Source organism: Asterias amurensis, chromosome 13 (assembly GCF_032118995.1).
Source record: "Asterias amurensis chromosome 13, ASM3211899v1".
Classification (NCBI taxonomy): Eukaryota; Metazoa; Echinodermata; class Asteroidea; order Forcipulatida; family Asteriidae; genus Asterias; species Asterias amurensis.
Window position 1 is genome coordinate 10,816,020 of NC_092660.1, and position 118,615 is coordinate 10,934,634.

The following is a 118,615-nucleotide window of genomic DNA, read 5'->3' on the forward strand; positions in this document are numbered from 1 at the left end:
GGCTACAAATGCACCAACCATGTAAATTTTAAGATGACAGTGTTTCAAACATTCGTACATAATTCATTTGCTAATAGTGTTAGCATTTTAGAAATAATTAAAGCATGCAAACTAGTGCTGAATATCCAGTTTTCTAGAATTAAACTATCTTGATGAAAACACTAATTTACTTATCGTACATAATACATTTGCTAATAGTGTTAGCATTTTAGTAATACTTAAAGCATGCAAACAAGTGCTGAATATCCAGTTTTCAAGAATTAAACTATCACAATGAAAACACTAGTTTAATAATTTAAATACATCAAACCACCATTCAAAGCGTTTCCATCAAAAAGGCACATCGTTTCCTTCTCAAAAAATACACAATTTGAAAGATTACAATATTATTTGTTACGAATATTATTATCTTTTGATAATTATGTCCTGATAATTCATATGAAGAATGGTTAAATAATCTCGCCATCCATGCATTATTGTGCACCTTTGTAGAATGTGTATTTGGAAAATTATACTATATTGATTTTTGTTATATTCTTTGTTCTACCCCCACACCAATGAGGAATATTATATACAAATTCTCATAATTTTGAAATTCATGTAATAAAATGTTCATCCTTACACCTTTATGATACCAATGCCTAACAGTCTCCAGACCAATCAAATTCAACCAGGCAGATGTTTAACCCTCCTACTGTCTGACCATTCAATACCATCCACTGTATTTTTGAATGATGCCAGCCTGCATATTCGATATCATATGGCGAATGCGTTCAGTCAACCCTCCTTCTGTCTAACCATTTACTATTATTCGCTGTGGTTTGGAGCGATAAATAAACGATGTGCAAGCCTGCAAAATGTGGTGAAAGCATCTACACTGTACTGTTGGTGTTGGCAAGACATTGAAGTTCAAGACCGAAACCAAGGCATAAAAGACCAGATAAGTACCAGGCCTTTCCAAGAGGACCATGCCTCCCCTGACACAGACCAGGGGTCAATTTCATAGAGCTGCTTAAGCAAAAAATTTGTTTAAGTACGAAATTAGCTCGCTTATTTTACACTGGTTACTGGCCAAAATTTCATGCCATATACATTGCTTGTGACTGGTATTTAGCTGTTGTTTAATACTTAGCTTACAAATTGAGTGGAGTCTTGGCTGGTAATCTGATTTTTACTAGTCAAGGATGTTTTTGCTTAAGCAAAATTTTGCGCTATGAAATTAGGCCCTGGCTTTGAAAACTACAGTCTGGTACAAAGTGAAAAACTCCCTGCAAAAAATTACTAACAGCACAACGGTTACCAATGGAATCAGTACTGAAAACCTGGACAAAAATAAGTCATTTTTTTTTTCTGAGGAAGGGGACAATCTGGAAAGGGCACCAGGGCAAAAACCAGGGCAACAAGCATCATGGACTCCATGTAGTTCCAAACTTAAAGGAACACGTTGCCTTGGATCGGTCGAGTTGGTCTTTGAAAAGCGTTTGTAACCGTTTCTTATTAAATGCATACGGATAGGAAGATGTTTTAAAAGTAGAAAATAATGATCCACACAACTATCACTCGAAATTGCGTGGTTCTCTTTTTACCTCGTCGACAAACACGGTCGGCCATTTATGGCCAACTGTGTTAGTTCGCAAAGTAAAAGGAAAACCACGCAATTTCGAGGCAAATGTCTGTGGATCATTGTATTCTACTTTTAAAACATCTTTCTAACCATAGGCATTTATAACAAACAGTTAAAAACGCTTTTGAAAGACCAACTCGACCGATCCAGGACAACGTGTTCCTTTAAAGGTCGATTATAGCATGAGGCTTGGTTACACTCACTTTTCTAACAGACTGTTTCTAAGTATATAAAGACAAACAATTCAAGCAAAAAGTGAAAAAGATTTCAAGTTGAATTTCTTTCATGATCTACTACCATGATATGAATGACTATCGGTACATGCATTCAAGATTAAACATTAAATACGAGTAGCATCGATTCTGTATCATTACACAGTGGTTTCTAATTCTTTCCATACGTTATTCTTAACAATTTCTTTCATTCATCACTAATAGGGAAACTGTCCCCATAAACGGCGTTACCAAGATTGACCATACGTTATGACCAAACCAGATCAATCGGGTTCACTGATTGCCCTTCCCTAAAAAGAGGTTACCAAAGTTCAAGCTCAAAAGTGCTCACCACTGCCCTGCAACGTCGCACACCGCAAACTAAAGCTCCTCAAACCACTGAAATTCATCAAACAAAACATGTCACTCAGACTCAATCGCTGCAACGTCTTAAACACTATGTAGACAAGGTTTGCCGATATCCACCAAAACGCTACGATATTAACTACCACAAATTCCTTAGATCGGCGCAACAATTCTTACAATCAAAAATAATATTCAAATACAAAAACAACCAATAAAGTTTTGTTCTCTCGACTAACTCCCCCCAAACCAACAATTAACTCAAACTCCGATCTGTATAGCTGTTTTACAGCAATAGATGGCGATTTTAATTACACTTGTATTTAAATCCCTCAACTTCTGGATGCAAGCACACACATGTCTAAAACTAAAACAGTGTTCTTTCCTGCCTTAAAAAAAGAAAATAATTTTAACAAATTCAGCACCAGTTTTATCCCCCTGCTAATGTTTTCAAAGTTTAAAAATAGCAAAACTCAAATCAAATGTTTACAGTTTTTGCTGACCCCTCCCTGCTCACGGCAGTCCCTTCTAAACATTCCTACCAATAAAGACACATTTTGTTTCTTTACCAGAAACCTCTTCTGTGTATATGTCATCTTAAACTTTAATAACCAACAAACGCTGTACCCAACCCTTCAAATTTTCCGATAACTTTATAGACTTCGGACCAACCAAAGTATAAATTCCCCTTGAATGCTACTGCTTCCGTTCCATTTTAGAGACGACTTCTCGAACCTTCATCTCCTCCTACACATCTTCTTCCTTGGGCTTCTCCTCTTCATCTTCCTTGGGCTTCTCATTTTCCTCCTGGGGTGTCTCACTTTCATCTCCTCGACCGTCCTCCGCACTCCTGAGCGGCTCTTTCTCCCCGGCATCTCCTGAAGGAGGTGGGGACGACTTCTCTTCATCTTCTTCCTCCTTCAGGATGACGTGGGCGGGTGTGGCTGCATCTGTTTCATCTCCACCAGGGACGGGTTTCTTCTTCTTCAAGTTGGCGAGGGCCTCACTGCTATTTGTCACAAACTCCTGGTCAAGACAGATGGGGAAAATAAGTACTCATGTCCTTTATATAGCACTATTGCCAATAATTTCATCTTGCAATAAGGGATGGTTCCCAACAGTCAGGGAAATGGTTAGACTTCGTTCAACTTACTTGAAAACAATCCCCCCCTCAATACCCATCAATCTACATCAAAAAGTTTTTGACTTGCCGTGTTCCAGTCATGCCAGTTGTTAATTTTTCGACCCGTCACATAAACATGAGCTTTCAGGTTGTTTTTGTCTTACCTATTTACCTATGTAATTAATCAATTATGTGTTTTTGACCCCCATATAAACAAAAGGTATAAATAAGAGACCAGTCACATAAACATGAGCTTTCATGTTGTTTTTGTCTTACCTATTTATCTATGTAATTAATAAATTCTGTGTTTTAAGCCCCTCATATAACAAGTTCAGTCTGTTTGAGGAGGGGGGTGGGGGGGGGGAGGGGTTAATAAGAAGTGTGTCATGGCTTACCATTAGGTCTGCATCCATGAAGTATGGTTTCTCAGCTGACCCATCATTGATTCTAACATCCTCACAGAAACACAACAACAGAGTGTCTACAGCCATCTACGGACACAAATTCAACATTATCTTAAATCTCTAATCCCAGAACAAAGCAATTTCAGTAAATTGTACAAAGTCTCTCACTTTGTGATCTAAAGGGCCAGTCACACTGCAGCGATAACGAACATGATAACGATCGCGACGCAAAGAGAACACGCCCTATTGGTTACTCCGCGCAGAATACAAGCACGCTTATTCAACCAATCGAGGGCGTGCACTGTTAATTTAATCGTTATCATTTTTGTAAATCGCTGCAGTGTGACTTGCCCTTTATACTTATGTCAGGCATGATATTTTGTCCTTGGAAAAAAAAAATTAGGAACATTGATTGAGTACAAGGGCGAACCTACATACACATGGTGTAGGCTTTAAAGGGAAGGTACAGGTTTGGTACGTACTCAAAACAAATATTAACTTAAAAACTGACTTGGTAACGAGCATGAGCTGTTGGTAGTATAAAACATTGTGGGAAACGACTCCCTCTGAAGTAACGTCGTTTTTGAGAAAGAGGTAATTTCTCACTAAAATAATAAAAGACTTCTAGCTAGAAGTCTTTTATTCCTATCTGAAAGCACACAAATTCGTCCAACAGAGGTGTTTTTTCTTTTATTTTCTCGCAACTTCGATGACCGATTGAGCCCAAATTTTCACAGGCTTATTATTTTATGCATATGATGGGATACACCAAGTGAGAAGACTGGTCTTTGACAATTACCAAACGTGTACCTTTTCTGGCTATTCAACCACAAATAGTCTGTGCTTCCCAAGGGCAACAACATTGGAAATCGGACTAATGTAGGAAAATATCATGCCTGTAAAAATGTAGACAAAATAACTACATCAGAGAGATAAATATTATTTTTGGTATTACACCACTTCAATGTGTGATAAGCAATGCAGACTCAGTACTGAGGAATCTGCTCTAGAATGCGAGGGTTGTGGGTTCGAATCCCATCTGAGCAGTATGCCTGAGGACTCTTTTGCCCGCAGGAAAGTACTGAGTATACAGTGATTATCACACATCAGTTTAGGATAGAACCAAGAATGAATAGACCCCCGTGCATTGGCCACCATAGCTGGGGTCAAACAATGATAAATGTGCACTTGTGTACGTGCCGCGTACAACTCTTAGCCAATGATAGGTCTTCATTGACCTCAGTGAGTTATGGATGTCTTAAGGACAACAGTTCGGGCTAATCAAACACTCTGGTTTAATTTAGGAAAAATTTTCACAAAATGGTTTCAAAAACCCTTTCAAAATTTGATGTACCTAGTTCTAAAACTCAAATTGAACCACTCTCTACACAATCTTATCTATCAAAGTTTGCGGTACACCATAACGTGAAAAAAATCTCTTTATCAGTTTGTGTATGGGTCTGAAAAGAACTAGTGATAACGACTCATTTGATCAGTATGGTCTAATCGTCTTCAGGAGAAAAATAAAGATTTTCTCTTGAAGATGATCAATGCATACTGATCGAAACGTTGAGTGATTACATCACACTAGTTCTTTTCAGATCCGCCATCGGCTCCATCAAGAACAACAATTTATCGTATTGAGAGATTTCATATAGATGGGGTTACTGCAAAACCTCTCTGTATCTCCGAAATGCAAAATGTCCACTCCTACTTGTTTATACACCTGTCAATCATGAATCAAGGACCCGCCCACCTTACCTCATACACACTCAGGAAACAGCTGGCGGTAAAGTATGCAAATATGGCCCCAATAAACAGGGACACTGCATAGAAGATTATACTCTCATTGGTCTAGACAGGGTGGGGGTTGAACGAGTATACAGGTTGGAGAAGAGGTTGGGATTCAAGCACACAGGGTTGACAAAGAGGGTGGGGTACATGTATAAAAGCACACATAGACAAGTACAGGGTGGGATACGAGCAAACATAGAATGAGGGGTAACACAAACACACAGGGTGGGGGGGGGGCACATACAAGCACACAGGGTGGGGAATACATAGACAAGAAAAGGGTGGGATACGAGCAAACATAGAATGAGGGGTAACACAAACACACAGGGTGGGGGGGGGGCACATACAAGCAAACAGGGTGGGGAACCACCGTCACACAGGGGGATATACAGGCAGATAGGGTGGGGAACACATTGATACACAGGGTAGGAAATGTATTGACACACAAACATGGTGTGGGATAAACACAAACATACAGAGTGGGGGAGAGATAAAAATAGGGAGAGAACAACTTTAAGAAAATTTTTAAAAAACTTTACCGAGTGAAAATCCCACAGCAACTAGTCGAGTTGATCTGGAATTCCCACAATCCCAAACCAACCACAGCATCAAGTCACAAGTAATCATCAAAGAGTTGAGTCTTAACATCTCATACTCAAATTGAGTTTTTGACCTTTGAGAAAGCTCATTTGATAATGTGTAAATTTATGCTATGGATGGTTGGGTAGAGAAGACACAAGGGGTGGATTAGTACAGTGAATTGATTTGCATGCAGTCTGACCTCATCATGCACTTGTACATGTAGTTGTATCACTATAATGGCTTGTTCATACCGGTTCAGACCAGTTCTAACCGGTTCAAACAGGTTCAGCCAGATCAATAGAATATAAAATTCAGTATCAACGTACAATATATCATCACATCACATCCAATAGGGGACTTTTGGGCACTAGGTGTAAGAAGACTAACAACATAAATCCATTGCTCTAATGTAATGTGCGCATACTCAGAACTAGGTAAACAATGGACATATACCTGGTAAGTCTGCTGCCACCTAGCATTTCAAAGTCTCCAAAGACGCGTTAAACATTGCATGCATCATAAGAGTAACGTTTGTTTCCAATCTTTTAAGACTCAGATCTTTTAAAAATAGTTTTTAACGAATTGATAGATGCATTAGAATAAAAGAAAAATCGGTCAGAACTTTCAACATGCAAACTGCGTTCACTGTACCACTCCTCCCGCTGCGTCTTTAAATAGCGCCCTCGCGGGCCATACCTCATAGATCGACATGAAAGCGCCGGCAACCAGGTAGGCGAAAATGCAGGCAACGAATATGGGTACAGCATAGAAATGGAGCTGAGGCAATGTCTGTCGATGAGAACACGAGCGTAGCAAGATGAAAACGACAGCCCAGCAGCAAAAAGAATTTTGGTGGATTTTTTTGGTTTACATTTTCAACAGGCGGGATAATGACGATTCAATTCAGAATGAAAAACAAAAAGAAAATTAGAACAAATGAAATTATAGTTAGAAACAAGATCAACAAGCATTAGGGTGCGTTCGATTAGTTTCCCTGTGTCGACCCCGCGCACGGCCGCGGTTCTCATTCGGGTGAGCCCCTGACAAGAGCTAATCGAACGATCACACTCGCCTCTCAACAATCCACAAGCAGGGCACTGGGGGCTGACCCGGGTGAGCCCCTAGAATGACGTCAAAGCTGTTTGAACGCACCAGGGGCAAACCGGGGTCGACCCGGAGAAGATACGCGAACGCACCCATAAACTCAATTAAATCCCGGTCAAGGGTTACTTGAAGTGTCATGTTACAATGCATTTTACAAAATGATTTGTATGTCATGAAACATCTTACATGATGCTTAAAATCTGGACCAAATAAATTGTTATTTTTATTTAACCCTCCTACTATTGATATTGGATGGTCAAACAGTAAGAGGGTTGAACTTGAACAAAAACTGTCTACTTTGCATAAATGCATCATATTTTTTATGTAATTCTTGTCATTAAAGGAAGAAAACACTTTTGGTTGTCTGAAAACAATTCATTTCACAACTGCCACATTAATAAAGTAACCATTGACCAGACTAAATAGGCCTCAAGAAAGAAATACAAAGTGAGGTAGCAACTTTAAGATGCAAAAATAAAAGTAAACAGACCTGATACTTCTTTGTTCAAAGGGTAAGGCAGATTTTTCCTTAATTAGGCCAATTTCTACAAGAAGAATCCAAGGGGCACCAAGGCGATAAGCCATTTGCGTGTTAGATTTTAATATTGTATGAACATTGACATGCTTGATCACAAGTTATCACTGAAATTTAAATTCCTCAGACTATCGAGACAGTGTTGCGTAGTTAGGTATGAGCTGGTGGCGAACACCCAAACAGATTGTTGAAAATGTTCATGGCACAATTGTACCAGGGTTTGCTCATCTGGAGGTTGCTATGATGCCGCAAATGTTACCGAGTAATTCAATGCGGTAACTTTTGACTAACCAAGTCATTGTACAAGATTTCATTCAAATCTAACTCGCAAATGGCTTATGTTGCCTGTTGCCTCTGTGAAGTATCAGGCCTGGTTACAGAAGAGATGCATGCAGTTCAGAGTCGTCACAATACAGATCAACATTCTGACAAATTTCAATAACTGTTAAAAAAGGTATTGCTTGTCAATTAAAAAAGAACATTTGGGACATATCTTCACACTAATTTATTGTTGGTAAAAGTTGATATTGTCTTTAACGGCACAGCATGTTAAATCTCTTTTTTTAAAACCCTGTTTTGGAAAGTGTATTTGAAAGGGAATTGATTTTAATTTCTTTCTATCTTAAGAAAAATGTTGTCATCTCTAATATACGTTCATGCAAAATCAACTTCATGCCTCATGATAGCCAAATGCCATGGGGCCCATACTCCACTCACCACAAGATCAAATGGCCCCATCTAAATAAATTTGAATAGATTTGAATAAATTTGGAACAGATTGGAATAGTTTGGACATGCTTCAGAACAAAAAAACAACTCTGGCACAAGGGACACATCAACTAAAAGAAAAAGAATTAGGTGAGTGTGAGAAAAAATAGAACAACATCAACATTTTGACGGCTCAAAGCTGGAAGGTCCTTATAAAATGCATTTTCATCTCAAAAAGGGTGATAAATGTAACTAAAATTGTTTTAAAATTTGGGTTGAACAAAGAACAATTTTATGAAATCTACACATATTGTAATGAGGACCTTCCAGTCCTGAGTCAACGATAAGCAGTGTAGCAAGTGAACTTTTAACTAAACTGTAACAAAACAATCATTACAAAACTTTGTTGTTTTTTAAAACCAAATTCACAGTATTTTTGACCACATGAGGTTGTATTAACCTTATTAATTTGTGAAATAAAACAAGTAAAGTCACCTTGTTTTTCATTGATTTTTTTTGTTATCATTGTTATTTATTTAGCCACAACACACAGATAAAACTGTGATGCAGGGGAGTCAACATAAGATAAAAATGTGATGCAGGGGGCTAGGGAAATAGTGGCCCTCATGTGGTCAAAAATAGTCAATGGAATTCAGTTTAAAGTAGTTTCAATGTTTACAATGACAAATATTTGTTTTTTTTCAAAGTTATGCAAAATTTCAACTTTCCTTTTGATGACTAAATCAAGTAGAAATATTTTGGAATATGAAGTCCAATTAAAAACTTCAGATCAGGTAAAAACATTTCATGATTTGAGTCCATAATGCCGGAAAGTTGAAAAATATGTCAGCTCAGTGGACACTATTGGTAATTACTCAAATCAATTGTTGGCATAAAAACTTACTGGGTAACGAGTAATGGAGAGCTGTTGATAGTATAAAACATTGTGAGAAACGGCTCCCTCTGAAGTAATGTAGTTTTCGAGAAAGAAGTAATTTTCCGCGAATTTGATTTCACAGATTTACATTTTGAGATCTCGAAATCAAGCATCTGAAAGCACACAACTTCGTGTGACAAGGGTGTTTTTTCTTTCATTATTATCTCGCAACTTCGACGACCAACTGAGCTCAAATTCTCACAGGTTTGTTGTTATTTTATGCATATGTTGAGATACACCAAGTGAGAAGACTGGTCTTTGACAATTACCAATAGTGTCCAGTGTCTTTAGTAACAAAAGCCTTTTTGAATGAAAATGAAATGTGTGTTCTTAATGTAGTTTTTGCGTTAAACAACACATTGAATGATCTTTTTAATGTTTTGATTTCTTTGTCAGATAAAGACCTTTCTTTTGCTCTGTCAAACCCAGAAATGTTTGCCCTTACATGTATTACCATAATGCTTTACCCGTAAAACTGATAAAACAACTGTACTACCCAAAACAAAAAGTAAACAAATTTTTTAAAGGCAGGTTTGTGCCAACCCAGTTTTATTTTGTGGTATTCAAAGCTGCCACACAATATTTTTGTTGATGTGTTTTGGTTTTGTGTTTTTTGGACTTTTTTAAAACCATTTCATTGTGTAGTTTTATGAATTTTGAAACTTTTGTAATATTTTTATTTGTAATTTTGTAATATATTTATTCTCTCTATAAATGCATCAGCAATTCGGCTTTTTGGTCGTCATGTTTGCATTTTTAAAATCCAATAATACAAATTGATTGACGGTGTTTGTAAACAAAAGAAAGGTCTATTGTTTGGAGCTTGTGAATGAGAATCATGTTAGATAAACTTACCCCCATGATGGCAAGGCCACAGACAGCGGTCAGGGCAACCACAGCGAGCTTCCCCAAGAACAGGACAAAGTCTCCGACGCAGTTGATGGCAGCTACACGTAGAGCATTGGACAGCAGTATGATGAAAGCCTGGCAGTTTTACACAAAGGCAAGTAGATTATATTTCAGTTATTGTAGTTGTGAAGCCACAATGACTCTCAGAAAACTAAAGTGAATCACTGAACTAGCCAAGAACTCCGATGACAAGTAAGTTTTGATTTTAGGGAAAACCCCAGAATTTTTTTCAAGGGAAAGCCCATGCAGTGAGGTAGGCACTGAGAACCCAATCCACATAGTGCCCCCGGCGTGATTCGAACTGGGGTCCTAGACGTGGAAGGCCAGGAAAGATACCACAATGACAACCCCACCAACCTTGCAAAGCAAAGGGAGCTACAGTTACACTTTGCCTTGGATCGGACGAATTGGTCTATAAAAAGCGTTTTAATGTATATGGAATGTATATGGTTAGAAAGATGTGGTAAAAGTAGAATATAATGATCCACACAAGTATCGCTAAAAATTGCACGGTTTTCCAGTGTTGACCAGCAACGATATTCAAGGTCTCAATTCACAAAAAGATGCAAGACTAATTTTCTCATCTGCGTCCTTTTTGTGTTAATGCTTTGAGAAACAGAAAAACACTATTCACTGACTTCTTATTTTATCGTAGCACCCCTTTTCCACTATTTTTGATTGAGTCAATTATAAAGTGTACATTTTTGCGACCTCTGCATTGCCAGAAAGGGGTTGTTACATGTATCTGAGATTCACTGCACTTGATCTAGTTAACAACGATGGGTTCTAACATAACGAACACAGGACCAAGATGCTTTACAACATTTTTATCCCTGTTCATCAGATATACTAATAAACCATTCCTCAAACGTTCTCAACTCTTTTTATTTAATCAAATCTTTGAAATCTCAAAAGTTTCACGAACCTTTTGGGCAGAACTGCAGAATCCACCGCCCTCGATTGCTGGAAAAGAAAATAGGTAAACAAAATGTAAACAATTTCTCCTGTTCAGGGATACTTCTTATCTTTAAAAAAGGAGTTATTTGGGCAAAATATTTAATTTAATTGTGTTTCATTTCATTTATTCTGGTTGTGAAGCCAAGGAATCTCACAAAAGCAAACGATATCACTGTACTAGCCTAAAACCCAATGGAGAGAAGTCAAGGGAGGCAGTTCAGTTTTAGATGTGAGAGGAATACTCCAGAGAATATATTCCATGGAAAACCCACGGCATCGAGTATGAACTGAAAGCCCAATCCAAAACCACTGTGCAATTGAGACAACGTTTTAAATTGATAGCTCATTTTTCTGTAGCTCATGTCGGAAAGTCAGCCATGAATTATTCTCACTACTTAGGCCAAAATCACTCTTTTAAAGATTTTAAACAATCTGGACCCAATGTCATGGCTTGACTTACTGCAAACCTCTGCACTTATAACCAATCAATCCAGAACAGGAGAAATTTTTTACAGAGAGCAATAAGAGCAGGATTCTGTCGTAAGCAGCACTGCGAAATTTGGCCCTGGTTTGGTCAGGTCCACTCTCTATACTGCATTTTATGATTATGGGACGTCGACTCTGGGTAGAATATAAAATCTTGAATCTGAAAGACACTTTACCGATAACGATGTACGCATTCTCATTCAGAAACTTGAGGAACTTCTCCAGACACCAGAGGCAGCAAGACATGCAGCGCAGAATAAACTTGGCCACACTGTTCTCCGAACCCTTCAATCTGAGTTAAAAAAAAAAACAAAGATAATTCATTTCTGGTCAACCCATTTATAGCAATGGAATACAATGTAACAAGAAAATAACCTTGGCCTTTGCATTGTTATTGGTAGAATTCTGGATGGTTCATTAGAATTTCTTTTGTGGTTCTGGAAAGAACAAGTTGCTTAAACCTGGAAAAACTTTGGTGATACAGTACTTTGTCTGCTTTCTGATGTCAACCAGATTTAACAGGATCATACACTGTGAACGGCCTGGATGTGATTTCTCTACAAAAATGGTAAGGTGGCTCACTTTGATGTGATATTGGTAGGGATGCCGTTCACAGTGATACTGGTTTCAACTCGATCAAGAGCTGCTCACTATAACAAGTCATTTTTTGGTTCAAATCAGATTGAACCAGGTCTTCCTTTTTCACTTAAAAAACATCCATAGATTTAGAGTGTTTAATGTCAGATGGCAGTTCATTCCATAGTTTGGGGGCAGACGAAGAAAAGGATCTGTCGCCCAAGGTTTGTAACATTTTGGTCATGGGAAAAGATAAACACAAGTTATTGTTAGAGAGTAAACAGTAACTGGATGATTTTCTTGAATACACCAATGAGATCACTTACGTACTTCAGAGCTTAACCATTTTAAGCTTTATTTGTGAAAATTAGAACTTTTAATGAAGTTGACGCTGAATTGGCGTAATTTGTATTTGTGCTATATTTTGTCTACTCCAACCTACTTCATCTGGGTCCACAGCAGGATTGCTCGAGGGATCTTAACCAGCAGGATGATGAAAGCACCAAACACCATGGAGCCAAGATGGTTCTTGATGAGCAACCCGATGGATCTCAGAATGGGAGAGCTGTAGTTCTCCTTATCTCTACAATAGAAAGAAATAAAAATTAATAATAATAATAGATGTCATAATTGCATCAGGGATATAAAGTGTGCCTGGACGACGATACAGGGATATAGAGTTGGCCTGGACGACGATAGAGGGCCTAAGTTGACGATTTAGCTCCAGAATGCCCAAAAGATTAAAAAAAAAACTGGGGAACAACACTGGGCTTGTAGGACAAAATGGTCAGGGCCAAGTTTCATAAAGCTGTTTAGCAGAAAAAAATGCTTGACAAATTTATTTGCTTAGCAAAAATTTAGTGGGGCACCAGTCACAGCATGATGTAATTTTAGCTGGTAACTTTTTTTTCTGTTAAGCAAGTTTGTATGCTTTGCTTTATGAAATTGGATCCTGGTGGTCCCTTGTGAATACATTTTATTTCTAACTTACATTACCATTGTGTAACATTGGAAACCTGACCAACCCATACCTTGTGAAGTACCAGTCCACGACGCAGGCTGCAATGACAAACTGGTGACATGCCAAGATGAACTCTGCAGTCCATATGAACCCGATGGCGTGGTACCACCACATGTAGGTGACCGGCTCTGGGGGGTCATAGATCACATGACCGGTCTCTGGGTCAATCTTAGGCGTTCCTGTGATGGAGAAAGCGGGAATATTAAAAACTCCCCCACACAGGGGTACCACAGACTGCTACAAAGTACCAAACCTTCCAGCCTAGCATTGGGTACATGGATTCCTGTTTGTTCAGCTGGCACTGGTGGCAGTTGATTTAGGTCGCAAGCCCAAATCAATTAAGTGTAGCCCTCACCTTGAAGTGGCCATCCCGCCGTGTGATGTTAGGCGATCTCTTATTAAAAAAAGATATGGTGGAGCAATATGTGGCAAACCAGAATTTTATCTAGGTTTTAAAGTCACCTGGAAATAGATTTTTTTTTCTTTCAAACATAAGAGTATATGCTTACGAACAATAAAACAATTTTTTTAGTAATTGTTTGTCACGATTTATATGTTTAAAAAATATATAAAGTTGTTTGGGGGGCTGACTCCGCCTGCCCCTTTTGTGACGTCAATCGAGGCAGACTTTGCCTGCAATGCGTATAGTAAACACACGTGCAAAGTACATGTACGTCCAAGTCGTGAGTTGGTACATTACAAAAAGTGTTTTTCTGCATTCAGCAGCAATACACCTGGTCGGCATTGCCGGAAAAAAACAATTTTTTTTTGTTGTTGAAACTTACAAACTCACGACTTGGTCCGTACATGTACTTTGCAATTGTGTTTACCCTATGCATTACAGGCAAAGTCTGCCTCGATTGACGTCACGAACAGCGCCCTCTCGGGTCGGGGTCTACTCTTAAATTTGTAAATAACATAAGAACTGATTTTTTAAAACCTTAGTTAACTGTTTATTCACATTCCACTCATCAAAACACATATATTAGTGACAAAAGCTTTATTTTGAAAAAATACCACTTCCAGGTGACTTTAAGGCATTGCATGGTGAGGTACCAATTATATTCAATTTGTGGTAACACCATTTGCTTTACGAGCTAACTCTTTGGCAGTGAAGTTAATAATGAGAAGTCAATCCACTTTGCAAAAATAGTAGTCCCGACCGATTTCCTACCTTCTGCCCAGGTAGTAGTTACTAAGCAGGCCATGTGTATATCTACTTGCTGGTTAGATTATGTTCTTTTGAGAACTTGTCTTGCTATATACTCAACTATCGCAGAGTAGTTTTTTTGGAATTCAGAAGACTTCTCAGTTCTGAAAAGAACTGTCCTGCTTTTTAACTACTATCTGGACGGAAGGTAGGATATCGGCCGGAAATTTGTCATTATCATAACTTTTCTACTATCTATACTATTTTTTCTAACCTGTGGCCGAGATGCAGACAAACACAACGAGGACGTAGACGAAGAACAAGATGAGAATGAGGAACGTCCAGATCGGTTGGATGAGAAGGAACGGCATGGCTGAGATGGCCTTGCCTGCCTGGCCAAGAAGCTCCACGGTGAAGGCAACTCGTTTCCTCATCACTAAGATCACCAAGAGGAGAATCACCTAAAGGAGAGGGCCAAGACATTCAAGACATCAAGGTTTGAAGAGACGATTACGATCATGTGTTTAGTACAGAGAGCACCTTTGGTCTTTGGAACCGTTTGATTGTTTCAATCAGATATATACAATAAAACTAACTTGTTAAATTTCATTTCAAAAGATGGTAGCGTTTTTGAGACAGCGCTAAATATCTATAGCATTATACAAGCACTTCTTCCAGAAGATGGCCAAGTGCAGAGTTTGAGGGAACTCGCCGGAGCACACTGATGGGGCATGGAGGAGCTCTGTTCCCCACCAGTGGCTCGGTCGATTGTGTCCTGATTCTAAGCAGTTTGTGTGAATGAAGCTGACACGCCGGATGAGGGGCATTGGGGGTTGTGGGCCCCGGTGGGACCCTTGTCTGAGAAGTGCAAGAGCCCACCCGGTAGATAGCTAAGTATGACTTAAAGACACTGGACACTGTTGGTAATTGTCAAAGACCAGTAATCTCACTTGGTGTATCTCAACATATGCACAAAATAACAAACCTGTGGAAATTTGAACTCAATTGGCTGTCGAAGTTGCGAGATAATACTGAAAGAAAAAATACACACGAGGTTGTGTGCTTTCAGATGCTTGATTTCGAGACCTCAAATTCTTAATCTGAGGTCTCGAAATCAAATTCGTGGCAAATTACTTCTTTCTCGAAAATTACTTTACTTCAGAGGGAGCCGTTTCTCACAATGTTTTATACTATCAACAGCTCCCCATTACTTGTTACCAAGTAAGGTTTTATGCTTATAATTATTTTGAGTAATTACCAATAGTGTCCAATGCCTTTAATATAACTACTTGGAATGTGACCTAAATGGCCGCAGCACCACGCAGTGTAATGGGCAATATGGGTCACAAGTCCCCGCGGGACCCTTGTTTTGGAGGTGCGAGAGCACTCCTGGAAGATGGCGAACTACCGGCAGCACCAGCATCTACTCACCGTGAAGACAGTGGCCAAGATGGAGTAGACAAGGAAAGACATGACGTTACGTTGAGCTGCCTCTAACTCTACCTCCATAGCATCTAGCTCCTTCTTCTGAAGGACATAGGTCACCCAGAGGGCCACAGTACCACCTTCAAACAAAGCAACACATCAATCAATACCAGGCCTGTATGCTTCATTTTTGAAAGGGCAAGGGCACTAAGGCATTTTTCTCCTTAGTAAAGGGCACCCTATGAGGAAATTTGTAATTCCTACTGGAGCATTTTCAGGGCACCAAGGCAATCACCAGGGGGGCATGCAATCAATCGCCTTTGTTGCCGCCAGGAATTATCAGGCCTGCAATACACACTTGTTACTAATGGACACCACTAGAACGAAAAATTTGCATAATACTCTGCGCTTTGCTAATAATAGAAGCTCAGTGACCGGATCTCAGAAAAAGTGTCAAATTTCATTGCTCATGCGCACACTACGTCAAAACTGTTTTCTTTTCAGGAATCTTTCTGCAGAATCAGGGATAGTTGTCAGCTCTGATGGGGTGTGTGTGTTATTTGTGTCTCCACTTACCAACAGCACCAACAATGGCAACAATGTAGATGACCCAAACGATGAACTGAGCAATAAGACGAATCAGGAATACCATGATGAATGCCAGCACTATCAAAGAAAATAAGTCAAACAAATAATGTAACAAGTTAAGATCAAACAAACTAAATCTAAGAACTCACTTCAAAGCATTGAAGTTAATAACATGAAGTTTCCAGCCGATTTTCTACCTCCTAAGGTACATGTAGTACTTAATTAACAGAGCAGTTCTTTTCAGAACTACAAGTAGTCTCTCCAATTCCGAAATCTACTCCGCAATAGTAGAATAAACAGGAAGACAAGTTCTTAAAGGCAGAGGACACTATTGGTAATTACTCAAAATAATTATTAGCATAAAACCTTACTTGGTAACGAGTAATGGGGAGAGGTTTGTTGTATAAAACATTGTGAGAAACGGCTCCCTCTGAAGTGCCATAGTTTTCAAGAAAGAGGTAATTTTCCATGAATTTGATTGTGACCTCAAATTTAGAGTATGAGGTCTCGAAATCAATCATCTAAACGCACACAACTTCATGTGACAAGGGTGTTTTTTCTTCCATCATTATCTCGCAACTTCGACGACCAATTGAGCTCAAATTTTCACACGTTTTTTATTTTATGCATATGTTGAGATACAAAAAGTGAGAAGACTGGTCTGTGACAATTACCAATAGTGTCCAGTGTCTTTAACAAACAAATCTAAAAAATGGTGTTACCGCAAACTGAAACTAGATATATTCACAGGGCTCATACATATTCAAAATGTCGAGTTTGAGTCTGAGAGAAAACCTTCCTATTGAAGTAATTATATCCATCAAGACAAAGTAGTTAAATCTTCTTTTTATATGTCTTATTTTTAAATAAAAACAGTTGAATGTATGTTAAGCTGTGTCCAGATACTTTTTTGATTAAATGGTTTTGTGAAAACAGTTCTGTGGTCGATTCCACAAAGAACTTTGGATGAGTCCTAACTTAGGACCAGTCCTAGGAGATATTACAAACTTAGGGCTAGTCCCAAGTTAAGACGAGTTAACTTGAGATAAGACTAGTCTTAACTCTTTGTGAAATCCACCCCAATCCCTGTGGTCTTGTAAATCTTCCCAATAAGTTTGACCTCTGACTTTATAGGATAAAACTATCGGAAAGTTGACGTAACATTGTACTCACGTAACGCAATGCCGCACATGCCCAGTATGGCCCAGCGAGCCATGTAGAGATCAGCCATGACCTTAGAGATGAGACGAGATGAATTCAAGAAGCTAATCAACTTCTCAATGGTGTCTTTACTCAACTCCGTAATGTCCTTAGGTACACAGCGGTTCAAGAGAACATCACTAGAAACAGAAAATTGAAATACATTTAAAAAAAATCTTAGTCTCCCCCCTCTGGAAAAGCCAGCACTGGACCCAATTTCATAAAGCTGCTTAAAGCACAAAAAGTAGCTAAGCACTATACTAATCGTGCTTACCAGAATACGATTACCAGCTAAACTACCATGTCACATGTACAATATGTGAATGGTACCATGCTCATTTCTACTAAGCAAGAAATTATGTTTCACAGAAATGTTAAATACATTTTTAAAAATCTTATTAGTCCCCCCCCCCCCCCTCTGGAAAAACCAGCACTAGACAAAATTTCATAGAGCTGCTGAAGCACAAAAAATAGCTACATGTAAGCTCTATACCAACCGTACTTACTAGAGTAAGGTTACCAGCCAAACTACCATGTCACGTGTACAACTTGTGATGGTATCCTTCTCGTTTATGCTAAGCAGGGATAGTTCAGCTATATTTTCAGCTTAAGAAGCTCTATGAAATTACATGTACCTTCTAGGTTTAATTTCATAAAGCATGCTTTAAAAGCTACCGTTCAGGATACCAGTTACAAATTAGACAAGTGGCACTGAAGTTTGGCATGTAACCTTATTCTGATAAGCATAATTTGGTTGTACTGAGCTAGTTATTGTGGTTTAAGCAGCGCTATAAGACACTGGCTGCTAAATGCGCTGCAGCACCTTGTAAACCCTTATACGATGTTACATAATTATTTTTCTGTTGTGGTATCCCCTCCTAGCATTTGAGTTGCTTGTTAATTGTTTTAATTCGTTTTCATTCGTTCACACCATTATTCATTTGCGTTGCTATATATAGAAATGTTTTTGTTGGTGATTGTTTATGCCTCTGACGAAAATCCTATTTTTGAACGAAAGCTACGGCAATCTCCCCTTCTGAGCTAGTTATTGTGGTTTAAGCAGCGCTAAGACACTGGCTGCTAAATGCGCTGCAGCACCTTCTAAACCCTTATCAATGTTACATAATTATTTTTCTGTTGTGGTATCCCCTTCCTGGTGATCCCTTTGTGTTGCTTGTTAATTGTTTTCATTCGTTCACACCATATTCATTTGCGTTGCTATAAATAGAAATGTTCTTGTTGGTAATTGTTTATGCCTCTGACGCAAATCCTTTTTTGAATCGAAAGCTAAGGCGATCTCCCCTAACTATATTAATTTTGGTTTTTACCCATATACCGGTGTGTGTTAGCACTGTATACTTAGTAACTTCCCGAGTCCTGTGAACAAATATCATAGTATCATAGGCATGTTACTCGGGTGGGATTCCAACCCACGACCCTTGCACTTCTAGAGCAGTGTATTACCTCAAACTAGTTTCTTTACAATATTATTATATACCTTGCAAGGACTACAGAGGGGCACGGTCCGTCCACCCCTTGGGTTGTACCGATGTAGTCCTCCACCTTCACGTCATAATCGCAAAGCATAGATTCTGTCTCCTCGGCAAACATCTTTAAGTCTGAAGTGGTATTCAGCATCTCCTCGGGACACTCCTTGACGCAGATCTCAAGAGAGGGAAACGGCTGCCGAACATCCATGAAGAACACCCGACTAAAACATTTTAAATAATTCATGACTCTTGAATTATGGCTCACAATTAATTTACAATGATAATTAATTTACAATGAACAAGTGACATTTCAGGGTTTACGACTCATGCTTCAAGATTCATTTGAACTAATCACTCTTTAATAATTATCAAAGAAAACACATCTAAATTTTACATAGTCTAAATGAGAAGAATCAAATTATGTTTCAAATTTCACAATTCAAGATTCAGGATGTATGATATATGATTCCCGACTCACACTTCTGAATTAATTATTCACGATTCAAAATTTAAGATTTTTTGATTATACATTCCCAATTCCTGATTCACTATTCAAGGTTCCCAATTCATAATTCATGATTCAAGATTCAAGATTGATGATTCTCCATTCCCAATTCCTGATTCACTAGTCATCATGCTTACGAGTAGAGATTTGAGATTCTTGAATCCCAGTTCCTGATTTGCTACTCATGATTCCCAGTTTATGATTCATGATTCACAGTTCAAGAGTCGAAACTTTAATGACTCATGATTCGTGCTTAAAAAGTCTTAGTTCTTTACCACACTAATACTAAAAGACAGTCACAAGTAAACTTTGTCTTTGTTCATCCAAAAATATTTATAAACACAACTCCATTCCAAAAATTATGTCAAAACAGTGCACTAAGTATTTGGTAGTGCATTTATTTGTAGCCTTTGCTCAAACACTTTCTTTGTAATCTATACATTGCTTGAGCCAATAATCCTAACATACGGCTTGAAACAAGCCTAACTATGAAGAACTTACGGTCTCTCTGTCATATCCATGCCAGAGTTTGAAATGTTAGCAATCTCAGGGTTGTCCATTCCACAGATGTTACCATAGCTGTCGTAGCCATAGATCAGTCTAAGCACGTTGCCAGTGGCGATGGAATAACCAGCAATGAAAAACTGTAAATGAAAATGTTAAGAAAGTCTTTGAATACTTGCATCTTTAAAGGAATATAGCTCTCAAGTCAAAATAAGTTTCAACAACATGTAAGTAATGATAAACAGTGTGGTACATGTACATGTAAGCAACCATTTCGGTTTTTCACCTGCTTCATGTGCTTAGTATTAAGAAAGTAATTTGAGATAAAAAAACCAAAATGGACTACAGCAGGGTTTGAACCAACATTAATGTGCCGGCCGTCTACATAATTTGCTATCTAGCCCGATGTAGGTTCCAGGCCTGAAACCTTTTAATTAGGCATCTGAATTCGTATATGCAACAAGGGTGATCTTTCTTTCATAACTCTCATGCATCTGCGATGACCAATTGAGTAAAGATTTTTACAGATTTGTTATTTTATGCATGTTGGGATACACCAAGTGAGAATACTGGTCTTTGACAATTACCAAACATGTCAGTGCCTTTAACATAGCCATCCAACCAATTAACTTAAGCCGTGTTCGCAGTGGACTTAATTTGGGCAAACTAACCGAGCCAATGGTAACTTACCCATTTTAAATCTAGTGCGAACAGCCTGGGTAGTTTTCCTGACAGGTAACTTACCCACGCCGCGCGGTTAGTTTAACCGAGCCAAAGGTAGACTTGACTCAAGTCCCAATCCCGTGCCATCCCCAGGAAACTACTGTTTTGTGATGCTCTGCATTCCAAAACCTGTTCTGCATGCGGGACAGGGACTTGACGATGTCGCAGTCGCCTGATATGTAAATGTATTCACTTATGAATATGTAACATTGTTACGTGATACGTTTTGACCAATCAAACGCACCCAAAATGAAGACTAGTTCATTTGTCATTTGTGGGTTAAGTACTTAGTTGATGATTGAAATAATTTTTTTTAATAACCAATTAATTATAAAAAAGAAAGCACTAAATGTTCATTTGAATTTAAGTAACATGTTGTAACATACATTGGGGTCGTTTTTTTTTCTTAAAATTTGAATTTTGGGAAGTGCAATAAAACGACTTATGACACGGACACCCCCTTGCCTGCTAATGAGTTTACCCGCCCCACGCGCGTGCCGCGTATAGACGCGTGCCTTACAACGTCTTCTACTGTGATGTCACAGAGTATAATGAATATTTTACCGGCGGGCAGCGCTTCCACGCTCCCATTGGTTTTGTACATCTCCCCATTTGGGGAGATTTTCCTATAACAACGTGCAGAGTAAGAAACGACATCGTCAAGTCCCATTCTCGGGACCACATTTTGACGGCGAGCGCGCACTGTACTGTGTATGCTACGTGTTGTTATAGTAAGTTTGGGTATATGCTTAGGGACCTCTCACACGAGAATGGGACTTGAATCAAGTCTAAGCCAAAGGTGCCCAGGAAGATTGACCGAGTCAGTTTAACCGAGCCAGAAGATCCAGTGCGGACGCGACGTCTCGGTTAAATCTTCCTGACCCGAGGAAGCTGACATGTTTTGTCATGGAAGAATAAGATTTTTGTGATTATCGAACTATTCAATGTAGCACAAATCAGGAATGCAACTCTTAAGCTGAAAAACGCGGAATGATTTTCCCGTACACGGGTTTATAAGTTTGAGAAATGACCCTTTCAGAAGTTGCGATCAAAAGTTTCAACATGACGGTGATTTGTACAGCAGTAATAGGCAAAAGCTAGATCGCGTGTACTAAAGCTAGCCGAGTCCCTTTATGTCTTTATGCACAACACAAACACAACGGAGCCAGGCCGTGCAGAAAATAGTGTAGAAGGTATTCCTAGCGTAATGGGCTCTTTGTGTCGAAGCATGCCTCATTGGCAGGCGGCGTTGTACATGCTCTTTTGCCTAGCAAGTTGTAAAAAAACAAAAGAGGAGCCGAAAACCAAAAAGTGCGGTCAAAGGTTACGCAGGGAGCCAGCTCGGTCAGTTTACCCACGGTCTCGGTAAGTTTACCCGAGTCAAATAAATTCAAGTGCGGACGGTGGGAAAGTTAACCCCTCGGAATGTTACCCAGCGTCATGGTTAAGTTACCCAAAATATTAATCCAGTGCGAACACGGCTATAGATCTAATATGAATGTTATACAAAACAAACCATGCAGCAAGCCTACATTTTGGATTAGTGCGATGAAGAAAATATTTTCATTCTTTGTGCCACTAATCTCTGCTTGGCCTCATCAACATTCCAATGTCATCTCATGTCTAATAATTCCCAATCCTTGCCCTCGAGTGCACTCATAATATATTCATAATAAATCTTAGTAGACCAACTCACCATTCCGATCCAGAAGAAGACGAAGAGGATGCAACATAAGCAATCTGTGCATGATCTCTTCTCGATTGGCGTCAACTTCCCCGAGTCTGGGGCCTGAAACAGAATAAATAACATTCATGTTCACATTTCAAAACAACAACCAGGGCTCAAATTCAAAATATCTCCTGCAGACCCACAAGCTCTCTGTGTGGAAGACGTTGTTCATGTTTATTCACTATCACTCAAAAATCATGTCCAATTGATTTTTTTTTTTCGCAGATTCAGAAAGCACTAATGACGAGCGGATGGCTCAAGGTTGCTCAAATGAAAGAATATTTGAATCAATTTCAAAGGTCATAACAAATGTTTAAAGTTGTACCTGATGAGCGGATGGCTCAAGGTTGCCGGAATGCGGTGTAGGCCAAACCAAATCAAGACTAATCAAGTATTAAAAATATTTTGTCTGTCATTTGTTCATGTTTGTGCTGTTGTATTTTTGTATCTTGTTTCATTTTAAGCTCCTTAACTCTTTCAGCGTCATGGTCCTACATGTACAATATATTTCATGTACTCAAAAAGTGTCGCCAATAGACTGATCCATTAGGCTCCGCCCACGATGCACCTGTGAGCAAGAACACGTGAGCCTCTCCAATGCCTTTCTGCACAACTCTGCCCGCGCCAAGCATATGCGCATGCATGTCGGACCTTATTTGTCGGACCTTCGTTGCGTTGTGATTGGTCAATATGCAATGGGGCGGTTTATTGTTACACATGACCATACATTCAGTAATCACGAGAGGGCATTCACTCAATAAATACTATTGACTTTGGGATGTACATGTACTGTCAAGTAAGATACATTTTGTTTTATGGTGAGAAATAATTTCACTCTATTTTTTTTTTTTAAAGCTTGGCATTTTAGGTTCAAAGTGCTCCCCCAAAAAGTGGGCAGTAAAGTGAAAGAGTTGAAGCAGAAATTATGCTCATACACTGTATGACTATTAACTCCAGCGTGTATTGCTATGTAGTGCAGCTGATGTACAATACAGGTGAAAACTTGGTGCACATCGATACAAAATCAAAACAAAAAATAAAATAGTGTCATCTCTAAAGTTGGCCATGCTGGTGAGCGAGAAATCCAGAACAAGTTGAATCTTGGATGGTAGAGTCCTGAACAGCGTGTGTATGCTATGTAGTGCAGCTGATGTACAATGAAGGTGAAAACTTGGTGCACATCAATACAAAATCAAAACAAAAAATAAAATAGTGTCATCTCTAAAGCTGGCCATGCTGGTGAGCGAGAAATCCAGAACAAGTTGAATCTTGGATGGTGGAGTCCTGAACAAAAGGATCAACAGTTCTAGATACTTAGACTCTGTGACTAACCAGGAAATTAGTTATTAATATTATAACAGGGGTGTCAACTCATTTCATTAATCCTTACTAAACGTGCATCTGATCAAGTAGATAAATTGCTAAGAAAGCTCATTTTGTGATTAGTCACTTTAGTTTGTCCTTAGCCTGAAATTATATCCCTGAGAGGGCAAGGCCATTTTCATTTTGCAAAGGGCACTTCCATTGCAAAATCTTTGCAAAAAGTCCTATTGTGAATATGCAAAATAAAATGGGAAACTTGTTATGTCCTAATCAGTGTCGTTGGCAGCAGCCAGCAAAGTTGGACACAGCCTTAAGGTTTTGGATGACTAAATGTATATTTGATTTGCAGTAATACCGTGTGTACTTCCTCGGTAGATTATGTTCTTCTGTGAACTTGTCTTGCTTTAGATTCTATATTACCGCGGAGCAGATTTTTGGAATTCGGGAGACTTCTCAGTTGAAAAGAACAGTCCTGCTTTTTAACATGTACTACCTGGGCGGAAGGTAGAAAATCGGCTAGGACTAGGCCTACTACTTTTGCTTTAGTGGATCGAGGGGACTTCTCAAAATTACATGTAGTATACATGTACATACTTCATGTAGGCTACATGTAGTAAATATTTCCAACATGTTAATACAAGTACACTGCGTAGGCGTACAGTATTGATAAATTCAAAGGAAACTGGCCTTGGAGTTAGCCTTGCCCCCTCAAACATGAACTTCCTTTGCAGCCTTTGTTTAGTCGAGCAATTGTTCCAAAGCCATTCAAAAAAACGCATACATGTATAACATATATAAAGTATGTAGAGCAAAACCAAATTATCATAAAGTTTAAACTGCAAAAAGGACTCCATTGAATTTTAAATGAAATAAGAACAATGTAGTGTTACTGCTAACGGGTTTAACACCTACAAATGTATTCCTCAGTCAAGAAACAAAAAGTTTTGAAATCGAACAACCTCTTGGCACATGTTTCGTTATACCCAATTCCAGACTGTATGGAAAGACCACAGTGAATTAATCAACTGTAATGAACTTGATTGTGTCAGATTGTTTGTCCTTTTGTGTCAAATTCATGTGAGTAATAAACTTCCCAAAGCGGTAAATTGAAAACATTTGTACAAGATGTTCAAATGCTCAATGCATGAATACCAGTCGGTTCAAAAGGGGTTATTCATCTAGCTTACCGCCATGAATGTCTAGTAACGCTGAGAACGCATGCGCACAAGCCAAAATTCCCTGCTATCTCATGAAATCCGTTGCCAGAAGCGTGGAATTCCCTGCTTCCTCAAACACTGATGTTTTGCTTACAGTGTGCACACTAAGATGTAAAAATACATGTGAAGTTTGGGCCCATACACAAGTGTTAAAAAAGCTTTGAAAATTCAGAGTTGCGCTCATTACCAAGCATTTTTTTATGCGAACAACTACCGAAGTAATTACCAATAGTGTCCAATGCCTTTAATGGTCTAACTACAGCTAACTTACTAATACTCAGCCTTGAGGTGATTTGTATCACAGCAACGAAAGCAATCTATGAAAGTAACCTGTAAAACCGGATTACTCATAGCAGTTTCAGACATGTTTATAAATCCATGCAGGAAATTTGACATTTGTTATTGTAATAATACAGGGTGTTGTCATTGTTGATGTTCCAGTTGACATTAGCTAATGTTGTGGTCATTAGCCTTGTTCTTGTTATCTCCTTTGTCAGTAGTGTAACAATATCTCTATTTATGTTGCAGTTCAGAACGCCTACAGACTAGTGTTGAGCTTTTTAGGTCTGCAGCTTTTTTTTTTCTTTTTTTTTTTTACTGCCTGTGTTTCTTCAATGCACTTTAACATGTAATGCATTTTAACTTGTTCTTGCCTGTTTTAAATTTATTATCCAGGATTGGTAGAGCTTTCATATTTTGCCTGTAACATTTAAAATCAATAAATAAATACTCTAGATACATACATGTTCTAATATCCAAAAATCAGGGCCCAAATGTATAAAGCCTGTAAGCATAAAACTTACTCAGCAAAGAAAATATTGATTAACAAAAGCTGAATACCAGCCAGTCAAACTTTTATGAAGTTTAAATGTACATTGTTGCAACTGGTGCGCCACTCATATTTTGCTTAGTAAAGAAATTTGCTTAAAAGTGTTTTCTGCTTAACAGCTTTATGAAATTGGGCACCAGGCTTGAATTCCTCATTTGACATGCTGGACCACTAGCCACCAGGGGCCAATTTCATAGAGCTGCTTAAGCAAAAAAATCGCTTCAGCACGAAAATAGCTCGCTTATTTTACACATGTTACTGGCTAAAATATCATGCCAAATACATTGCTTGTGACTGGTGTTTAGCTGTTTTTTACTTAGCATAAAAATTGAGTGGAGTCTTGGCCGGTAATCTGATTTTACTAGGCAAGGATTTTTTTGCTTAAGCAAAATTTTGTGCTTAAGCAGCTCTATGAAATTGGGCCCAGTCCTTCTGATTTGAGAAAATCGCAGGATTTTCCCACTGAAGTCCAGTGTATTTCTGCACTGGTACTGAGGATATTTCAGGTTGCCGATCAACATTTGTCTTTTATTTTATCATAGCAACAGTACAAGAACGAAAAAGTATAAGCCATAAACATATGTGAAAACAAAGAAGTCTCGTGCCTCATTTCACACGGGATACCGCTTCATATTTTGAAGAAAAAGAATTGTCTTACATCTTCTGCAGCTCCTAGACAGTTTCCACACGCCATGGTGATCGACAGCTCTCAGCTAACACCACCTCAAATCTGTTAATCAAAAACAGCAAAGAAATAAAAAGTGTCAAACAAAATGGTGCAGTCTAATTACCTGCGATCGACCCGAGGGTCTCAAGCGCACTGGACTCGACCTCTGGTGTTTCTGACTAGCATAGTGAGGGTTCGAGTCCCAGGGCTAATTTCATAGAGCTGATTAAACACAACTTTAGGTACATTTTGCTAAGCACAGCAATTTTAGATTTTTATAACCAAAATTAGGTAACCAGCTAAACTTCCATGTCCAATGGTATGATTAGTGACTGGTATTCCTGCTCATTTCTGCTAAGCAGAAAAATTGTTAACCAACAATTTCTGCTTTTAAAGCAGCTCCATGAAATTTGGCCCAAGACAAATTAACCACTATTTCCACACCTTCTGCAGATAGGACATTAATTGATTTTAAGCTGTAGGTCCTGAGAGAAAGTATGGTAAGAGAGTATCACTCTCCCGACGTTGTTTTTGGAATTGTCCTTGTGTTAGAATTTTTAAGGTTTACAATGTGGTTTATGTCCAGCTGTTCAAATGATTAATCATAAAAACATATAAATAACTTATTCTGTATATATCTATCCAGGGACCTCCTGTGGACACTACAACAGTATATTATGACAATAGTTGAGTCAACTTCCTGAATCATGAATGAAAATAATGGAGCTACCCAACCGTTAGGCTTAAGGTTGTCTGGTTTCGGTTTTATAAAATAAAATAAATGCGGGCGTACATAGAGTGAATTATTTTTTTTTCATACTGACTTTGCTGTTTTGAATTGAGCGGGCATCTATTTTGTCTGACTTTCAGCAAGGTAATAAATGGTTTCCAGATTTGAATTTTGACAACACTACACAAGTAACAATGGCTGAAAATATTAGGTAACTTTTATATTTTTTACCTTTGTGATTCAGTGTCATACCAACTAGATGTCATACCAACTAGGCTACTGAGATTGCCTAGAAACAGTTTGAATCCTATTATTTTAGCAGCGAGTACCACAATGGTCGAAGAGATGTTAAGGTTATTTTTTCTTCACTTGGTGGTGGGGTACATGATATGAAACGTAAATGTTAGTTGTGAAATTTAAGACCGGGGAATACATCATGTTCTCATGCCCAGGGTATTTTAATTCAGTAATATTCCATCAATTTAAGGGTTCTGAAAGGCAGTGGACACTATTGGTAATTACTCAAAATAATTATCATCATAAAACCTTACTTGATTAGTAGTAATGGGAGAGGTTGACAGTATAAAACATCGTGAGAAACACCTCGCTCTAAAGTGACGTAGTTTTCGTGAAAGAGGTAGTCTTTCCACAAAATTGATTTAGAGACCTCAAGTTTAGAATTTGAGGTCTCTAAATCAAGCATCTGAAAGCACCCCCCTTTTCATGTGACAATGGTGTGTTTTTCTTTCATTATTATCTTGCAACGTTGATGACCGATTGAGCTTAAATTTTCACAGGTTTGTTATTTTGTGCATATTGTTGAGATACACCTGTGAAGACTTATCTTTGACAACTACTAATAGTGTCCACTGTATTTAAACTTGACAAAATAATTAGTGAGCATGTTTTTGTTCCAACTCTCACAGACAGATGTTTCTACATCTTATTTATAAGATCATCAATGGCAGCAAATGGCCAATATAATAGCAGAAAGAAAACTGTTCTTATTTTTCAAAAGGAGACAGAAAATTCCACTGAGGCCAGCAGACCTGTAGATTTTGTTGAAGTGACGGCATCATGAAACCTGCCCCTGACACGTCACTTATCACCAGTCGCAGTTATAAACACTTTGACAGTCGGTATTGCAAAGAGAAAACATACACACAATAGATACGTAGTTTACTTCAACGTGTGAAGGCCATCATGCAGTTAACTAAACAGGTTTCCAAGGAAACCATTAAAAAAGTGGACCTCTCCAAGTCGCAATTAATGAAAGACCCCGACTTGCCAGGATTTCTATACTGCTTAATTGACGCACTGAGCTATATGTACATAAAATACACGAGGCTCTCTCTGACTCTTTATGTATTAAGGTCATTTTCAGCAAAATAAAATGACCTATTTTACTTCTGTGCAATTGCAATCGAAGAGACCTGCCTCTTTAATTAAAACCATTATTTCAACTCACTTTGACACATGTGTGTGACGTCACAGTGTATCAATAAAAGTCTGGTTTACTTTTAGGATACTAACATGTTGGCTCAACTTTAAATTCACCACAATTCTAAACTCAGCTGATTCGTGGTTCGTTAACATAAATTGTTCAACTGGAAACATGATGTACATGATGTACTTCAAACCAAGCTGCAAATTATTTTATCTGCGCATTTTTAATTTTACGTTTTAAGTCAAGATTACAGCTTATGTATAGTAAAATCAATATTACGGACCTACACACGTTTTAGTAATACACTGAGCTATAAATAAAATGCAGAGCCACAGACACAATGGACAAAAGCATGGACTTCCTGCACGCACGATTTGAACAAAGCTCAAATATCACAAGTAAAATCCTGGCAGTGGTAGCCAGCATTGGCTTTCTGAACATGCACAGGTTTTTTTCTTATTAACTTCACAATGCTTGAAATCTGTTAAGTGTGGTTCATCTATCATTGTTATACCTCGGTAACAAACTGTAAAGTTTGATTGGTCGAGAACCAACCATGTGACATGCAACAAAAACACATGTTACATGGCTCGACGGGTCCGGTACCATAAAATGATGTAAACCGGTGTACATCACCTTGATCGTGACCGGCGTTGGTCGGTTTCCAGCGCTGTGTACAAAACAACCGCGGGTTCGAGGGAATTGTTTCTTGTTCATCTGCTTATTAAACAATGGATCGTATTAATAATGTTTGAAGATGACAGAACTTCCAGAAGAGGAATAACAATTATACAATAATAATAATAATAATAATAATAATAATAATAATAATAATAATAATAATAATAATAATAATAATAATAATAATAATAATAATAATAATAATAATAATAATAATAATAATAATAATAATAATAATAATAATAATAATAATAATAATAATAATAATAATAATAATAATAATAATAATAATAATAATAATAATAATAATAATAATAATAATAATAATAATAATAATAACCCGTTTTTATATAGCGCTTTTCACACCCGGAGGGCGTCCCAAAGCGCTTCACATTATTACCCCTGGTCACTGGGCCTTAATTCACTCCTTAAACTATCTCAGCTCCCTGGTAGGGAGTATGCAGCCTGTGCAACATTAATATGCGCTACTCGGCTAAATCAACCACAAGAACCATCTCTGCCCTCACAGGTACCCATTTTCCCCTGGGTGGAGAGAAGCAATTATAGTTAAGTGTCTTGCTCAGAGACACAAGTGTCACGACCGGGATTCGAACCCACACTCTGCTGAACAGAAGCATCAGAGCTTGAATTCGGTGCTCTAATCCGCTCGGCCACGACACCCCTACAAAGGTATAACGAAACAATTGTTGCACGTTGTGACTGGGGTCCATGGGTTTTGTACACTCTCGAGGGGAAATGGCACCCTCAGCTTCACCTCGGGTGCCATTTCCCCCCTCGAGTGTACAAAATGCCATGAACCCCGTCACAGCGTGCAACAATTGTATAATGTCATTGTGGCTTTGTATTTAAGGTTGGAGTCAGACCATTCAAAATACATGGTCTGGGTTTCATTTCATCTAGGAAAAAACCTCTGGAGCCAAAACAGGAAAAGATAGGCAACTCAACAAGCTCATACTTTCCATGTAGGAGTCAAAGTATAAGAATCGCATTTATATTTTAGGAGATGAACTTTTTTATTTTATTAGAAAAGCCATTTTGAGAATAGAGAGTGTTGTTTGTAAAACAATACGGTTTCCTCCTCAGCCTGGCTAGAAGTGGGACATGGACGAGCAAGTAAATTTTGATCAATAGGCCCTAAAGGTGAATAAAACATAAACTTTCTGTTCATCCCCTATACATTGAACATCAATGGTTCATGTTTTTACTTAACTGGCCGTTTCCCCAGTATGGGTTTTTTTTCAGATTGTGACACAATCTATTTTTCAAACGGTCATACATGTAACTTTTGAACCAAACAACACACAAGAGTGCAAATGTCAAACTGAGGCTTGTTGTTAGTTCTTTTCAGCTGAGTGTAATTAACCCAGTAAGTCAATTGTCCCCCTTGTGACTAATTTTAGCAGAGCCCATCACAAGTTCATTAAATTTGTCGTTATTACCTGACGCATGCGGCAGCAGTCACTTTGCAAATGGCATTTGTAGACTCTGTCTGAGCCTGAGTCTGACTGTGTGTTACTTTACTTTTTCAACCTGATGAATCTCCTGCCTGCTTGGCCACGAATTGTATTGTACAAACATTACATCATCACTGTGATCTACTACGCTAATGAATACCAGCAGTGCGTGTTCGTGCAAGGTTGTTGGACATTCTGTTTCAATCTGGGGTGACTGCCAGGAGATTTTGTTGCCCCCCTCCCCCCCCCCCCAACAACCATACGGCAGACTGTTGTCAAACATGACATATTCTGATAAATACATTGTACAGCACCCTGGCCTCTTTTGAATAAAATTCTCTCATTCATTTCAGCAGTATAAGTTACAAATACAACATACTTGTTTGGTAATTCCATCGCTGGAGACGGGAGATTTTTCCCTACGATGGCATGAGGTTTATTAATAATATGTCAACTCAGAGATTCCGTCCTCTCTTGTCTTGTCTTGTCTTGTCTTGTCTTGTCCTTAAAATGCACAAACCGCTGCACTGTGCTGCGGGCTATGATATTAAAGTACAGACCCACCCACGGTGCTTACAAAAATTAAGGATAGTTCCTTAGGCATAAACTGTATGGTTGGGTCTGCACTTTAAAACAGCCATCAGTTGTGCAAGGACAAGACAGTGACAAGACAGGACAAGACAAAAAGAAGGAATGTGCAATAATTTGTTGCCATTTTTAAATTGTAGTTTTGCCAAAGCTTTGTGATTTCTTTTTACTTTTTATGGTTGGCTATTTCAAGTTGTTCTTCGGTTTTTGCCTGTAGTTGTGCTTGTCGCTTGTCTTTCGATTTTGATGTGTGAACAAGGGTCCCCATTTATTTGGCCTGTGTGCCTGTTCAGGGTTTCCCTATTGCACCAATGTCATTTTAGGTGTACGAGTGTACGTGCAATGAAGATAATAAAATAAAAAATGAAATAAAGACAAGAGGGGATAAAATCTCTGGGGTGACAGAACCGGATAATTTTCTGTATCCTGCCATCACTCATTTTTACATAAAAAAGGGATACTCAATTGAAGTATTAGATAACTTTCATTCATATCGAATGAGAAAGTGGTGGTAAGATGTATACAGACACTTTTCCCCAGAGCCTCGCTCCTGCCATCGTCAGGAAATCTGTTTCTCTACTCTGCCCCCCAGACTTGCCAGTGAATGTGAACCAACCTCCTTCTTCAGGCTTCACTTCACTTCAGACCAATTTTTTATTTTACAAATGGGGGACAACATATCTGACGAGGGACGACAGATTTCAAGGACACTGGCACTGGTCACATCTTATTCTCAATTTACAAAAACAAAAAAACATTAAACAATACAATCATAACAAAAAATCTGTATAAATTAAATTACGGATAACTTTCCGTATGGCGCCACCACTTTTTTACTCATTTTTACAAAAACTAAAAGGGATATATCGATCAGGTAAATTAGATACTATATCATTTTATTTCGAATGAAAAAGTGGTGGCGCCATTCGGAAACTTTTCCGAGCAGGTACAAACACATTGTCAAAAAATAAACGGTAGTCGGAACCATTTTGTTGTCCGTCAGGTCGTTGAACAAAAATAAACAATCACAACTTTTGGTGGAAACCTCGGAAATAACCTACAGTCTATGGGCTTATATGAAGTTTATATGTGCTCGGACATGCGCAAAAAAAAGTAAAGTTCAAAACAAACAATTGAGCTCAATAATTATGTAATTGTAAACACTCACCCGTCCAAAAAGTGAAAAACAGAAATTCTGTCCACCGCACCCTCTCTCTCCGCCGAGAAAATTCAGATGATACTACTAGTTGTCAATAGGGGGCGCTCTAACTAAATAATGGTGGGCGCCACCTTGCGACCGGGCGGGGCAAGTAAGGCAAAGGGAAGATGTATGGTTGGGGGGGGTGGGATTTGTGTCTGTCATCAAAATCTATCTATTGCCACCCTCAAAATTTGTCCGGTGTTTTTTTTAAAGGATTCCCTTTTTTTAATAGATTTAGAAAACCAAAATTTGAAAAAAACAACAACAGTGGCAACTATGTTGATGTACAGCTAACAAAAATTGCGGTGGGGGGGGGGGGAGGGTATTGCAGCTCAATCGGAAGAAATCGAAATAATTAATGCATACGTTATTTTGCTACGCTAGCCGACGATGTTAGTGAAAAAGAAATAGTTTCATCGCTTAATGAATTGTTTGTTTGCTTAATGAATTCATTAAGCGATGAAACTATTTCTTTTTCACTAACATCGTCGGCTAGCGTGGCAAAATAACGTGTGCATTTATCATTCAATCAGTTTAGTTTAAAGTCCTCCATCCTTTAGTATTAATTGCTCTCAATAATTATTGGAAGAGATGAGAAAAAGTTCTCCATTACATGTAGGCCTACTTTTTTGCCAGCTTTAATCACAAAACATCAAAGAAGAACAAAAGTTAAACATTTCAATACAAATCTTATTAACACGTAAATTTTAAATCTGATTTTAAAGGTATTATACAAGATTGGTGCGGATAAATCACCGTTGTGCAATAGTTTGAAAGCTAAATGAGTAAAAACAATTTATGTGTCATTTTTCTGTGAACCGTCTTCAAAAACGAAACCTTTTCTGAAAAAACAGTATCTGTTTCTTTAAATGCAAAAGGACGAGTTATATGAACATGCTGAAGATAGTGTGTGACTTTCAGTATTCTGCTTACACACACAACAAAGCCAAAAATGTTATCATATTAATGGCTGAATTGATCGTCCAAATGAACGAAATGGATGCAAGGGACTTGTGTCAGTTTTCAGATCGATCATTATTATAATAGTCAATAATATTTAACATTGTCATTTTGTTTTAAGTTTCTTTTGCTCCCGTTGTTCATAAAAAAAAAAATCAAAATTCTAGATCACAGCACAAACAAGTTGTTAATCGATGATGAAGCTAAATCCATTGTACCAGTTGAAGACACGACACATTGGTTGCAATGTAATTGTATAACGAACAATTATTGAGAGGTGTTGATAATATTTAAAGGAACACGTTGCCTTGGATCGGACGAGTTGGTCAAAACAAAAGCGTTTGTAACCGTTTTTTATATACTGCATATGGTTGGAAAGATGTTTTAAAAGTAGTATACAATGATCCACACAAGTTTGCCTCGAAATTGCGTGGTTTTCCTTCTACTGTGCGAACTAACACGGTCGGCCATTTATGGGAGTCAAAATTTTGACCCCCATAAATGGCCGACGTGTTAGTCGACGAGGTAAAAGGAAAACCACGCAATTTTGAGGCATGTTTGTGTGGATCATTGTATTCTACTTTTACAACATCTTTCTACCCATATGCATTTTATAAAAAACGGTTACAAACGCTTTTCAAAGACCAACTCGACCGATCCAAGGCAATGTGTTCCTTTAAACACTGTGGAAAAACGGCTCCTCCCTCTGAAGAAAAAACACGGGTTTGGGGAAAGAGGAATTTTCTCACTCACTCAAATATTAATAATTAACTTCAGCTAAAGCCTTTTATTGTGCATCTGAAAGCACACAAAATTGTGCAACAAGGGTTTCTTTCGTTTATTATTCTCTTGCAACTTCGATGACCAATTGAGCCCAATGTTCACAGTTTTTTTCCTTTTTTCATACAACATCCACTAGCGCAAGCGCCAAAAACGGATACATCCGTTTAAAAAAAGCTCTGTTATTCTATGCTTTGGGAAACACCAATATTATGAGACTGGTCTTTGACAAAACGTGTCCAGTGCCAATTAAAGACAGTGGACGCTATTGGTAATATTGTCAAAGACTAGCCTTCACAGTTGGTATATCTCAACATGCATAAAATAACAAACCGGTGAAAATTTGAGCTCAATCAGACATCGAATTTACGAGATAATAATGAAAGACAAAACACCCTTGTCACACGCAGTTGTGTGTGTTTAGATGGTTGATTTCGAGACCTCAAGTTCTAAATCTGAGGTCTCGAAATCAAGTTCGTGGAACATTACTTCGTTCTCAAAAACTACGTCACTTCAGAGGGAGCCGTTTCTCACAATGTTTTATACCATCAACCTCTCCCCATTACTCGTCACCAAGAAAGGTTTAATGCTAATAATTATTTTGAGTAATATTACCAATAGTGTCCACTGCCTTTAAAGAGGCTCATTAAAAAAGGAATTCCAAGAATGTAGTCCTGTTTTCCAAATGTCTTAGAAGCAGTTCAGAAGAGCACAAAACGAGATGATGGCTTATTATAAGGCTATACAAATAATGGCAATCATTTTCGAACTTTTAAAGAAAAGAAAATCTAAGTTACTGATCTGACATGGTAAGTGTGTCCAGATACGTTACACCACTTCGAATTCATCCCAGCACGATGAATAATACTTTGTTCTCAGATATCAAAATAATAACAAGAACTATCCATCTCAATGTCCTCTTTATCAACTTCCTCACGAGTGACGTTATTGAACTGGCAGATCTTCTCTTTGCTGCGTACATTGAAGGAGCGGCATCTGGGCTCATCCCGGCACGCTGAGCCACATGCGACCACGCCCTTGATCGATAACTCCTTGATGACATGACCGGTCAGGCAGTGGGATGCGAAGCGGCCCTTGGTGTCTGCTTGCAGGCAAACCGTAGCGAGAGGCTGGTGACGGTTTGGGGTTGCATTCTTCAATGCAGATTCGCAGATTGAAAACTGGAGATTATTGCATGTGTCATACTTCCATTGGCCAAGCACCGTCGTGAGAGAGTGAAAGATGACGGCACAAGAACCACTCCCCATGTCTCTCTCAGCCCAGAAAGTGTACTCACACCGAGTGTCATCTTCGTGCACCCAATTTCCATCAAAAAATGAACAATCGATCCACAGGCCATGGGTTTTTATGTAAGCATTCCACATATCATACTCTATGTGCTCTGTATACATCTTATGTATAAATTCTTGTTCTTCTTTAAAGTTTGGTACTGCCAGACCACCGCCGTAATCCTGACATGTCTTTGTGGCGTTGCTCCAAGACTGTTCGTTATCGTTGAAGCAATAGCTTGAGCCATTGAACTGCACCCAGTCCGGGCAAGTCGAGCCAATGGCATTACCAATTGCAACTCCAAAGAGTAGACAAACAATGCCCGAAGAAAACATCTCAGAGATAGGCTGCCCAGGAGATTGTCAATGTCAGTAAATGTAGAAAGAACAAGTATATCTTATTTTCAAACGAACACGAAAAAGTCCACTGATTGAATTGAAGTGACAAAATCTGAAATCTCACTAAAGATTCACTTATCACCAGTTGATGGTAGAGATCAAAACGATATCTTTGGGTTTTTTTTTATCTTATCACGCGGACGCGAAAAAAAGTCCAGTGAATCCTGCCGTAGATTTTGGTGAAGTGAAGGCATCCGTAAGTGATCTCCCTCACGACTCAACCACTCCGTATCGAGCGCAGTCACCGCAAACTTGTACACAACCCGTCTTTATCGAACGAAAAAAAGGTTAAGTAAAAGTAACAATACCTCATTGTTTACAACACAAAAGACATGAGGGCCATGACGCAGCTAGTTATAGACATGTTTCCAAGGCAACCAAAATGATTAATAAACAGACAATCGTACCACATGCACTTGGGATTTGTGTCGAGATAAAAGCTTTAATATAAATCTACAGAAAACCCGCTCAAAGAAAAATCAATATTTCTGGCGCACTGAGCTATTTATGAACACGGCTCTTGGGGCTCTTTAGGAACAAATTATACCATTATGGATTTTTTTCTTAAATATAACTCTTTCATATTAAAGAGCAAGTAACTTGCTCTATGTTCATATTAAACGAACCCTGTCAAGAAACTCGGCCATCACAGACCTTTTGTAATGGAAGCATTACAGGAAGTGGACACAATATTGGTAACTATTCACATATTAGCACAAAACCTTCTTGGTCACGAGTAATGGGGAGAGGTTGATAGTATAAAACATTGTGAGAAATGGCTTCCTCTGAAGTAACGAAGTTTTCGAGCACGAAGCATTTTTTCATCGAATTTGATTTCGAGACATGATTTAGAATTAGAGGTCTCGAAATCAAGCATCCGAAAGCACACAACTCTGTGTAACAAGGGTGTTTTTTCATTATTATCTCCCAACTTTGATGACCGATTGAGCTCAAATGTTCACAGGTTTGTCATTTTACGCGTATGTTGAGATACAGCAAGTGAGAAGACTGGTTACCAATAGTGTCCAGTGTCTTAATAGGCACGCTGGAAGAGAATAAACTCGTCATTCTATTTCCTCATCTGAATTAAAGGCAGTGGACACTATTGGTAATTAGTCAAAATATTTATTAGCATACAACCTTTCTTGGTGACGAGTAATGGGGAGAGGTTGATGGTATAAAAGATTGTGAGAAACGGCTCCCTCTTAAAGGCAGTGGACACTATTGGTAATTACTCAAAATATTTATTAGCATAATAACCTTTCTTGGTGACGAGTAATGGGGAGAGGTTGATGGTATAAAAGATTGTGAGAAACGGCTCCCTCTTAAAGACAGTGGACACTAATGGTAATTGTCAAAGACCAGTCTTCTCACTTGGTGTATCTAAACATTATGCATAATATAACAAACCTGTGAAAATTTGAGCTCAATTGGTCGTCGTAGTTGGGAGATATGAATGAAATAAAAAACACCCTTGTCACACGAAGTTGTGTGCTTTCAGATGCTTGATTTCGAGATCTCAAATTCTAAACTTGAGGTCTCGAAATCAAATTCGTGAAAAATTACTTCTTTCTGAAAAACTACGTCACTTCAGAGGGAGCTATTTCTCACAATGTTTTATCTATCAACCTCTCCCCATTACTCATTACCAAGTGAGGTTTTATGCTGATAATTATTTTGAGTAGTTACCAATAGCATCTACTGCCTTTAAGTGCCATAGTTTTCGTGAAAGACGTAATTTTCCACGAATTTGATTTCGAGACCTCAGATTTAGAACTTGAGGTCTCGAAATCAACCATCTAAACGCACACAACTTCGTGTGACAAGGTTTGATGACCAATTGAGCTCAAATTTTCACAGGTTTGTTATTTTGTGCATAATGTTCTGTTGAGATACACCAAGTGAGAGGACTGGTCTTTGACAATTACCAATAGTGTCCACTGCCTTTAAAAGAAGTCATGACTTTTAGATCTCATGATTATGAACTAACATCAGTCGAAATTTTAACTTCGTGTGCCTTCACACTTAGGCCTGAAGTCTCACTCAGATTCGAAACATTACTTTAGTGAGAACTTACCTCTTTCTCAAAATCTATGTTACTTCAGAGGGAGCCGTTTCTCAAAATGTTTTATTCGAACAACAGCTCTTCGTTGCTCTTTACCAAGTAAGTCGTTATGATAATTATTAATTACCAAAACGGGTAAACAAACGTGTAACAATTATTTCAGTAGGCCGACACATTAGTATCTGTGAGCAACAGGAATTTCTTTCCGTTTTTCTTTGCTCTTGACGGACAAAACAAGCGAAAATTCTACAAAGATATGTTTTAATGTTCACAAAAGGCATTCAAAGGACTGTCGACCTCTGCTCTGTGGAATAAGGCAGACGAGTAATATTTTGCACCGTTGAGTAACTCGAGTTCTGATGGAAGGCGTGGCTAGTTCTATCACCGTGACGTGTTGCCAATGCTTAAAGCACTGGTCATAAAAATTATTGGTAATAATTTGTACTGAAAATAATTTTTAGCATAAAAACATGGGTCACAAGCAACGAATAGTATAACACATTATGAGAAGCGATTCTCTCTGAAGTAACGTGGTTTTTTTTTTTTTTTTTAGAAAGAGGTAGATTCTCACGCAAAGTTAATAATAAAATACTTCAGGCCTGAAGCCTTTTATAATAATTCATCTGACTGAAAGCACACACATTTTGCGCTACAACGGCGCTTTCCTGTCATTACTCTGATGCAACTTCTTTTGAGTCAAAATGTTCGTAGATGTGTTGTTTTATGCATGTTGGATACACCGAAGTGAGAATACTGGCCTTTGACAATTAAAAAATGTTTACGGTGCCTTTAAAGGCAGTGGACATTATTGGTAATTACCCAAAACAATTATTAGCATTAAACCTCATTTGGTAAAGAGTAATGGGGAGAGGTTGGCAGTATAAAACATTGTGAGAAACGGCTCCCTCTGAAGTGGAGAAGTTTTCGAGATAGAAGTTATTTTCTACGAATTTGATTTCGAGACCTCACATTTATAACTTGAGGTCTCGAAATCAACCATCTAAACGCACACAACTTCGTGCGACAAGGGTGTTTTGTTCTTTCCTTATTATCTCGCAACTTCGATGACTGATTGAGCTCAAGTTTTCACAGGTTAGTTATTTCTTGCATAAATTTGAGAAACAACAACTGTTAAAGGAAACGTTGCCTTGGATCGGTCGAGTTGGTCTTTGAAAAGCGTTTGTAACCGTTTATTATAAAATGCATAAGGGTAGAAAGATGTTGTAAAAGTAGAATACGATGATCCACACAAACATGCCTCAAAACTGCACGGTGTTCCTTTTACCTCGTCGACTAACACGGTCGGCCATTTATTAGAGTCAAATTGTTGACTCCCATAAATACCTGACCGTGTTAGTTCGCACAGTAAAAGGAAAACCACGCAATTTTGAGGCACATTTGTGTGGATCATTGTATTCTACTTTTACAACATCTTTCCAACCATATGCATTTTATAAAAAATGGTTACAAACGCTGTTTATAGACCAACTCGTCCGATCCAAGGCAACGTGTTCCTTTAAGGCTAGTCTTTGACAACTACCAATAGTGTCCACTGCCTTTAATCAAATAATTTGAAGTTACTGAAACGTATAATGCCATTGCTCCTCTCATGTCGATCGATAAATGTGGCTATCCATTCCCTCTACAACTTACAAGCATAATAATAACACAATGTCTGAAAATGTGACATGAAACGAACGTGCACAATATTGATAAATTGTAAAAATTATTAGTCTTAATTATAATTATACAAATTATAACGATAAAGAGGGAGTCGCTTCTCACAATGTTTTATACTATCAACAGCTCTCTATCGCACGCTGTAAAGTCTTGGTAAAGGTCAGCTGTTATACTAACAAATTTGTTTTGAGTAATTACCATTAGTGTCCAGTGCGCTGTTATTAATTATAATAAAAAAAATCATTGACTTTTGTAATTGGCGGTATTTTAATTAGTGGGGAGAGCACTATCTTTTTTAGAAACGAAACTGTGGCAACACATCTTTTGCCTTTAAAATAAACAACCCCATCCTAACAGCTGGCAATTAACTGCAATACAAACATGCTACCATGGCAACCAGTTGGCGTAAAAAATAAACAATGCAAAACTGGCAATTAAGCATGATATTTTTTAACAAGGACAAGGGCTGACCAACATGTACACATGGTGAAGGCTTCGAAATACATTTCAGGTTATTCACAAAGTTCAGATTTTTTTTTTAAAGGCCAAAAATCGGAAAGTGGGAAGAATATAAATGCCATGCATGGTGCATGAATGAAAATAATTCCCTGGTAGTTTCCTTTCCTCAATCAACTACATATCTCCTGCAGTGGCCTATATGTTATAGATTTTTTACATTTTTAATTATGACTTTTTGTTATTGCCATTTTAAATTCAATGTCTGTGTTTTTTAAGTTACACTATTATGTGTGTATTTTGGGGGTTTTCTTTCCAATAAAAAAGGATTTGGAACTGCTAACTTGAGTAACATTGTATGTGAACAGTATTATGTTTAGGCCCAAGCATTTTAACTTGAATCACAGATGGCAAATAAATTATGGACAAAAAAGGGAATCACACTCGCAAAGTCGTCGTAGAGATGCCGAAATTCCACTTTGTGAGGAAGAGTAACTATAGAAACAAGTCTACATGTGTTAAAGTGTGGAATATCCTACAAATGCAAATATATTTCTGCCCCTCAAAAAAAAAAAGCATGAAACCTCTTCCTTTAAAAAACAGGGTAACCAACTTAATTTCCATTCGTTGCATATTGCCTGTTACTGAAAATCATGTGGAAATATTATGGTTGGTAATCCCGTTTTTATTAAGGCAGAAATTTCATACAAAGCAGATATGTGTGCTTAGCAGCTCTATGAAACTAAGCCCTTGTAGAATTAAAAGGAAATGAGTCAAGAAACTTCACTACACTTTGTTTTAATAAAATGAATCATATTTTAAGCTCACTTGAGGAACTTGCAATAAACTGTTTCTACAGAGTCTTCTCATTCCAATCTCCAACACTTTCACCATATACATCATAAATAAAAATCATTTAAAATTCATCTATTGTCAAATAAGATTAATAAAATACATGTACATTGTATACACAATTCTTGCTTAAAATAAAGAAACAAGTTGGGAAGTTTCTTTCCAATTTCAATACTCTGAGTCCACCTGCATATAGAAAAATATATCAGCTAAAATAAATGAACTGTTTTTATCATTCTTATTGAAACAAACAAAATCCAAAATAGACCTCACTCCTCTGTCCCTATGAAAAGAAGAACAAAACAAGTCTACAGAACAAAACTGTAGACAAAATTGGCACCATACAACATACTACACAACATCCTTGCAAACTGATAGGAAGACTGTAGGTCAAAACAGTATAGATCACATGCCATTGTCTGCCATTTTTGATAAAAATGTGCACGCGTAAACGGGGTCTCATTTGCCGTGCACGCGTGCACTTTTCCATTGTAAGTCATCAAAAATAGCGGTCAATGACGTCATGTGCAATCCATCCATTCATTAATCAATTGATTACATTGCCTTTGTTTCAAACAATCCATTTTGGTACAATTCACCGTGCATTTTTTGTATAAACTTTGTTTGTTTGTAGTTTGTTTAGATGATCTTCCCTTCAAAGGGAACTCGGCAAACTCCCATAAAAGGGGATATAAACACCAAGCTGGCAACAGCCAATCTCTCTCATAATACATCCATTGGTTTAGCACATGATTATGAATGGACCCTTCCCATGAAATTTGGTTGGCAAACGCCATAGAGTTGTGCACTAAGCAGACGCGCAATCGCGTCTGCGTCACGCACCCATTAGCCGTGTACAAAACAGCGTGATGTTCCCTCATTTTGCCAACCAAAAACGTTAGTGCGTAGCGCTATGTGCAATTTACATTATTTCATGGGAAGGGTCTATTGCCATTGATCTCCATTATACTGACTGGATAGGACATCGCGTCTAAACGCAGGCCGCGCGCGTATTTTTTCAAACGGGTGAAGACCGTTCGTCACACGAAATGCGCTGTACACTTTTAAACGGAGTTGCTGCAAGCAGAGAGAAGTTTTCGTCCTTTTAATTGCCATTTGGGGATAAATATAATTGGAATCGGATCAAACAAACTAAAAATGCTGATGGAGAAGTCGTGCGCGGCTGTCAATCACTGGAGGAGGGAAAACTGAGTCGGCAAAGGGATTGTCTTTCCATAAGTAGGTAGGCCTTTGCATTTTTTTAGCGATTCATATTATTATTATTATATCTAACGTTACAAATATAAGCCGGAAATTTAAACTATCTTTCATAAAATAATTATTATAGGCTAAGTATTTGTTATTTTTACCGAGCAATACTATTTTTGTTTTCGCTCCGTTACAGATGGTTGTCTGGAATCGACGAGGACGGGAAGCCCGGATTTCAACAGATGTTTGTCATAGCATCAATAATTAAAAGGTTCGGGAAAGCGACAAGTATATGCGAATTATGTACAGACGATACAAGTTCGTTGAGAGGATCAGTCATCTCGGAAATAGCCGACTTCGTTATTTGTGACCAAAATAAAAATATTTATTTCTGGCGGAACAGTAAAACGGTTATGGAAGTTTTGCTGTTGGGATTGTTTTTCAATTAACATGATGAATAGAAGCTTAACAATAAAAAGTTTAAATTTGTTAATGGAGTCAACTCTCAATTATCACATTGTATTTTGTTTTCAACTTTCTTGTTCCTTTCCCTCGATTTTAGCGAGTATGTAGTTCTCACTCTAGTGTCTACTCGAATTGTTTATTGTAGGAGCGACTCTTGTTTTGTCTTTATATGGTTTATTGCCATTTTCTCAATGAACTGAAAGAATAAAAAAAAAACATGTACCTGAATCCCAATACAGTTTCTCGGCCGAGTGTTTGTTTAGAAATTTAAATATCATTATCATAATACTAATAGGGCATTTGATAGAAACAAATGTAAAGTTAGTTTGCTTTATTGCATTTCAATCAGAAACTTTTTCATACTTCAAACTATCGATCGTCATGTTTTCCCCACATTTCTATTCTCAATTTACAACTTCAACTGACAGACTCAAACCCGACCAAGTGCACATTAATTTACCCGTTTGAAGGAATTGCGCCGCCATTGTTGGGCCGCGTGTTTATGCACGCAGCATAGCACAATGTCCTATCCAGTCAGTATAATGGAGATCAATGTCTATTGCACAAATCGAGAAATGCGGATTCAGTTACTAGATGACAATACTTATTCTTGTCATTGTAAAATCAGCGGGTAGCTGGGTAAGATTCAAACCCACAACTTGTAATTGCAAGTCCTGCATTTTGAGAACTGGACCAAGTTGACCACAATCAGGATTTAAACACAGCAGGGTACAATTTCATAAAATTTCTTTGCTTAGCAACAATTGAGTAGGGCACCATCAGCCACAACAATCAATGCAAACTTAATGTAATTTGGGCTTGTAACCTGATTCTGCTAAGCAATACTTTTCTGTGTTTTGCAAGTTTTTGTACTTACATGCTTAAAGACACTGGACACTATTGGTAATTGTCAAAGACTAGTCTTCACAGTTGGTGTATCTCAACATACGCATAAAATAACAAACCTGTGAAAATTTGAGCTCATTTTGGTCTTAGCAGTTGCGAGATAACAATGAAAGAAAAAAACACCCTTGTCACACGAAGTTGTGTGCTTTCAAATGCTTGATTTCATTTCAAGACCTGAATTTCTAAATCTGATTCTAATTCTAAATCAAATTTGTGGAAAATTACTTCTTTCTCAAAAACTACATTACTTCAGAGGGAGTAGTTTCTCACAATGTTTGATACTATCAATCTCTCCCAATTACTTGTTACCAAGAAAGGTTTTATGCTAATAATTGTTTTAGTGTCCACTGCTTTTAATAAAACACAACCTCGTAGAGCCAGAACACAAAGCTTGTACACTTCGTCTATTAAAAAAAAAAGGTTATCCGCCAATCAAATGGCAAAAAAATCTATTTGGATGTTACATGTATACAAATAGGACTAATGAATGTTTCAATCTTGTAAAGGAGAGAATATTTTCATTAGCTTAAAAACTCAAGACTGAGTATTTTCCACTTCCATTCTACTTCGCCTCATTGAATGAAATAAAAATATTCTCACAATTGGGCAAAAACATCCCTTTGTGTGACAGTCCAAGGCCCAATTTTGATTCTGAATAATAAAACTCAATATTGAGAATGTTCCACTTTCATTCTTTTTCGCCTCATCTAATGAAATGAAAATATTCTCACAATTGGGCGAACACATCCATTTGTCTGACAGTCAAAGGCCCAATTTAAATTTTAAATATTCTTTATTATTATTGATATAAAATTTGAAATTAAAACCCCTACTGCACTGCACCATTGATTCTAACTTTTTAATGGTTAATTAAACTGGGCCAAGGTCCCAAAGAGTAGCTACTATAGCACAAGACACATCTCAGTAGCCCAGTGGTTTCTTTCCCTGCCCTTTCACCTCTGTGGGCCCGGTTCGAATCCCACCTCAGCCCTAATCGTTCTGTTGGATGTGTAATAAAATATTTAAACAAATTAAAAATGAAACAATTGAAAACCTTTTCATACTCGGGCACCATTCACACACATTTAACATCACATTACTATGTAGCAGGTAATCTGATTGTCTTAAAGCGAAACAAGGGTCAATTCAAGCCAATAAGCCTTTTTGAGGTATGGCGGACAAGATAGGAGTGTACTGCTTAGTTTTGGTGTTTAGACACAAATTTCCTCAAACCTTATAGTTTTGTAGCATTGTGTCCGCCATATCTCAAAGAGGCTTATAGCACTATGCACTAAGGATGTCACTTTTGCTTAAATTACCCGACGTACAGACAATTATGCCACACCACCACTGCGTCACTGATGCGCCTAGTTTAGTTTCGGGTGTAAACATACAATTTGACAGTTTTGTGTGAGATTTGGGTATTATGCTTCCAATTTTAGCATAAGTACAGAAGGCTATTTGGCTACGGCTACAGGTACAGCAGATGGCAGCAACAATATAGAAGAACCATAGAGCTGTATATATTGACTAGAGCGCTAACTTGCTCTGCGTTTTGAAGCCACCCTGGGCGCAGACATGTTTGGTGTGTTGCGTGAATTCGGAATCTTAAGAGAACCCACATTGCCGCGATTATTTTACATTCGCCGTGTGCGTATACGTACGCAACTGTCCACTCGCGTACGTCCGCGCTACGAAAACCGTAACTTCGACTATTGGTTGCCGTACTCGCACCTTTTAATCATGATGCACATAACGCTCGCAGTTTGTACGGTGATCAGCAGATTGTGCGTTCACATTTACGGCATTTTTTGCTTCGATGGCACATAAAAAAGAACAGACGCACGATCATGCAAATAGCCGTACAATTGCCGTACAAAATTTCAAGCTTTTGCATTCGTTTGTACATAAACATGGATGCGCCCATACGGCTTCAAAACCTTAGTGCGTGTATAACGGGGTGTTAGCGCTCTAGTCAATATATATAACTCTATGAGAAGAACACACCTTTTTAGCGATTCAGCTTTAGTGACTCTTAAGCCATCAATGCAGACACAAGGCCTGTCATTTCAATGGAATCAAATTCTCTGCCAAGTTGTTGTATTGTACAATAGGAACGTTTAGACCTGGGCCCAATTTCACAGACCTGCTTAAGCATAAAAAGTTGTTAATCACAACAAAATTATGCTCACCTCAGTCAATTCGATGGAATGAAATTCTTGTGCCAAGTTGTTGTATTGTACTATAGCAACGTAAAGACCAGGGCCCAATTTCATTGAGCTGCTTAAGCATAAAAGGTTGCTAAGCACAACACAATTATGCTTACCAGAATAAGGTTACCAGCCAAACTGCCATGCCACAATTACAAATTGTGACTGGTATCCTGCTCTTTTCTACTAAGCAAAAAACTTTAAGAACTATTTTCTGCTTGAGCGGCTCTACGGAATTGGGCCCATGCACAATTCAACAGCATTGCTTTACAGGCATCAGTAGGTTTCAATGCTTGGGTGTGTGCACAATAGTGATGCGATCAAGCAAAACATATACAGGAGTGGTCGCGACCCAGGAGGTCATTTCTTTTTGTATCCATTTTTTGTTATCCAATCTATATGCTTTAAAGGCAGTGGACACTATTGGTAATTGTCAAAGACTAGCCTTCACAGTTGGTGTATCTCAACATATGCATAAGATAACAAACCTGTGGAAATTTGAGCTCAATGGGTGGAGCTTGCGAGAAAATAATGAGAGGAAAAAACACCCTTGCCACACGAATTGTGTGCATTAAGATGGTTAATTTCGAGACCTCAAGTTCTAAATCTGAGGTCTTGACATTAACTTGGTGGAAGATTACTTCTTTCTCAAAAACTATGGCACTTCAGAGGGAGCCGTTTCTCACAATGTTTTATACCATCAACCTCTCCCCATAACTCGTCACCAAGAAAGGTTTTATGCTAATAATTATTTTGAGTAATTACCAATAGTGTCCACTGCCTTTAATGCTGTGGAGGCCCCATGTTGACACCAGTTTTTGGTTTAAAACTTGTGAAAGTAGAAACACCAAGAGAATGAAACTGAGATAAAGAGTTGCTTATTGAGAATACATTGACACATTTTCTTTCAATGCTATCGACAATGACTGCCTAGCAACCATCATGTCTCAAACAAAACCTGTAAAACGTAAATTATGTGTAATTTTAAAACAGAGTAAAGTAAAACTTTTTAGGTTGGTGGGAAAAAATACAAAATATATATAAAATAATTCAAGGAAATCATCTGAACCAATATGTGGCTATGCATACTTAGGTGTTCAAGCATTCTGATTTCAGGATCCAAAAGCCCTTCAGGCAAAACCACACGTACCTTTGCAACAACAATAACAACAACAATCCAAAACAACACAATCAGTTTTTCCGGTTGTTACAACCAAAGTAAAAGGACAACGTCACATGTGATGCATCATGCATGACTATTCCAACATCTACTCCCGACACACCCATATTTCAACCCCCATATTTCACACCCATATTTCAACCCAACATTTTCACAGGTTTGTTATTTCATGTATACGGTTGATCACACAATACATTGAACACTACCATTTTGTAAGCTCTACCAATCCTATTATGACACCTCAGGCCTGGAATTTCACTCTGGAGGGGCACGGCAATAGACTGATCCATTAGGCTCTGCCAATGGCGCACCTGCGCCTCTCCAATGCCATTCTGCACAACTCTGCCGCGCGCGCCCCGCATAAGCGCACACATGTCGGACCTTAATTTATCAGACTTTTGGTTGCGATATGGGTTTTGATTGGTCAATACGTAAGTGGGTAGGGCTTACTGGATCGGTGTATTGTCCTCCATGAGGACGAAGTTGAACTAGAACTTTTCTAAGGGTACCACAGCAAATAGCAGGAAACTACAGCCATTTTTGTTGGTGCCGTGGGTTATTTCGATGCCTTATACTCTTAAGCCCTTTTCACACGACAAAGTCAAACTAGGGTCCTTGGTCTCCGGTGGCAGTTGTCTTGACCAAGGACGTTGGTCAAACTCAAACAGGACCTTTCACACCGCGCAGAAACCAACATCCCATGTCTCAGAACATTCGTCTTTTGTGGTGCTAAAGGTCAACATTGAAAACTTGCTCTCTTGAAGGAGTCGTGCACACACTCAAAGGTTTAGCGTTATCATATAACGGGGTCGAACATCTTGATTTTCTTGCACCATGTGTTTCTTCTTGCGCACATGCGTGGTAGATCCAGCCACACCAGGGTCCTTCGTTACGCAAGCAATTTCCATTCACACAGCACACACGGACGATCGTGGTATAATTTTCACAACGTTGTGTTTTTAAGTGGAGGTCTGGACCTTGGTCTTAAAAAGACCAGGGACCCATGCCTATTTAAGCAGAGGTACCTTTCACACGATGTGGATTAAACAACGCTGTGTTCTTAAGACCAAGGACCCCCTGCTTATTTTTCTCGTGTGAAAAGGACTTTTTATAGAGTCTGATTACAAAGCAACAAAGAACTCAGAAAGTGCTGCTTCAAATTAAAAATATTAAAAACCTTTAGAAATAAAAATCAATGTTAGTAAACTTGTGACTCAACAGCTGCTTAATACACACAAAATATCTTCTCTTTTACAAAGTTCCTTTTATGTTACAAAGGAACATTACAGAAATTTGGTATCAAAAACTTGTCTAAGATCACAGATTTACCTGGAACTAACCTGGCCTAATGATGATGGTAGTAAAAAAAAACATCCCTAAAATATTTCTGTTTGAAATGTTATATTTGATGAGAAATGAATAAAACTTAATTCCCATCTGAGGTTTACCGCTCAGTAAGCGTTTTATTTTTTTGTAATCGTTGTGATGCAAAAAATGTGTAATCGGTAATTTTCTCATGACCCACGGCCCATATGGCTGATCAATCTCAAATTTTAACAGGTTTTTCAAATTATGTATATATGGTCGATTACATAAAGTGCTTACACTGCCAGCAACTGTTTTGTTAGCAAAAACCAATTCTGTAATGTTCCTTAAAATAAACCGCTTACTCCAGTTTCTAATTTCTTGAAGTAGTCATACAGAAACTCAAACGTTGTACTGCGGAGGATGGCCGTTGCGCATGGTCTCAGGATTGCTGATCAAGCGTCCGTCCAGTAAATCTGACGCAACACTCGGCAGGTAGGGCTTGTGCTTCTGCATATTGGAACGATACTTAGCCTGGGGAAGGGGGGACATGAAAATGAAAACAAAATTAATGTGTGAAAATAGTACCACCCGTTAGAACTTCTTATTACCAAACTGGTTTCACATGACCAAACACTGGTGAATGAATTTGTCAAAGGCGGTGGAGACTATTGGTAATTGTCAAAGACCAGTTTTCTCACTTGGTGTATCATATGCATGAAACAACAAACCTGTGGAAAATTTCTGTTCAATTGGTCATCGAACTTGCGAGATAATAATGAAAGAAAAAAAACATCCTTGTCAAACGAAGTTGTGTACTTTCACATGCTTCATTTCGGGACCTCAGTTTCTAAATCTGAGGTCTCAAAATCAAATTCGTGGAAAACTACGTCACTTCAGAGGGAGCTGTTTCTCACAATGTGTTATATTATTAACCTCTACCCATTACTTGTAACCAAGAAAGGTTTTATGCTAATAATTATTTTGAGTAATTACCAATAGTGTCCACTGCCTTTTATCACTCGTGTGTGAAACACATTTTTAGCAATTCATAGGTCGTGGGTTCGAATCCCATTTGTGTGATTTACCCAAGGATTTCTTTTTCACAGAACTAGGGAAAGTACTGAGTATATAGTTCATAATACAGGTGTAATCTGTTTAAGGGTAAAAACAAATTATATTCTTTATCGCAGATGCAAACATAACATCTATAAAATCATGCGGTACACACTGCCAACACATAGGACTCAAACTGCCTCTAGCCACCAGACCACCTTGATTTGTGAAGTGGTAAGACATTCTGCTCTAGCAATGCAAAGGTCATGGGTTCAAATCCTTCAAAGTTATTTGCCTGTCGATTTTTTTATTCACAGAACTACGGAAAGAACTGAGAGTACAGTGCTTAGAACACATTAGTGTACGAGTAAAAACCTTTCAAATTCTTTATCCCCGATGCAAATATAAATATTGAATCATTACGGTATCCGCTGCTAACAAATTGGATTCACACTGCCTCTAGCCACTGGACTAGCTCAGTGGTTTAGTGGTAAGACATCTGCTCTAGCAATGCAAAGGTCATGGGTTCAAATTGTTCTTGTTCCTAAATGAACTTCCCAATTTTGTTTGGTTGATTAGGATTTTGCAGATAAAATCTGGTTTCACGCACCACATCAATTCCACCCCTCCCCTTTATCCTTTGCCCCCACAACAAAATTTTACATCGAATGTCAGAACTTTAGCTTCGTAAACTTTTATTTTTCTTCCATTGCAGAGTGTATAAAATGTTTAGCCTTTTTATAACTAGTCATAAAGGCACTGGACACTGTTGGTAATTACTCAAAATAATTGTTAGCATAAAAACTTACTTGGTAACAAGCAATGGAAAGCTGTTGATAGTACATGTATACAACATTGTGAGAAACGGCTCCCTCTGAAGTAACATAGTTTCGAGAAAGAAGTAATTTTCCACTAAAATATTTGAATTAGATTTTGAGGTCCCGAAATCAAGCATCCTTCGTGTGACAAGGGTGTTTTTTCTTCCTCCATTATTATCTCGCAATTGAGACGACCAATTGAGTTCAAAATTCTTACAGGTTTGTTATTTTGTGCATATGTTGAGATATACCAAGTGACAAGAGTGGTCTTTGACAATTACCAAAGGTGTCCAGTGCCTTTTAACTAATTCTATGCGTACTATGGTTAGTGAACTCCTTTATTCCACGGTGAATATTTCCTGTACTATACTGTGAGGTACCAGTAATTATTTCTTTTATTAAAAAACAGATGTTCTTTCATAACGCTTCAAGTTTTATTGCCCCCATCCTTTTTGTTTATTGCTTATTTTTAGTACATGATGCAGATGTTATTCGGACTTTAGGGTCTCTGGGGATGTTTATCCGTTGTTTCTATTGTTGGCCATTAATATTTGTTCTCAAGTCTGTAAATTAAAAACAGTTGTCTATATTGTCTGGGCTGTAGGTCCAGACCTAACCAAAAGCAGAAATAATACACCCTTCCACCAAAGTGTGCGCGATGTTGGATCTGTCCCGATCGCCGTGGTGTGTAGTAATTAAATAGGCACATATCCACCCTGCTTGGGTGTTCAAGGAGCAGTAAAAAACAAAACCCAAACAAAAAACAAAACAAAGAAAAACAGACACAACAAAACTAGTCCTTGAAAACCTGTGACATAAGATAAGTGTTGAGAAGAGATTTTAATTTTGCGGTACAAAGACAAGATCTAAGATTAAATGGTAGAGAGTTCCAGATGCGTGGCGCAGCTGATGAAAAAGACCTGTCACCCCATGAGTGTCGAGACCTGGGTTCAATGAGGAGAAGCATGGAGTGTACTTATTTCAAAAGAACATTTGTTTCTTTTTCGTAACTTCACCAAAATATTCTTGCTGTGGGTCAAGTGCAATCATCAAGTTGTAGAGTTCCAAACGGGGCGTAAGTTTGGGGGTGTCAGCGAGGAGTAAATTCGACAAGGCGAATGTTGCCTTGGAGAGGGTCTATTCAATTCAAATGAGGATTTGCACCCAACAAGCTTTGCTTTTTGTTAAACGCCCCTTCCACATCTTCGTCTGTTGGAAGCATCTGTTGGTCTTGCACTCGATACAAAGCATATTTTAATTGAAGTCTGTTTTTTTTTATAGACATAAATGTAGAATTAAAATTGATGGATTGCTACAATTGTACGACTAAAACAGATGTTCTTTGGTCTGCTTCATGTTTCATTGCCCCCTTTGTAGACCGGAATTGTGTTTGTTGCTCATTTTACGCATCAGGTTATTTATTTGTGAAGCGATTGAGCAAAATTAGTTGTTTGTCGGAACTATCACATGGACTCAAAACAAGCCAGAACAGGCCAAACAAAATCTTGTTCGACATTGGGTGCGTTTGATTAGCTTCCCTGTGTCGGCCCTGCGGTGCTCATACGGGTGAGCCCCTGACAAGAGCTAATCAAACGACGGCATGCACCTCGGGCCAGCCTCAAGTGACCTGCTCCACAAGCGGGGCACTTTGGGCTGACCCGAGTGAGCCTCTGGATTGACTTCAAAGCTATTCCAACATACCGGGGGCAGATCGGTCTCGACCCAGGGAAGCTAAGCTAACGCACACTATGGTAGTTCGGCAGGCAACCTTCTTTCGATAAGCTTAATTTTGATGTGCTGAGCTAGTTTTTGTGCTTTAAACGCAGCTCTAAGAAATGTGGCCCAAAGATTAGCACAAAAAAGCTTGAAGTTAACCTACCATATTGTACAGCAGAACACCTAATATTGCTGTCAGCATCCCGAGGATGTTGACCAGGGTCACGGGGTTACGGAGCATGAGCAGTGACAGCATGATGACAAAGATCCTCTTGGACGCGTTGGCGATAGAGTAGCTGAGAGGTGTGATGAGATTGAGGACGCTGAAGGCAAAGATGTTCTGGAGGAAGTTGAAGAATCCGCTGGTGACGAGAAGAGAAAGCACCCAGACCCAGTTCAATCTTTGAAGCTGTAAACAACGACAACAACACAACAATAACAAAACAAATTGATGTTAGTGTTGAATCGAGGATAAAGAATATAATTTGTTTTTACTCTTACACTGATGTGTATTAAGCACTGTAAGCCGCGAGTTCTGTGAAACAAAAAATCCACGGGCAAAAACTTTGGTGGGATTCAAACCCAAGACCTTTGCCTTGCTACAGCAGATGTCTAACCACTAGACCACCATGCAAGCCCGGTGGCTACAAGTGTGGATGGGCCAAAGAGCATTTCCAATTAGACCTCTACATGAGGGAACCCGACTGCAGCGTCACCGTGGTGAAGTGGTTAGACTACAGGACTTGCAATCACAAGGTTGTGGGTTCGAATCCCCCAGCTAATCACTGATTTCACAATGACTAGAATTGTCGTCTAGTTACTAATTTCTCACAATTTCTTGATTTGTGTTATTCATAATCATCGATGTTAAACCAATGTTTGTATGAGAGAGAGTGGCTGTTGCCGGCTTGGTGTTTATATCCCCTTGTGGGAGTTTGCCAAGTTCTCTTGATGGGAAGATCATTCAAACAAATAAGCATGTAAATTTTTTACAGGTTTTATTTACCGTTTCAGTATCGGTGAGTATTCTTCTTAAGTCTACGACTACCCATATTGGAAGGAGCATCACAGTGGCTAGCTGGCCGATGATTAGCAGGAGTCGTAGATGATGAATTCCTATATCTCTAAGTGCCTTCAAAAAAACAAAATTGTTTACAATATAGTTAGAAAACAATTTTCTGTGATATTATAAAAATATTTTTAGCTGTTTCGTAGCGAAGCGCAGCGAAACAGCTCTTGTTTTTGTTAAAGTTTTTTTAGCTGTTTCGTAGCGAAGCGCAGCGAAACAGCTCTTGTTTTTGTTAAAGTTTTTACAGCTGTTTCGTAGCGAAGCGCAGCGAAACAGCTGTTGTTTTCGTTAAAGTTTTTTTTATTATTATTATTATTATTTTTTTTAGGTGTTCGGCCACCAGCCGAACAACTATTGTTATTGTTCTTTTTTTTTTTCTTTTTTTTTCTGCGTGTTCTTCTCCTCGAACGTTCTCGCGCGATTTTCGCAAAAACTAAAGCTTGTATGAACCTGAAACTTACCATATATATTGATCTTAATGAGTAGACGAAACAGCAACATTTTTGGAATGATGACGTCATTGATGACGTCATTACGTTCAAAAAAACGCTAAAAATTGGAGAGTTCATATCTTGAGAACTACAAATGCCACACACAAGATATTTGGTGCATATAAAAGGTCTTGTAATTAGCTACAAAAGTCGTGCACAACGTGACCTCATGTGACTTTTACTTCCGGTTGAAACCGGAAGTTCAAAATTTCAAAAGTTCATATCTCAAGAACTATATATCATATTCGCAAAATTTGAATATCAGTTTGAAGATCAGTTATCCTGCTCAAACTTTTGCACAAACATAATGCCAGTTGAATTTTGCCTTCTGGTCGTAAAAGCGCGCGTTTGTGTTGACCTCCATTCATTACACATAGAAACCAGATAGTATCGCCATTCATGTATGTGAATGCTACTATTGTATTGTGGGTGTGTGGGTGTGTGTGCGTGTAGTTCATGTAGGCCTACATTGTATCCATGCTCTACGACAAAACAGCACTGCGTGGCTGTGGGCATTACGGGTTGTGTATACACATGCAGACTCCGTTGAAGGCGCGCGTAATTCAAATTCCACTACGCTGGGATTCGCCTCATCTTTCTTCGTGCGATTTTGAACAAAATTTTAAACTACTATGAACTTGAAACTTATCATAAACATGAACCTTCATGAGTAGATGAACCCGCAACTTTTTTGGAATGATGACGTCATTGATGACGTCATTATGCTCAGAAACACGTTAAACACTAGAAAATTCATATCTTGAGAACCTCAAATGCTACATACAAGATTCTTTCACTACATGAAACCTCTTGTAATGTTCTACAAATGTTGTACACAACGTGACCTCATTTGACCATTCACCCGAACACCCTGAGTTTGTACACAAACTCTCAATTTCTAGTTTTTATTTGTCATCTTAAGAAAAATTCCATATAAGTGCCGATTTGCAATGTTCCCAATAAGCAATTGCAATGAAATTTTCAGGGATGAAAGGTATTGGTGCAATGATCATTGCAAAACAAGGATGTCATTATGACATGATCAGAAGTCACGTGACGTCATCTTAAAGGTGTTGTATTTTAAATGTTTGAAAATTTATAACAAATCAGCCACAAGAGACCGTAGGTTTCTGTTTGCGGGATTGGGGAGGGATAAATAAGGTCTTCATTTTGTTTCGTGTGCGTGACCTCACATGACCTCTACTTCCGGTCGAAACCGGAAGTGGCCCTCTAATTCAAAATTGGCAAAAGATATGAAGTTGCTTTTAACGATGTTAGTGCGTGGCAAGGGTGGGCAGTTAAAAAAAAATACCAATGACGTCACAAAATGCAACAGCGCCCTCTAGCGGCAGGTTGAAAACTCGTCAAAATGGACTTTTTGAAGATGTGTGTGGTGAAGTTTCTTCTAATCATTTCAAATTTTACACACACGTTAACTGTCAGGCAGCCATCATATGTGTGAAGTTTCAGATCAATGACGTCATTGGGGGTCACGTGACGCGGCCTTAAAGGTGCACTTTTTGAAGTGATATAACTCCCGAAGTAATTATGCGATTATGTTGAAACTTGGTAGGTTGTTAGATATTGGCAAGCTCTCGTGAATTGTGAAATGACGTCATGATGACGTCATCACACGATATTTTATGACTTTTTCTATTTTTGCACCTTTAACACATAAATTGCTATCCGAACATGGTATAATCCAAATTATTTTTTTAAATAGCCTGGATTAGTCATAACTGCTGTTAAAAAGAATGAATTTTAAATTCAGTTGACAAAATTTATTGTTATTAGTGAAACAGCTGTGCATTTGTGCACAAATGCAATTGTGTCTGGTTTGTTTTTGTTTTTATAGCACATTTTCACAATAACCATCTCAATGTGTTTCAAATTAGTGCCCTGGTCAATGATTGGGCCAAGTACAATCCTTTTTCTCAACTCCCTGGGGAGTACCTGGGCAACCGTAGCGCTCCAGAGGCTTTTTCATACACAATATCAACCTCTAGCCTCGCAGGTACCAATATATACCCCTGGGAGACAATAAGCAATTTTTAGTAAAGTATTTTGCTCAAGGACACAAGTGTCACGCCGTGGACCCGAACCCACACTCTAATGACTTAAATATCAGAACTTGAATTTGATGCTCCTTATTAACCAATGCCCCGCACCTGCTATTATAAATGCTAGGTGGTATGGGACGTTAAGAGCGTTATGTTTGCATCGCACACCTGCATCTTACAGAAAAAGTATTGCTCAGCTGAATCAGGTTACCAGCCCATATTACATTACGTTTGCATTGTTGTGGCTGGCGCCCCAACCAAAATTTGCTTTGCAAATAAATTTGTCAAGCAGTCTTTTCTGCAATAACAGCTCTATGAAATTGGGCACAAACAGGGCTAGTTACAATCCATGGGGATAAGAGATGCAGCGCGATTGGGGCTATCCAGAAGTACTCTAATGGGTATTCTGATTATGGTGTTATACCAGGGCCCAATTTCATGGCTCTGCTTACCATAAGCACAGAATCGGCGCTTATGGAAGCAGGTAATTCTGTGCTTACAGCAAGCGTATTTCACGTGTTAGCGACAAATTTTGGCTTCTGCATGTGCATACTCTGCGTTACTTGAGATTCTACATTCGTACGCTTACAAGGCTAGTGCAAAAATTAAGCATGCACCTAAGCGGGGAATCGCGATTATAAGCACAGAATCAGGGTAAGAAGAGAAATGAAATTGGGCCCTAATCTTATGTAAAAGTATCATCAATTGAAACAGCTCTCAGGTCACCGTAGTCCAGTGTTTAGACTGCAGGACTTTCAATTGCAAGGTTGTGAGTTAGCTAACCATTGATTACACCATGACTAGAAAAAATATCGCCATCTAGTTACTGAATCAAAATTTCGTTGGTTTGTGCAACTCATAATTATAGACGTTAAACCAATGTTTTTTTTTATGTATGAGAGAGATTGGATGTTGCCAGCTTGGTGTTTATATCCTCTTATGTCAGTTCACTGAGTTCCCTGGAGAAGAAGATCATTAAGACAGACAGACAGACAGACAGACACACAGACAGACACACAGACACACAGACAGAATCAAATCAAACAAGTGCAGACTTTTGTGGGTTTTTGTTAGGGCTAAGCAGTCCATTTTAGAACGCTCAGGGCTTCCTTCTACTACAGAACTCACCTTTTTTGAATAAACATTTTGAAGAGCGAATGTGATTGTAGCTACAAGTGCCATGGCAAGACCCATGTTATCAAATGAAGCTTCTGTTAACGTTGCAACCATCACTCCGAATATAATAGGGATTAGAGACAGATATATCTGGGGAAAAGAGTAGTAAAGACAGGTATTAACATTTGACGTTCACATTGGTTTGATCAAAACCCATCGCTTAGTTGTGATGGCTGTTAGCTTTAATAGCGATCGGTTTTGGCGATTGTTGATGATACAAAAGCGTTAGTGAAATGGCCCCTGTACTCACTACTGTGATTTTCTTTCAAGTAGGCCCTATCACTTTCATTTTATCTTTCTCAATCATTTTGCCACTAAATCTGCATTTCGGTATATTGGCAGAACCAAACGATGAATCTACCTATTGAGTGTGTCAGGAACAAAATGAATTTTTTTTTTCCAAACAAACATTTTTGTTAACGAAAGTTGAATACTCAACTGAATCCCAAGTCCTGCTTGTCAGCCTAAAGCCATTTTCCAGTGTGTCACTTATTATATTAGCCCCGCTAAATACAACCCTGGGAGGGGCTGTGACATTTTTTACCCTTAGGTTACCTGGCGCACTTTCACACTCTGTCCCTATTTCACGGGGTTCCGGGTGCACGTTTCAAGATTACCCTGATGTTTTACTACCTACTCAGAGCAGGGATGGTCACTCCCCAGGGTATGTCCATTATTTTGCTGGGGCAGACCAGGGGTAAAGTGATAATAGCGTAAAAAGGCCGGCCAGTATTCCCCGGGGGCAAACCAGGTGCCGGGGGGAGGAGGGGGGGGGGGGGAACCGCGGGGAATAGTGTGAAACGGGCTTAAGTCATTCTGAATGCAAAGTGTTACTTACCATAGTTGTTTGTTTTTCTTTTAATACAAGTCTTGATAGCATTACTGTAAATATTGGCATCGTTGCTTTCACTGCAAAATGAAAGTTATAAAATTATATTATAATATAAGTTACCACAAACTGCAAACCCTAAATCTTTGCTAAATTGTGTAGTGTTGGATTTTAACCTCCAAAAATTTAATAAACAAATTACTGAGCGATTGGCTGTTGCCAAATCCCCTTGTTGTTGGAGCTTGCTGGGGTATGTTTTTCACGGTCATAACCTAACTCACTGTTTGGGTTAACTTGCCATTGATTTATCACTTGCCATTGACTGAAACAGTTTTGGTTATGACCACCACCAAAAACACCCATGAATTCCCTTTCTGGGTTCCGAGGGAGATATAAGTATAACTAAGTTCTATACAAGGCTCCAGCGAACTATTTTTATAATAATAATAATAATAATGATTATAAGTGTGGCTTCTTATAGCACCCATATTCGTCACTCAGTGACGCTCCTGGCGCTGTAGCATACAGTATTTCTTGCCAGATGTTGGACTATGTTTGAATTATGAGACCTTATTCTGATAGCACCATGTAATGCTTTACAAGGTTATAGATACATCAAATCATGGAGGAAGAAAATTCCGTTTATACATTGAAGGCAGCAGTAAACATGGTAAACTAAAGAAAACAGTGTCTATAATATTATATTAGTAAGTAAGTAAGTACCAGTCAGTGCGGTCAGTGGCAGTGCCCAAACAAACACAATTGTGTGACTGTCAAAAATCAAATGAAATATTTACCTGTGTGTGCAAATGATACGGAGACTTTCAAAATACTAAACTCAGCTGATACGGATGCGAAGAATTTGCCAAATGCGAGTGGGATGATCAGTTTGTAAAAAGCTCTTTTATCGATGACCACCTCCGGTTGCGGGACATTCCACAACCTGAGGACGGGCGCTAGGAAGACGGCCACGGCGAGCATGTGGCACATCGACACGGTCGCCGGGTACGGGAACTCGCCAAATAAATGTTTGTTGATGACGTTCTGTAACAGACTGCTTGTGTACCACATTCCACACAGGCAGATGATTCGAAGCCCTAAATGATACATGTCACCAGAGTTTGTCATTTTGTTGGATTCGTCGTTAAGCGAATCTTCGCCATCAGCCATTTCTTTTCGAACAAACTATAAATCTTGAGTTGCTTGCCAGACCTTTCGTTGCGCCGGGTGAACGTGTACTGTGTACACAAATCTCTATGTAATACATGTCAACAAAAAAACACACACATTACACGTATTGGATCCACGTCGTATTTCGTCAACAGAGGTCGCTATTTACTGTAAAATAATGGAAACAATAAATAACTCACAATTCAAAACTACAACATAATTAAAGTCTCTCAGCCTTTTAAAAACTAATCAAAATGTGTTTTCAGACAACTAAACTTAAGATTTCATTTCAATTTTGGAAGTCATTCGTTTGTGTTTTAATAAAAAGACTCCCTTTCCCAGATCCACTTGCTGCAAGTTTATAATGAGGCACTCCTCAAGTTCCCAAGGCAAAGGATCATCTTTAACTCCTTATTTAACACACTATTAAGTACATGACCCCAAAACTATAATTCAAAAGTAACGGTGGGTTAACAATGTAATACATGTCAACAAACAAAACACACACATTACACGTATTGGATCCACGTCGTATTTCGTCAACAGAGGTCGCTATTTACTGTAAAATAATGGAAACAAAATAACTCACGATTCAAAATAAACAAACATAAAAAGACTCCTCAAGTTCCCAAGGCAAAGGATCATCTTTTGCTCCTTATTTAACACAATATTAAGTGCATGACCCCAAAACTATAATTCAAAAGTAACGGTGGGTTAACAAAAAATAGGGGGACTAGACCTACTTGAGTCTAGCGCATGTTTACCTACTGGTGTGATGAATGTGGCGCACGCACCCTTGAGGTTTCCTTTGAAATTGAGTCACAGTCAATATTTTTCTCTTCTTGAAAAGATACCGCGGCATCGTGGTATGCATAATATTTAATAATATTTGAGGTTATATAGCGCCTTTTCACTCCCGAATGGGTGTCTCAAAGCGCTTCAAATTATTACCCCTGGTCACTGGGCCTTAATTCACTCCTTCAACCATCTCAGCTCCCTGGGGAGTATACAGCCTCGTGCAACAAATGCGCTACTCGGCTAAATTAATCACAAGAACCTTCTTTGCCCTCACAGGAACCCATTTACCCCTGGGTGGAGAGAAGCAATAATAGATAAGTGTCTTGCTCAGGGACACAAGTGTCACGACCGGGATTCGAACCCACACACTGCTGAACAGAATCAGCAGAGCTTGAATTCGGTGCTCTAATGACCGCTCGGCCACTACACCCCATATTATTACCTTTATACTTTTCTAGCAGTGTGATCCACATGCTTGGGCAAACTATAAACTATAATATGCCAGCACTTGTGCATAATCGCATGCAAATAAGTACATGATGTTCAAGGACAGAAGAAAAAAGAATGAAAAGGGGGAACATTGGAAATTTAACGACATCTTATAGAAACAGTTAAAAACAAAAATTCAACCTTTTCTTTCATTCACCGCCTACGCCCCCCCCCCCCCCCCCCCAAAGATGCAGAGCGACGAGCTGCAACAACTACTGCAGTCAATCATCCTCAAGTCCAGCAAGAGGCAGGAAGAAAAAACTAGAGACGTTTGGGAGGCATCATGCTGACGCCTTCATCATGCAGTGGTTGAACAAAACATATTCAAATCAAAAATCCTTTCTCTCATCTTTCTATGAGCGCGTTTACATTAAAATCGACGCGCACACAAGCGCGTCTCTGACGCGGAGGCTGCGCGTTCAGCCGAACGTCCTCAACCATTATGACGTCATAATTATGGCGGTACATTTGACTGTCGCCCAGCGGCACGTTCTCATATCATACAACAAAACTTTCCGAAAGTTTGTCAACAAACACACCCCTCACAGGTTTACGTGAGAACGGATGCATTTGTTGCTTTCTGCGATTTGAGAAATAGAAAGTTTTGACTTGCGATTTGAGAATTTTTACGAATACGATTCCGAGCGAATTGACGATTTCACGGTTCTGACGAGTACGTTTGAACAGCGGATAGAGATATCACGATGAATCAAGTGAGTAATAAATTCAATTTGTATTATCAAAATTAGACCTATATAGGACTTTTCATCAGTGTTGTATAGTATCAAACGAAAGTGTAAGGCCACTGCAGGGCTACATGAAAACCTACTTTTGTAGGCAATAGTCCTAGGCCTACCCGATTTTAGCATCTAACCAAACACAGATTGTCGTTTCAGTGTAACCTTTAAAGTTTTACTTTATCGGTTCAACTTTCATAAAAGTTTTACAACTAAACATTTCTAAAGAAAAATTTTCTTTCCCAGCTTTCCTTCAGTTTTCTTTTTTTGTCGTTTTATTTTATTTTAATTTATTTTATTGTTGACCCTTCCTCTTATCGCTGCGGTATCTTGTTGTGTGTGTAGTTTTTTTGTTTTCAATAGTCTGGTTTTTCTTGTGTTTTAATGATTTCTATTGTGTGATTCTAAAACGTTTCAGTTCAATCACCTTTTTATGTTGTATAATTATAATTTTATCGTTGGCAGGGTCTGGCTTTACACATCTTTTGATGACAGTTTTATACTTTTGTTTTAACCTTGACAGCCCCTGTACAACTGGTAACCATTGTGTATGTCTAAAGATTTAAAATAAATAAATAAATAAATAGATAGAAAGGTTAGTCTCAATACTTTTATCTTGAATGATGAAGGTGACCAACTTGGATGACCTGCCATCAGAAACGTGTAGGCCTACTTTAATTTGTTAAATCGCTTGATTTTGTTGAGTAAAATACGTCTCCGAATAAGTTCAGTATTATTGTGTGGCAGTGTGGGAATACAAAATGGTATCGCTCCCTTTAAATTTGATTTCCGATCATTATTATATCACTAACGATAAATATTATCCGTGATTATTACAGAGGCGTTTGATTGATCAGTTTGAGACCCTGTTACGAGAACACGGTCATGAAGAGACATGCGTTGACTGCGGGTTACCAGTGAGTTTGCCAGAATTAAAATAATATTATAAAAATACAATTAATTTGACACTTTTAAAAGACGGCGAACTTTAGTATAAAAAAATAAGTATAAAGAGAGTGGCATTTTTGAAAGGTGGATACCGGATTGGTAAAAAAACAAAAACATAATTGCTTAATTTTAGTCTGAATGTTTTATGTTCTTAGAGCAATTCATTTATAAAAATGTTCCATGTTTTATCTATTTTTTTTCACCTGACGAGAGTCTGGAAGCTTTATGATTGAGAAGTATTTCTTTATGAAGATGTTCCATGTTTTTCCACTTTTTTTCTCCTGACACACGCAACGGGTTGTGCTCAAAATTATTTCAAGGTTTTTATTTCATATGATTGATCACGAAAATAAACACTGTACGGGACAATAATATTGTCAAAGACGTGATGTTAAAAAAAATGAGGAATTAATGAATGATTTTAAAAGGTATAGCTTTTTCTTTCCTGTGTATTCTGAGATTGTAACTTGAAATCTTAATGTTCAGGTTGGATTATTGGTCGGCAAGACAGCAGGAGCAAAGTGCTATGGAACTTGCATCGATTGTGGTATACCCGCATCTAAATGTCAAGTAAGTTTTGATAAACAGACCATCTTGAGTTCAGATTCGACTACTTATTATAATCATCACATTTTAACCTAAGTTATGTATCTTGTATATCTTTGTCTTTTGTTATAGTTTTTTAAATTTATTTATCTTAATCTAATCTAGCTTTCAAGAAAGTTTTTAGAACATGTATGTCAAAATGTATGTTCTTGTTTTTCTTCCACTCTATTTTGTTTGGTTATTTCTTATATTCTGGATAGCCTGTTTTTTTTGTCTTTTTTATTGTCTTTGAAATGCTGAATGTTTTGATTTCGAGAACATTTTTAGTATTACTTTGTGATCGAAATAAACAAATAAATAAGTTAATCAATTATAATTTTGGTACGAATAATGGTGAAACTAAATCTCTCATCACCAATTTGATTGTTTTCTATTGTTTGCAGCACTGGCTTTGTTTAGCCACAAAATGCCCCAAGGCGAACCAGCAGAGGCCTCAGACCAAGCCCACTGGGTATGTACATTTTAAATCACAACAAAAGTCACCATAAAGGCAGGTTGTACTTTGGGTACCACTTACTCTCCACAAGTTGTTTACAAATAAACTTAGTTTACAAAGAGAACCGGAGAGCTGTTGATATTGTTAAAACATTGTTAGAAACGACCCCTTTGAAGTAACTTAGTTTTTTAAGAAGTGGTAAATTTTCACACCAACATTTGTATCTGCGAACAAAATTCAGACATGAAGGATTGTGAAGCCATCCGAAAGCACTTCTGTACAATTAGGTGTGTTTTTCTTTCATGATTTTTTTTGCAACTTCAATGACCTATTGAGCCCAATACACCAAGGGCTGTTATTAACAACTACCAAAAAGTATATCCTTTAAACAACTTGCCAGTGAAAGAATTATGCATTGTTACTTGTCACTCAATTTTACTACAACAATTTTTTCATACACGTGGATATGACAAGGATTTGTCCTTTTCCATTTAAGGTTGCCGAAAAATGGCAGCGCGGAAGACCCCACCAAAAAGTGCGTGAAAACACCGACAACTGTACACCACAGGTTGTCGAAAAATGGCAGCACGGAAGACCCGGCCAAAAAGTGCGGGAATACACCGACAACTGCACACCGTCATCTCCGGGTTGTACCGGACCATCTTGCCAATCTTGCCAATGCAGCGCGACTTCTCCGTATTCAACCTCTACCATCACCTCCCTCTCAACAAACAACACCTCGTACTGCTACCCCTTTGTATCAAACAGCGCCCACAACAGCTACCCCAATGTTGCAACAAGCGCCCAAAACAGCTAGCCCAATTCAGAACTCATCTCATGCTGCTATTCAAATCTTGCAACAAGCGCCCAAAACAGCTTCACCAATTACGACAACACCTCACACTGTAATCCAAAATCAAAATTCAGCAACCCCAGTTGCCCAACAAGCTCCTCATCCAGCAACACCAACTCCCAAAAATAAACCACATAGCGCGACATCTAGAGCCCTACATCGAACTCTCCCCGCGGTGGGTACCATTCCAGCTCTTACAAATGCACAGCTGGAAACACCACCGCGAGGAGAGGTAATCCTTGGTAGAGGAGCTTACGGAGAAGTAAAGCTAAAGTACATCAACCATACACCAGCTGCTGTAAAGTATGTTGGGTTTGAGGATAGAGAGGCAGTCTTGCTAGAGGCAAGAGCAATGGCTGCCCTCTCTACCCACGACTCATTCCCAACAATTTACGGCACGCTGGTGAATGGTAAAGAGCATGCTCTCGTCATGCAATTCCTGGGTGACCCAGGGACGGGAGAGTGTCTCACCCTGGCGGGTGCCGTGACCGGACCACGGTGCCTGACTCTCCTCTCCGCCGACTGGGTCACCCTCGCAATCAATATTGTCGATGGGTTGAAGTTCATGCACGACAAGAACCTCCTTCATAATGACATCAAGGGAGATAACATCTTGGTGAATCATGAAGGAGGCTCTTGGCGTGCCTACATCATTGATGTAGGACTTTGTAGTCTTGTGGGGCACCCAAGGCGTCATGTTTTGGACGTAGCTGGGAAGGCCAAATTTCGGCAATTTCATGGGCACATTGCCCCTGAACTTGTCGAATTTGGTCTTCCTGAATCCACCTTCAGCGACATTTTTCAGGTCGGCAGAGTCTTCTCCCGAATGAGTAAATACTTAGGGATGGCCGAACTGAAGAAGGTCGCTGATTGGTGTGAGCAAGAAGATCCAAAGCTGCGTCCATCGACTGCGGTGCTCCACTTCTACATGCACATCAATAGAACCAAACTGACACGATGAGAGCATGCTCATTCTTACTATAAAAGTCTAGTTCTATTTGAAATCACAGCTTGCATCAAGGACTTTCCATGTCTATAGATACCGTGCATAGCCATAAGCTTAAAAACGCCCTCACCGGGGTTAATGGAAGAGCTCTCAACATTGGATGAGAGATGTGTGTGGTAAGTTCAATACCACCTTTATGTGTGTACCATAAACCATGTCCTGCAATTTGGGCAGCTCCTACTGTACCTCTTGTTTGTAGGTCCCCTACCAACTCTTTGGCAATAGGTCCCGTTGGTTTTCTACACACTCTCCAACCAGGAACCTTCAACCAACCGGGGACCCTCACCAAACTGGGGACCCTCACCCAACTGAGGACCCTCACCCAACTGAGGACCCTACTGTCCTATTTTATCATAGGTCCATGGTTTAAATGTCATGTACAAAACACACCCATTCCATGCAAGGAATGGCATGCAAGGGTCTATAAAACAAGATACTGAAGCTGTGGTCTCAATATTCTTTATGTGTTGTGTCATGGCCGAGAGGTTAATTTACACCGGACTCAAGCTCTGGTGTTTCTGATCAGCAGAGTGTGGGTTCGGGAGAGTGACACTTATGTCCTTAAGCAAGACACTTAACCATTATGGCTTCGCCCTTCGGATGGGACGTAAAGCCGTTGGTCCCGTGTGTTGTGTAACGCACGTAAAAGAACCCAGTGCACTTACCGGTGTTTCTGGTTTGATAGTGACTGTAATGAGCGCTATATAAGAAGACACTATTACTAGTATCACCCTGTAGCCATCTGACCATCTCCAATTGAATGATGCTCTCATGGATCAAGATCATTTTGATAGTGAGTTAACCAATCACTTAGAACCATTCAACCACATGGATTGTGAAAGATAGAAACACTCCACAGAACCATCCGTATTGTCCATACATTATAAAGCATATCATTCACTCAACCGTTTGGATGATATTGAATGGGAAAACAGTGGGAGGGTTAAGACATACAATCACTTAGAACCATTCAACCACATGGGTTGTGAAAAGTAGAAACCATCTGTGTTGTCCATACATCATGATGCATATCATTCAATCAACCATTTGAATGACAGGAAATGGGGAAAACAGTGGGAGGGTTAAGACATACATTCCTTCTTCATTTCAAATGGAAACAAATGGAAGATATGGAAGAAAAACAAAATGGCTACAGCTTCATACCAAACTAAAAACCTGAATGCAAAAGCATCTTCCTACATAAAGTCTTGTTAAACTTAGGAAACATACTTGGATGCTTGAGAACAAATAATTAACAGTATAACTTTTCCGTTTATTTTACTTATTTGTAACAAGCTCAGTACATTCAATCAAACAAACAAAGAAATACTGAGCATTGTTTTGTTAAACTTGTGTCTGATACAACAAAGTTGGGACTTAAGCCCGGTTCATACTTCATGCGAATGTGAAGCGAATGTTGACGTCACAAATTCGCAATAAATAATTCGCAGCAGTTGCCCTCTGCTCTACTCACTAGTAAATATCGCTGCAAAAGGAGGGTCGCGACGTCAAACTCACGTCAAATTCGCTTCGCATTTGCAGGAAGTATGAACCGAGGTTAAGTCTGGGGAAAAACGCTTTACTCTCGTATTCTTGCAGCCACTAAATTGTTTCCTAATTGTACATAGGTACCCAATTGTACCACTGACTTTGTACATCAACAAGTCTCCACAGAATGACTCAACCTGGTTGCATTCTTAAACCCTAGCCACCTTGAGTAATTTCATCAACACTCGAGCCCCTTTCTCAACCTACCAAAATCCAATGGTAACTAAACACCCACAAAAGTTGGACTGTGGTTAAACTCATGCCCCGATCCAAAGAATCGCATAATTGGTTTACCAGTGCTGTCCTCAGTTCGTATGGGTTTTGAAGAGTTGAGGATGGTCAGGGTTAAATGGAAACCTTAAATTTCCTAAGTGTTATCTAGAGGGGTGTCTGGGTGTCTGTCAGACACCCCATTTTTCAACCTTAGACAACCTACTTTAGAAAAAAATGTCAATGATAAAAGTAGCATTCTATCTTAAACAATTAGATCATCACCCCCTTAAATGCAATGGACACATTTTTACTCAAAACCATTGTTAGCATAAAAACGAGCTTGGTAATGAGCAATGTGGAGCTTTTGATAGTATAAGCATTGTGAGAAACAGCTTCCTCTGAAGTAGTGTAGTTTTTGAGAAAGAGGCAATTTCTCACTCAAAAATTAAAAGACTTCTTGAAAAGCCTTTTGAAAGCACACATAGTATTTTGTGCAACAAGGGTGTTTTTTTCTGTCATATTCTCTCGCAACTTCGATGACCAATTGAGTCAAAATTTGCATGGATTTGTTATTTTACGCATGTTGGGATACACCAAGTGAGAATTCTGGTCTTTGACAATCACCAAAGGTGGCCAATGCCTTTAAACAATAACTTCATAATTCTGATGAATTGCTGATCATCTTCAGTAAAAATGATGAGAAATTCATATTTGTTGAGGGAAAATGAGATACATGTACATCATGGGGGCCGATTTCACAAAGAACTAAGACCAATCTTAAATGCAAATCAATTGCAGTTGTTTAGTACACATCACTATGGTGATACTGACAATTTGTCTTATGATGGATTTCATTTCTTTGAGAAATTGAGCCCACTGATCTGACATTCTGGCATAAACAGAGCTGTGGGACTTTTGCACAATGGAACTAAGGTTTCCAAAAACGTGTTCCTGCGTTAAACTGTATTCCCGTGAGTGGATTCTTACAGAAAAGGGAAAAATATTGAACAGCAATAGCAAGTCCCCACAATCCTTTGACCAAAAGTATGGTTGTTTTAACGGTTAACCTTTTATAGGAAGAAAATATTTAACAAAAAAATAACAATAATTTAACTTAAAGGAACACGTTGCCTTGGATCGGTCGAGTTGGTCTTTGAAAAGCGTTTGTTATAAAATGTATATAGGTAGAAAGATGCTGTAAAAGTAGAATACAATGATCCACACAAGTTTGCCTCGAAATTGTACGGTTTTCCTTTTACCTCGTCGACTAACACAGTCGGCCATTTATGGGAGTCAAATTTTTGACTCCCATAAATGGCCGACCGTGTTAGTTCGCTCAGTAAAAGGAAAACCACGCAATTTCGAGGCAAGTTTGTGTGGATCATTGTATTCTACTTTTAAAACATCTTTCCAACCATATGCATTTTATAACAACAGTTACAAACGCTTTTTTATAGATCAACTCGTCCGGTCCAAGGCAACGTGTTCCTTTAATATAACAAAAATCTGGATTACAAATTTTGTACATTTAATATTTTGAATTACCATTGAAGACTCTGATGCATCATAATTTAAGTAATAGTTTTTTTTTACAAAATGTACAGCTTTCTAGCCTAAAACAAAGAGCAGAGTAAATAACTTACAATCATGAAGTTAAGTTAATAGTGGACACTATTGGTAATTACTCACAATAATTATTAGCATAAAACCTTACTTGGTGACAAGTAATGGGAAGAGGTGGGTGGTATAAAACATTGTGAGAAACAGATCCCTCTGAAGTGCCATAGTTTTGGAGAAAGAAGTAATTTTCCACAAATTTGATTTCGAGACCTCAAGTTTAGAACTTGAGGCCTCGAAATCAACCATCTAAACGCACACAACTTTGTGTGACAAGGGTGTTTTCTTCTTTCATTATTATCTCGCAACTTTGATGACCGATTGAGCTCAAATTTTCACAGGTTTGTTATTTTATGCATATGTTGAGATACACCAACTGTGAAGGCTAGTCTTTGACAATTACCAATAGTGTCCACTGCCTTTAAATATAACCTGTATAAAATCTAGTTGCTCAAGCACTTCAAACTCTGCTTGTTTTCTTTTTTCCCCCAGAGATAAATAATTTAAACACTATGGATGAAAGAATACAATTTGTATCTCTTCAGAAAATTTTGAATCTGTAATGTACTTGGCTTGAATGTCTAGATTCATTTTCAAAAAATTCTTGTCAAAAATGCCGATCATTGCCACCTTCAATCAAATATTTCAAGATTGAAACTAAATAAAACTATTGTAATTTTATCATTGTATATAATATATTATCTTATGCAAACAAAATCACTTAATGCACATTCAGCTTTGGTAGCTATTCCAAATAAAATTTAAATTAAAATATATTTCGTTGTTTAGACATTTTCTTTTATTAATCAGTAAAAACAGGCCTGGAATTACACAAAGGCAAGAGGCCATAGCCTTCGTTGCCCCTTGTCTTGGCCTTGGTGCCCCATCAAAAGTTTCCAATTGACATTCAGATTTTCCAATGGCAGTGCCGTTTCAAAAGTAAAATACTAGGCCTGTATATATGAATCATTCAGCCCAGAACTGAGTATTGAGAGAGTTGCAACGACTTTCGATTAGAAGTAATTTTCGGTCCAAAAAATGCAAGTGCCCAAAAAGGATGTCCGAGTGGACTGCAAATTAGTTGTGCTACATTTGGACTGAAACAACGTGCAAGCACAGCAACCTCGTGATCAACAACAACTGGTCTCTGCAACTCCCAAAATGCACTGCTCTGATTCAGTCCTACCCCTAAATGCAATGACCAATCCAAACACAGAACAGGAACCCATTAAAAAATTTTACAAGTTTTCATTAATTTGATCGATGCAATGTCAATGGTAGAACAAGATGCATGTTTTAGTACAAAAACATTTTGTTGTTAAAACTTCTCATGCAAAATCATGATTTAACTTACTGGAACAAAACACTTGTTTACCTGCATTTTGAACAGGTCCAGAGCCTGCTCAATTAGAATTTAATGTACGCCTCTGATCCGCTTTAAAATGCCTTTTGAATCCTCTGAATGGTCCACAACTCACCAGGGCCCAATTTCATGGCTCTGCTTACCGCTGGATTCCGCGCTTACGATCACGATTCCCTGCTGTAGAATGCCCAGTAACGTTGCTTACGCACGTGCAGAACCCAAAATTTGCCGCTAACCTGTGAACTACGCTTGTCGTAAGCACACAATTCCCTGCTTCCGTAAGCGCCGATTCTGTGCTTACGGTAAGCAGAGCCATGAAAATGGGCCCAGGGCCCAACGTCAAGGCTCTGCTAACTGTAAGTGACAACATCAGCGCTTACAGATCAAGAGAAATCCATGCAAAGCCTCTTTCACAGGCTGGTAGGGGAATTTTCAATTGTGGGCACATAAACTTGATAGTCTAAGCAATTTCACTTTCACGGCTTAAAACAGAAAACTGGCCCTGTGAGTGCAGAATTCTTTTGCAAGCAGAGCCATGAAAAATGGCCCAGTTTCTGCACCATTAGTTCACATCACTCAAAATAATTTCTTGCAATGATTCTGGATAAATTTCTTAAAACTAGTCAGCACAACAAATTAATTTGGTATAAGAAAGGCGGGCGAGGTAACCAGCCAAAATGATATGCAATGTATAATCTTGTTCTTGACTGGTTCCCTACATTTTGTTGATCTGTTTTGATGTCTTACAGAACTTATTTGATTTTGTTCATTTGGTTCCGAATTGTATAAATGTAAAAAAACAAATCCCGAAAAATACTCTGGGTCCCCCTTATTCTAGACCCTAGAATTTGCTCACATGTTACAGTTCAGGAGGTTTACAGACTCTGTGCATCATCAAAAAAACAAGGTTTGGACACAATGTGGACTATTTCTTTCTCCTGCTGTTGACCGTTTTGCTCCATTCAAAACAAATCTGAAGGCTCAAGGAGGTTTTGAGAAAATCCTGAAATCAGGATAAAACCCTGAGCAATCAAATTACTGTGAGGAGGGAAGAGGTCCCAATAGTTACAAAGCCATAGAGACAAGCACCATATTAGTTCATTGACTCAGTCTGGCACTGTTCTTGAGACAGGACCTCAAACTCATCAGAGTCTTGTCCATCGCTGCCAACTCGCTGACCTTCCAAGACCTCCTGGGGCTCTATGACGTCAATACTACCACTCAGAGATATCCCAAGACCTTGGAGATGAGAATCACCATCGACACTTCCTCCAGATCTTGGACTTGAGTCTCCTTCGATGACGGAAACACTAGACGGGCTATCACAGCCTTGTGGAGTTGCTAAGAAAGTTTCTGAGTCGGTTGACGAGGAAGGGGTCAGTGTTGAGGGTGCCTTTAGCGACTTTTCTTTATGGAAGACTTTTGCTTCTGCTTCCTTACCTGAAGCTCCTTCTATAGTAATTCTTTCCTCCTTCACCACATCCCCTCCAGCTCCATCTCCTGAATTTCTGGCTTTATGAACTCCACTATCCACTGTTTGACCTGAAGATCCACTTGCCTCTATTTGACCTGAAGCTTCACCTCTGGCTTGTTGAGAATCCATTCTCCCAATAGTGATTGGCTTCTTGGATGGTTTCGTCATAGTTCCATCAAAGGAATCAACTTCAGAGATGGGGGATTCAACTGGGTTTCCCTGAACAACGGTGGTCCTCCGCCCTGATTTTGTGACAGGTGTCGATTTCGCAAGCCTTGGCGGAGAAACTCGTTCTCGGGTGACAGGATCTCGATGATGCCGTAGTTGGCTTTCAGCTTCGTCTGAAGAGCCGTTGGAGACATCACCCTGATAATGAACATTCTCAACCCTTCCGAATGCAATTGACTTCTGCTGTTGACGGTGCTGAAGATCAGGTTCGCTGTTGGACTTGTTTCTCCGTCGTCCTTTAGATTGAGGTCTCAAGCCAGCGGCAGGTTCCTCAAAATATTCCCTTTGTGCTTGGGGACGAGGCATCTGTCAATGAAATGGAAACAACTCAATCATTTAATGGTCTCTCAGATTCATATGTTGGTACTGATTTCTAACCAACAGGGGAATTTCAGGCGATAACATTTCACAGGATGCTTAAAGGCAGTGGACACTAATGGTAATTACTCAAAATAATTGTTAGCATAAAAACTTACTTGGTAAGAGTAATGGGGAGAGGTTGATAGTACAAAACATTGTGAGAAATGGCTCCCTCTTAAGTAACATAGTTTTTGAGAAAGAAGTAATTTTCCACGAATTTGATTTCGAGACCTCAGATTTAGAACTTGAGGTCTCGAAATCAAGCATCAGAGGGCAAACAACTTCGGGTGACAAAGGTTTTTTTTCTTGAATTATTATCTTGCAACTTCGATGAGCGATTGAGCTGAAATTTTCACAGGTTTGTTATTTTATGCATATGTTGAGATACAGCAAGTGAGAAGACTGGTTTTTGACAATTACCAAAAGTGTCCACTGTCTTTAATACTATAACTGTATACTTCATATCATGGCTTTCAAACAGAAACTACACCAAATTTTTTCAGGGTCATTACTTAAGTATGAACCTTATCTTTAAGACACTTCTAATAAATGAAAGGTTGTGTTTCCCTACCTCTAATGCTTGAACTCTTTGCAATCTCTGGTTGATGGCCTTCTCATCCTCCAGCCGACCCTCCAGCATTTGTATGCGGTCTACTAGGTGCAGTCTAGGGTCTTCTCTCCTCAAACCCCGACTGGGACAATAATAAAGTATAACGATGACGAGGACGATAGCGAGGTAAGGAAAGAGAATGGCAGGTATCCAGGCCGCATAAGGGAGGTCCTTCAGTAGCTCTCTGTGGAACTCTCCTATGGCTCTCCCCATGTGCTGCAAGGGCTCCAGAATCATGATGGCTACTGTGTGAGACAAAGCCTGCATGTGGAGAAAAATTGTTAATAGTATCTTGCCTCTAGCTACCGGGCAATTGCGGCGGTCTGGCTGGTACAAAACTGGTCTAGAATTGCAAAGGTTGTGGGTTCGAGTCCCACCCAAAATGGATATTCTTCATCCCCGATGCAAATTGTCCGTATCTTATTGCCTGGGTATGTACTTTGGGTATTTTACATTTAGGTGCCATATAAATGCACTGAATATTATTATTATTATGATACATTAGGGTAATCCAGCAGTTCCTCACGTTATTTGGGCTAATGTTTTTTGTTATGGAGGACTTTTTGGGCGCTAGGTGGCAGCAGACTCACCAGGTAACTTCGTTGTTCTTGGTAATGTGCATATGCTCAGAACTACCTTAACATTATTTCATCTTTGGTTGAGAGTTGGTTATGGTTGGCCCTTTAATCGATATTTATTATAGTACTTATGTCAACTTTTAAAAAAAGTCATTATTCTCTCGCAAATTTAGAAGATTTCTATTGTTATTCGAGAGGTTTGAACCTCTTCCGTGGTCCTTTCTTTACAATTTGACATACCCGCATAGGAGACACTTCGTAGACGGGATCCACCAGGTACTTCTCATGATAGATGTGACATGGGTCGTCCTGAAATGTCATTTGCTTTCGAAACACTTCTTTAATAGAGTCCCACCAGGACATATTGTAAGGAGAGCAATTGCTGGGAATGCCTTGAATTTTCTGCGCCTCTGCCAACCTTTTGGATAACTCTTTCTACAAGTAGAAAAGAAGAGAATAATCAATGTCAAGAGCAAGACATTTTTATTTTAAGGGTTAACTCTGCTTATGTGCACAGCCACAATAGATCTTATCAAATAACACCTTTTTTGCGTCTTGAACATCTGCTTAGATTGATATGGCGCATTACAAATACCTATCATCAATATTTTTACTACTTTTGCTATGAAAATGGTCATATTGTCATGATTTTAGGGCAGCATCAATAAAGCACACAGCAGCTTGACTCGGACCCACACTCTAACGGTCAGAAACACCAGGGCTTGAGTCCAGTGTTGTTATCAATGTGGCGCACATTTCCAAACAGTCAGGCAAATGCTTCCCAGAGTGGAATTCACCCCCTGGTACAGACAGGATTGTTTCGTTCTTACCTTGTAAAGATAAAGCCAGTTCCAACCTACGCTGATGACAAATAACACAATGAAGACGACACAAAGCTGTTGCCACCATGTCGCCCGTGTTTTGCTCTCAAACACAACTACTATAATGCTCAGGGAGACCATCAATGAGTACTGGAACCACAAAAGAATAAGACAAACATGCAGTATACAGTAAATTACACCAAAAGTTTGTATTTAAAAAAAGAAAAAACATAGGGGGCCAACAGTAACAGTATTGCTTTATTACACCAACAGATGTTACATCAAGCAAGATGATCTTTACTGAGTATTGGAATAAAAAAAGACAAACATACAGTAACAGCAACGGTACGTTGTTACGCCATACATTTTTATGTTGTTTCATTATAATTTTGTATCCACATGAGGACCATTTGACTTAACTCTCCTCCCATGCTTGGTTATTTCACTTCTATTGTGAATAGACACCATACCAAATATTGTGTTCATAAACTTTGAAGCCAAAAGGTAAAAGGAAAACCACGCAATTTCGAATGATACTTTCGAGTGATATTTGTGTGGAACATTATATATAACAAACGGTTCCAAACGCTTTTCAAAGACCAACTCGACCGATCCAAGGCAACAGGTTCCTTTAAGGAAGTCATACACCAGTATACTGCCACATCTCACAGGGTCACATCAGTGGCATTACTTTGCAAACTAACACAATCAGCCATTTTGTGGACATGCCATGTTGGTTCACAATGTAAAAGGATAACCGTGCAATTTTGAGGCACATTTGTGCGATTACATTACGTTTCAAAGACCAACTCGCGCGATCCGAGGCAATGTGTCCCTTTATCATCCAGCAAAAAAGCATAGGTATACCACTAGGGTGAGATTCGAACACACAACCCCTGCCACTCTGGGAAAGATGCATTTGAACCACTGAAGACTTACAAATTTAATATCATTCCACTCCATTCCTGTCAGTCTCTCGAGCCATGAGCTCTCGATAATGTTTTCATGATGAACACCGACCAGCATGTCCGTCATGAGATCATGGGCATCTACTAGCTTTAGTTTACCCTTCTGCTGGACGAACTGTCGTAGTTTATTCCAGCGGTAAGAGTTCAGTTCAACTTTGACCTCAGCCGCTAATGGGATGCCATCTTGCTCTGTCTGGAGTTTAAAGTGAAAAACAAGATGAATCCAGGGCTGTCATTTATAGAGCTGCTAAGAGGGTTTCGGTAATTTTTTCAAGACACAAAAACACAATGTCCAAAGATTTACATTTAAGGCAGTGGACACTATTGGTAATATTGTCAAAGACTAGCCTTCACAGTTGGTGTATCTCAACATATGCATAAAATAACAAACCTGTGCAAATTAGAGCTCAATCAGTCATTGAAAAAAACAACCTTGTCATACGAATTAGATGGTTGATTTCGAGACCTCAAGTTCTAAATCTGAGGTCTCGAAATCAAATTCGTGGAAAATTACTTCTTTCTGGAAAACTATGGCACTACAGAGGGAGCCGTTTCTCACAATGTTTTATACCATCAACCTCTCCCCATTACTTGTCACCAAGAACGGTTTTATGCAAATATTTATTTTGAGTAATTAACCGATAGTTTCCACTGCCTTTAAACTTACACAGTTTGAAGATGATGATGATAGAAAGCTTCCCTTAAAAAATTACTTGCTGAGGTGCTGTAGGTTTTGAGAAATTAGTATCACAATGTCACAAACATAATTTTCGCCTCTGGAGCCAGATTGTTTTTAAGCATGTACAACGTATAATATTACCAGTACAGCTGGTTTTGTACAGCTGGTTTTGTTTTCCAACTGGGGACCTTTGCCAAACAGGTGAACCCTATTTTCTTCTTTTGTTATAGGTTCCAGGTTTGAATGCATACATGTACACCCACACACAGACGGAAGGACAAGGCAAACCCTACGCCCCTTCGGCTTGCTTCGCCGACGGGGAGTAAAAGATCAGCGGAGTGAAAACAAATTCCATCGATTTTTAAATACCTCCGTGATGAGCATTTTGATGAAACTCCTGGCGAATCGACGGAAGAACATTTGTTCCCCTCCACAGGGCGACACAACAGTGTCCTCCGGCTGCGAAGCAAGCTGGGGTTTGCATCCTACTTTACAGTCTGAGAGATCAGCATCGCAGGTTTCTAGCTTCTTCTGGCAGCTGCCAACCTCCTATAATTAGAAAGAAAAACAAATTATTTATGTTTCCAACCATAAATCTATCAAAATCAAACAGAATTTGATGTTTTGATTTTATTCATTCACATTTGGATGCCAGGCCAAGCTGATGATTTTGTTTAGATTTTTGACTGAAGTGAGGTCATTTCAGAGTCTAATGGCTTGGTAATAGATTCCCCCACTTTAAATCATCTCAATGTCTGATATGTGGCAGAGGGTACACCTGCCCCCCTAAATGTTCCCATACTCTTACAAAAAGTTGTCCTCCTGTACAGTACAAAAGTACCAGCCTAAAATCCTCTAGGAATTTATGAGATTCCCAGAACACAATCAAGACACAATAGGAGAAGAGGGGGGGGGGGGTTACACCATGCATCCAGCACCATTTTTCTTTATCACAATAATCTTGGTTGTGCCTTTTTGTGAGTCAATGTCCCTTTGTGTAATACATGGTAGCGTGCATTTTAGGCCACCTGGTGTAAACATGCTGTCGTACTTGTAACATGCAATTTGATTCCCAAATTGGGTGAGTGAGGCAGACAGTTTCCATACTGCAAGGGGTCGACACTTGAAGGTAAGTTGGCAGCGTTGTCTCATTAGGTACTCTTGACACCTGGGCCTAATTTCATGGCTCTGCTTACCATTCTGCGCCTACAATCACCATTCCCCGCTTACGTGCAAGCGCCAAATTTCTGCGCTAGCCTTGTAAGCGTAGAATGCCTGGTAATGTGAAGTACGCACGCGCATAAGCCCAAAATTCGTCGCTAAGCCCTGAAATATGCTTGCCGTAAGCACAGATTTCACTGCTTCCGTAAGCGCCGATTCTGAGCCAAGAAATTGGGCCCTTGTCTCTGCGTTTTTCACATAGAAACTGAAAAAAAAAAAAAAAACGCATTCGATTGGTTGAATTGCTCCGTGCAGGGTATGCCCACGCTTATTAAACCAATCGAGGGTGGGCACTTTAAATGTTTGTTCTCGTTAACGAGGCCACTTCGACCGGGCCTTAAGAGTTACGCTAAAAGCAGCTACATGTATTGACCAATGGGTAAACATTACAGTGAAATTATTTCACAGAAGAAAATTATTTTAGTATAAACTTCATAACCAGCAAGACTAAAATTAAACAGTGATGAATGTCAAAGGTCACATCATCTATCGCTATCATGCATACTTAAAAAGCAAGTGTGTAAAGCTTACATCATAAGCCTTGTGTCTATCGTACATGGCATAGAGTAAGGACTTCTCGTGGAAATTCACCAGATTGTGGCGACATTGGACAAGGTCCATCCGACATTCCTCCAATAAAGTCTACAAGTCAAAGTGGAAGAAGGTAGAAGAATAAATCGCGTTACTTTGTGATGGGATGAAAGCTGCAAGTGGAAAGTCCTTTTGTTAAAGGGACACATTGCCTTGGATCGGTCGAGTTGGTCTTTGAAAAGCGTTTTTAACCGTTTTTATAAAATGCATATGGGTAGAAAGATGTTGTAAAAGTAGAATACAGTGATCCACACAAACATGCCTCGAAATTGCGTGGTTTTCCTGTTACCTCGTCGACTAACACGTCTGCCATCTATTGGGGTCAAAATTTTGACTTCCATAAATGGCTGACCGTGTTAGTTTGCACAGTAGAAGAAAAACCACGCAATTTCGAGGCAAACTTGTGTGGATCATTGTATTCTACTCTTAAAACATCTTTCCAACCATATGCATTATATAAAAAACGGTTACAAGCGCTTTTGTTTTGACCAACTCGTCCATTCCAAGGCAACGTGTTCCTTTAACACCCCCATGAGCCATTTTGAGATTATGGTGAACACTTTTATATTATGACACTATTGGGTTTGGGTAAGTTTGTCTGTATACACCCAAACCAAACAGTGCACTCCTATAGTGGACACCATGCCTCAAAAAGGCCAATGCTCCGACATCTCTGGGTTCCGACATCCCTATACTGCTTTTTTTCTTACTTACCCTAACCCTAGCGTAAACCATCAGTTTTTGTTTTTTTAACATAGGGCTGTTGGGATATAGACCTTTACCATCCTGCCTCCATCTTGGTCATGTTCTTCGTATCTTATAACAATTATGAATGCTAATAATCATTTAGCAAATAGGAACCAGACTATTTTGTTCTTCCAGCCTCGGTTTGGTATCATTAATATCAATGCGAGAAACTCAAGATGGCTGCACCATGAACATGATAAAGAATTGACCCATTTCACCTGACGTCATCATCAGAAAAATCTTGAATGCGCCATACTGGTGGGCAATTTCACTGTGCATTTTTATATATAACTCTATGCTGTGATACATTATGCAGTGAAGTGCACATTTTAGGCGACACAGCGTTAATACACGTAAACCTAACTGCCCACCAACATGGTGAGCGTGGTATCAGTCGCTGCGTGTGACGCTCATGCAAGGGGTCAATAGAGCACTCACCATCATTTTACCCAGTGAGTTAAGATTCCAATCCTACATGTATCAGATATAAGTTGGCATTAGATTATAGTACATGTATTTCTGGTAATGAAACCAAAGATGACTCAGAAGTTAACTTCTAATCATTGTAGCTGAGGAAACTTCAAAACAAGGGTGCTTGTTCTGTGAACCAAAAACACAGTTATTTAAAGGATTTGGGTACTTTTTCAAAATGTCCATAGATTTACATTAAACTTACAGTGTTTGAAGATAATGATAGTGGAAAGCTTCCCTTCAAATATTACTTACTGAGGTGCTGTAGTTTTTGAGAAATGAGTAAAACAATGTCATGAAAATACGTTTGTAAATGCTTAAATATAATTTTCATGACATTGTTTTACTCATTACTCAACAATATACAGCACCTCAGTACGAAATATTTTAAGGGAAGCTTTGTACAATCATTATCTTCAAACTGTGTAAGTTTAGTGTAAATCTGTGGACATAGTGATTTTTATCCTACAAAAAGTACATACCCACTTTAAATTAACCCCTACTCTTTCTGGGTTCTTTTGCGCGCACTATTAATCCTAGTGCAATAGCCAGTCTGATTCACAAGGCAAGCTCTTATAATTTTGAGAATGTATCTTTTGGATGGGGTATTTAAAAAAATGTGAATGGAGGGGGGGGGCCTACTAACTTCACAACATTTACAACCAGCTCCTAACTCCCTCTATAGTTGTCTCTGATAACTATAAAAAGAGGAAACCAGCTGTGATGAGTTGCCAGTCTGATGAAGCCACTAGTGTAGTGGTGAAACGGCGCTGAATTTTTTTTCAGTTTGTTCTCCAATTTTCATCCATAAATTGGAATTGGTAAAAATTAACATCTTTACTGAAATTACCATATCAATCACATCTTTCCTCTCCTTTTTGTTCCTCATCGTCCTGGTAACAGGGTCATAGTTGAACAGGTCGCTCTGATCAATGAACTCATCTTCCATTGGGTCGGCCCCGTCTTCTTTCAGAAGAGAAGGATTATCAGGGTCTCCGCCGTCCTCGCTCTCCAACCCGTAGGGAGTGCCTTCATCTGCAAGGACTGATGAGGTTACCACGCCAACCAGCAGTAAAACGCCAAGGGATTTCAGCATGATGAACTTCCCCAAGAGCAAGAAACTATATAAAATAGAACAAACAAGTAATACCAGCTTCTTATTATAATGTTATCAACAACGGGCATATCAAACTGTTTTCTTTATCATAAGGTATGCTAAATTGAATGGTACCCAAAATTTATGGTTATGGATGAGTGTAGTACGTGGTACACCAGGCCTTGAACTAACGCATGACAACCATAGCAGTTGCCGTAGTGCCCTGTGCTTTTGCAGTGGTGCCCACCTCAGGGTTCCAATACAAACTCACATTTACCCATAGGAGTGCCCCTTACCAGTGGAAAAAATGCTTTGCCCCCTTCAAAAGGCGAAGTTAAAGACCTGGGCCCAATTTCATAGAGCTGCTTAAGCAAAAAAATTTGCTTAAGCACGAAAATAGCTCGCTTATTTTACACATGTTACTGGCCAAAATGTCATGCCATATACATTGCTTATGACTAGTATTTAGCTGTTGTTTACTTAGCATAACAATTGAGTGGAGTCTTGGCCGGTAATCTGATTTTAGTAAGCAATGAATTTTTTGCTTAAGCAAAATTTTGTGCTTAAGCAGCTCTATGAAATTGGGCCCTGGGCCCAATTTCATGGCTCTGCTTACCGCCGAATTCCGTGCTTACGATCACGACTCCCCGCTTACTTTAAGCGCCAAATTTCTGCGCTAGCCTTGTTAACGTAGAATGCCTGATAAAGTGGAGTACACACGCGCTGAAGCCAAAATTCGCCGTTAGCCCGTGAAATACGCTTGCCGTAAGCACAGAATTCTATGCTTCCGTAAGTGCCGATTCTGTGCTTACGGTAAGCAGAGCCAAGATGTACACAATGTCATGAGTAAGACTGACCAAAATGTCAATGAACCGTGGATGGCAGTCCATGTTTTTGAATGTCGCACTTGCAAGATCTTAACTCGTCAGGGTAAACCAAGGTAAATCACTGATAGGTGCTTTTGTTGAAGTCCGCTAACCAGTTATTCTTGCTTGCAGACTCACTGCCTGCATGTGCTCGTCTGTGCACAGACAGTATTGCATTAGGTGTGTGGATGAAATTGTGTACATTAGGCCATTAACTCCACCTTTTGAAGGGAGCACAGCAATTTTCCACTGGTAATTGAGGCACTTCTAAAAGGAAAGTTTGAAGTAAGTTTTCATGCAATTATGTTATTGTTCGTTTATGGTCGTCCATATTTACCAATCAATAAATTATTGAATTATTAATAATCATCCATCATAACATAATTATATCTAGGGGATTCTTGACAAAGTATAACTATGTCCGTCTGATCTTGGTTAAGAGACTTCTGATACTTGATTCTTATCCAGCAGTATTATATATTATAAACAAAATTGCTGTTCTTTTCTGGATGTTTTTGTCATTACTCGCGGGTTTCAGTTGATGGCTACGTACAGTACACTACTTCACCGACTTGTAAAAACTGAATGGAAAAGTGGCGACTGATTTCAGCATTTTCTCCGCGGTTACCTCTTTAAAAAAATGTTTTAAAATATAGCATGATAACTTACAAAAGCCACACAACACAGTCTCTGCAGAGACACACAACAGTCTCAGTTGTCTATTTATTGTGAGTCACTAGCTGAGGGAGAGTTGACGACATAAAAAGACTTCATCATCTCGCAATCTGAGAACGAAATTAATGTTGTTGTTTTCTGTGTCTGTAGATTGGGCCGCTGCAGCTCTGTTATATCGACGTATGTTTTACAAACGGTGAGTCTGGGTACCAGATATACTGTTATTGTTTTCTCTTCCGCAGTAAACTTTACACAAGCAGTTTATTGAATTATGTGGACAACATTTCTATGAAAAACGATTTGATTTTACTAAATATTAACAAATAAAAATTAAAGATGTTTACACATGTACCTAGGTACACGCAAGAAACATTATTTATGACACACTTTTTTTTAAATATTTGGATTTTTATTTAAGATTGTATATTACGGCTTGGTAAGATACTAAACAAAGAACTACTACATCCAACGGCTGGTGTATGTTCAACCGAATAGAGAATGTTTTTTGTGTTGTTGACAGTCGTCGGCTAGTGTTCAGACTGCCCTTTTGCCTTTTGGCAGAACAAAATTTCATCGCCAATAAGTAATATTATTAAATATAAGACTTAAAGACCGGGTGTATGCCAACCTTCGCATGTTCAAATCATTCCTTTTTGATTGGGATAAAAAAAGGGGGAAACAAGTACTACAATGAATCATAAAACAGCCGTAGGAGTCAGGCTTCCTTTTTATGACGCACAATCCCCGCCCTCTCCCAATATTATACAAGTTTTCAGAAATTGTATTCTTGTTGCGTGCTTTGTTTGAAGATTTGAAGGGCAATAATGCCATAAAATATTGCATCGAATATGCCCATGGAAAGTTGTGTTTTTACATGAAACGGGCCTTTACTCTATATAAACGGGCAGATCAGACTGATCCCGTTGAAAACTAGGATTCTGGGTTATTTTAACACATTCCGGGTCATAGCTTTGACCTGGAAGTTGATGAGGTCGCATTTGACCTGGAATCCGGGTCAATTCTGACCCGGGATTATTCAGAGTCAGAGTCAAATTACTCACAGAGATTTAATGATTTTGTTTTTTTTCTTCTCGGCAATTAGCATCAAAGATTTGTATAAATACTTTATGTGTTTCATTTACACTGCAATACAAGCTTCTGTGCGTATTCACGTTCGCCGGGATTTCCCGAATGACTCCCATGATCGCTATAACATGGGTTTATGAATTTCTGAAATGAATAACTGCATTAATAATTAAATACAGTTATAAAAGCAAACTAGATATACATAAATTCTTTTAAAGGCAATTCTAAGAAACTTGCCAAATGTATAGGTCTATACATGGCATCGTTGCTTTATTTCAGAACAGCAAATATAAAAACAAGTTGTATACAATCCTTCCTACCCTGGGGCAGTATATTTATATTTTATATTTGAATTTATATTTATTTCATTTCTCGGGAATAAAAGTACAATAATGCAAACTAATTAACTTAACTTAACTTAAATGCATTTATAAACACTGTTTCAAAGCGCTGTACAGTCAAGAAACATGCAGGATTAAAAAACATGGGCAAAAATGGCAATATGTTTTTTTTATTTTATACAACAGTTAAAAAAGTAGCAAAAATTTTGCAAAAACATTGCACTACAAACAATCGTATTACACGGAATAAAATACAAAATTAATTAGGTTAATAATATTGAAAAATACAGCAGAGAGGAATTTAAATACACTAGGTTAGTATTGCTTATTGACAGGATCTCGTTGATGCCGTAGTTGGCTTTCTGCTTCATCTGAAGAATCACTGCCGTTGGAGACATCACCCTGATAATGAACATTCTCAACCCTTCCGAATACAACCGACTTCTGCTGTTGACGGAGCTGAAGATCAGGTTCGCTGTTGGATTTGTTTCTCCGTCGCCCTTTAGATTGAGGTCTCAAGCCAGCGGCAGGTTCCTCAAAATATTCCCTCTGTGCTTGGGGACGAGGCATCTGTCAATGAAATGGAAACGACTCAATCATTTAATGGTCTCTCAGATTCAAATGTTGGTACTGATTTCTAACCAACAGGGGCATTTCAGACGATATAATTCCACATGATGCTTAATACCATTACCATCCTCATAACAAAGCTTTCGGATAGAATGTTTACAATTTGTTTTTCAGGGTCATTACCAAATTATGACCATATCTTTAAGACACTTCTAATAAATGAAAGGTTATGTACCCTACCTCTAATGCTTGAACTCTTTGCAACCTCTGGATAATGGCCTTCAGTTCATCCAGCCGACCCTCCAGCATTTGTATGCGGTCTACTAGGTGCAGTCTGGGACAATAATAAAGTATTACGATGACGAGGACGACGGAGAGGTAAGGAAAGAGAATGGCAGGTATCCAGGCCGCATAAGGGAGGTCCTTCAGTAGCTCTCTGTGGAACTCTCCTATGGCTCTCCCCATGTGCTGCAAGGGCTCCAGAATCATGATGGCTACTGTGTGAGACAAAGCCTGCAAGTGGAGAAACATTTTTTTATTAGTATCTTGCATCGGTCTGGCTGGTATGAAACTGCACTTAAAGTATTATGTCTGTGATTTTTTTCACAGAACTCGTGAAAAGTACTGATTAAACAGTGCTAACACACATCGGTTTATGTGAGTAACACTAAATGGCTATTCTTCATCCCCGATGCAAATTTAACATCTGTTGTCCGTATCTTATTGCCTGGGTATGTACTTTGGGGTATTTTACATTTAAGTGCCATATAAATGCACTGATTATTAGGTGTTCGGGCCAACAGCCCGGAACACCTCTTATTTTTGTTCGTTTTTTTTCTCTTTTTCTTCATACTTCTTCTTCTTCTTCTGACCGTCCCTTGTCCGCTAACAAAAGCGCCTTTCCCAAACTCGTATGAACTTGAAACTTCACACATAGTTAGCGATTCATTAGGAGAAGAAACCGTGTGAGTTACATGTACGTCATGGTGACGTCATCAATTCTTGAGTTATGAATATTCAAAGTTTATTATTTCAAAAAATCATAACTTTTGATCTACATGAGGGATTCTTACAATCGAAACATCATCGGAATCGTCATTGAAAACTCCGTAAACGCCTCACAGACATGACCCCATATTGATGTTGTCTTCCGGCTCAAAAGAGAGGTTGAAAATTTCAAAATTCTCGTCTAAAGAACCACGTAAATCCCCATTGGTATGTGCATAAACATTGCACGTAGGCATACACACAACGTGTAGTGTATTAGCTGTGCAGCAGAGTCACGCTCCAGTGATCATCCATAGAGCGCGAAAAAGCTTCATGAAGAATAGTCTTCGTTCAAGGCGGTTAAAACATACAAGCCCCTTACAATCTTTTCTACAGTCGTCAATATTTCCTAAGTACATATTTCCTAAACTACATAAGCTATTTTGACAATCTATACATCATATGAAAGGGCTTTACGTACTTTACAGAAATGGATATGTTGGTGAACTTTCGTTGACCTTTTGACCTGTTTAAACCGAAAGTGACTGTGAAATGATTTGAAATGATTTGAAACAACTTTTGAGCTTTTAAACAAAAGTAAAGCTTGTAGAAACTTAAAACTTACTATGTTCATAGGCAATAGTGAGTGGAAGAAACCGCCATATTTTGGGAATGATGGCGTCATTGATGACGTCATGACAGGGTTTTTAATTTTGAAAATTGACCATTTGCTTGTTGCTGTATCTCAACGAATAGAAAAGCTATGATGTTCATATTTCAGCATCGGATAGATAAAGACTTGGACAACATTTGAAAAGTTAACGTCATCCCGTGCAGAGGTAGCTTAATTTTAAAAGGGTTTCCATAAATTGCAAATTAAAACCTAAAGCCAATCTCACACAAAAATATTGCATTTGTGAAGAAAAAAAGGAGTCGTTAAAAACTGTGACACAAGTTTAACTATAAAAATTAACGACACGTTGTAAAAAAAGTCATCTTTATGGTTCAATGTTTTTGAACTACGTCATCACGTAACGCCCAACCGAACACCGTATTTTTGTAACTAACAAAAATTTTATGTCTAGTTATTATAATTATTATGTATAATAAAATAAAAAGACAAACGTACAGTATACAGTAAATTACAAAAAAAGTTTGTATGAAAAAAAAAAAAGACAATCATACAGTAACATCAACTTTTCAACCCCCAAAACAAGGTTGTGTCATAGTGGGCACAAGGTTGGTGTCTAAATGGAGTGATTGTTTAGAAGATGCTTTTTTAGAATTTGTTCGTTCTAGACAACTTCGCATTTCTATTTTTGTGACACCGTCTTAATGTTCCATCAAGCTCAACGTCCCATCCACATGAAGCGGCAATAATGGTCAAGCGTCTTCCCTAAGGACACAAACCCACACTCTACTGAACAGAAACATCGTAGCTTGAATCTTGTGTTTACAATGACACGCCACAAGAAAAATACACAGGCATACTACTCAGGTGAGATTTGAACCCACAACCCCTGGCATTCTGGGGAAGATGCATTTGAACCACTGAAGACTTACAAATTTAATATCGTTCCACTCCATTCCTGTAAGTCTCTCCAGCCACGAGCTCTCGATAATGTTGTCATGATGAACACCGACCAGCATGTCCATCATGAGATCATAGGCATCTACTAGCTTTAGTTTACCGTTCTGCTGGTCGAACTGTCGTAGTTTATTCCACTTGTGAGAGTTCAGTTCAACTTTGACCTCAGCCGCTAATGGGATGCCATCTTGCTCTGTCTGGAGTTTAAAATGAAAAACAAGATGAATCCAGGGCTGTCATTTATAGAGCTGCTGAGAGGGTTTCGGTACTTTTTTTAAGACACAAAAACACAATGTCAAAAGATTTAGGCCTACATTAAACTTACACAGTTTGAAGATGATGATGGTAGAAAGCTTCCCTTAAAAAATTACTTGCCGAGGTGCTGAAGGTTTAGAGAAATTAGTATCACAATATCACAAACATAATTTTCGTCTCTGGAGACGAAGATTATTTTAGCATACATAACGTATATTACCAGTACAGCTCCCATTGGTTTTGTACACGTTTTCCAACTGGGGACCTTTGCCGAACAGGAGAACCCTATTTTCTTCTTTTGTTATAGGTTCCAGGTTTGAATGCATACATGTACACCCACACACAGACGGAAGGACAAGGCAAACCCTACGCCCCTTCGGCTTGCTTCGCCCACGGGGAGTAAAAGATCAGCGGAGTGAAAACAAATTCCATCGATTTTTAAATACCTCCGTGATGAGCATTTTGATGAAACTCCTGGCGAATCGACGGAAGAACATTTGTTCCCCTCCACAGGGCGACACAACAGTGTCCTCCGGCTGCGAAGCAAGCTGGGGTTTGCATCCTACTTTACAGTCTGAGAGATCAGCATCGCAGGTTTCTAGCTTCTTCTGGCAGCTGCCAACCTCCTATAATTAGAAAGAAAAACAAATTATTTATGTTTCCAACCATAAATCTATCAAAATCAAACAGATCTTTAAATGTGATTTTAATAGCTAATTCTTATATAGCGCATTTCATAACTGAAAGAAATACCAATGCGCTTAACAAAAAACAAAAGGCAAACAATAAAGCAACCAATAACAAACAATACGCTAACAAAATGCAAACGAAAGAATTAAACTGAACAGAAGGCAATAGAAAACAAATGGGATTTGAGCAGAGTTTTGAATTGTTCCATGCTCTGTGGAGAGCGGATGTAGCCGGGAAGAGAGTTCCAAAGTTGGGGGGCGGCACTAGAGAAAGTCCTTGAACTGAAGGATTTAGTTCGAACGGGTGGTATGGTGAGAAGATGTTGTGATGATGAGCGGAGTGGACGGGCTGGTACATAAGGGATGATGAGGTCAGACAGGTAGCTGGGGCATGTACCATGGATTGCTTTGAAAGTAGTGATGAGGAGCTTGTATTGAATTCTAAAAGAGATGGGAAGCCAGTGTAATTCTATCAGAAACGGAGTGATGTGTTTGCGCTTAGTAGAACGTGAAACCAGACGGGCAGCGGAATTCTGGATACGTTGAAGTTTAGCTATGTCTTTTTGGGGAATGCCAAACAAGAGAGAGTTGCAGTTATCCAGAAGGGAGCTTACAAATGAGTGGACCAGAAGTGGAGAAGATGGCGCACTTTGCCGATTCTATAAAGTGCGAACGAGGCTTTGCGACATACTATGTTCAGATGCTGGCGTAGAGATAGATGGCTGTCTAGTGTAACCCCAAGATCCCTCACTGCACCACTACATGAGTGGATGTCAAGCCCAGTTGATGAATTTTCTTTAGACTCATGGCTGAAATGATGATTTCGGAGTCCTATGGTTTGGTAACAGATTTTCCCACTTTCAACCATTGACCTTATTACATCATCCTTATTACATCATCCTCATGATGAAGAGGGTACCCCCTCTCCCAAAATGTTCCCATACTTTTACAAACTATTTTCCTCTTGCACAGAAGTACCAGCCTAAAATCCTCCAAAATATTCCAAGATTCCAAGAACACAATAAGACACAATAGGAGAGGGGGATAAACCATGCCACATGTCTAGTACCATGTGTCCTCATCTATAATATAATGACGCTTAAATCGCATGGGCGCCGCCATTGTTTTCACCTCAAGTGGTTCCTGCACCCTGCTAAAATGATGCGTCCTGGGGGCAATTTCGTGGTACCCGCGGGGTTGGGGTATGTGTTGTTTGTGACGTCACAGTCAAAGCACGAGCGTGTAGTAATGGGGTTGATGGTAAGTTACCCTTGGGTTGCCAGGGGGTCTGCGTTGTTTCCTTCAGGCGCCCTTTGTGATGTCATGCAGTCATAGCACGAGCGTACAGTAACGAACGGTGCACAGGATCATAGCACGAGCGTACAGTAACGAACGGTGCACGGGATCACAATGGGGACACGGCAGACGGAGGTGGGGATTATCAGAGCACGTTGTGGGACAGGAAGATAGGGGAGGAGCATGCAGTGTGGTACATCTGTGGGAAGGGGCGGGGGGACAGGACAAAATGAGGGAACAAATTAAAAGGGCTGGGAAAATAAACTGAACAGGGAAAAATACACGAAACAGAGAACCTCTAACGGGACCCATGCAGAACGGGGAAACATGAGTTATGGGCAAACAGTGAAGAACAACAATCCATGCACGGGATCACGGGAAGGAGGCACGAGTTAGATCTGGGACGGGGCCAGGAAGAAAAAATGAAAAGGGACTATGATGATACGGGATATGGGACAGGAAAATATATAACTGAACGGGGGAAAATCAAACCATTATAAGCGGGACCCGCGCAAAACGGGGAAACATTAGAACGGGTATAAACGCGACTGGGAAAGAACCACTATAGCGGGACCCACATGAAACTAGAAAACACATTAGTTATGGGCCAAACAGAGGCAAACAAAGAACAATGCCAATGCACGGGATCGCAGGACGGGGAGGCACGGAGGGGCTGGTTAGATATTGGACGGGAGATGGACTTGGGCACACAGTGGGACAGGGAGTGGGGGAATGCACGAAACTAGAAATGTGAAGTGAAAAAAATTAACGGGGCTGGTAGTATTATGAGGTCAGGGAAAAAGGAAAAAAAAAATTGAAAACTATACAGGACAGGAAAATAATAAACTGAACAGGAAAAAAATTAACGAAATTGGGTATAAACGGGACTGGGAAAGAGCACCACTAGTGGGACCCGCTCGAAACTGGAAAATATGGATGGGATCGACAAATAATGCAGAAACGGAAAAAAACGGACGATTCGTCTTAACTTAGGATTGGTGGTTTGCCACAGTGATTTGTATTGTGACCCTGCCCTCAACTTACCCTCCCCCGAACACACCGCTACATTTGAAGCATTTTATACACTGAGATGAGCTTTCTAGCGGGGTTGCCCGCTAAAAATGGTAAACGCCATTTTATAACTCAATGTCACCATGTGCATTTTAGGCCACATGGCATTTACATGCTTACTTAGCCTACATATTACTTATATTTTGTTACGTGAAATTTGACTCCCAAAATAGACCGATCCATTAAGCTCCGCCCCATTGCGTATTGACCAATCACAACGCAAGGAAGGTCCGACAAATCAGGTCTGACATGTGTGCAGCAGAGTTGTGCAGAAAGGCATTGGAGAGGCTCATATGTTCTTGCTCACACGTGTGTCGTGGGCGGAGCCTAATAGATCGGTCTATTGGCGAGCATGGCAGACAGTGCAAAGGGGTAAGACTTGAATGTAAAGGGAACACTTTGTCACATTGCCCTTTGACACCTTGTCCTTGCCTTTTTCACATAATTTTTTTATTTTTTTTTGGGAGGGGGGGGGGAATAGAGATGACCAATACAAAGGAGGTTGCCTAAGACTTACGCTCAAAGAAACTACATGTATTGACCGATATGGGTATAACCAGTGAAACTATTTCACAGAAAAACATTATTCTAGTATGAACTTCATGATCAGCAAGCTTTCAGACTAAAGTTAAACAATGATGATTGTTTCCCCCAACCATCCTGTCAAAGGTCACATCATCTACCACTATCATGCATATTTTAAAAAGCAAGTGTGTAAAGCTTACATCATAAGCCTTGTGCCTATCGTACATGGCATAGAGTAAAGACTTCTCGTGGAAATTCACCAGATTGTGGCGACATTGGACAAGGTCCATCCGACTTTCCTACAATAAAGTCTACAAGTCAAAGTGGAAAAAGGTAGAAGAATAAATCGCGTTACTTTGTGATGGGATGAAAGCTGTAAGTGGAAAGTCCATGAGCCATTTTGAGATATGGTGCACACTTTCATATGACACTATTGGGTTTGGGTAAGTTTGTCTGTATACACCCAAACCAAACAGTGCACTCCTATAGTGGACACCATACCTCAAAAAGGGTAATGCTCTGACATCTCTGGGTTCCGACATCCCAACTGTATTTTTTCTTACTTACCCTAACCCTAGCGTAAACCATCAGTTTATTTTTTTTAACATAGGGCTGTTGGGATATAGACCTTTACCATCCTGCCTTCATCTTGGTCATGTTCTTTGTATCTTATAACAATTATGAATGCTAATAATCATTTAGCAAATAGGAACCAGACTATTTTGTTCTTCCAGCCTCGGTTTGGTAACATTGATATCAATGCGAGAAATTCAAGATGGCTGCACCATGATAAAGGATTGACCCATTTCAGCTGACGCCATCATCAGAAAAATCTTGAATGTCCCATACTGGTGGGCAATTTCACTGTGCATTTTTATATAACTCTATGCTGTGCGCTATGCAGTGAAGTGCACATTTTAGGCGACACAGCGTTAATACACGTAAACCTAACTGCCCACCAACATGGTGAGCGTGGCATCAGTCGCTGCGTGTGACGCGCGTGCAAGGGTTCAATAGAGCCCTCACCATCATTTTATCCAGTGAGTTAGGATTCCACGATTTAAGTATGCACAAGGCCAGGGAATACATTTTTATCAAGATTATAGTACATGTGTTTCTGGTAATGAAACCAAAGATGCCTCATAAGTTAACTTCTAATCATTGTAGCTGAGGAAACTTCAAAACAAGGGTGCTTGTTCTGTGAACCAGAAACACAAGGGTTATAACCCCTACTCTTTCATGATAGGCCTATGTGTTGGGGTGGATTTCACAAAGGGAGTCCCAAGTCCTAGTCCTATCTCTTAGCATTGCCTAGGACTAGTCCTAACTTAGGACTACCTTTGTGAAATCCACCCCTGGGCTCTTTTGCGCGCACTACCAATCCTAGTAGGTAGGCCTAAGTGATCTACGGCTACATTGCAAAGCCAGTCTGATTCGCAAGGCAAGTTCTTATAACTTTGAGAATATATCTTTTGGATGGGGTATTTGAAAAAATGTGAATGGGGGGGGGGCCTACTAACTTCACAACATTTACAACCAGCTCCTAACTCCCTCTATAGTTGTCTCTGATAACTATAAAAAGAGAAAACCAGCTGTGATGAGTTGCCAGTCTGATGAAGCCACTAGTGTAGTGGTGAAACGGCGCTGAATTTTTTTTCAGTTTGTTCTCCATTTTTCATCCATAAGTTGGAATTGGTAAAAACTAACATCTTTACTGAAATTACCATATCGATCACATCTTTCCTCTCCTTTTTGTTCCTCATCGTCCTGGTAACAGGGTCATAGTTGAACAGGTCGCTCTGATCAATGAACTCATCTTCCATTGGGTCGGCCCCGTCTTCTTTCAGAAGAGAAGGATTATCAGGGTCTCCGCCGTCCTCGCTCTCCAACCCGTAGGGAGTGCCTTCATCTGCAAGGACTGATGAGGTTACCACGCCAACCAGCAGTAAAACGCCAAGGGATTTCAGCATGATGAACTTCCCCAAGAGCAAGAAACTATATAAAATAGAACAAACAAGAAATACCAGCTTCTTATTATAGTGTTATCTACAACGGGCACATCAAACCGTTTTCTTTATCATAAGGTATGCTAAATTGAATGGTACCCAAAATTTATGGTTATGGATGGGTGTAGTACGTGGTACACCAGGCCTTGAACTAACACATGACAACCATAGCAGTTGCCGTAGTGCCCTGTGCTTTTGCAGTGGTGCCCACCTCACGGTTCCAATACAAACTCACATTTACCCATTGGAGTGCCCCTTACCAGAGAAAAAATGCTTTGCCCCCTTCAAAAGGCGAAGTTTAAGACCTAACGTACACAATGTCATGATTAAGACTGACTAAAATGTCCATGAACCAAGGATGGCAGTCCATGTTTTTGAATGTCGCACTTGCAAGATCTTAACTTATCAGGGTAAACCGAGGTAAAATACTGGTAGGAGCTTTTGTTGAAGTCCGCTAACCAGTTATTCTTGCTTGCAGACTCACTGCCTGCATGTGCTCGTCTGTGCGTACAGACAGAATATTGGTTAGGTGTGTGGATGAAATTGTGTACATCAGGCCTTTAACTCCACCTTTTGAAGGGGGCACAGCAATTTTCCACAGGTAAGACTAAGAGGCACTTCTATGGGGAAGTGAGTTTGTATGAAACTGTGCAGAGTACACCACAGCAAAAACACAGTGCACCACCTGGAACTATGACGTTCGTTCTGCTATCATCTTCAAGATATCGTGGAGACGACGACAGCGGAACAAACCTCAAAGCTCTTTGGAGTATCTGTTTTTGTATTGGTCTCTGTACAAACACCTGTTGAGGTTGTCGTCGTATGTCGGGTAGGGGTCTAAACGCAACGCAGCTTGACGAACCATTAGTTATTGTAATGCGCTTTTTCTGTCGCTTGGTGGATGTTGATAGAGTCTAGTGCAGCCTTAAATGACTTAAGGTCAGGTGCTGTACGGATGTCTTAGGGAAGTAGGTTCCACTCCGGCAAGGTCTTGGGGTATAACGAGAACCGGTAACAGTCTTTGTGGGCACGGATTTGTTTATACTGGTTACCAGATTATCTTGTGGTTGTACCGGTGCATAAGTTGAGATATTCCTTTATATTGTTTAGGTGTTAAACCATATGTTTCTTTGTAGACGGATGTTAAACGAGATTTAGTCCTTCTGTTCCGGAGTGATTCCCAGTTGAGGTTTCCTAGGATTGCAGTAGGTCGGTCTCAGGTAAGTTTTTTGTTAAATGATGTTTTAAATTATCTAAATTCAATCATTTTAACCAATGAAGGTCAATCTGTAATCAAATCTGATCTTTGAAAAGTGGTAAAAATTTGTAAAAATTGTGCCAAAATTGCATTAATTGTGATTATTTAAATACACACTGATCTGTAACCCTCCAGTCTGCAAGGCAACCATCAGGAGGATGGAGGGTAATGGTTATCGAACTCTAACGAACGTTGTGTTTATTTTAACGAGGTGAAAGCGAGTGCCACCACCAGCCATCTCTGGCCACCATTCCTGGACGGACATCAACATTCAGAAATAGTGTGAGAAATGATTCATGCATGAATCTATTGCGATGATCGTAACCCTACTCAAACAACTACATGAGGTTCCTTCCGCTTTATCGTCTCCACGAACCTTACTCCGAACCTTGTAGTCATAGTTCTAGGAGAAGAGGGTTACACTCAGCGCTTAGCATGAATCTTTTTACAGATTCAATTGTTTTGGAGTGAACAATTATCCACACCATCATTCAATATACATTCCGTATGGCGCCACCACTTTTTCACTCATTTTTACAAAAAGGGATATATCAATCAGGTAAATTAGATACTATATTATTTTATTCCGAATGAAAAAGTGGTTGCGCCATACGGAAACTTTTCCCTCAAAAAAACTCATAATTCAACGACTGCACTCAGCAGTGCTTCTCACAAAGTTAATAGAACTTTGAAGTAAGTTTTCATGCAGTCATGGTCATATTTTACATAACTATGTCCGTCTGGTCTTCTCTTGGTTAAGATACTTCTGATACCTGATGCTTAATGGAGCCTAAAGGTAGTTTCTAGAAGTAATTCTTAATCATCCAGCAGTACTATGATAAAAACTGAATGGAAAAGTGACGACTGATTTCACTGAAATCTTCAGCATTTTGTCCGCGGTTACCTCTTTAAAAAAAAATGTATTTAAATATACATGTAGCACGATAACTTACAAAGGCCACAAAACACACTGTGCAGAGACAAACACCGTCAAAGTCGTATATTTATTGTGAGTCACTAGCTAGCTGAGGGAGAGTTGACGACATAAAACGGCTTCATCATCTCGCAATCTGAGAACGAAATTGTTGTTGTTTTTTCGGTGTCTGTAGATTGGGCTGCAGCTCTGTTAAATTGGCGTATGTTTCACAAACGGTGAGTCTGGGTACCAGATTATTATTGTTTTCTCTTCCGCAGGTGCAACCAGGCTGAAGTTAGCCGCGTTTCTGGCCCGATTTCGGGCCAGGTTTTCTACAGCACAAACCGAGGACGAGCTGGCTGTGCATTCCGGAAACTAGGAAAATAGAACCCATGCAGTAAAAGGTGGTAGCATTTTGGCCTTCCATCCTTTCTTACTTGAACGAATTTTTTAATTGTGTAGCGTTATAAGAATTTTTTTTTCCGAAATCTGAAAGAACATATCAATAAGCAAATCAAGAGGTAGACTATATTATCTTTGCATATATGTTTAGTAATTAGCCGCCTCAATTAAAACTTCATCGTCGAACATCAAAACCAGCTGCCGAAAAAACTTGCACTCATCCTTCAGGTTGCGTAAAAGATGCAATTATCTTCAATAATCTAATAGACCATACCACTGGGCACACTTAATTTTGAAGGAAGCTAAATCGGTTCACTAATTAGTACCTAATTAGCCAGTTGAAGACACGCCCTTTTCTACTGTACGTTAACCGTATAACACTTGCACAGTCATCTTAATTTTAAGACTGTCTTCACGGTAAAGTAAATGTACCCCTCATGTTGTATAAAAAGTGGAATTTAATTACATAATCTGATAGACCATACCTCTGGGCACACTTAATTTTGAAGGAAGCTAAATCGGTTCACTAATTAGTACCTAATTAGCCAGTTGAAGACACGCCCTTTTCTACTGTACGTTAACCGTATAACACTTGCACAGTCATCTTAATTTTAAGACTGTCTTCACGGTAAAGTAAATGTACCCCTCATGTTGTATAAAAAGTGGAATTTAATTACATAATCTGATAGACCATACCTCTGGGCACACTTAATTTTGGAGGAAGCTAAATCGGTTCACTAATTAGTACCTAATTAGCCAGTTGAAGACATGCCCTTTTCTACTATACGTTAACCGTATAGCACCTGCACAGTCATCTTAATTTTAAGACTGTCTTCACGGTAAAGTAAATGTACCCCTCATGTTGTATAAAAAGTGGAATTTAATTACATAATCTGATAGACCATACCTCTGGGCACACTTAATTTTGGAGGAAGCTAAATCGGTTCACTAATTAGTACCTAATTAACCAGTTGAAGACACGCCTTTTTCAACTATACGTTAACCGTACAGCCCTTGTACAGTAACATCTTAATTTTAAGAATGCCTTCACGGTAAAGTAAATGTACCCCTCATATTGTATAAAAAGTGGAATTTAATTACATAATCTGATAGACCATACTTCTGGGCACACTTAATTTTGGAGGAAGCTAAATCGGTTCACTAATTAGTACCTAATTAGCCAGTTGAAGACACGCCCTTTTCTACTATACGTTAACCGCATAGCACCTGCACAGTCATCTTAATTTTAAGACTGTCTTCACGGTAAAGTAAATGTACCCCTCATGTTGTATAAAAAGTGAAATTTAATTACATAATCTGATAGACCATACCTCTGGGCACACTTAATTTTGGAGGAAGCTAAATCGGTTCACTAATTAGTACCTAATTAACCAGTTGAAGACACGCCTTTTTCTACTATACGTTAACCGTACAGCCCTTGTACAGTGTCATCTTAATTTTAAGACTGTCTTCACGGTAAAGTAAATGTACCCTTCATGATGCACAAAAAGTGGAATTTTATTACATAATCTGATAGACCATACCTCTGGGCACACTTAATTTTGGAGGAAGCAATATCGGTTCACTAATTAGTACCTAATTAGCCAGTTGAAGACACACCTTTTTCTACTATACGTTAACCGTATAGCACCTGCACAGTCATCTTAATTTTAAGAATGCCTTCACGGTAAAGTAAATGTACCCTTCATGATGTGGAAAAAGCGGAATTTAATTACATAATCTGATAGACCATACCTCTGGGCACACTTAATTTTGGAGGAAGCAATATCGGTTCACTAATTAGTACCTAATTAGCCAGTTTAAGACACGCCCTTTTCTACTATACGTTAACCGTACAGCCCTTGTACAGTAACATCTTAATTTTAAGAATGCCTTCACGGTAAAGTAAATGTACCCCTCATATTGTATAAAAAGTGGAATTTAATTACATAATCTGATAGACCATACTTCTGGGCACACTTAATTTTGGAGGAAGCTAAATCGGTTCACTAATTAGTACCTAATTAGCCAGTTGAAGACACGCCCTTTTCTACTGTACGTTAACCGTATAACACTTGCACAGTCATCTTAATTTTAAGACTGTCTTCACGGTAAAGTAAATGTACCCCTCATGTTGTATAAAAAGTGGAATTTAATTACATAATCTGATAGACCATACCTCTGGGCACACTTAATTTTGGAGGAAGCTAAATCGGTTCACTAATTAGTACCTAATTAGCCAGTTGAAGACATGCCCTTTTCTACTATACGTTAACCGTATAGCACCTGCACAGTCATCTTAATTTTAAGACTGTCTTCACGGTAAAGTAAATGTACCCCTCATGTTGTATAAAAAGTGGAATTTAATTACATAATCTGATAGACCATACCTCTGGGCACACTTAATTTTGGAGGAAGCTAAATCGGTTTACTAATTAGTACCTAATTAACCAGTTGAAGACACGCCTTTTTCAACTATACGTTAACCGTACAGCCCTTGTACAGTAACATCTTAATTTTAAGAATGCCTTCACGGTAAAGTAAATGTACCCCTCATATTGTATAAAAAGTGGAATTTAATTACATAATCTGATAGACCATACTTCTGGGCACACTTAATTTTGGAGGAAGCTAAATCGGTTCACTAATTAGTACCTAATTAGCCAGTTGAAGACACGCCCTTTTCTACTATACGTTAACCGTATAGCACCTGCACAGTCATCTTAATTTTAAGACTGTCTTCACGGTAAAGTAAATGTACCCCTCATGTTGTATAAAAAGTGAAATTTAATTACATAATCTGATAGACCATACCTCTGGGCACACTTAATTTTGGAGGAAGCTAAATCGGTTCACTAATTAGTACCTAATTAACCAGTTGAAGACACGCCTTTTTCTACTATACGTTAACCGTACAGCCCTTGTACAGTGTCATCTTAATTTTAAGACTGTCTTCACGGTAAAGTAAATGTACCCTTCATGATGCACAAAAAGTGGAATTTTATTACATAATCTGATAGACCATACCTCTGGGCACACTTAATTTTGGAGGAAGCAATATCGGTTCACTAATTAGTACCTAATTAGCCAGTTGAAGACACACCTTTTTCTACTATACGTTAACCGTATAGCACCTGCACAGTCATCTTAATTTTAAGAATGCCTTCACGGTAAAGTAAATGTACCCTTCATGATGTGGAAAAAGCGGAATTTAATTACATAATCTGATAGACCATACCTCTGGGCACACTAAATTTTGGAGGAAGCTAAATCGGTTCACTAATTAGTACCTAATTAGCCAGTTGAAGACACGCCCTTTTCTACTATACGTTAACCGTACAGCCCTTGTACAGTAACATCTTAATTTTAAGAATGCCTTCACGGTAAAGTAAATGTACCCCTCATATTAAATAAAAAGTGGAATTTAATTACATAATCTGATAGACCATACTTCTGGGCACACTTAATTTTGGAGGAAGCTAAATCGGTTCACTAATTAGTACCTAATTAGCCAGTTGAAGACACGCCCTTTTCTACTATACGTTAACCGTATAGCACCTGCACAGTCATCTTAATTTTAAGACTGTCTTCACGGTAAAGTAAATGTACCCCTCATGTTGTATAAAAAGTGAAATTTAATTACATAATCTGATAGACCATACCTCTGGGCACACTTAATTTTGGAGGAAGCTAAATCGGTTCACTAATTAGTACCTAATTAACCAGTTGAAGACACGCCTTTTTCTACTATACGTTAACCGTACAGCCCTTGTACAGTAACATCTTAATTTTAAGAATGCCTTCACGGTAAAGTAAATGTACCCCTCATATTGTATAAAAAGTGGAATTTAATTACATAATCTGATAGACCATACTTCTGGGCACACTTAATTTTGGAGGAAGCTAAATCGGTTCACTAATTAGTACCTAATTAGCCAGTTGAAGACACACCTTTTTCTACTATACGTTAACCGTATAGCACCTGCACAGTCATCTTAATTTTAAGAATGCCTTCACGGTAAAGTAAATGTACCCCTCATGTTGTATAAAAAGTGGAATTTAATTACATAATCTGATAGACCATACCTCTGGGCACACTTAATTTTGGAGGAAGCTAAATCGGTTCACTAATTAGTACCTAATTAACCAGTTGAAGACACGCCTTTTTCAACTATACGTTAACCGTACAGCCCTTGTACAGTAACATCTTAATTTTAAGAATGCCTTCACGGTAAAGTAAATGTACCCCTCATATTGTATAAAAAGTGGAATTTAATTACATAATCTGATAGACCATACTTCTGGGCACACTTAATTTTGGAGGAAGCTAAATCGGTTCACTAATTAGTACCTAATTAGCCAGTTGAAGACACGCCCTTTTCTACTATACGTTAACCGTATAGCACCTGCACAGTCATCTTAATTTTAAGAATGCCTTCACGGTAAAGTAAATGTACCCTTCATGATGTGGAAAAAGCGGAATTTAATTACATAATCTGATAGACCATACCTCTGGGCACACTAAATTTTGGAGGAAGCTAAATCGGTTCACTAATTAGTACCTAATTAGCCAGTTGAAGACACGCCCTTTTCTACTATACGTTAACCGTATAGCACCTGCACAGTCATCTTAATTTTAAGACTGTCTTCACGGTAAAGTAAATGTACCCCTCATGTTGTATAAAAAGTGAAATTTAATTACATAATCTGATAGACCATACCTCTGGGCACACTTAATTTTGGAGGAAGCTAAATCGGTTCACTAATTAGTACCTAATTAACCAGTTGAAGACACGCCTTTTTCTACTATACGTTAACCGTACAGCCCTTGTACAGTAACATCTTAATTTTAAGAATGCCTTCACGGTAAAGTAAATGTACCCCTCATATTGTATAAAAAGTGGAATTTAATTACATAATCTGATAGACCATACTTCTGGGCACACTTAATTTTGGAGGAAGCTAAATCGGTTCACTAATTAGTACCTAATTAGCCAGTTGAAGACACACCTTTTTCTACTATACGTTAACCGTATAGCACCTGCACAGTCATCTTAATTTTAAGAATGCCTTCACGGTAAAGTAAATGTACCCCTCATGTTGTATAAAAAGTGGAATTTAATTACATAATCTGATAGACCATACCTCTGGGCACACTTAATTTTGGAGGAAGCTAAATCGGTTAACTAATTAGTACCTAATTAACCAGTTGAAGACACGCCTTTTTCAACTATACGTTAACCGTACAGCCCTTGTACAGTAACATCTTAATTTTAAGAATGCCTTCACGGTAAAGTAAATGTACCCCTCATATTGTATAAAAAGTGGAATTTAATTACATAATCTGATAGACCATACTTCTGGGCACACTTAATTTTGGAGGAAGCTAAATCGGTTCACTAATTAGTACCTAAAACCGGTGGAGGAAGAAGAAAGCTATGTGGAGAGAAGGTTGTAGCCAATATTGCTAATGTCTTGGTTGAGACACTGGAAGACTTTCCTTGGCTCAACCATGACATTCATATTTCATATGACACTCTATTGAATTTGCGAAAAAAATGTAAGAGACAGAATATAAAAAAACTAGTGAAGCTACTGTGGAGAAATAATCGCCTGGGATTTAGGGACAAGGTTAGAAAACTATTTACTGACGCAAGACCAGAAAAACCTCAACTTGATAACAAGCGATCAAAAAAGAACAAAAACACTCTAATTCCGCCAACTGACTCATCGCCAAGTTCCAACGTGGACAGCAAATCACAAAGCCCGATCTCAGAAAGTAGTGTCGAAAGATTTCAATCCAAGATTAATTTAAACCCCGATTCTTTAAATTATTCCGATAAACATATCTCAGACCCTAAACTCGCTCCATGTAAGCCAACAATCATTCCTCCAACTTCTAACTCATCGCCAAGTTCCACGGGGGACAGCAAACCACAAAGCTCAATTTCAGAAATTATTGTCGAACTAAACCACGTAAGATTTAATTACAAGAGTAGTTTAAACCCCGATTCTTTAATTTATTCCGATAAACATATCTCAGACCCTAAACTCGCTCCATGTCAGCCAACAATCATTCCGCCAAACTCTAGCTCATCGCCAAGTTCTACGAGGGACAGCAAACCACAAAGCTCAAATTCAGAACATAGTGTCGAACTAAACTATGTAAGAAATGATTACAAGAGTAGTTTAAACCCCGATTCTTTAAATGATTCCGATAAACATAGTTCAGACCCTAAACTCGCTCCATGTAAGCCAACAATCATTCCGCCAAATTCTAACCCAACGCCCATTTCCATGGTGGATAGCAAACAACCAAGCTCTATCTCTGAAAGTAGTGTCGAAAGATTTCAGTCCAACAGTATATCAAACCCCGATTCTTTAAATTATTCCGATAAACATAGTTCAGACCCTAAACTCGCCCCCTGTAAGCCAACAATCATTCCGCCAAATTCTAACCCAACGCCCATTTCCATGGTGGATAGCAAACAACCAAGCTCTATCTCTGAAAGTAGTGTCGAAAGATTTCAGTCCAACAGTATATCAAACCCCGATTCTTTAAATTATTCCGATAAACATAGTTCAGACCCTAAACTCGCCCCCTGTAAGCCAACAATCATTCCGCCAAATTCTAACCCAACGCCCATTTCCATGGTGGATAGCAAACAACCAAGCTCTATCTCTGAAAGTAGCGTCGAAAGATTTCAGTCCAACAGTATATCAAACCCCGATTCTTTAAATTATTCCGATAAACATAGTTCAGACCCTAAACTCGCCCCCTGTAAGCCAACAATCATTCCGCCAAATTCTAACCCAACGCCCATTTCCATGGTGGATAGCAAACAACCAAGCTCTATCTCTGAAAGTAGTGTCGAAAGATTTCAGTCCAACAGTATATCAAACCCCGATTCTTTAAATTATTCCGATAAACATAGTTCAGACCCTAAACTCGCCCCCTGTAAGCCAACAATCATTCCGCCAAATTCTAACCCAACGCCCATTTCCATGGTGGATAGCAAACAACCAAGCTCTATCTCTGAAAGTAGTGTCGAAAGATTTCAGTCCAACAGTATATCAAACCCCGATTCTTTAAATTATTCCGATAAACATAGTTCAGACCCTAAACTCGCCCCCTGTAAGCCAACAATCATTCCGCCAAATTCTAACCCAACTCCCATTTCCATGGTGGATAGCAAACAACCAAGCTCTATCTCGGAAAATGGTGTCAATCCAAACTCTGTAACATTTCAATCTAATAGTAGTGTAAATCCACATTCTTTAAATTATCCCCGTAAACCAATCTCAGAATTTAATGTTGTCGACTTTAAACCCATGAAGCATTCTACACCTGTTCCATCCAAGCTAACGCAAGAGGATTGCTGCGCAAACCGTGGACACAAGGATAACTCAATACCGAACTCTAAAAAATTATACTGCATTTGCCAACAACCATACCATGACTCAAAAAGCATGATTGCATGTGACAAGTGTGATTCCTGGTATCACTACTCCTGTATAAACCTCGAACCGGAGACCAGGCGTCAGTCGTTTTTGTTGGATTGTGTGTTTTATTGTGGTTTAAATGGTTGCAATAAGGGGGGGAGGATATTTACTTACAAACCTGTGGTCACACCAGACCAAACTGAAAGTGACAAACACCTGCAGCTACCACAGTTACCAAGTGATAAACCAAACTACTATTCAAAAGTAATTAGATGGATGAGTGCAAACTCTATTTACTTGGACAAAAAGAGTGTGAAACCCGATTGGAAGCCATCCTCAATTATTACACCTGATATTCACTATAACTCATCCTTGTCAGATGTGCATGTGAAATCAAACGAATCAACGAAATCCTCCGAATGGCTCCTTAAGGATGTTTTGTTTAGCAACAAACAGAAGCAGAGTTTGACTCATTTGTCAGAATGTTCACTTCCAAATAAACCTAGCATTGATGATCAGTTTCAAAAACAATTTAACAAAACATCAAAGTCAATGTCAGATAACGTAGATATGGATCCACTTTCTGACGATGACTCAAGTGAGACGGAGAATATGCACCACCTCATACCTGAAGTTGACCGTGTAGATATGTGCACAGAAAATAAGAACATTCTCGAGAACATCAGTCATTTCTGGACTACTAAGTTGCCTAAAGTCTGGAAACGTTTTTTTTATATTGATAAATCCGAATGGTCAGACCTTAGAAAGGAGCAACAGAATAATTCCTTTCCCAAGAAATGGATAAATGTGTTTAGTAAAGGACTAAGTAAATTACACCCATTCTGCTGCTTTCAGTTTAGACGTCATTACGTTTCCTCAAAATTGTGTCGAAAGACATCAAAACACACGTTTCAAGCCAGCGGTTATTGTAGTTTCACTCATTGCACTGTGACATTTACCTTGACAATGGATTCAGAAAGTGATTTGAAAGTAAATGTTGTATTCACTGGAAAAGTTAAACATAATAAAAATGAGAGACGGGCCAGAAATATTCGCAATAATAAGAGGGAAGCTCTAAAAAAAGTACTCCGACATAAAATGCCAAGACGCGAGCACCTTGATAATCTAAAATCTTTAAGTGATCGACAATTTCTGTCAGGATGTCGGGACGACGCGCCGTCGAAACAAGTGCTTCAAAAAGTTTCAAGCGAGGCTAAAAAATTATCAAAATCGCAAAGTGAAGTAGATGGTCTGCTAGATATTGTCGACAAGCAAAGTAATTCAAAAAGTCAAATACCGGGGATTTTACGAGGTTTTTCAGTTTTTCCTCCCTTTGTGATGTTATTTTCAGAGCACAGTATCAGAGTTTACCATCAAATTGCAGCAAGGGACATAATATATCTTGATGCAACAGGTTCGGTTATACGGAATAACTCAACATTTTCTGGTTCAAAAAAATATCAATTGTATGACCTTGTAATAAGACATCCAGTAAAAGGGTCCCCACCATTTGTTATTGCATCTCTGTTGACTACAGACCATAGCGCTGTGTCAATTTCACATTTTTTGCAGTTTTTTGTACAATCAGAGCAACGTATTTATGGCCACAATGGCACCAAACAACCACTCATGCTTATGATAGATGGAAGTTCCACTCTCTTACTTTCTGTTCTAAAAAGTTTTACAACTGAAACTGTTTTGGAGTATTTCCATCGGTGCTACAGGATCGTTAATGGGTCAGCGAATGATACGGATTTAACCAAGACAATTGTCCATTGCTGCGCAAGTCATTTCATGAAAAATGCCGCTAAGGCATGTAGGAAGCACTACAAAACAAACTTTCGTGACGCAATGTTTTGGATGGGATTGCTCCTTCAAGCCACAAATATCAGTGCCCTTAATGAAATTGTTGAATCTGTATCAATCTTAACATGTGCAAAATTTACTACAGACCTTGTCAAAACACATTATCAAAAACTCAAACATAAAGTAGAGCAAACCAATCAAGATTCACCAGAAGGTAGTTTGCTTGACGATGACGCACTTGAAGAGGATTTCCATTCTGAATCACAATTAGGGAATGAAATTGAAAACATGAACATAACCCAGGATGAGTACATTTCCAGAGCTCCAAATTCTCCTTTCAAAATTCATTTTCAAGAAATTGTAAAAAATGCTATTGCCAAGGTAAACATAAACATGCTCAACAAAGACAGGTCAACATTAACAAATAATGCATATTATGGCAAAGATTTTATAAATTATTTACTTGAGTTCTCTCTGCCAAATATACCGAATTGGTCCTCGCTAATGATCTTTGACTTAGGTAGACACGGTACTTCTCAACCATATGCAACTTTCTCAGACATGTACAAATCACTGCAGAAATCAAAATTTCAAAACATCACATCGGATAACCGTACTCAAGGGATTATAGAAAAAAGCATGGGAGAAGTTAAAAGGACAAAACTGGCTAACAACAGGTGTCGAAGACTCGACGAGTTTGTACTTGTTTATGAGCGTGACATGTTGCCCCTTCATAGGGAATTCTGCGAGGCTTTCTGCAAAACTAAAAATAAAAGGATCAATGCCAAAACAATCAAGCTAAGCAGTGAAACTTGGAGTAAGCGAGTCAGAAACAACAACCCCAACAACAAGGGAGTATATTTAACTCCTCCATCAAAGGGTTTAATTTTTAAGCCAGTGGCTAGAGAAAAGCGAAAGAGGAAACCCATCATAACTCTAGACTCATCAGATGAGGAGAGTATAAAGCCTAAAAAAAGTAAAAAAAAATCAACCAAAAATAACACTTCAAAGGAGAAACAAGATGTCAAAAGCAATGTCAATCACTACTCCTCGTCACTACCAAGAGGTATTTCAAATAACAACGTATCTTGTTGGTGGATTGCAACAGTACAAGCTTTGAAGCCATTCATATGCAAAGCCAAACTGAACATTTCAAAGTTTCAAGGAAGTGACGTATATCTTTGGCGACAGTTGGTACAACTGTTTGAAACGTTGGCATTAAATATACAAACAGCAATTCCTTTTCACATAGTGCGTCCAATAGTTGAGGAATCTGCATTGCAAATGAAAGTAAGCTGCAAACAACAGAATGATTCTGCTGAATTTTATTCGCAGCTGATTGTTCCTTTTCTTAATGAATCATGTCTAACAGCTGAAATGGAAATATGCAAGAGTGTAATGTGCCTAACCTGCAACAAAACTACAGTAGTTCAAAATACCACATCAGGTGTGTTACCAGTTGCCGCCCAAAAAAGTTGTCTCAACGGCTGCTTGCAACATAACTTCAGCGATGAAGTGGTCAGAGATGTCGATTGTGATCTTTGTGGTGAAAAGAAGAGCACGAAAATAATGACTTCTCGTATCGTTAACTGTCCTTCACTATTAGTAGTGCAATTATTAAGATTCAATGGTGTGCAGGGAAATGGAATGAAAATTACAGCTAACATTGATCCGAATATTGTAATTGATTTGTCTCAGTTCTGTGTAAATAACACACCTGCAGTTTACCGCTTGCGTTCAGTAGTTGTCCACGAAGGTAATTCAATTGAAAGTGGACATTATAAGTCTTTCGTCATGAACCCATTGGACTCAACTATAACAGAACTTAACGACGCAACCGTAAAACACACAAGTGTTTTGCATTTTACCAAACATGTTTCAGAAAAGGGGTACTTATTTTTTTATGAACGAATTAAGTCAGTTACTGTTACTGCAAATACTAGTCCGCAAAACACCACACCAGACAGCACAGAGAGTTATTTCGAAGTGAGTGAGGAGGAACGGGAGCTTGTTCGTCTGCTTTGGGCATCTATTGATGAGAAAAACCTTCACAGCGTTGCCTTGCGTGATACTAGAACTAAAGATTTCCTTGCATTTCACCAACTGGCCATGATTTGCTCTAATCCGAAACCAGCTGTACTCAAACGCCTGAAAAAGATATACCGAGACTACCACCGTGGATGGTTGAGTGAGTCAGTGGTCGATTTCTATATCACCCAGCTGTGTGAAATTTCTAACGAGGAAGTTACAAAAATAAAGTTTGGAGCTATACAATGTTATGATACCAACAAAATACTCAATAGACAACATTCAAACGAAACATTCAAGTCAGTGTCACAATCATGTTTCCAGACTGGCAAGTTTTGCGAAGTCATGTTTTCCCCCCTTCTTGAAAACAGGCACTTTACTTTATATGTTATTGACAACTGTAACAAAAAGCAAATGTGCTTTGATTCACTCTGTAAAAGTCGGGATACTCGGCAAAAGATGGTGACCCATGGAAATGCATTCTTTGATTTTTTCCAAAATGGAAGACAGAATCGGTACTGGAACCACATGCCAAGTGTTTTTGAGAAACGACAAAAATGTCCAGTCACACAAGCATCATGCATACAACAAAATGACTCAGGAAGCTGTGGTGTGCTTTGCTGTCTGTTCGCTGAACAACTTTGCTGCTGTAAACAAATCTTACAGTGTGATGATGAGGAAAACCTTAGAATATACATCACATTTCAGCTGTTGAAAAGATCTCGAATCGTTGACCCTGAACTAGAACGATTGTTTTCAGTTTACGTTAGTGGCCACACCATGGATGGTTAATTATACTGGATGTTTGCTTACTGTCAAATTCCTGAGAATCTATAGTAGACTTCAAATCTATAGTGGAGTTCAAAATTCAATCAAACTGTACAGGTGCTCAGGAACATTTTCGTGAAAACAAGTCTTCAACATCACAACCCAATAGCTTCCATTTTCAATGCATTTCACACCCTTTAAGATCTAAAATTCACAAAAGTTTGGTTCATTTAAATTTTACGCTATGAACGTGAGGAAGTGTGTGTCATTCTTGATAGAGTTCTTGGTGAATATATATGTAATTGGAAAAAGAGTCGTCGCATGCTGAACCGTGTCAAACTGTATATAACAATGACCTTAGGCTGAGCAGAAATCCATGCTTATCACTCAACTCTTGCTGCAACTAAGTTCGGTCTGGATCTGGAAACAAATGACGTCAATTATTTATATACAGAATTATCCTTGATCACGGTTTAACATTAAAACCCCTGAACCACACGTCGGTTGTTGACATCTTCAGAAAGTTCTAGGATGGGCGAGCAAACGGTTAAGGATATTTTTGCAATCACCTTTTTGGATAATGGTTTCACTATGTGCAAACTCTAATACGTTCTTGAATCAATAAAGAGTTAGGCAACAGCCGAAAGATATGTTAAAATACTATTACTTCACCATGACCTATCGGCTGTTAAGTGACATCCGCTTGTGCCCGTTTATAAACAAAAATAAAATCAACATAACATACCTCACGTTTGGTTTCTGTTGATGAAATTTAACAAGATTATTGTACATGGTGTCTGAATCTAAGATTGTTATGTTTGTGACGTCATCATATATCATCGAAATTAAGTTTGTCTTGTACGCACCAGCCACTTTATAGTGCAATTATTTGCGAAATGAAATTGACAGGCTTTGCGTTTATGGGACTGTTTGGTGGAATGAGCGTTGGTGGTAAATAATTATGTCTCATTAGTCTTATACAAGCCCCCCCCCCTCCCAATATACTCCTATAGTTACCTTCTTTCTTTCATTTGTTTGCTACTGGCGCGTAACCTTTATCAACTTTGACTTAATTACTTACTTGATTTACGTCCATTGTATTAGGGGTATGAAACATCAAATAAACCTGAATTTATTTAATTGAGTCGGCATTATCAATATCCAAACGAAAGTTGAAAAAGCGACTGGATTGGCTTCAGTACATGACCCCGCATCAAAAACGACAACGGAATCGCGGCCTCAGGGCGATGAGTCAGATTGGCTGTTACACAATGCGCCATGCGTTTGTTCAACAACGAACTACATTTTGATTTGAATTTTAAATGATTAATGACAAGGAGGCCAATTTTGGTGTTACTGTTGACTTCTAAACTATGTGCTTAAGCTTTCGCTTATAAAATAAAAGAGTGTTGCCATTTTAATTTACTGTTACCAAACCAGCTGTTGTACTAACAAATTCTTCAGGCTTAAGTATTGGTGAAACTGAATTATAAATTAATAGCCTAGTTATGCAAAACATGTTTAATTGTCGGTGATAGCGAGGCATGACTAATGCATCATTTTGTTCTAGACATATTTTCTATGGCTTGTGTATTGAAAAATAACTTTTTTAAATCTGAAGCACTGAAGATTGTTCTTTAAATTTAAAAAGAAATGTGGTGCCGCCTGTTAATATAAAATAATGGTCGACACGAATGCTTAGAATGATTGGTGTCATATTATAGTGAGAAGGAGTAGGAACAGTTAAACTGTCAGTAAGATGAAAACCTTAAAATACTACACCTTTATTAATAAACTAAAATTCTAACAACATTCTAAAAAAAATGCATCTTTAAAGTGAATAATATAGTTTAAAATGTTACCTTGAATGGCAAATGTGACAAGATCCTGATTATTAGGAATGAAAATGGTTATCAAAAAAGCAGACTTAAATTGTATTCAACAAAGTCTAAAATGATGGTCAGAAGGCGTTTGATTGAGCCGCAGACCTCTATAAATTAATTTGTACACATGCAAGTCTAAAGATATTTTGAGAATAAAATGATGTACATACACCAGACCTTCAAGTATGGTTTGTACCACCATGGCTCAATCAGTTTGACAGCAACCTTAGAAAATGTCAAGAGACGTTTACTCACTTGGGTTAATATTCAACACTAGTGCCTATTGTGTATCTCCATTTGTGTCTTTAGGAGCACCCATAATTGCAGTATTGGTAATTCAAACGAGTTAAAAATCTTGTTTCTTTCAACAACTATTTAAAATAGTAAGAAAAAAAGAAGAAAACAAAGTTCTTCCACTGCAATGGAAAGCCGAAAGGTTACTGCATTAGGCAGCTATATACTAATGTACTCGATAGGGTATTTTATTTGAAAAAAACCAAATTGCATTGTATTTTCAAAATCATCGTAGTGTTCGATACTCTTCTAAAATTTCAACAAGAAATATCAGGAAGAATAAAAATGTGTAGCTGTGAAGAACTTTCTTTGTACTTTTTATGTTAGTTATGAGAGGTGTATCATGGCAACAGGTTTCATAAGTTAGACAGTAATAGAGGAATATGTTTGGGTTTCTTTTTATTTTTGCCTTGCAGGTCCCGGACATACCTGATTTACTTTAAATTGTTGTTGATTGAGAGAGATGTATTAAGAAACTAACAAGATATAAGTTACATTTTGGAGATCTTCGAGATGGATTTGTTGTATTGCGGGACTGACCCCGGCGTTCGTTTTTCTTTTTGTATTTCAGTATGTGACCTTTGTAAATAGCTGTTTGCTTTGTATTTTGGAGTTTTAAATTTTGTTTTATTAACAATAAAAACGCAACAAAAACTACAAACAAATTAATGAAGGGTACAATCATATTTCAATTTGCTTTGAATGTAAAAAACAAATACTCATTGTTTGCGTGTAATTAGTTTTCATGTGAACCTTTTTTTGGTGGTTTATTTTGAAAGGTGTTGTAAATAAAGTGAGTTGAATTGAAGAATTAAAATTGACAAACGCTTTTCTTTCCAATCAATATTTTGGGCTCAGCTATGTCGTGAATTCTAAGTTAGGCCCTATTAATATTTTAATCGACACCCATTATGTTGCATTTAATGGGTTGTCGTGGGATGTGGCTCCGAACCCCGGTCATGAAACTATGTGTCCCCGAGAAAGTCACTTGAGCTTCTCTCCGCCATGGGGTAAAGTGGTTACCTGTTACGGCAGGGACTGGTTTATGAATGAGCACCAGACTGAAGTGAGCAAATTGGGGCCCAACACCAAATACGTCAGAGACTGCTACTTGCCTAAAGGCAACAGCGCCACGCTTAATGCATGGGCAAATACAAAGCCAAGAGTTCCATATAAACTTGAAATTAATATGAAAACATGATTATTTTTATTTCATATAATCTGTTCCACACACCCTTGGCTGGATCAGATTAGCGCCCGACTCTGGCAAATTAGCTCAGCCCAAGTAATTTAATCATGGAAGATTTCATAATTTCATACTACCGTTGTTATGCTATGCTGAACACATCAATAATGTATGTCAAATAAATGACAACGAATTAAATCAAAATGAAAATAGTGTTTTTATTAATTTCCAATAAGATGTAACTATTGGCTTTGTGTTTGCCCATACCTTATACGCGTGTACTTAGTACTGCATATTAACGTAAACAACGAATTCGTTAAGTTGTTATTCGCATTATATTATGGGCTGAGCTTTGTACACGTACACGTACCTGCCAAGAGGTTTGATCTATCGGATTTTGAATAAAAGTTCATCTTTTACCCAAAACAAAGTGTACATGCACATTTGGTGCAGTCAAAAGTTTAATATGCGGCTAGAGAATTATTTGTAAAATTGTGCAGTCCATAGGAAACAGAAGAAAGGAATATGGGTCTCTTACCTTAAAACATGGTATAATGCTTTTTTCACAAAACACTCCAAGCCAAAAGTCTTAAAGCGTGAGGTCAAACATACCCGCGCGACAAAGGAATCGTGAAGTCATCGGCAGTGTATTGGTATTGTTTGATGTGGAAAATAGCGCCCTCCGTTGGCCAAAGCGGGAGAACTGTACCCGCTGTTGTTAAAGATCACTGTACTGTATACAAGAGCCATCGGTTAACGCGAGAGAAAAATGTGTGTCTCCAAACGGATAATTAGGTACTAATTAGTGAACCGATTTAGCTTCCTCCAAAATTAAGTGTGCCCAGAGGTATGGTCTAATACAATATGTAATAAAATTCCACTTATTATCCAACATGAGGGGTACATTTACTTTACCGTGAAGACAGTCTTAAAATTAAGATGACTGTACAGGGATTATACGGTAAACGTATGGTAGAAAAAGGCGTGTCTTCAACTGGTTAATTAGGTACTAATTAGTGAACCGATTTAGCTTCCTCCAAAATTAAGTGTGCCCAGAGGTATGGTCTAATACATTATGTAATAAAATTCCACTTATTATCCAACATGAGGGGTACATTTACTTTACCGTGAAGACAGTCTTAAAATTAAGATGACTGTACAGGGATTATACGGTAAACGTATGGTAGAAAAAGGCGTGTCTTCAACTGGCTAATTAGGTACTAATTAGTGAACCGATTTAGCTTCCTCTAAAATTAAGTGTGCCCAGAGGTATGGTCTAATACAATATGTAATAAAATTCCACTTATTATCCAACATGAGGGGTACATTTACTTTACCGTGAAGACAGTCTTAAAATTAAGATGATTGTACAGGGATTATACGGTAAACGTATAGTAGAAAAAGGCGTGTCTTCAACTGGTTAATTAGGTACTAATTAGTGAACCGATTTAGCTTCCTCCAAAATTAAGTGTGCCCAGAGGTATGGTCTAATACATTATGTAATAAAATTCCACTTATTATCCAACATGAGGGGTACATTTACTTTACCGTGAAGACAGTCTTAGAATTAAGATGACTGTACAGGGATTATACGGTAAACGTATGGTAGAAAAAGGCGTGTCTTCAACTGGCTAATTAGGTACTAATTATTGAACCGATTTAGCTTCCTCCTAAATTAAGTGTGCCCAGAGGTATGATCTATCAGATTATGTAATCAAATTTCACTATTTCTACATCATGAAGGGTACATTTACTTTACCGTGAAGGCATTCTTAAAATTAAGATGACACTGTACAGGGGCTGTACGGTTAACGTATGGTAGAAAAAGGCGTGTCTTCAACTGGCTAATTAGGTACTAATTAGTGAACCGATATTGCTTCCTCCAAAATTAAGTGTGCCCAGAGGTATGATCTATCAGATTATGTAATCAAATTTCACTATTTCTACATCATGAAGGGTACATTTACTTTACCGTGAAGGCATTCTTAAAATTAAGATGACACTGTACAGGGGCTGTACGGTTAACGTATAGTAGAAAAAGGCGTGTCTTCAACTGGCTAATTAGGTACTAATTAGTGAACCGATATTGCTTCCTCCAAAATTAAGTGTGCCCAGAGGTATGATCTATCAGATTATGTAATCAAATTTCACTATTTCTACATCATGAAGGGTACATTTACTTTACCGTGAAGGCATTCTTAAAATTAAGATGACACTGCACAGGGGCTGTACGGTTAACGTATGGTAGAAAAGGCGTGTCTTCAACTGGTTAATTAGGTACTAATTAGTGAACCGATTTAGCTTCCTCCAAAATTAAGTGTGCCCAGAGGTATGGTCTATCAGATTATGTAATAAAATTAAATTATTTCTACATCATGAAGGGTACATTTACTTTACCGTGAAGGCATTCTTAAAATTAAGATGACACTGCACAGGGGCTATACGGTTAGCGTATGGTAGAAAAAGGCGTGTCTTCAACTGGTTAATTAGGTACTAATTAGTGAACCGATTTAGCTTCCTCCAAAATTAAGTGTGCCCAGAGGTATGGTCTAATACATTATGTAATAAAATTCCACTTATTATCCAACATGAGGGGTACATTTACTTTACCGTGAAGACAGTCTTAGAATTAAGATGACTGTACAGGGATTATACGGTAAACGTATGGTAGAAAAAGGCGTGTCTTCAACTGGCTAATTAGGTACTAATTATTGAACCGATTTAGCTTCCTCCTAAATTAAGTGTGCCCAGAGGTATGATCTATCAGATTATGTAATCAAATTTCACTATTTCTACATCATGAAGGGTACATTTACTTTACCGTGAAGGCATTCTTAAAATTAAGATGACACTGTACAGGGGCTGTACGGTTAACGTATAGTAGAAAAAGGCGTGTCTTCAACTGGCTAATTAGGTACTAATTAGTGAACCGATATTGCTTCCTCCAAAATTAAGTGTGTCCAGAGGTATGATCTATCAGATTATGTAATCAAATTTCACTATTTCTACATCATGAAGGGTACATTTACTGTACCGTGAAGGCATTCTTAAAATTAAGATGACACTGCACAGGGGCTGTACGGTTAACGTATGGTAGAAAAGGCGTGTCTTCAACTGGTTAATTAGGTACTAATTAGTGAACCGATTTAGCTTCCTCCAAAATTGAGTGTGCCCAGAGGTATGGTCTAGCACATTATGTAATAAAATTAAATTATTTCTACATCATGAAGGGTACATTTACTTTACCGTGAAGGCATTCTTAAAATTAAGATGACACTGCACAGGGGCTATACGGTTAGCGTATGGTAGAAAAAGGCGTGTCTTCAACTGGTTAATTAGGTACTAATTAGTGAACCGATTTAGCTTCCTCCAAAATTAAGTGTGCCCAGAGGTATGGTCTATCAGATTATGTAATAAAATTCCACTTATTATCCAACATGAGGGGTACATTTACTTTACCGTGAAGACAGTCTTAAAATTAAGATGACTGTACAGGGATTATACGGTAAACGTATGGTAGAAAAAGGCGTGTCTTCAACTGGCTAATTAGGTACTAATTAGTGAACCGATTTAGCTTCCTCCAAAATTAAGTGTGCCCAGAGGTATGGTCTAGCAGATTATGTAATAAAATTAAATTATTTCTACATCATGAAGGGTACATTTACTTTACCGTGAAGGCATTCTTAAAATTAAGATGACACTGCACAGGGGCTATACGGTTAGCGTATGGTAGAAAAAGGCGTGTCTTCAACTGGTTAATTAGGTACTAATTAGTGAACCGATTTAGCTTCCTCCAAAATTAAGTGTGCCCAGAGGTATGGTCTATCAGATTATGTAATAAAATTCCACTTATTATCCAACATGAGGGGTACATTTACTTTACCGTGAAGTCAGTCTTAAAATTAAGATGACTGTACAGGGATTATACGGTAAACGTATGGTAGAAAAAGGCGTGTCTTCAACTGGCTAATTAGGTACTAATTAGTGAACCGATTTAGCTTCCTTCAAAATTAAGTGTGCCCAGAGGTATGATCTATCAGATTATGTAATCAAATTTCACTATTTCTACATCATGAAGGGTACATTTACTTTACCGTGAAGGCATTCTTAAAATTAAGATGACACTGTACAGGGGCTGTACGGTTAACGTATAGTAGAAAAAGGCGTGTCTTCAACTGGCTAATTAGGTACTAATTAGTGAACCGATATTGCTTCCTCCAAAATTAAGTGTGTCCAGAGGTATGATCTATCAGATTATGTAATCAAATTTCACTATTTCTACATCATGAAGGGTACATTTACTGTACCGTGAAGGCATTCTTAAAATTAAGATGACACTGCACAGGGGCTGTACGGTTAACGTATGGTAGAAAAGGCGTGTCTTCAACTGGTTAATTAGGTACTAATTAGTGAACCGATTTAGCTTCCTCCAAAATTGAGTGTGCCCAGAGGTATGGTCTAGCACATTATGTAATAAAATTAAATTATTTCTACATCATGAAGGGTACATTTACTTTACCGTGAAGGCATTCTTAAAATTAAGATGACACTGCACAGGGGCTATACGGTTAGCGTATGGTAGAAAAAGGCGTGTCTTCAACTGGTTAATTAGGTACTAATTAGTGAACCGATTTAGCTTCCTCCAAAATTAAGTGTGCCCAGAGGTATGGTCTATCAGATTATGTAATAAAATTCCACTTATTATCCAACATGAGGGGTACATTTACTTTACCGTGAAGACAGTCTTAAAATTAAGATGACTGTACAGGGATTATACGGTAAACGTATGGTAGAAAAAGGCGTGTCTTCAACTGGCTAATTAGGTACTAATTAGTGAACCGATTTAGCTTCCTCCAAAATTAAGTGTGCCCAGAGGTATGGTCTAGCAGATTATGTAATAAAATTAAATTATTTCTACATCATGAAGGGTACATTTACTTTACCGTGAAGGCATTCTTAAAATTAAGATGACACTGCACAGGGGCTATACGGTTAGCGTATGGTAGAAAAAGGCGTGTCTTCAACTGGTTAATTAGGTACTAATTAGTGAACCGATTTAGCTTCCTCCAAAATTAAGTGTGCCCAGAGGTATGGTCTATCAGATTATGTAATAAAATTCCACTTATTATCCAACATGAGGGGTACATTTACTTTACCGTGAAGTCAGTCTTAAAATTAAGATGACTGTACAGGGATTATACGGTAAACGTATGGTAGAAAAAGGCGTGTCTTCAACTGGCTAATTAGGTACTAATTAGTGAACCGATTTAGCTTCCTTCAAAATTAAGTGTGCCCAGAGGTATGATCTATCAGATTATGTAATCAAATTTCACTATTTCTACATCATGAAGGGTACATTTACTTTACCGTGAAGGCATTCTTAAAATTAAGATGACACTGTACAGGGGCTGTACGGTTAACGTATAGTAGAAAAAGGCGTGTCTTCAACTGGCTAATTAGGTACTAATTACTGAACCGATATTGCTTCCTCCAAAATTAAGTGTGCCCAGAGGTATGATCTATCAGATTATGTAATCAAATTTCACTATTTCTACATCATGAAGGGTACATTTACATTACCGTGAAGGCATTCTTAAAATTAAGATGACACTGCACAGGGGCTGTACGGTTAACGTATGGTAGAAAAGGCGTGTCTTTAACTGGTTAATTAGGTACTAATTAGTGAACCGATTAAGCTTCCTCCAAAATTAAGTGTGCCCAGAGGTATTGTCTATCAGATTATGTAATAAAATTCAATTATTTCTACATCATGAAGGGTACATTTATTTTACCGTGAAAGCATACTTAAAATTAAGATGACACTGCACAGGGGCTATACGGTTAGCGTATGGTAGAAAAAGGCGTGTCTTCAACTGGTTAATTAGGTACTAATTAGTGAACCGATTTAGCTTCCTCCAAAATTAAGTGTGCCAAGAGGTATGATCTATCAGATTATGTAATCAAATTTCACTATCTCTACATCATGAAGGGTACATTTACTTTACCGTGAAGGCATTCTTAAAATTAAGATGATTGTACAGGGATTATACGGTAAACGTATGGTAGAAAAAGGCGTGTCTTCAACTGGTTAATTAGGTACTAATTAGTGAACCGATTTAGCTTCCTCCAAAATTAAGTGTGCCCAGAGGTATGATCTATCAGATTATGTAATCAAATTCCACTATTTCTACATCATGAAGGGTACATTTACTTTACCGTGAAGGCATTCTTAAAATTAAGATGACACTGTACAGGGGCTGTACGGTTAACGTATAGTAGAAAAAGGCGTGTCTTCAACTGGTTAATTAGGTACTAATTAGTGAACCGATTTAGCTTCCTCCAAAATTAAGTGTGCCCAGAAGTATGATCTATAAGATTATTGAAAAAAAAATAACTTGTTTTGTATTATGAAGGGTACATCTACTTTGGGGTGAGTGCAAGTTTTTTATCAGCGTTTTTTTAAGGCCTGTATTATGAGGTCTTAATTGCGACGGTTAATTACTAATTTATTACACAAGCAATTATTCCTATTCAACCTCTGGTTTTGCTCATTGATACATTCTTTCAGAAATGTGAATCAAATTTAATTTTGATTACACATAATTAAAAAATTCGTTAAAACCAGTAAGGATGGGAGACCAAAATTCTACCACCTTTTACTGCATGGGGTCTATTTCTTCATATTTCCCGGATTGTGCGGCCAGCTGTACTCGGTTGCTGCGTTGAAAATCTGGCCCGAAATCGGGCCAGAAACGCGGCTAACTTCAGCCTGGTCAGGTGCAGTAAACTTTACACAAGCAGTTTATTGGATTATGTGGACAACATTTCTATGAAAAACGACTTGATTTTACCATACAAAACATGATCAAATAAAAATTGAAGATTTTTACCCATGTACCTAGGTACATGCAAGTAACATTATTTATTACACAATTTTTATAAATATTTTGATTTTTATTTAAGATTGTACATTACGGCTTGGTAAGATACTAGACAAAGAACTATTACATCCAACGGCTGATATGTTCAACCGAATAGAGAATGTTTTTTGTTTTGTCGACAGTCGTCGGCTAGTGTTCAGACTGCCCTTTTGCCTTTTGGTAGAACACAATGTCAACGTCAATGAGTAATATTGACGCCAACCTTCGCATGTTCAAATCATTCCTTTTTGTTTAGGATAAAAAAGGGGGAAAACAAAGTACTACAATGAATCACAAAACAGCCGTAGGAATCAGGCGCAGCCTCCTTTTTATGACGCACAATCCCCGCCCTCTCCCAATATTATACAAGTTTTCAGAAAGTGTATTCTTGTTACGTGCTTATTATTTAAAGGTCAATAATACCATAAAATATTGCATCGAATCTGTCCATGGAAAGTTGTGATTTAACATGAAACGGGCCTTTACTCTATATAAACGGGCAGATCAGACTGATTCCGTTGGAAACTAGGATTCTGGGTTATTTTAACACATTCCGGGTCATAGCTATGACCTGGAAGTTGATGAGGTCGCATTTGACCTGGAATCCGGGTCAATTCTGACCCAGGGTTATTCAGAGTCAGAGTCAAATTACTCACAGTGATTTAATGATTTTTTTTTTTTTCTTCTCGGCAATTAGCATCAAAGATTTGTATAAATACTTTATGTGTTTCATTTACACTGCAATACAAGCTTCTGTTCGTATTCACGTTCGCCGGGATTTCCTGAATGACTCCCATGATCGCTATAACATGGGTTTTTGAATTTCTGAAATTAATAACTGCATAAATAATTAAATACAGTTATAAAAGCAACCTAGATTTACATAAATTCAAAGGCAATTCCAGGAAACTTGCTAAATATATAGGTCATACAGGGCATCGTTGCTTTATTTCAGAACAGCAAATATAAAAACAAGTTGTATACAATCCTTCCTACCCTAGGGCAGTATATTTAAATTTTATATTTGAATTTATATTTATTTCATTTCTCGGGAATAAAAGTACAATAATGCAAACTAATTAATTTAACTTAACTTAAATGCATTTATAAACACTGTTTCAAAGCGCTGTACAGTCAAGAAAAATGCAGGATTAAAAAACATGAGCAAAAATGGCAATATGTTTTTTTTTAATACAACAGTTAAAAAAGTAGCAAACATTTAGCAAAAACATTGCATTACAAAAAACCATATTACACGGAATAAAATACAAAATACACTAGGTTAGTATTGCTAATTACTAAAAATATGAAAACTTAGCAATGGAGAGCTCAATTGGTAATATAAAACATTGTGAGAAACGACTCCCTCTGAAACACTTGCAACTTCGATGACAAATTGAGTTCATATTAATGTTGGTTTTTTACCCATACACCGATGTGTGTTAGCACTGTATACTCAGTACTTTCCCGAGTCCTGTGAAAAAATATCACAGGCATGTTACTCGGGTGGGATTCGAACCCACGACCCTTGCAATTCTAGAGCAGTGTCTTACCAACTAGACTACCGAGGTTGCCCGGCAGCTAGAGGCAGTTCGAATTGAGTTCAAATGCTCACAGAATTGTTTTGCATGTGTTGGAATATGACGGTGATATTTTGACCGTTACCAAAATAAAAAATGTGACATTGCCTTTAAGAACCGCACATTTGACTCCTCACTCTCTCGTTCAGCCTGGATAACACGTGTTTGAAATTCAACCCAATCAACAATATTTTCCTCTCGAGCAGAAAATGCGAATTTAAGAAAGCTGAACACGCATTTTATTTCGTGGGTGACATTTCCACTATTTTCTTTGTAGAGTGGCCACGCATCCTTCAGTTATATTATTACATTACTCACGGTGTAGCATTGGAGAAGCTCGGTTCAGGCAAATTGAATTTATTCAGGATTTTAGTATTTACAGGTCTATCTTTCAGGTTAAACTGCTTCTAAAACACGCCAGGGCTTGCATGTATATACGCTGAAAGCGAATTCCTGTTTTCATATGAAGCTCGTCGGAGGATGGATTTTTTGTGCAACAACCCGCCTTACATTAAACAAAATTGTTTAAAGTTAGGATGCCCTACTGTAAAAAAAAAAAAAAAAAAAAAAAAAAAACACAATTAAAGTCCCATATATTTCATTGGAGTAACAGTAAAACAAAACAAAAAGAAGAAAAAGATGAATAAATGAAGAAGACCCATCATTAAGTGTTTTGTCGCCCTAATAATGCGCTCATTGTTTTTGTCACATCTGAGGACAGAATGACCCATTTTTGAGAGAAAACTATTTCGCAACTGGGTGAAAGAGGA

The 118,615-nt window shown here is 38.5% G+C and overlaps 4 protein-coding genes across 9 annotated transcripts; 1 reads left to right on the plus strand and 3 right to left on the minus strand.

Moving 5' to 3' along the window:
- Window positions 1–1,704: 1,704 nt before the first annotated feature.
- On the minus strand, window positions 1,705–32,852 carry LOC139946450 (choline transporter-like protein 1). Of its 2 annotated transcripts, none has more exons than XM_071944111.1 (17): window positions 32,775–32,852; window positions 26,677–26,748; window positions 22,617–22,709; window positions 20,195–20,337; window positions 19,197–19,409; window positions 17,672–17,838; window positions 16,487–16,576; window positions 15,917–16,050; window positions 14,760–14,946; window positions 13,346–13,514; window positions 12,757–12,897; window positions 11,915–12,030; window positions 11,221–11,258; window positions 10,242–10,370; window positions 5,488–5,580; window positions 3,718–3,813; window positions 1,705–3,225 (listed from the first exon to the last, which is right to left on the minus strand). In XM_071944111.1, exons 2-17 carry the CDS (start codon window positions 26,710–26,712, stop codon window positions 2,947–2,949), a joined length of 2,124 nt encoding a protein of 707 aa, XP_071800212.1. In that variant the 5' UTR covers window positions 26,713–26,748; window positions 32,775–32,852; the 3' UTR covers window positions 1,705–2,946. The 2 variants fall into 2 exon arrangements, with proteins under 2 accessions (XP_071800212.1, XP_071800211.1); XM_071944110.1 differs by lacking the exon at window positions 5,488–5,580 and adding an exon at window positions 6,799–6,891.
- A 9,818-nt stretch (window positions 32,853–42,670) lies between these two features.
- On the minus strand, window positions 42,671–59,020 carry LOC139946437 (solute carrier family 35 member E1-like). The gene is made up of 6 exons (XM_071944085.1): window positions 58,576–59,020; window positions 57,788–57,858; window positions 56,902–57,039; window positions 53,160–53,285; window positions 52,317–52,562; window positions 42,671–49,097 (listed from the first exon to the last, which is right to left on the minus strand). Exons 1-6 carry the CDS (start codon window positions 58,946–58,948, stop codon window positions 48,966–48,968), a joined length of 1,086 nt encoding a protein of 361 aa, XP_071800186.1. The 5' UTR covers window positions 58,949–59,020; the 3' UTR covers window positions 42,671–48,965.
- Window positions 59,021–60,789: 1,769 nt separating this feature from the next.
- Window positions 60,790–67,229, plus strand: LOC139946439 (uncharacterized). The gene is made up of 5 exons (XM_071944092.1): window positions 60,790–60,948; window positions 61,812–61,889; window positions 62,407–62,490; window positions 62,910–62,977; window positions 63,459–67,229. Exons 1-5 carry the CDS (start codon window positions 60,940–60,942, stop codon window positions 64,774–64,776), a joined length of 1,557 nt encoding a protein of 518 aa, XP_071800193.1. The 5' UTR covers window positions 60,790–60,939; the 3' UTR covers window positions 64,777–67,229.
- Window positions 67,230–67,365: 136 nt separating this feature from the next.
- Window positions 67,366–93,784, minus strand: LOC139946438 (uncharacterized). 5 transcript variants are annotated; one of them, XM_071944086.1, is made up of 9 exons: window positions 93,573–93,784; window positions 91,080–91,350; window positions 77,033–77,143; window positions 75,650–75,829; window positions 74,573–74,794; window positions 73,643–73,783; window positions 73,053–73,247; window positions 72,196–72,495; window positions 67,366–71,570 (listed from the first exon to the last, which is right to left on the minus strand). In XM_071944086.1, exons 2-9 carry the CDS (start codon window positions 91,323–91,325, stop codon window positions 70,656–70,658), a joined length of 2,310 nt encoding a protein of 769 aa, XP_071800187.1. In that variant the 5' UTR covers window positions 91,326–91,350; window positions 93,573–93,784; the 3' UTR covers window positions 67,366–70,655. The 5 variants fall into 5 exon arrangements, with proteins under 5 accessions (XP_071800187.1, XP_071800188.1, XP_071800189.1 ...); XM_071944087.1 differs by lacking the exons at window positions 91,080–91,350; window positions 93,573–93,784 and adding exons at window positions 79,161–79,431; window positions 80,942–81,088; XM_071944088.1 differs by lacking the exons at window positions 74,573–74,794; window positions 75,650–75,829; window positions 77,033–77,143 and adding exons at window positions 85,495–85,716; window positions 86,221–86,400.
- Window positions 93,785–118,615: the final 24,831 nt, after the last annotated feature.

What these genes read in the sequence shown, in the direction of transcription:
- LOC139946438 (XM_071944086.1), bottom strand. Translation starts at nt 91,325, where the DNA reads ATGCTGAAATCCCTTGGCGTTTTACTGCTGGTTGGCGTGGTAACCTCA. An exon ending in ATAGACACAAGGCTTATGAT is followed by an intron (nt 75,830 to 77,032) that starts GTAAGCTTTACA and finishes TTCTAATTATAG; the next exon opens with GAGGTTGGCAGCTGCCAGAA. An exon ending in AAAGAGTTCAAGCATTAGAG is followed by an intron (nt 71,571 to 72,195) that starts GTAGGGAAACAC and finishes TTTCATTGACAG; the next exon opens with ATGCCTCGTCCCCAAGCACA.
- LOC139946450 (XM_071944111.1), bottom strand. Translation starts at nt 26,712, where the DNA reads ATGGCGTGTGGAAACTGTCTAGGAGCTGCAGAAGAT. An exon ending in CATGTGCGGCATTGCGTTAC is followed by an intron (nt 16,577 to 17,671) that starts GTGAGTACAATG and finishes TTTCTTTGATAG; the next exon opens with TGCTGGCATTCATCATGGTA. An exon ending in GAATGCGTACATCGTTATCG is followed by an intron (nt 11,259 to 11,914) that starts GTAAAGTGTCTT and finishes TTTCTTTTCCAG; the next exon opens with CAATCGAGGGCGGTGGATTC.
- LOC139946439 (XM_071944092.1), top strand. An exon ending in GCGTTGACTGCGGGTTACCA is followed by an intron (nt 61,890 to 62,406) that starts GTGAGTTTGCCA and finishes CTTAATGTTCAG; the next exon opens with GTTGGATTATTGGTCGGCAA. An exon ending in CCTCAGACCAAGCCCACTGG is followed by an intron (nt 62,978 to 63,458) that starts GTATGTACATTT and finishes TTTCCATTTAAG; the next exon opens with GTTGCCGAAAAATGGCAGCG.
- LOC139946437 (XM_071944085.1), bottom strand. Translation starts at nt 58,948, where the DNA reads ATGGCTGATGGCGAAGATTCGCTTAACGACGAATCCAACAAAATGACA. An exon ending in TACTCACCGATACTGAAACG is followed by an intron (nt 52,563 to 53,159) that starts GTAAATAAAACC and finishes CGTTGTTTACAG; the next exon opens with CTTCAAAGATTGAACTGGGT. An exon ending in GTGTTCTGCTGTACAATATG is followed by an intron (nt 49,098 to 52,316) that starts GTAGGTTAACTT and finishes CCCCTTCCCCAG; the next exon opens with GCTAAGTATCGTTCCAATAT.